Raw genomic sequence first — 144,179 nt, forward strand, 5'->3', positions numbered from 1 at the left:
CTCCCGTCTGCCAGTGACGGAAGGGATGGCGGCAGCGCAGCATCCGCTGTAGCACAGGGAGCTGCTACAGGGACGCACGGGCTGGGAGATGTGGTGGAGGATGAAGTCAATTTCACACTTTATTAGTCAGTTCAGGGCCAATTGAGGCCTTCCTGAAATGGGGCTGAAGCCCCGACTCTCCCTCCCTTCCCCAGCAAGAAAGGCCTCTCTCTTGCGTGAACCTCATCCTGGTGAAGGAAGGGTAGTATTTCTTTCCACTCAGAACCCACCATAGTGAAGCAAGCGGCTGGGATCCTTTTATTCTGCAAGACAACGGGGCAGCTGGGAGAGGCCTGCCAAGAGGTGGGGCTTGAGCCACCTCCATCATTCCTCCTTCAGTAGACATGCTTGGAAGCAAGCATGTGCAGCAATCAGAGTTTGGTGCTAAATAAAATAATTACAATAATAGCAATAATAATGGAACCCTCATCCATGCATTTGTTGCTTTATTCAACAGTTTTTCACTGAGCATCCACCATATATGGGCATGGTGCCAGGCTACGGGATTGCAGGGTGAACAAAACAGACTGCCCCTGTCCTTGCCCCTGCCCTTGCCCCGCCCCCGTGGAGCCGGCTCAGCAATAAAAAGGCAGATTTAACAGGAGGAGAAGGAGCCAGCAGAAGGACACACAGGAAGAACACCTGAACCCAAAGGAAGACTTCCGGGAGGAAATGACAGTCACTGACACTTGGAAGATGCCTTAGCAGGAGTCAGGGGATAGGGGTGAAGGGTGTTCCACCAAGATGAAAAAGCCCAGAGAGGGAATGCAGAATCAGCTGTGCCAGGGTGCAGAGTTCATAGTCAAGAGCCCTGGAAAGCCAGGCTCAGTAGAGGACACCAGTAACCCCAGTGACTTGGGAGGCTGAGGCAGGAGGATTGCAAAGTAAAGACTGGCCTCAGCAATTTAGCCAGCCTTAAGCAATTTAGTGAGATCCTATCTCAAACAAACAAACAAGACAAACAAGGAAATAAAAAACAAAGCCCTGGAAAGAGATACAAAGTCCAGAGTCTGAAGCTGACCCTGGTGATGATGGCTTTTTGAAGAATAGGAGGAAGGCAGAACCAGGGATGTATCATGCATCTGTAATCCCAGCAACTCAGGAGGCTGAGGCAGGAGGATCACAAATTCAAAGCCAGTCTCTGCAACTTAATGAGATTGTGCCTCAAAAGATTTTCTTTCTAAATAGGGGTGGGTGTGGCTTAGTAGCAAAGCACTTACCAAACATGCATGAGTCCCTGGGTTCAACTGTTAGCATTAAATAAAATAAAATAAAGGAAGGCAGGAAGAACTGGAGGGGGAAGGTGCATTCAGAGGCTGTTGGAATCAGACAAGAGTGCTCACTGGCTTTGGGGAGGACTAAAAGGGGGCACTCTTGGGAGATCTGAGGGATGCCATCCTCTGTGGGGGCTCCATAGGGGTCAGAAGAACAGAGACTGAACTGGAGTCAGGTGAAGATGGGTGCAGAACCTGCTCTGTTCTCAATTCCTGTGTGGCCACTGGCAAGTCCCTCAGCCTCTGGGCCTCCTTCACCGAATGGAACTCATTACACCCATCTAGTGAGACAGCAGTGCATGACAAGTATACCTAGCAGGGCATCTGTAAGGGACATGTGGGAGCTTGTGAAGAGAATGGTAAGAAGTCAAAACTCAGGCCACGGGAAAATATCTTGGTGTAATCATTCCCCTTCCTGGCTTTCTTAAAGCAAACACAATCACAGGGCTATGTCCTCTCCTTATAGACCAGCGTTCAGATTCTGGCTCTGATCCTCTCTCTCTGGGACCTCTCTGGTCAGTTTATTGCTTCAAGCATGTTTTATCATCTTTAGAATGGGAATAAAAATACCTACAAGGCAGGACTAATGTAGAGATTGAGATTTGTGGAAGGTGCTCAGTACAATGCCTGGTCCAAAGTAGATGTTGAATAAAAACATCATTAGGCTGGCCCTTCCCTCCCTCCCTCCCTCATGCCTGCCTGCCTGCCTTCCAGCGCAGAGGTAGTTTACCACAGAGCCACATCCCAAGCCCTTTTCCCTTTTTATTTTTTATTTTTAGACTGGGTCTCCCTAAGTTGCTTAGGACCTTACTAAATTGCTGAGGCTGATCTTGAACTTGTGATCCTCCTGTCTCAGCCTCCTAAGCCGCTGGGATTACTGACATGCACCACCTCATCCAGAAGGTCATTAGGGTTCTAATGAATATTCTTCAGTCTTATCATTACCCATCAAGGTACCATGAGCACTTGCTCTGTACAGATCTGTGCTGGGTTCATAGTTGAGTAGAAAAATAATAAAAACATCTGTAAACAACTTTAAGTGCTTACTTGATCTAACTGCTGCATGTGTGGAACATTTATTTCCCATATCAACCCTAGGACAGAGCTACTATTATTATCAGCTCCATTTTACAGAAGAGGAATCAGAAAAGGTAAAGAACTTTCCCAAAGAAAAAGTAAGGAGGACTTGGATTTGATCCTTCAAGGTCTGTCTCCAAAGCCATTCATGCTATCTGCTAAACCTTCTCCACTAATTGCTGCTCAGGACCTCTTTGGTTATAAGGAACAGTGACCTCACGTAGTGGTCAAGCACTCTGGCAACTAATTTCCTGGGTTTGAATTCCAGCCCTGCTACTTAGCATCTCTGAGCTTGGGGAAACTAGATATTGTTCCTCAGTCCTTTCTCTGAAAAGGGAAAGATGGTAACATCCTCAGAATCATCGTGAGGTAAGGGCATAAATAAGATGGTGCATCCAAGGTGCTTGGCCCAGCGCCTGGCTCACACAAATGCTCAAATGTTGGCTAATGCTTGAAAGCAAGAGGGGAATTTATTGGTCCCTATAAACAAACCACAGAAAAGGCAAGCATAGAGCTGACCTTGGGCCACTGAACTACAGGACTCAGATGCTGTCGGGGGTATCTGTGGGTCTAACTGTGACTCTTTGTCTTATTGTCTGTCTCTCACAATCTCTCCCCCCTCCATCGGTTATTTGCTCTCTCCTGTCCTTCCCTTCATATGCCAGCTTCATTTTCTTTGGTCCATGTCCTCAAGATGTGAGATCATGGGCCTCAAGAAGGGCTGCCAGATAAAATGCAGGACACTTAGTTAAATTTGAACTTCAGTTAAACTACCAATGATTTTTTTAGTATAAGTCTGTTCCCTCAATTATTTGAATTTAGCATTGAATAAGATGGAGAAAGTCCCTACTTTCAAGGAAGCTACATTCTAAATGGGTGGATCACACAATGAACAAAGAAATAAATCAACAAGAAAATAAGGAGTGGTCCATGTTGTGGTGAAAATAAGACAGGGTGGCTCATCTGTGAGAGCAGGGCTGGGTGGGGAGGGCTGGGGGCCACCTGGACCCAGTGGTCAGTGAAAGTGTCATGAGGAGCTGACATTCAGCTGAGACCTACACAGGAAAGACACAGCCAGCCAGAGCCGTGTGCCGGAAGGGGACAGTCAAGGCAAAGGTCAGGAATCACATATGGACTTGGATACATGGAGATAGAGAGGGAGCCAATGTGTGGCTCAGTATGGCTGTTGGGGCAGGGTGACAATGGGAGGTGGGACAGAAGGCCAGGCCCGTCATGCAGGGCCTTGCAGGTTAGAGTCAGGAGTGTGGGTCTTGTTCAGTTTTAAGTGAAGGAGAGACATTTCTAACGTACTTGTTGGAAGAATCACTCTGGAGCATGAGTTGTGGGAAGGTCACGATGGGACCAGAGGCCATAGGAGGGGACAGCAGCAGTCCAAGCAGGTGATGAGGGAGGAGGCAGCACAGAGGCTGGAGGAGGGGGAGGGGACCGACTTCAGATAGGTTGTGGAGGTGCAGTTGACAGTCCTGGCTGAAGGACTGATATGGGCAGCTGAGAGCAAGAGGAATCAGAAGTTGTCCGGAGTTTTGGGTGTGACAATTTACAAAGCAAGGACGACCTTAGCAAGAATGGCTTTGGGGTCCTGAATGCGGATGAGTTATTTGTTGGTGTTGCACCTTACAGAGGGCTAAAGAAGTGTGGCTGACTTTCGGGGGGAGGGGGGACGAAGTGAGATCATTCAGATTCAACATTCAGTTTTAGTTTAAAAAAAAAAAAGTATTTCAGGCATATTGTAGTACATTAAGGAAAACAGGGCTGGGGATATGGCTCAGTGGCAGAGCACTTGCCTAGCATGCATCAGGCCCTGGGATCCACCCCCAGCACCTCAAACAAAGCAAAAAAGCAAATTATCCTCACAACACAAACTACGGAAAGTAAATCTGGACTAAAATCTGGTCCTGGCTGTGATTCTCAAGATGGAGGTAGTGGGAGATCCACAGCTCCTTAGGGGAGTAGCACACCTTGGAATCTGTGTGGCCTGAGACCTCAGGGATCTGTGAAGGGGCAAGGGATGGATGTTGAGATTTTTCTCTGTGTGTGTGTGTGTGTTGTGTTCATGTTTTTATCTTATGGTTACTATTCTGACTGATAGTGGTTTAAGGGGAAATGGTAGAAAATTTTTTCAGAATTTTTTTTTCTAAATCAAACACCAAAACCAGGAAGTACACTCACCAATGCCCACCCTATCAGCAAGGTGTCCACAGCTGTGCCCTCAGCAGAGGAGAGGGCCCTAAGAGCTTGGAGTCACTCAAGATGGCTTACTCTAATCACCAGAGAGTATTTGAGGACATGGCCACAGTTATGTTCCCAGGGGGATGATCTTTGACCTCTGAAGACATCCAATTGCTTTCAGTTTTGAAAGAGCTCAGGCAGCCATAGGGGATTTTCAGAGTTGTGAGTTGGGAGGGATCAGCTCCACAGCATGAGGGCAAAGGGTCGAGGCAACGGAGGGTCCGTCCAGACCAGAGAACATGCAGGGGCGGGGGCTGCTGCCTATAAAGCGTGGAAGGAATGCTAGGAAGGGGTGGGAGGGGACAAAGTTGTCTTGTATGACCAAGGGTCCATTATTTATTAAGCCCTTCTGTGTACAAGATACACAGCCCAGTGCTCCCGCGCTCGATTCCTCTCCACATCCCAACAACCCTGTGAGGTAGGACTACTTCCTGGTTTACCCACAAAGAAGAAAGAGAGGTTTTAGAGGTTCATTGACTTGTTTCAAGGACGTCAAGAATGTGAGCGTGGAGTCAGGAGCTGCACTCGGGCATCTTGTGTGGGAAACCTGGGCTCCTGGCTGCCCCCACTTCTTCAGCCCCAGACCCCCTCCCAGTCCAGCACCTGGGGCTCCCCAGGAGCATTCTGCCCTCCAGTGAAGGGGTTCAAACAACTCCAGGCCACTCCAGGGCCCATGCACTGTCCCTTGTCCTGACCCTAACTCCTCATGCTGTTCTCAACTCTGCCTCCTGCCATGATTTCTGTATCTTTAAGGAGCCTGAGACCCTAGAGGCTGGTATTTGAATCCCTCTAAAAAATTGGAACTCTGCTGCCCCCTCTCAGACCTGGTTTTGACTTCTATCCAGCCTGGATGCTAGGAGAGGCTTGTCCTCAATTGTCCCACAGGGGCTCCAACTGCCTGCCGGACACCTGCTGCCTCCTTGGGGAGCATTCCCCACCTCCACCCTCCACCCCGGGCCCGGCCCCGTTGCCCTCCCACCCCTCCACTCCTTCACCTGACTCGACCCTTCTAGCCCTGGCAACTGAATCTGTGTTCCCAGCCCTGGCCCTGCCCCAGGGGAAAGGCCTGGGGCTCAAACCCAACAGCCAGTTGGTTTCCTGAGAGGCCTACAGAACGAGGTCCACAGTGGCTGGCTGCTGTGGAGATTTGTATTTGATTTTTGGTTTGAGCTTGTAGCTCTTGAGTGTCTCCTCTGTGCCAGGCACCGGATTAATCATGTAAAGTGGATTTCTCATGTAACCCTCCAGTAGCACTGTGAGTAGACAAAAAAGCTGCTGTTATTGCTATCAATGGGCTGGTCTAGTCCCACTTCTGAAGCTCTGTTGATGGGTCTGGGAACCCTGAGACCCCAGAATCAAGGCAAGCAGCCCCTCCCTGGCTGAAAGCTCCACCTTAATTCCCATCTCCAAGGCCTGGAGCTCACTGCCCCCCCTGAGTCAGGGCCAGGTACAGATGCTGCTCAGGTGCCATGGCTGGAAGATTGTGTCCCTTTTTCTAGGACTATAAGGCCTGACCCTTGCCCAAAGCTTTGCTCTAACATAGTGCCCTTGGATTTTCTCCAAGTCTGTCTGTTCTGGGCCCTGCAGTAATAGCCTCAGTTGGACAAGACTGGGGCAGCAGATTCCTACAACCACTGGCCCTGGAGTATGAACACCCAGCTGTCTGCAGCTGAGGGTGCTTCCAGAATCCCTGTGTGAGGAGGGCTGATAGATCCCTGATCCAGAGAAGATGCAGACATACCTGTCCTCCCCAGGGCTGCCATCCACAGAGAGGCAGACATACAGGGGAGGCCCATAGTGCCAAGACACAGCCCCTCCCTGCACCCCAGAGACATCAGTCACTGTGCAGTCAGAAAGCAAAAGCCACTCTACACACTTTGAATAAAAAGGATTTAATATAAAGGGTGGGCTAGCTGGGCCTGGTGGCACACGCCTGTAATTCCAGCTACTCAGGAGGCTGAGGTAGGAGGGTCATAAGTTTGAGGCCAATCTAAGCAACTTAGCAAGATCCTGCTCACTGTCCCCCCCTGAGTCAGGGCCAGGTACAGATGCTGCTCAGGTGCATGTCAAAATAACATTTTTAAAAAGGAGGGGGAGCCAGGCCTATGGCACACACCTGTAATCCCAGTGGCTCCGGAGGCTGAGGCAGGCCGATTGAAAGTTCAGAGCCAGTCTCGGCAACTTAGTAAGGCCCTAAGCAACTTAGCAAGACTCTATGCCAAAATTTTAAAAAGAGGGCTAGGGATGTGGTTCAGTGGTTAAGCACCCCTGAAGTCAATCCCTGGTACCAGAAAGAAAGAAATAAGGAAAGAAATAAGGAAGGAAGGAAGGAAGGAAGGAAGGAAGGAAGGAAGGAAGGAAGGGAGGGAGGGAGGGAGGGAGGGAGGAATGCAGGGCTACTGAGGATGTAACTCAGTGGTAGAACACCCCAGGCCTCAATCTCCAGTATTGCCAATAAATAAATAAATAAATAAATAGGATACTCAGGTGAGAGAAGATCTGAATAGCATCCCAGAGATTATCAACAGCAAATAGACATTACAGCTGGATGCAGTGATGCACACCCATAATCCCAATGACTTGGGAGGCTGAGGCAGGAAGACCTAAAATTTGAAGCCAGTCTCAGCAATTTAGTCAGGCCCTAAGCAACTTAGTGAGACCCTGTCTCAAAATAAAAAATAAAAACTGCTGGAGAGGTAGCTCAGTGGTAAAGTGCCCCTGGGTTCAATCCCCAATATTTTCTATATATATATATATATATATATATATATTTTTTTTTTTTAAAAAGACATTACAGCCCCTAGGGCTGGAGGGACATAGGGAAGAGGCGATGTTATTGATGTCCAGGATCTGGGGCCACCAGATAGACACTGGAAGCATAGCCAGGCCTGTCCAATGGGACTGGGGACCATGAGGGAGGACCATCCAGTAGGAGTTAGGACCATAGAGGAGACCAGCCACTGGTAGAGATTCTCCCTAAAGCAAAGATAGGAGGAAATGCCTTGGCTGCTCCCACCAGCCAATGCCTCCCAGGGGCCCAACCTACCAGGTAACCAGAGGGCAAAGAGCCTGGGAAACATGGTACCCTGCAGTATAGAGCCCAGAACCGAACTAATTCTTCAGTGAAGATTCTGACAGTCAAGACTGAATTCCAGAACAGCCACCCACAGTCAGGCAGCCGATGCAAAGAAGGGGCTTGTGCAGATTGCACAACCTCCACACATAAGATTTCATATAAAAACAAACAAACAAACAAAAACTGGTTTCTGGCTTCTTTTGAAAAATCAAAGTATCTGGTCCCACTAGGCTCTCATTTCAATGTTGCAGTTGTTGGTTGGAACCAAGAAGCTGCAGCTCTTTAGACGTAGTGTATCAGCCTCTGGTACAACACAGACCCCACTACTCCCTAACGTCTCTCTCTTGGGCTTCCTCTCTGCTCTCCCTGCAGAGCATCATGGGCATTGCAGTTTGACCCCAGAGGTGCTTCCCAGCCATTGCTCAGAGGATGGGCAGAACCCTGCTGCCCCCTGGTGGTCACAGCTCACACATTCCATGATGCACATCAGTGATTCTCTGCAAGACCATTTTTCACCAATTGTCTCATTTAATTTTTAACAATCCTGTAAGAAAAGGAGTTGTTGCATGCATTTTACAGATGAGAAAACAAAGGGTAAGTTCAAAGCTTGACAGATAAGGAAGGTTAAGTGAACAGATTGGGGGTGGAGACCCCAATCCCTGTGTGTGGGGGAAATGGATCCAGCTTTTTATCTCTAGTTCAGAGCATCTTAGGCTATGTCACGCCTCCTAAAATGACTCTTCCCTGTTAGAAATGAGGTCCTGGTGGGGCGAGCCAGGGGTCACTCACTGGGAGCCCTCTGGGGAAGGACAGGGCAGGCTAGAGGCCTTCATTAAACTTCTTCACATATAGAAGCCATGATAAATGCATTTGCTACTTGCCTAAGGTCAAGTAGACCTCAGACTCAAGTTTTCTTTTCTGTTATTATTATTAGTCGTCATAGTAGTAGTACTGGGGATTGAACCCAGAGGGACTTTACACTGAGCTACATCTCCAGCCAATTTTAAATAAGACAGGGTCTCATTACGTTGCTGAGGTTGGCCTTAAACTTGTGATCCTCCTGCTTCAGCCTCCTGAGTTAACTGGGATCACAGGCCTGCACCACCATCCCCAGCCAGACTCAGGTTTTCTATGGCTGAGTGCTAGGGACTTTTCATCTGCCACCTTGCTTCCCCAAGCCTGAGAAGGACTTTGTCTCTTCTGCTTTCCCAAATTCTATCTATCCCACAAGGCTAGCACCTGCCCCACCTCTTCCAGGAAACCATCCCTGAGCACCTCAGCCCTCTCAGATCTCCCCCTTGCCTGAACACCTACCAGCCTGGCCCACGCACTTCTTCATGAGTGCTGATGGCATTGTGCCTTGGAGGGAGAGAAAGCTGCTTGATGCCGTCCATCTCCAGCCAGTCGGGAGATGGCTTGAAGGCAGGGCTTTGGTGTTCCCATCCCTTCTGTGACATCTAAGCAATATGCATCAACATCTATTACGTAAAGCACATGACAGAGGCTTAGAGAAATTCTGGAAGAAACACTTCCTGTCCTAGTAGGGCAGGCAATCTCCTGTGGGCACATCAGGAACACAGCCAGAGCCTAGTGATCTTCCTAAAATAAAATTCTGAGCCTGTCACTTTTCTGCTTCAAGCCCTTCAGTAGCTTCCCACTGCCCTCAGAATAAAACCTGAAGCTCCTTACCAGGCTGCCCCACACCCTGCAGACACCTGGGTTCCAGCCCTCTGGCACCTGCCATCACCACCATCACCTCTGGCTTTTCCATGAGCCCTTCTGATTACCTTCACCTAACCCAGGTGCCTGCTGGGCCTCCTCTTGGATAGCACTTCTTCCAGGAGGCCTACCTGGACCACCAGGTCTGAGTCAGAGGCCACCCCCTGCCTTGAGTTCCTATTACTGCCCTATCCTGACCCTTATATCTGCATACCTAACTGCTGACTGGTCTGTCTCCCTCCGATTGTGGGCTCTGGAAGGACAGGACCCCAACTGTCTGATTTCTTTCTGTATTCCCAGCATCTCTATCCAACTCTTGGAGGCACCAAGCAGGCATTCAAATAAACACATGGACAAACAAGGTGCCATTTTTATAGATAGCAAGTGTCCAATGAGCAAATGGCCCACCGGGGCAGCTGACTACCCAATGGTTAAAGCCACAAATTCCAGACACACTGTCATCTTTGCAATCTTTTATTTCCAGCATTTCACATCAGTTACTCACGGAGCAAGTGCTCATTACATCAAACAAGAATTCATTCATCTTTCCTTGGATATTGCAATCTTTTTTTTTTTTTTCAGTGCTGGGGATTAAGCCCAGGGCCTCACACATGCTACGCAAGTGCTTCACCACTGAGCTACATCCCAGCCCTTGGCTACTGCAATCTTATTCTCATGTCCAAAACTGAGTTGGAGTCCAAAGGGTTAAAGAGGTCTCCCTCCCCTGCAGGGAGCAAGGGTCACCCTTGTGAATGAGTCTGCAACTCCTGAAAGCCTTGTGCAGTCCTTAAGTAAATATCTTGGCAAGTTAGCACATGATAACCCAACGGTGAAATGAATGAGACACAGTGCAAAGGGTTCTAGGCATTTTGGGGTAAAGAAGGCACATTACACAGAGTCCCCTGGAAAAAATATAGGCCATTCTCTATCTTCTCGATATGCATTTTCTCACTCTTCAGTGACTTTTAATCTCATCCACTGGCCTATGAGAAACCATAACCCACATGCTACTGAACACATTTTTATTTTCCCTTCATGAAATAGCCTTGGTTCCAAGCATATTTCATTTTTCTCCCTTATGCCTACAAGAACATCCAATTTTGTTTCGGTCCCTTTTAATGGCACTTAATAAATATACATTCTGGGACCTGACAGAACAGGCTGTCCTATTTCAAGCTGCCTCTAAAGCTGCCTGTTTAAACAGCTAGTACAAAGCTCAGATGGGGCACTTCCTAGTTCACCCCATCCCACCTCTGACCCCAGGTCTATTTGTCTACCACTGTGTGATCAGGCAGGGGTTCTCAACCTGGCTGCACATTAGCTGTACCTGGGGGAACTTCCTGCAGTTCTGAGGCCTGAGCCACACCCCAGGTCAATCACATGGGCCTCTCTGGGTGGGCTCCTGGCTTGCATCATGATTTAAAGTTGCCCAGGTAGCCGCAGTGAGCAGCCCTGCTGAGAAGCCCTGAGCTAGATTGACAGCACACAGCGGGCTGTCAGTAAGTACCTGAGCAACCCACGAGTGGATTGCCTACTTTATTATCTGTTTCTCTCTGATTCCAATTTTTATCAGAAGTCTGAGCAGGAAAGAGAAAGGAGAATGCTACGAGCACATGTAGTAAAGTGAATTTGGGGCTGGGAAATAGATTGTGGGGACTGAGCTTCTCTTGCATTATGCAGAATCTTCATGCTTTAACAAGCCCAGAGGAGGCACATTACAGCCTGTCTGACACAGACAAGCATGTATTTCTCAAGAGCCTTCTAGAACCAGAGCTAACAGCGTTAGGCACTGAAGGTATAACACTGAGACATTCTTCAAAATAAATCTAAACAGGGATTTTTTTCTTTTTCTTTTCTTTCTTTCTTTTCTTTCTTTCTTTTTTCTTTTTTTTTTTTTTTTGGTACTAGGGATTGAATTCAGGGGTGCTTAACCACTGAGCCACATCCCCAGTCCTTTTTTTGTATTTTATTTAGAGACAGGGTCTCACTGAGTTGCTTAGGGCCTCACTAAATTGCTAAGGCTGGCTTTGAACTCTTGATCCTCCTGCCTCAGCCTCCCAAGCTGCTGGGATTACAGGTGCATACTACCACACCTGGCTTAAACTGTGTTTTATATACACTCTCATAAGGATCCGTTCCAATCTTGCAAGATAGATGAAGATCACAATGCATCAATTTCCCCCTTCCTGTGAATCTTGCAGTGTATCTTAGCCCAAAGCATCAGCCTAGAGGCGGTGACCCTTCAGTGGCTACATTCAGCATTGCCCCAGATCAGGCTTCCTGGGCAGGCATGTTATTGAGGAGATTCAATTCCCAGGTTTGAGAAAGGGGTGACTTATTCACAGTGAATTCAGCTATGGGCCGCATGATGTCAACTATGGACTGTGTGGATGACAGTGGTCCTAAAGATTATATCTCCCAATGCTGGCATAGCCTCTCTATGCCATCTGCACCACAAAATCTCCTAACAATGCATGGCTGTGCAGAAGGACCTCAAGATAGATCCTGGGTTGAGGGAAAGAACACTGTGCCGTGAACCATGTCTGCTGCCATGGGATGGACACAGGGTGCACAGGACTGCCAACCTAGGCCAGCAGTGGCTGGGCCCACCTGACTGACACCACTGATGGAATTTACCCTGGTATCACGCCCTTCAAGGTTGACAAGCCTCAACGTCCTGAGCCTTGGATCACTCTCACAGCCATGTGAGTGAAGTCATTCTAGGTGGAAAAGCTGCAGTGTGTCCTATGTCTAAGGCCCACAGCCAGCCACCTCCCACCCACACCCACTGCTGCCTCCAGGCCCTCGGAGGCAACTGAAAGCAGGGGGTTCCCTCAGCTCTTCTACCCAGAAATGGGAAACCAAGCCATTACCTCACCCCCACCCACCAGGCCTGTAATCACCTACCTCACAGAGTTTCTGCAATGATTTGCATGTCCCTTTGTCCCCTGGTCCAGAGAAAACAAGGTTGTGCACTGCTGCCAACAGCCTCACACACCCCACCTGACATGCTGTCAAAATCCCCACTTCCCTGGAACCTCCTCTGAATTTGCCTACACACATTCCAGAACTGTGACTTGGCCACACCTCCTCCAGGGCCCGGCCAAGAGTCTCCTGGGAACCTCTCCACTGGCCAGACAAACCATGGCTCCCCTCTGGAGAGGGCTCCCAGTGGTTCACTGTCCCAGATAACTCAGCTCACAGTATGGAGAAACAAAAGACAACTGGTCAACCCCTGACACAGGCTGGAACTGTGAGGCCAGGCAGCTCTGGACTTCTCCAGGGGTCCCTCCTTATAACCACCCAACACAGAGGTAACATTCACCTGGTGGCCCACTCCTGTGGGCAGGCCTGGATGGAATCACAGGTAATTACAAGCTGTGGCAAGTCCTGGCCAATCATCCATGACCTGCCATCTAGCAAGTTGTGACTGCAGGTTGGCATGGCTTCTTAAGGTAGACATAGTGAGTGATCCTGGCTGGGGCCTTTGGTAGTCACCCCCACCCAGCATCTGCCAGGCCCAGCTGCTTCTCCCTGCTGCCTTCTGGATGCCCTCCACTCACCCTGGCCTGATCCCTCCACCCCCACATTTTCTTTGCTTCTTTTTCCCACCAGGATCACAGCCTCTAAACCTTTCCCATCCCTTGGCAACATAGAAGAGGGCACCCTAAGAGGGCAGAGTCCAGCCCCATGGAGCTGGACTTGGGGCTCTGGCCAGGAAGCTGGAAGGTACATATCCCCTCTGCCCATTCACTTCCACCAGGCTCCATTCTGGGTTCCCCTTCTTGTCCTGGGCCTCCAAGACGGTCACAGGCTGGCCTGCCTGCAGACTCACTTCATGGCTGCTCCTGGCCACAAAGGGGTACACGGCTACCACCTGAAACACACAAAGGTGATATGGCAATGGTCAAGCCCCAGAGGCTGTTCATCCTACCCGACTCGGGTCCCCACTGCCAGGCATTCCTTGCCTCACCGGGTACATCCTTTGTGCCAAAGACAACGACATCTGCTAGCGATTACTAGGCAGTTGGCGCTGCTCCAGGACTTTTCTGGGTCTTGTTTTTCACAATTCTATCATTCTATTTGCCCCAGTTTTTCAGAGTAGGAAATTGAGACTTAGAGAAGTCAGGAACTTATTCAAAATACACAGCTGTGACCTCAGAGCAGGTGAGCCGGCTTAGCAGCCTCTGCCTCCCCAGACCTAAGGGTTCTATCCATCAGGCCAGTTTCCCAGCCCAGAGGCAGGAGTTTGAGCAACATGGTTACTTGTTAAGGAAAAGCCCTCCTGGGCCTTTATTAAACTATTATTTAACTTTTCTGGGCCTTTGTTTCATCATCTTATGCAATGGGAGTAATGATGTTTTACTTTCTGGGTCATTCTGAGAATTTAATGAATGAATACATACAGAGGGCTTCACACAGGGCCCGGTACACAGTCAAGGCCCAGGCTGCTTGGATTGTGATTACCACTGCTGTTATTACCGTGGCCAAGCCTAAGGAGCCATATGCAGCCTGGGAGGGTCCCAGGGGAGTCCACTGAGCACCCCTGAACAGAGCAGAAGCTTCTAGAGTGTTTGGGTGATGGAGAGCTGAGCCCAGGGTGGGGCTTCCCTGAGATACTGCCAACACTGGCTGGAAGCTGGGTGGCAGTGGCAACCTTTCCCAGAGGCACTGGGCTGGGGCTGATTTGGGTGGTCAGGGCCTCTGGTGCACCCTGTGAGTCCCTTGCAGCCATGGTGCACTATTTCTGGCTAAGGCTGAGGATGTTGGCCCAGAGCCTTCGTGGTGGGTGCAACAGGAGCCATGCAGTTAGGTTGTTTCTCCAGGCATCTCTACAGCAGCTCCAGGCTCCTCAGCACTCCAGCCAAGACATACGCAGACTGTGCTCAGCACCACTGGGTCCCTCCCCTTCAGCTGTATTCTTTCTGTCACTCAAACCTCACCCATGAGTTCCCCTTTGACTGCTGCTGACACCTGGGACAGGCACCCTCCACTCTTGGATGTTCATAATATGACCCTCCAGCTTTGCCAGCTCATCCATTCCTCTCAAGGACCCCACCATACTGCTGACCTAACAAGGACTCTGCCCTGCAAAGCTAAACCCCTCAGTGGCCTCATTTTTTTTTTTTTTTTTTGGAGATGTAATTCATATACCTATAATGTTACTCTTTTAAAGTGTACAATGCAGTGGCTTTTAGTAGGTTCATAGATAAGTACAACTATTACCACCATCTAATTCCGGAACGTTTCACCACCCCAAAAAGAAATCCCACAGCAGGTAGCAGTCACTCCTTGTTCCCTGTCCCTCAGCCCTGCCCATGACTACACTTTCTCCGTCCATGGATTTGACTATTCTGGACACTCATATAAGTATAACCCTACAATAGGTGGCCTGTTGTGTCTGGCTTCTCTCACTCAGCATCATGTGCTCCAGGCTCAACCATGCTATAGCACATGACAGTACTTCATTCCTTTCTATGGTTGAATCCTATTCCACTGCCTGGCTGTATCAAGTTTTGCCTACCTATCATGTTGATGGACATTTGGGTTATTTCTACTTTGGGTTCTTATGAATAATGCTGCCATGAACACGGATGTTCATATTTCCCACTGTCTTTTTCTTTTCTTTTCTTTCTTTCTTTTTTTTTTTTTGGTACTGGGGCTTGAATCCAGGGGTGCTCTACCAGTGAGCTACATCCCCAGCCCTTTTTATTTTTTATTTTGAGACAGGGTTTTTCTAAGTTGCTGAGACTGGCCTCAAACCTGTGGTCCTCCTGCCTCAGCCTCCCTAGTTGTTGGGTTTACAGGCATGGGCCACTGTGCCCAACTTTCCCATTGCTTTTGTGAGAAAGATTGAGGTCCTTGCCAAGATCACAGGCCCCAGTTAGCCTGTCTTCATCCACCTTGCCAGCAGTACCTCACCCCACCCTGCCCCTCTCTCTTTCCCCACCCACTGACTTCATCCAGTCCCTCACATAGCCCTGTCCTCTCCTTTACATAGGTCACACATACTTTCTGGAGAGCTCATGTCACCCACACCCCTTATGCAGTTAATTCACCCTTCCTATCTGAGAAAAAGCTTCCTTCTCAGAAAAATCTCTCCACGCTCAGGGCTCTTGCACTTAAGCCTGCTGACTTTACAGTAATCCATGCACTTATTTTATTAATCATTGTTTTCCCCAGGTTTTAAGTCTGAGGAGGGCAAGGACCATGACTTACTCTTGTTCATCATTATGTCTCATGTGCCACCATAGCTGGCCAATACTGAATGAATGAATGAACCCTGCTTGCCTGGCTGGTGGGGACAAGGATTAGCTCTCCATTGTCAATGTGGCAGGGGTAGGAGGCCCCTTCCTCCAGGTCCCACCCCTGGCCAGGACATTGACATGATCACTGATCAAGGCCTGGCCTCACAGGGTGGTGACTCGTCTAGGTAGCAGGAGCATAGATTTCGACAGAAGAGGAAAATCTAAGGCCCAGTCCAGGTGGTGGAGCAGAGACAAGCCTGCACCCTCTCCCAGACTCACCTGGGTCACAGCCGGGACGGAGCAGACAGGGGCTGGAGTGGGCTCTGGTGTTAGGTGTTGGGAGCCCTCACGTGGCCCCGCCTGTCCTCTGAGCTCCTTCTCACTGGGGACCACCTGGTACAGCTGCAGTTTGCCGGCCGGCACGTATCCCCGATGTCCTGGGGAAACATGCACAAGGTTACCAGCTGCAGGCTGCCTTCCCGTCCAGTTTAGTGGAGGGAAACTCCAACAGCGTCTCAGCACCCGGGGGTCCTGACAGGGTCATGCAGGACCCTCCCAGCCCCCCTTCCCACTGTGCACTATTTCTAGCTTCTGCTTGCTTACCCCCAGTGACAGGGGATTCATTCCCTCCTGGGTCAACCCTCCTGCTATAAACTGCTGACAGAGAGATACAAAGTTCTCCCTTGGACTGAACGAAATCTGCTTTCCTGGTGGCCCGTGTCCCTCTAGTGGATGCCCAGAGCAAAGCTGCTTCCCCTCCCCGGTTGCCTTCCCCAGACGGGGATCGCCTTGCTCCTCTCCAAGTGGCCTGCTCCTTCTCCTGCAGAGGCCACTCCAGTGCTGTTCTGGTTGCTGTCACGATGAATGGCCATTACTTCCCAGGGGCTTGCTAGGTGACAGAACCAGCATGTGATTTAGTCTTCCCACTACTTCCTGAGGTGGGGTCAGGCTGTGATCTCCCTCCTATGTTGAGGTGGCTGAGCTCGGAGAAGCTCCGTGACTTCCCTGGGCTCACAGAGTTAGGAAAGTGGTAGGGCTGGATCCACATCCGGTCCTCAGGGCCCAGGCCTTGCTCCAGCATGCATTCCATCACCTCCCCATCAGTCATCAGAGCACTTTTCTGTGACATCTGCCTGTTTGTACCACTTTCTTAATTTTTAACACTGACCCACTCTTTAAAACTTGGCCTTATACTACATAATGAATTCATAATTCATAATATTATGAATATAATCATGGACTTAGAGATCAGTTATATTTTTTCCAATACACATTAAAATACTTAAACAACAATTATAAGACACTGCCCGACGGGGACAACATGATCTGTGAGTCCCCTCACCACAGTCCTGGGCAACCCTCACCTTGTAGGTCACATGCCTGTCTCTGGAACATGCTGCTAGGCCATTGTTGTCCTGGATTCATGGTGCCTCTTGCACTCAGCCCAGCTACACAGGGGCACCCTGGCCTGAGCAGCACACCCAAGGCCAGGGCCAGCAGAGGGAGGCAGCTTCATCACTGCCCTGGTTCTGGACATCAGGCTCCTGTCCATGTAGCCAGGATCCAAGCACCTCTTCTCTGTGTAGACCGCCAACCTTCACAGTATTGCTGAGGTTCTCGCCATATATCTGTCTACTCTGAGTCTATGAGATCCCCCAAGGTAGGGTCCTTGGTGTTTTTGTTTTTGTTTTGTTTTGTACCAGGGATTGAATGAACCCAGAGGCACTTAACCACCAAGCCACATCCCCAGCCCTTTTAAAATATTATTTAGACATTTGGAGACACGGTCTTGCTGAGTAGCTTAGAGCCTCACTAAGTTGCTGAGGCTGGCTTTGAACTCGTGATCCTCCTGCCTCAGCCTCCTAAGCAGCTAGGATTACAGGCATGCACCACTGTACTCAGCCCTTGTCTTATTTTCAAAGTACCCGGAACACAGGTGCTTAATGAAGGATGTTGCAATGAAAGACTAAATTCCTGTTTTGGACATTCCGTAGCCCACTGACTGCACCCCAGGCCCTATATCAGTCACATGTGCTCATTCCCATCCTGGATTTGCACAGTCAGAATCTGTCCCACTAGAGTGATTGTCTCCCCACCAACTTTGATTGGGTGGCTTTCCCAGAAGGCACACATACCCCCAGTGTCCACCAGCCAGCGACTGCTGTTGCCCTTGGTGTCCTTGTTTTGAAGGAGGGCCACGATTTGGCCCCGTGGCAGGGTCAGGTCCAGAGTCCCAGACCCACTGATGTTGCTTGTGACCTGGTACAGCTTCCCGGGGCCATACCTGCTGAGGAGAGCCTGCACCTGCCGTTCAGAGCCTGGAAGGAGTGGCTGGGGAGAGGAGGGACAGACAGACACAGGGCTTGAGTTAAGTTGTCTAGGTTGGTGTCTACATGTGCTGAAGCCAGGGGTCCTGACCCACCTTACCTCCATCAATGAAGGCCCATCCTGATCAGAGCAACTGTGCTCTCGCTAGTGGGTGGTTGGCTCTTAGCATCCAAAGGCATTTGAGGAGAAGCTTGCAGCTTCTGGGATTCCCTAAAATACTAACTCAAGTTCTGTAATTTCTCAGGTACAGAACTCCTAGGATTGAGGATGCAGAGTCAAGATTAAAAATAAAAATCGGGACACAAGCTGGGCTCAGAGTCATCCTAGTGATTCAGGAGGCTAAGACAGGAGGATCACAAGTTTGAGGCCAGTCTGGACAACTTAGCAAGTCCCTGTTTCAAAATAAAAAATAAAAAGGGCTGATGGATGCAGTGGCACACACCTGTAATCCCAGCAGCTGAGGAGGCTGAGGCAGGATGACCATGAGTTCAAACCCAGCCTCAGCAAAAGTGAGGTGCTAAACAACTCAGTGAGACCCTGTCTCTAAATAAAATACAAAATAGGGCTGGGGATGTGGCTCAGTGGTCGAGTGCCCCTGAGTTCAATCCCCAGTGTCCCCCCCAGAATAAGTAAATAAAATAAAAAGGGCTGAGGATGTAGCTCTGTAGAGCACCTCTGGGTTCAAACCATAGGAATGTTTTAAAAAAAATCAGGACAGGATGCAATTTAGTAGTAGAGCTCCTGTGTAGCAAGTGTAAGGCCCTGGATTCAATCCCCAGCAAGAGAGAGAGAAGAATAAAGAATCAAGACAGCTCAGTGTTCCTAAACAGATCTAAAACAGAAGCATAGAGCTGGGGTAGCTTTTTTTGGAACCGTGGTGCTGGGATAGTACTTCTTGGAATGGTGACGTCGGCATGAGTGTAAAAGCCAGTGGGGAAGCAGACATCTGCCTTTCTCTCAAGGCTGTCCAGCCCCCTGTGCAGAGAAGAGCAGCACCCCAGAAGGTGCCAGGGGGCACGTTAAGACACCAGCTCCCATCTCATGGCCACCTGGTTCTGCAGGGTTCTGCGCTCTTAGCCGAGTCAGCCAGGAGTCAAGAGGGCTCCGTGTGGGTGGCAGGGTGGGAGGCCGACAGGTGTGTCTCTTTCTGCCAACTTACACACTGGAAGTAGATATTTCCATTTGTTTCTTTTTTGTTCTTCTGTGTCTCCTAATTTTTCAACAGTAAGGATGGATTGCTTCTCCAGTAAGAAAATTGTTATTTTAAGTAGAGAGAGGAGGTTGCCAGGATGAGTTTGAAGGGCTACTATTCTCTATTTTCTGTCCCCCTCCTTTTTCCCCAGGTTCAGGGTCCATAGCACACCCCTAAGCGACCTCTGACCTGAAGGCAGTGGGCTGCCCTCACTGCAGGGCGGGAGGCAGGGACAGCTGGGGACAACTGTGGCCAAGGAGTCAGTCTCCCCACTTTTGGCAGAAGTTAGTCCCTGCTGCCCTCTGCCCTCTGGCCAAGTGTGAAGGCCACTTTATCTGCCTGGCTCTGCTGGCCCTTACCCATCTCTGTGTCCCCAGGCCTTTTCTCCCTCATGGGGCATCTTGGTGCCGTCTCATGATCCCTCACTTCACATCTCACTTGTGACTCAACACAGTTTGTGTTCTCAGGTCCAGGCTTTGCCACACTCTGGGAACCCCTTCTCCCGACAGCTGACCTGTAAGTTTGAAAATATGGACCACCTACATGTACTCTGCAAGTGGACTGGAAGATACTCTTTCCTTATATTTTAGAGTAGAATATTTTTTAAAAAAAACAACTGTCTGCCAGTCAACAGCTCTATAAACCATCATGGAGCTAACATAGTGTGCTCTGCACACTGGGGCTGTGGCTCAGTGGTAGAGTACTTGCCTAGCATGCATGAGACACTGGGCTCGATCCTGAGCACCACATAAATAAAGTTGTTTCCATCTACAATTTAAATAAATAAATAAATAAAAATTAAAGTACCATATCAAAAATAAAATTTAAACAACTTTTTATTCAAACTTTTCACTCATTTTTAAATATTGCTTTTGAGCTGGTATCAGAAAGGAGTCAGGGAAAAGAATGTGTTTTGATGAAATTTTTGAGGAAGCTCCAGATTTGGGATGCAATCACCACTTCCCATCCTTTTATCTAATTTCACTCTGTATTAACATGTTGGTTTTCTTATTTTTGATCCATGAGTCCTATGCTGTCCCTATGTTCACTGCCATGAAGAGGAGGTCTGTGGTGGGGGATGTGCCCACCCAACCGCATTTCACAGAGAGGAAGGAGAGAAGCAAAGAGAAAATAGTTCCACGAGTAACAGAAAATACTGGGAGGGGGGAAATATTGAATCCCCCCTAGTGGCAGGGGAAGAACTGGACAGTCTTTGGTGGGGAGGGACACTTACCTGCGCAGTGGGAGGTGGCAGCACTTTCTCAAAGGTTTCTCGAAAGGCACGAAGCTGGCTACCCGTCTGGCCTAGTGTGTCCTCCACCAGCTTCCTGAAGGCCGGCTCAGAGAGGTGGTGGTGGGGCAGCTGAGTGGGACAGACACTGTCAAGAGAGCCTTCTGCAGGACAGAGAGGCAAGAAGCCCCTGGCCACCCACACTGTAGCCCCAGAGGTCATGAGGGGCTTTTTTGTCCTGGTCAGCTGGCTCACTCTCCTTTAAGAAAGTCTCTCTTGGGGCTGGGGATGTGGCTCAAGTGGTAACACGCTCGCCTGGCATGCACAGGGCACCGGGTTCGATCCTCAGCACCACATAAAAATAAAATAAAGATGTTGTATCCACCGAAAATTGAAAAATAAATATTAAAAAATTCTCTCTCTCTCTCTCTCTCTCTCTCTCTCTCTCTCTCTCTCTCTCCCCCCTCTCTCCCCTCTCTCTCTCTTAAAAAAAAAAAAAAAAAGAAAGTCTCTCTCTATAGATCACCTGCCTGTCATGGTGCTCTAGCCACAGGACTGGTGGTCCTGGTATCCCTTCCTCCTAGCCACAGTGACAGATCCAAAGGATGATAAGGACAAGGGAAGGTCAATCGGACCCTCCCATCAGACTCAGTAAGTAAAGGCTGCCCTTGGTCACTCTTCCTTTAGATTTTCTAAGGTAAAGGTACAAGCTTGGATGTCTTCCTAGTCACCTCTCCCACCATGTAGAATTAAAAAAAAAAAAACAAACAAAAAACCACTGCCTGAAAATAAAGCCCATCTGGAGAGGAAAACAGCCCTGACAGCATTATTAGTCCTGCGCGGTACAGGCCTGAGCCTGGCCCCCTCCTGGGCTTTGCTTGTGCAAATCAATACATTCTTCATGCTGGAGCTGGTGTGGTTTGGGTTTATGTTATTTGTCACACAATGAGTCCTGCATAATGCTCTGTCCGGAGACCCTGACCCCATTAGGGACCTCTGCATCCCTATTAGACAAGCTAGGAGTGTGTGAGACCCACGGCCAACAGGGACACGTCTAACTCTCTGAGTGGTGGCTCTTTACTCTGCATTTTGACCTCTGGACTTTCTTCCACAGACTGTGAAGAGGTGGAGGTATGTGCCATGCAGGCATTTCCCAGCTGCACAGGGACAGGTGAAGGGACCACCGGACACAGATAAGGCAGGCTGGCAGCAATCCCCAGCAGGCCCCCGCAGTCTGCAGTTCAGGACCATTCAGGAAAGGCGCTTCCCTTCTGCTTTATTAATTTGGCCTCCTCCTGTTAGCCCCCCAACACCGCCCAGCCCTGCACATCCCAGGCTGCACACCAGTGCAGAGGGTGAGAGAAGCAAGAAAAGATCCCCGAGCCAGGTTTACGCTTCTACTTTGGGGAAGACAAAGGCTTCTTTCTGCAGATGGCTCAGGCCTAACTCAATTCAAAAAGGGAAATTCAGACAGAACTCAGTGCTAAATGCTGAGAGAGGCAAAAAGCAGGAAAGGCCAACGGTGCCAGCCCTCCTGAGGAGGCAGCTTCCAGTGCTGCGCACATCCCAGGGGCTGTGGGGTAGAAAGGATGGGGGGACAGAGTAGCCTGGGGACCACAATTCTGAGAGCTTTGTGGAAAGACTTATTCATCTGCACTGTATGCCAGGCTCTGTGGAAAGCCTGGGGGACGATGGAGGGGACTTCCAGGCTAAGGCAGTGACCAGGCAAAGGGAATGTGGTCATGCTCAGAGATGGTGTGCTAGAGAGAGGGACAGTGGGCCAAAAGTGGGGCTCTGGTCAGAGGTGATGGGAGGAGGAGGTAAATCTCAGAGGAATTTTAATGGAAGGAACTGGATGGGGAAAGCAACATGAAAAACAGGAGACTGAGTGTCACTGAGGACCACTGACATTGTGCCCAATGTCCAACTCAAGAGCCATTCAGCTTGGATTAACACAGAGCAACATGTGGAAGCTTCCTATACCAACTCCAGTCCTCAAACTTTTAAAATGAAAGTTTGCATGTTGAGGTTTTCACAGACCTTTCTGGAATCTATTTTTGTTTTCAGCTGAGAGCTCCTGTACAACCTGAGCACTATGTTCAGAGCCCAGGCTCTGGAATATGAACCAGGGTTTATTATTCATTATCTGTGTGGCCTTGCATGAGCTACTTAACTTCTCTGGGCCTTGGCTTCTTTATTTTTAAAATGAAGTTAATAAAAATAATACCTACTCTGTGAGGTTGTTGTGAGGATTAAATGAGATAACGCATGGAAAGTGCTCCAATCAGGTATATAACAACAGCTCACCAGGAGGTGGTTACTAAAAGTTATAGCAGTAGCACCAGTTTCAGACATTTACTCCTGACTATGTAGAAGGGACCTTCTGTCTCTGCCACCTGAAGATGGGTCCCAAGTCTGCTATTTTCCCAACACAGCTTGGTCTGTTTGGGTCCCAGAAGCTGGGATGCCTGGAGTCCCAGTCCTTCCTTGCTTTCATGGTCTGACTACGCTAAGGTGGAAGAAAAGACATGAGGGAGATCTAGAAGGTCTCCACTGCCCCTCTTAGGTACTCGACAGCCTGTTTAGGGGGCCTATCCTAAAGAGGGGCACCATGGTAGCCCTGCAATCAGCTGGCTGGTGGGGCTGGGCCTTGCATGGCTATGCCCTAGAGGTGCCCGAGTCCAGTGGCTTTACCTGGGCCACACTGCCTTCTGCCCTCTGCAGCACTTGCTCTGAAAGATCCTTCTGGAGAGCCACAAACGTGCGCAGGATCTGGCCCAGCCACTGCATAACCAGTTGGTTAAATTGTGGGAGCTCGGCCACCAGCAGGGAGTTGAGGGCCTGGTAGGTGTGCCGAGCCGCCTCTTCCTCATATGTCACGTTGCCCACCTCCAGCAGCTTCTCTTCCACCCGCTCAAAGTCCAGTAGCTTATCCAGACGTTTCTTGATCAAGTTCTGAGGGCCGACCAGGGCTTTGGCCAAGCTGCACAGTGGCCTCCACACCAGGCCTTCCAGCCGCTGCTTCTGTGGGGAGGGAAGAACTTGGGAGGTGGGTAGGGAGGCAGCTGGGGGCCGGAGCTGGGAGAAGGGGCTTTGGAGGCAGGTAGGCCTGGGTTCCAGTTCCCCCTTCACCAACTGCCTGTGGCCTGCAGCACGTTATCTCATCTCTCCAGGCCTCTGTCTGCAGGTCTGAAACATAGGGATGGCTGACAATGAGCTTGTGAGAGTGCCTGGCACAGAAGAGGCACTCACTTTATGTCCCTTCAGTATCATTACTGTGCAAAGATCTTGAAAAATAGTTTTTCAGAGGGTGACAGTCAAGAGCACAGTCTTTGGGACTCAGATTCCAGCACACTACTGACCATCTGTATAAAAACCCAAGAGGAGCTGGGGTTATGGCTCAGTGGTACAGCGCTTGCCTCACATGTGTGGGGCACTGGGTTTGATCTTCAGCACCACATAAATAAATAAAATAAAGGTATGTGTCCTTCTGCAACTAAAAATTTTAAAAAAATGTTCAAAAAGAATCCAAGAGATCACATCCTCTGAGGCTCAAGCTCTCATCTGCAGAATGGAACTATTAATAGTATCACCCTCAAAAGCATGTGCTGAGGAGTTCATGAGGTAAAGAATGTAAAGGAGCGCCCGGCAGAGAGTGAGGCTCAATAAACATTAGCGGGGGCTATTTTTATCAGCAAATGCACTAATAGTAATCCCTACCCTGCTGACCAGAGCACTTATGGATGTGGCAATTGTGTAAAGTGCCTGACTTCTAAATATTATCCTTGTAGGCTCTGCTACCTGCCTGGCAAAGAAAAGAGAAAAGTTCCACTTACAAACTCCAGGAAGGCCTGGCATTGAAGGTCTCTGGACAGGCTGCTGTACTGCTCCACAGGCCCTCCGGGGATGTCCAGATTGCATTCATGTGGCCGGAAGCGGAGGAAAGCCTGGACTCAGGGTCAACAGGACACATGCAGTCATGGCTCATCATGGTCATCTTCCCCCTGATCCCCTGCAGCCAAGCTCTGGAAGAGCAGCCCAGGCCCTCGGCACCCCGCCACCCCCATCACAGGCAGGCACACAGCCTGTTCTTGGGTGATTATGATTCTTCCTGAGACTGAGTCAACATCTTTCCCCCTCTGCCAGCACTTCTGAACTTCAAGCATTTGCAAACCACCTGTGATTTTTTTGCTATGTCTACATTCTGCATATTTCTATTAATACTTTTCCAACTATTCTTATTTAAATCAATGCATTAAAAAAATACCTTACGATGTTACCACAAAGGGAAAAACAGTAATAACTGCCATAGACACAGGAAAATAATTGCCATAAAAACAAAACAATGTTAATAAATTCTGCCTGGGTACTGATGCCTACTGAAGACCCCTGAACCTGTGACTTCTTGCACACATGTGAAAGATGGAACAGTGCAGTTGGGCACAGTGGTGCATACCTTAATCCGAGCAACTCTAGAGGCTAAGGCACGAGGATTGCAAGTTCAAGGCCAACCTTAGCAATTTAGAAAGGCCCTAAAGCAATTTCGCAAAAATCTCAAAATTTTTAAAAATGAAAAAGGGCTGGGGAATGTAACTCAGTGGTAAAGTGCCCCTAGGTTAAATCCCAAGTAACCCCTCTCGCACTCCCTCCCCCCAAAACAAGATGATCAGCACAGAGGCTTCTCCTTGACTCTGTTGGAGGGTAAAAGACAGAAGCCCTTTCTTACTGTGGGATTCAATGTCAACACTGCATCTGTTGTATAAGCTGTGTAAGTCCTGCATCTAAGCAAACACAGCTTTCAAATGTTCATTCTGCTGCCAAATACCCCTCTGGCTTCTCTCTGTCGAGGCCCAATACCTGCAGGTCCATTCCCCCTCTTTCTTGACCTGCCTCTGAGCACCTATCCCTTCTGCCTCACTGTGCCATAATAGGATCCTGGCTGCTCAGATCCTTGCACTGGGGACTCCAGATGAAGCATGAGCCAGCAGGGCCATCCGACCCCCATAAAGAGGAGTGTGGACCCAAACTTCCAGTAAGGCCACCCCAAAGCCCAAGTGGTCTGTGCCAATGAATGGGACTGAGGTAACACTGCCCAGGGGGCCATGCAGACAGAATGAGTCAGCACCAGTGACGGGGAAAAGAGGAATACTGCCCAAGAGAAGTGACAATCTGGGTGGCATACAAACTGGTGGCCCTGTGGGCTGAATTTGGTTTGAAAAGATGCATTTTCTAGGGCCCACAGAACATTTACAATTTTATTTAATTAGTTCTTACATTGACATGTCAGGATGTCCAGGGTATTCTTTCCTTAAAATCAGAAGATCTAGCCACACGGGGCCCACATTCCTATACATCAATTGTCAACCAGAGTCAGGTAGCAGCTCTTCCTTTAGATCATTCATTCATTCATTCAGCCTCCAAATTTCTTTGATTGAACCCAGGAGCACTTAACCACTGAGCCACATCCCCAGCCCTTTTTATTTTGAGACAGGGCCTCACTAAGTTGCCTAGGGCCTCACTAAGTTGCCTAGGGCCTCACTAAGTTGCTGAGGCTTGCTTTGAATTTGCAATCTTCCGGCCTTAGCCTCCCAAGTTGCTAGGATTAAGGCATGTGCTACCATACCCACCTCAGCCTCAAAATTTCAAACACTATATTTAAGTCTATTGAAAATATCTCATAGGCAGCCTGTTGGATGTCAGGCTCCTGCTGGGTCCTATTGCTTCCCTGCCTCACTGTGCTACAATAGGATCCTAGCTGCTCAGATCCATGCACTGGGGACTCCAGATGAAGCATGAGCCAGAAGGGCCACCTGACACCCACAAAGAGGAGTATGGACCCAGACTTCCAGTACGGCCACCCCAAATCCCATTATCCACTGAGCCCAAGTGGTCTGTGCAAATGGACCGGACAACATCTTTCCCCTTCTGCTAGCACTTCCGAACATCAAGCATTTGCAAACCACCCACCGCCAAAGAGACCTCAATAGTGGTACCTGCCTGTACTCTATCTGCACTGCAGTCTCTCTCCCCTGATCCAGGCGCTGGTCTCTCTGGGGGCCTTGGACCCCATTGAACTCTGACCTGCTTAGCAAGAGATGCGCCAGGGCTAGCTGGTCCTGGGCTGAGGTGTTTGCTTGCGCTGCTGACTTGGATCGGCCCACCCACATCTCCCTGTAGCTGCTGCTAGTCCAGACCCACCTGTTCTTAACCCTGCAGGGTCCTCACCTCCAGATTATCCAGGTAAGCGGCCACATTGCTCTTCAGCTCGGTCACACACAGGGACACCCATTGGAACCTCTCCTCTAGGTCATCAAATTCCTTGTCTTCTGTCTGAAAGTTACGCATGTGAAGGCTGAGAAAAGCCACATGGGGGCAGTGTACAACTGGCTCCCTTGTCCCATGTCCTCACTGGGAGCCATCTTTCCACAGACCCACCTACATATCAGGTTCCTGTAGCTCCAAAGCTGAGTGGGACAGTTAAAAGGCAGTGTAGCATAATAGTTTTGCATCCACATCATGGAATCAGACACAGAAGCATGAATTGGTTCCTAGCTTCCTAACTGTGTGACCATGGACAAGTGTTTTACCCTCTTGGAGCCTGTTTTCTCATTTGCAAAATGGGGACACTAAAAACACTTCACTGTGCAAATCAAATAATGTTCATTCAAATAGTTACTGGGAGCTACTTGTCAAGAACCAAAGCCTAGCTCTCCTATCTCTAACAAGGACCCTGACAACCAGGAGCCCTACGCTGGCTCTTCAGAATTGGGAATTTCATTTTCAGGCTCAACTGGTTCACTTCCGAAAGGAGCTTAAGCCTCCCGCCCACCACTGCACAGGGTCAGGTGCCTTGGTGGCTGTGGGGACTGTCCCTCCCCTGCCCATGCTCACCCTGGGCACCAGCCCTGCTTCTTGCTTCAGCAGCTGGCTCAGCCGGGTAGTCTTCTTGGAGAGGGTGTGCGTGTTGATGCGGGCCAGCCGCTCCCGGAGGCTCAGAGGCTCCACCCTGGTGTACTTGGAGGCTGTACCAACAGAGAAGAAGGTGGGCACCTTGGGTGACCCCGGCAGACCCAGGAGAGCAAGCATCCCTGATGTGCTGGCTGGGGATCACATTCACCAGGCCAGCAAATCATACAGGGAAAGCTGTGCTAGGGTCCTCAGTCCCTGCTGTGAGCTCTGGATGAAGAGCTGGGCTTTGCTGGACTTTGGCAAGTTACCACTCCTTCTGGCCTCGGTTTCCTCATCTGTAAGATGAGGCTGGCTGCCTCTTAGGATTGCTGGGAGGATCACATAAGACAGCAGGTACAGAGATGTCCTAAAGAAGAACCCAGCAAGAGGTGATTTGCCCGGACTCCCCTCTGCTGGTTTTAGGCAGGCCAGGTGGGAGCCACACGCCCACCTCTCCTTCCTGCTCCTTTGTGACCACTGCACCTGGAAGGAGAAGCAGGTGAGGAGGACATGCAAAGCTGTCAAATGCAATGCGGCATGGTGGCGAGGCTCCCAGGCCCAGGACTGAAACTTGACTCTGTGTCTTCTAGCTGTGACCAGAAGCAAAGGAGGTAAGTGCTCATCTTCCCCAACTGTGAAATGGGGCCGGCAGGGCCTACCTCAGTGGGGACCAAAGATGAGGAAGGGAAAATACTGCATGGTTAGCTCTTATGAAACAGCTGCTCACTCCCCTGATTTGATCTCCACACACTGTATATGCATATCGAATTAATGCACTGTACCCCATGCATATTTGTGAAATTAAAATAATAATGATTATAAAAGGAGGCATTAGCTAAATACGCAGTGTGCAGCTGAATTTCTCTATACCTGGGACATTGCTTCTTTTCTAAACCTTTCTATTGCAACAAGCTGAGAGGTAGAAATTCCTCCCACCACTGCCCCCCATTCTATTTAACTCCTTAATTCCTCAGTATTCACTTCTCCCCCACAGTGTAGCAGCCATGTGGTTTGGATGGGTTTGATCTCACTTTGGCTCAAGGAGTGGTTGCTGACGAATATAAACCAATCCATACAAACCCATCCTCCTGATAATAACAATGAGTTCAAAGAAGAGCACACACCCAGGCCTAAACCAATCAGTTCATAGCATTCTCCTAGCCATGGTGATTGGTTCATAGTGAGCCTGTGGCCCAACTGAGTCTTATCAGAATGATGCTCCAATTTAATTTTTAAGGCTAAGGGGAGAAAACCTCTGTTTTATCCCAGAGGGTAAGGTATGCAGATATGAGTCTTGGAACAATAATAGCACTTTCTACTTCCAGGGAAACCAGCCTAAAAATGAAGCTAAAACACAGTAAAGAGCAGAGGCAAGAGCATTAAAGGAAAATGGAGCTACTACCTTGATCAATCCCTACCTAAAGCCCATATTACTTCTGAGTTTATACAAGCTGTTGCATTCTCTTTATTGGTAAAGTCAGTTTGAGGTGAGTTGTTTTTCTTTTTGTTTCTGCAACCAGAAGCCTTCATCACTGATGTATCCCCTAGATGCTCCAAGTCCTTACCCACTTCCTTGCGCATCTTATACTCGTTGATGTTGGCATTCACATCCTGGAGGGCAGAGGCAGCCCTCTGTAGGACCAGGTAGGCACTGGCATCAGGGAGTGTATTCTCCAGGATTTTCTGTAGCAGCAATGGGTACCTGGTAATCCTCTGCAGAGGAATTACCAGTAAGAAACTGAGGCCTGAAGGTCCAGCTTGCGGCCTGAGGGAGAAGACTGGTATTAGGTAGGGAAAGCCCACCCTTTAGGGGGCTGAGGGGCCCAGCTGTAGGCCCAGCTCTGCCATTTAACTTGCTCTGTGATTTTGGGCGAGTTACTCTCCCCCACGGTCTTCAGTGTCCTCATGTGTGATTTGTGAGGTTTACGTGGGCAGTGACAGTCCCTTGCTTGCTCATCTGTACCGAATCCAATTGTCCATCCTCTGCCCTCAGTTTCCTCAGCCTCTCAGCAGCAGACGCGGCTGACATTCCCTTATCCTTGATATACATTCTTCTTTCAGCCTCAAAGACATTCTCAGTCTTGCTTCTCCTCATTCCACAGGCCACTTGGCCCCCTCTGCTGGCCTCTCTCTACTGTTGGAGTGTCCCGGGCCTCCTCACCTCCCACTTACTCTCTTAGTGACCTCCTCTGTTCCTATGGCCTTAAATATACCCCAAACCCATATCTCTGCCCTGTCCATGTGGCCAATTGCCTACTTGCCCTCTCTACTTGCACACGGCCCAAGCACAACTCTTTGTTGGGTACCTACATGATATTTCACTAAACAAAATGGTCTACTGCTTCTAAAAAAATGGTTTTGAAATCACAGGAACTTAATTTTTAATGTGCATTTAAGTATTCAGGAGCAAAAAGTCATAATATCTATAATAGACTTTAAATAATTTAGCATAAAAATAGATGGTAGGGTGGCACACCTGCAATCCCAGCAGCTCGGGAGGCTGACACAGGAGGATCACAAGTACAAAGCCAGCTTCAGAAATGGCGAGTTGCTAAGCAACTCAGTGTGAGACCCTGTCTCTACATAAAATACAAAATAGGGCTGGAAATGGGGCTCAGTGGTTGAGTGCCCCTGAGTTCAATCCCTGGTTACCCCACACACACAAAAAAAAAATGGGCTGGGATTATGGCTCACTGTAGAGCACTTGTCTCATGTGTGTGGGGCACTGGGTTCAATCCTTAGCACCATATAAATAAATAAAATAAAGGTATCATATATATCTACAACTTAAAATTAAGAAAAACAGATGAAGCAAGAAGCACAATGTTAGATTTTGCTCCGTTTAGGTGGTGGGCATGTGAATACCCATTACCTTGTCCTATTTTTCTATAGGTATCAATTTTTTTCTTTTTTAAAAAAATAAAACAAGGGGCTGGGGCTGTAGCTCAGTGGTAGAGTGCTTACCTAGCACGTGTGAGGCACTGGGTTCAATCCTCAGCACCACATAAATATAAAGAAAGAAAGGTATGTCTCTCTCTCTCTCTCTCTCTCTCTCTCTATATATATATATATATATATACACATATATATATTTAGTTGTAGATATATACCTATATATAAAGATTTTATATATATATATATATATATATATATATATATATACACACACACACACACATATGTATTAAAAAAAAAACAAAACGAGGGGCTGAGGTTGTGGCTCAGTGGTAGAATGCCTGTCTAGCATGTTTGAGGCACTGAGTTCGAGTCTCAGCACAAAATGTAAATAAATAAAATAAAGGTCCATCAACAACTTAAAAAATTAGAAAAAAAAACGAACACCTCATGGTGGCAAGGTCCATGCCACATACACTGCTAATGGCTGGATGGCATCTAGAATTTCATCAGGAGTCCAGGGCAGCTGGGGAGGGGCTCCGAAAGGCTTTCCTTGATCACAGCCAGTGGCCCGCTGGCCTGGCTTCCAAGAAACCCCCAGAGATCCAAACCTCAGATGTCCAGTGTGTCTCCTCCAAAAAGACTCACGAGTACTCCTCAGGACCATCCTCTGGCCCCTCTTTATTTTTTTTTTTTTTAAGAGAGAGAGAGAGAGAATTTTTTTTTTTTTTTTGTAGATGGACATAACACAATACCTTTTTTTTTTTTTTTTATGTGGTGTTGAGAATTGAACCCGGGTCCCGCCCGTGCTAGGGGAGTGCTCTACCACTAAGCCACAATCCCAGCCCCTGAACCCTCTTTGACGGAGCCCTCACCTCTTGTTTTTCTTAAGTGAAAGTCTCCAGACCAAATGTCCAGGAAAGAGCATCCATGAGGCTAAGAATCGACAGAGCAGGTGGGAGCCCCTTTGGGGTCTGCGGGGGTGGGGAGGCAGGGTGGGATCACCCATCGGGACATGCCTACACTGTCCATGTGCTCTCGCCAAGGGTGTCCTGGAGCTTGGCTGACTGTGGGCAGTGGAGGTGGAAACAGTTGGCAGATATTTGCAAAGCTCCATCCTCTGGGCTTGCTTTCCACGGGAAAGAGCCGATTGCCTCCTGGGGACAACTGTCACCTGACAAATCAGTGAGGGCTCCTTAAGAGATGATTCCATCCCTTTCCTTCATGATCACCATGGCGTTGCTACAGAATGCTGGCAGCCACTCACATTTACAGGCTCTCTAAGGTAACCTGGAGAGAATTTGTTTTATTATGCTTTGTTTTAATTTGGCTCCATGGGGATTGAAACCAGGGCCTCACATGTGCTAGGTAAGCACTGTACCACTGAACTACACCCCCAGCCCTTTTTAAAATTTTATTTTGAGACGGGTATCTAAGTTGCCTAGGCTGGCCTCAAAGTTGCAATCCTCTTGCCTCAGCCTCCCCCTCATCCCCAATGGCTGGGATTACAAGCATGCATCCCTAAGCCTAGTGAAGAAACTTCTATGTGGCCTTTCAGATAGGGGGGAAAAAAATCCTGAAAACTGATATGCAGAGCTGGGTGAATGTGATGAAAGAGGGCTTTTTATAGTCTCTCGTGGGTCATCCCTTGGGCAATTTGTGAAATGTACAAACCCTTTGCTCCATCAACCCCAGCCTAGAAATCCACCCCACAGAAATACTGGTTCAAGCAAACCAGGATAAAAGTAGAAGTTACCCAGCAACTCTAGGATTGCCAACAACTGGAAACAACACAAAATCCACCAACAGGAGAACGATGGAGTAAACCAGAATCTAGTCACTGTCCTGGGAGGAACTCTATGCAGGGATTAAAAAAAACATGGGAGAACTACCCATACTGTTATAAAAGATATTCATGGCTATGATTAAATGAAAAAGAAAGTTTAGAACAGCCTGTGTCGTAGGGGTACCTTAAAAATTCTGCCTGCCAATCTATCCATCTATTTGCAAATATACAGAAGAAAATTTGAATGGGCAACGTTCACTGCTGAAGGAAGAATGAGAAAATGGGAGACAAGGGAGAAGGGGCTTACAGTTTTTACTTTACATATCTGTGTATGGTCTCGTTTTTTCAATGAGTATTTCTGACCTTTATATTTGAAACAAACACAAGTTAACTGGTAAAGGAAAAAAAAAAAAAAAGCAGGTTTTTGGCTTACTCCAGACTGCTACCTCAGCCGCCATTCTGGAACTTGGGTGCTAGTGCTACACTAACCAATCCATCTCTGCAAGGAGACTCCAGGGTGGTCCTACTTAACAGGGAGCCTCCGCCGGCCACAGGGATGAATCTTTGGTCCCTTTGGTTTCTCAGGGGGAAATGCTGCCTTAAAAGACAGGACAGGGCTGGGGAGTGTAACCCCTGGGTCCCCGTCCCCACCCCCTAGCACCATGGGGTGGGGGGAGGATCAACAGAACACCCTGCTTTCTTACTCACCCAAATAAAGGGTAGAGGACAGCATGCATTTTGGAATCAAAAAGATTCAAAATTAGAAAAGATTCCTAATTAGAGGTACCATTTCTCCTGACAGACTGAGAAAGGACCGTTTTTGGCAGGTGAGGTGATTCTAGTTGGCCAAGCTCAGGGAAATATCCTGTGGTCATAAGCACAAGAAAGCCAAGACCATTGTTGGAAGAGGGAGGAGACCCAGAGCCAGGAAGAACTTCATTACTGACGCAGCCAGACGTTCCTACTGAGGGCAGTTTGTACTCTTACAGGCCGGGGGAGACCACCACTTACTGGGCAGGGTCACGTGCAAGAATATCCCCCTGGCTCATTTTCTCCGCCTCCCCAGGGGGTCCTATTTTCTGTGCTTCCATCATGTTCTTTCTTTCTTTCTCTTATCAAATGCAAGGAAGTCACAGTTGTTTGCCCAGCTAGTTGCTGCCGCTGGGCACGTACCCTCTCTGCTCCTTCATTTTCCTGGGCCCCTTGAACACAACTGCTTCAGACTTCTCTTTCCTTAAATCCAACCTTATTTATTTGAAGCAGACGCAGCATCTGATGGCTTCATTATATCTTTAAGTGTTGCCGTGCCTGAAGATTTACACACTGAAATAGGTATTATTTTATTAGGAATTATTTTCCTTGTATTTCTTCTCTGTATTATAGTTAAGTCATTATATTGTGCTTTTTTTTTTCATTTATGTATATAGGTAGGATTTTTCTTAATAAATGTATTTAATATTTCTTAAGAAAAAGGAGGCACTGGGACTGACAGAGTTAAGAACCACAGGGCAGTCTCAGAGAAAATACAACCCCCGCCTCACTAACATAACCAGAATAGCTAGTACTTATCGAGTGTCACTTGTGCGTCTGCGTCTGTGCTCCAGGAGGTACTGTTATCACTCCCACCTTCCCCATAAGGACACTAGGTTCTGACATATGAAATAGCTCTTCCGTGATAAGGGGGCCACCAGATCCACCACCAGACAGCCTAGTTCCAGGGCCTATGAGAAAAGCTGAGAGGGCAGAGGGTGAGACAAATAGCAGCCTTGGTGCCAACCGAGGTCTCCCCTACACGGCTTCTTGCATGTCTGAACTAGATGCCAACACATAACTCCTGGGAGGTGTTACATCCAAGTTTCTGGATTCCTGTGAAAAATCAGAGGCTCAGGCCCCAGGGGACTCACATTCCCACCTAACTATAGAGGCAGATGATTTAAAAAATTGGCTGCAACAGTTTCCCTCCCTGTTTTCCAAATTCTTTGAACTTGAATTTGAAGCCATTCTCACCAAGAAGGGGAAGGTGTTCCCTATCCTTTGAGTCTGGACTGGCCTTAGGACTTGATCTGAGTGACAAGACTCCACAGGCCTTGCCTGCCCCCCTAATCCGGAGAGCCTTGTAACCATCCCCTGAACAAGGCAGCCTGCAAGAAGAGAGCCCACGGGATGAGGGTAAGTCAGTTCCAATGTCCCAGATACAAGACAGAGCCCATCCAAGATCAGCAAGCTGACCCCAAGTAATTATAGTTTCATGGGGCTGCTCAGCCAGGACCAGAAGAACCATTGGCTCAGCCCAGTTATGTTGCTAATATACCTAATATTTAGTGTGAACTAAATAAACATCTGTTCTCAGCCACTGTGTTTGGGGTGGTTCATTATTCAGCAGAAGCTACCTGACAGCAGCAGTGCCCCAAGGCTGTGTGACAGCCAGCTCACACAAGGTGTGCCGTTCCCCGGCACCAGCCTCCACGGCTTTCCTGTCCCACAGCTGGAGCCTCACCTCCCTGACTTCTGAACCCTGCCTAACTCCTACAGAAATGTATTTAGTGATCCTTGCAAAAGTCTGCATCTATAAGACCCACGAGGGGAAAATGAGTGTGGTTTTTTGGAGGCAGGGAGGAGCTGGGATCTGGGTACTTGAGAAGGAGAATTTGGTGGAAAGAGGGAGACTGAGAAGAGGGAGCAAAGACAGAGGAGGAGAGGAGGTGGCTGGAGGTTCCCCCTGTGATAATCATATCTGGAAAGACCTGAATCTACACTCTCTTTCTCTTGGATGTAAAAGGGATGTATGAGTAAAATGAATTAATAATAATAACTCTATCCTTCCTATAGTACTCTGGTTTTCAGAAAATGACCTTCATCTGCCTCCATCTGGTGAGTTGTCCTGGGTGAGATATTACCTTTTCTGTGTTTTCTTTACTGGTCATTGAACCTAGGGCACTCTACCACTGAGCTAAATCCCAAATCCTTCTTTTTCTTTTTTTTTTAAATTAATTAATTTTTAAATTATTATTGTTTATTTATTTATTATACAAGGAATTAAACCCATCCCTAGGTTCACATTCCCAGTCCTTTTGTATTTTTTATTTTGGGACAGGGTCTCACTAAGTTGCTGAAGCTGACTTTGAACTCATGATCCTCTTGCCTCGGCTTCCCAAGCTGCTAGAATTACAGGTGTGTACCTCTCTCCTTTTTATTTATTTATTTAATTTATTTTCTTTTGAGACAGGGTTTTACTAAGTTGCCAAGGCTGGCGTTGAACTTGGCAATCCTCCTGCCTCAGCCCTCTGCGTAGCTGGGATTATAGGTATGCATGACAGCACCCAGTTATAATTCTTTTTTTATATATTTTTTTTAGTTGTTGATGAATCTTTATTTTATTTATTTATATGTAGAACTGAGAATTGAACCCAATGCCTCACACATGCTAGGCAAGTGCTTGCTATACCACTGAGCCACAACCCAGCCCTCTTTTTTTAATATAGAAAAGAAGCAGAAAATTTTTGCAGGAAAGGACAAATAGACTCTTAAGTAAACAAAAAAGATGACAAACCTATAGATGCAAAATAAAACCACACTGAGACACCACAACAGGCACTCTGACCTGTTGCTAAGGGGTATGTAAATTGACATTGCCTTTACAGAGAGAAATTTAAAGTGTATCAAAATTATCCATACATATTTCCTTTGAACTAGCAGTTACATTTCTGGAAACATACCTTACAAATATACTTACACCAAGTAAAATGACTTAGGTTTGGGGAATAAACACTGTAGCTCTCTCTGCAATATCAAAAGAATGGAAACAAACCAAGTGTCTATCCAGAGACCAGTTAAATACTGTGGCCCAGATACCTCGAGGAAGGGTGTCTGAAGGTCAAAGGGCCATGATGTTAAGGATTGAAATAGAAAGACCTCCAAGGGAGATATATGCATAATCGAGATTTTTTTAAAATGACACAAACTGGGCTGGGGGAGTTGATCAGTGGGCAAATAACCTGCCTAGTGCCTGCCTGGTTCAATCCCCAGTATCCCAAAAAAATTTTTAAAAAGATAAAACTTTCATTTAAAAATCAGGAAAATAAGTGTATATATTTGCAATTGCTTGTATGTACAAAAAGGAACTACACAAAGAGACATGAAATATTTAAAAGTGGTTACCTTAACTTTGGGGACAGGAACCGGGTAGATGAAGGGTCGGGGTTGGGAAGATTCTTTTGCTATATTAATATTTATGTTTTACAGTTTTTGACTCATATAACTAAGTTATTCATTCAAAATTTAAATTAAAAATACTTTCCCTGCATTTCTTTATCTGGAGTGTGTAAATATGGATGCCAGCTCTGGGCCATGAGGCAACTGGGAACAGTTCTGACACATTTTTAAGTGGGCTTCAGCCATCTATAAAAAGGGGGCCCAAAGTGATACACACCTGCTTCCCAACCCCACTGTTGACAACCCTTGGTTCCTGGTTCCCACCATGTCACTGCCCCTCTCTGAAGTAGCATGAGTGTTATTCACTAAGTGTTTCTGCTTTTTTGCCTCTGGATATGTGGCAGGATGGGGCTCCCCACCTCCTAGCAGGTGGATACAGCAGTGATTAGTCCTAGCAAATGAGCTGTGGAAGCAATGGGTGTTATTTCTGTACCAGAGCATTTAATACCAGTGACTGACTTCTAGAGCTCCTTCTTCCCTTGCCATAACTTCTGCCAATACCCCAGAGGGTGGCTGCTATGAGCATGCCTCCTGGAGTGAGGGTGATAAAGGAAAGAGCCCGAGATGGAACATAAAAAAGATATCAACCTTTGCCATTGAATCCACTGCAATTTGGGAGCCATTTATTTCAGCAGCATGGCCTGGCCTGTGCTGACTATAAAGGTACTGATATTAACACACTCCTGAAGCAGCATGAGCAACCCCAAGTAGGACTAAGATGGGAACTGTCCCGCTGAGCTCAAGGTCAGTGGGGCAAGAGCAAGGGTTCAATGCTACTCACACCACTGCCTCAATGGTGCTCTGGATCTTCTGCTGCAGCTCCGGCTCCTTCCGGTACGTCTCCAACAGCAGCAAGGCCTGGTCATAGCTGGCACAATAGACCTTATAGACTCGCTCAAACTCCTCTTGGAATTCCAAAAATAATTTACCTAACAATGAACAAGCAACAAGGGATTATCAAGGGCATGTCCTCTTGTTTAGAGGAAGGAGGCAGAAGGTGAGCTACCCAGTTCTGTGGTGAGACTTCCAGGCTTCACCAACATGTTGCTGTGGGCAAGTGACCTCCTATTTCTGTCTTTTTATCTGTTCCGTAATGTTGCTGAAGGACTGAGTGACACAATGGTGAAGTGCCCAAGCTGTAACCTCCTAGTACAGTTTGAGTATCCTTCATCTAAGATGCTTGGGACCAGAATCATGGGATCATAATGTATTTGCACATACATTATGAGATATCTAAGGGGTGGGACCCAAGACTAAACACAAAATTCATTTATGTATCATATAGACCTTGTATACACAGGCTAAAGGTAGTTTTATGCCATATTTTTAGTGTGCCTGTGTTTTGACCATGACTCATCATAGAAGGTCAGGTGTGGAATTTTCCACTTGTGGCATCATGTCAGCACTCAAAAACTTTTATATTTTGAAGAGTTTCAGGTTTTGGATTTTAAGATTAAGATCATTGTAATGTCATGTGTAGCTAATAAAAAAAAAAGATTAGGTATCATCAACCTATACAGAATAAACAGTAGCTACAATTGCTGCAATAATAGCAAAGATGCCCACATTTAGAACTGCCTTATGGCTTACAAAACACACTAGTGACCATCAGCTCATTTTATCTTTGTGATTAATTCTGTGCACCACATACAGTCAGGAACCCCCAAATGTACCAAGGAACACATGGTACAGTACAGGCAGCATAGAACAGGTAGTTGCAAACAAGTGAAGGCTTTAGCATTAGAAAGAACTAAGGCCACATCATGGGGCAGACTTTCCCCAATCATGTAACCTGGGGAAAGATTTGATTCCTCTGACCCTGCGTTTTCTCATCTATAGTATGGGCATAAAATTAGTACTCACTTCCAATTGTGTGTGTGTGTGTGTGTGTGTGTGTGTGTGTGACAGAAAGAGAAAGAGAGAGAGAAATAATACATGTAAAGCACCTGAAATAAATTTCACTCACCAAATATTGACCAACTGCTTATTTATTGACTATGTGCCAGGCACTCTGCTAAGCTCTGTGAACAAAACAAAGCCCCTGCCTCAGGGGTTTATAGCTTACTGGGGAAGACAGGCAATAAATACGGCGGTCCCTCCATATCCATAGGTTTTGTACGCATGGACTCAAACAACCGAAGATCAAAAATATTCAAAAAGAAAAATGTGTCTGTACTGAACACACCCAGGCTTTTCTTCTTGTCATTCCCCGCAAGCAATGAAGTACAACAGCTATCTATGATTGTGGTACCTGACAGGGTCCTGAAACCTGCCGCCTGTAGATACCAAGGGATGACTGTATACTACACACACCAGGTAGTGATGAGTGTCACAAATTAAAACAAAGTAAAATAAAGAGAGAGTGGTGGGGAATCTATTTGGGGAAAGACTCCATGAAGATACAAGCGAGCATCTATTAGAGACTGGAAGCAACCAGCCCTGGGAACTCAGGGCAAGCGCAGTTCTCTGGTGTAGGACGAACAAAGACAGAGCCCAAAGGCAGGGGAGTCTCTGCATGAGGGGGCTCAGCTGGAGCAGAGCGAACAAGGACATAAGGAGGAAATGAACACGAGACTAAAGCCCCATCATGGAGGGCCCCGATGGAGTGAGGCACAGTAAGTTATGCTAATCTTACTTGCCATCTTAAGGTGTCCAGATTGCATTCTACAAAGGTGGCAGGAAGCAAATGGAGGGTTTTGAGCAGGGGTGATGTGAACTGATTTCGGCTCAATTTCGGGAACATGTACACTAAAGCTGCAAAGCATAGGGAAGATTAGCACAGCCCCTGTAGAAGAGTGAAGTGCAATTCATGAGGTGTTTCATGTTTTAAAATAAAAAAAACTAATGAGATTGGTGGCTTATAGTGGGCGGAAGGAACAAGGCATGAAGAATGAGGGAATGGGGGTGGCCCAGTAGGGAGGAGAGAGGGGGAGCCATGCTTCATTAAAATGACTTTTGTGTATAACTCTGACTCTTGGGACTGTGGTTATTTTTTCTGTAAGCCTAAAAGTGCTCTAAAAGGTCGGGGGGTCTGAAGGTGTAGTTCAGTAGTAGAGCACCCTTGGGTTCAAATTCCAGTACCAAAAACAAAACAAAACAAACCTGAATTGCTTTTGGTGGCCCAGCAGTGAGAAAGTGGTAAGAATGAAGACAAATGTGTTAACCACAACAGGGAGGTGGGAACCAGGGCCACAGGCAGGACAGGTGACCTTTCTGCCTGCCAAAGTCATAGACTGGGTCTCTATCCAAGTCTCCTTTGGGACCATCAGATGGTTCTCAGTAAATTTCCACACATGACATCACCACCCCAGGACCTTCACTAGTGCAATCCAGCAAATCCTCAGGGATAACTCCTGGGAGAAGGCCCAGGGTCAGGAAGAAGATGACCAGGAAAGGAGACCCCCAAAGCTTGTATCTGGGGAGAATCTGTGGGGTAGAAGGAGGTCAGCCAGCTGCAGAGCAACTCCACTGAGAGCCAGTGTGGACCTGGCCACGAAACCTAGAGCAATTTCTCCATTCTCTCAACATAGGGATGTTCTCAGGAATGTGAACATGTTAAAGACACTGTCACACCACTGTGGACAGGGACAGGGGAGTTTCAGTAACTGAAGAGCAAAGGAAGGGAAATTCCCAGAGAGTGGAGAGAAAAGCAGGATGTCCAGGACACCAAAGTAAAGGCTTTTCCCTCCCCTTCTTGTCCTGACTCATTTAGGAGAAAAAGAAGTCTGTTAAAAGACTGTTGTGGGGCTGAAGATGTAGCTTAGTGGTAGAGTTCCTGCCTAGCATGTGTGAGGCCCTGGGTTCCATCCCCATTACCAAAAAAGTCTTGCCTGAGGTCCAAAAATCTTTAAAAATGCTGTTGCTACCCCATAGGAAAAGGGCTTTCCTTGCATAGCACAGCCTGGGAAGAGAAGTTTAGCAAGCAGGAGCCAGAGTAGCCTGATCTGGCACATGGCTGCACCTTTAAGAGGTGATTAGGTCACGGGGACCAGATATGATTTGAGGGCCCTACTGCCTCTGACATGTTGTGTTTCAGGGATCCCCAAACCAGACTCCCAATGAGACACACTTCCATAGAATTCTAAAGCCCGTTCCCCATATTCTGCAATGACCACGTGCTAAGGACAGTTCCACAGGAAGTGAAGGCCAATAACTCCCTAGGTTTTCTACTTACCAATTAGGTACACTTGCTCCTCTTCCTTGGAGGCCGTCTCCTGCAGACCATGAAGAAATCTGCTGCTAACTTGGATGATTTCATCCATGTTTGAGAACAGGACATCCAGATCTCCCTGTGGCAGCTGAAAAAACAAAAACAAAGAAGCCCGAGGAGGTCGCTGGGAGTCTGGTAGAGAGACTACCTGTGACTTTGCAGAGTAGCCCCAACCTCTCACACCATCAGTGTCCCACCACCCTCAGGAAGACTGCCTGACCCAGTGGAATGTTTGCAAGGATTTGAAATTTACAAATTATGTTTTTTCACTACTCTGCAAGGAGAAACGAAGACATGGAGTACTCAGCATGCAAAAGAGGCTGAACGAGGGCTTCATTCCTAGGTCTGCTGCCAACTGTTACTTTTTTTCTCCCTGTTTCTCCATCTGTCATCTGACAATGTGAAGTTAGATTTCTTGCCAGCTCTGACATACTTGGCATCTACTATCATTACCTGGAGATGTACTCCAAACTCCAGTCCCTATTAACCAGACTACACTACTGTTAAAAAGGGTGCAGGACATCTATATGTACACACCAGTCCCTCTACCAGACTTCCAGCACCAAAATGTGAGCTGGATGCACATCAAGAGGGAACTGTGGTACAACGTCTATAATATGCTCTTATTTTTGCTAAAATGAAAAACAACATATATGTTTGTTTTAGTGCCTATTATTCTGAAGGGTAAAATAATAGAGGTCTTTTATCTTCTACATTATCTATTTTGTTATTCATAATCATTCAAGAATCACTAATCAAGCCAAGTGTGGTGGTGCACACCTGTAATCCCTGTGACTTGAGGCTGAGGCAGGAGAACTACAAGTTCGAGGCCAGCCTCAGCAAGTTAGTAAAATAAAATAAAGAAAGAAATTTGTCTCAAAATTAAAAAATTAAAATAAAAAGGGCTAGGGATATAGCTCACTGGTAGAGCACCCCTAGGTTCAATCCCCAGTACTCAAAAAAAAAAAAAAGTCACTAATTGAATGTCCATGATTTATGTACCCAGACTGGGATATACTGAATTAAACAAAGCCTTTGCTGTTCTGGAGCTTGCATACTTGAAATTCTATAGCAAGATCCTATATTGCTTTTAAAATTGGGGGGAAAAAAAGATGCAAAAAGCGAACACTATAATAGAAACCCACGAGAGTGCTGATTTCTCCAAGTCATCACCCTGTGAAATGAGACAATTAGAATGTAGGTCAGTTTAAGCAATTTGTTCTAAATTGAAAAAGGGCTTGTCCATTAGCTCAATTAATTCTGAGGGGCTTATTCCTCTCCCCATTAGCCCGTGAATAAATACACTGCGACTCGAAGCTATCCAAGGCCTTGCTGGAGGTTGGAGAGCCAGTAAATGGTAGTCCTAGGGCTTACAGAACACTCAGACTTAATACTCACATGCTTCCTTTCCATCAGGCCTGCCCCAGGACAGATGTGAGGTCTCAGAAGCAGACTCACAGTTACCCCTATAAGGATGGCCTATGGGTGGCCCCAACCAAGTACCTGCTGGAGGCGGCCCCTGATGTTGGAGGCACAGAGTTGAAGCATGTGCAAATAGGAGACCTCAGTGTCCAGGAGCTCCCTGACAGCCAGTCTCTGATGGAGCAACCGTCTGTCCTCAGAGCTGCGACCTTCCTCGTCTGGACTCCCTGGTCTGGAGGTGGACTCATGATCACTCATGTCCTCAGGTTCTGGGAAAAACAAAACCATCCTGATTTATTTCCAGGGAGCACTACTGGAAAATGTTGTCCCTAATTTGAAGACAACTATTCATCAAGAGATCTAAAAACATCTCGCATAACAGAGTCAAGATGAAGTGTTGATTAGCCTTTAGGGGCAGTATCTGGACTCTATAAAAAGGCAGACAACAGCTCAGATCAACTGCTGACATTTTAAATTCATTTCCCAGGACTCAGACAATGTGCTTTCCTGGCTCTTCTATTTTCACCCCAGCTTTTGACCCAGATTTCTTCATCTGGTTCAGCTCAGTGCCTCTTATCCTCTCTCTCTCCTGATGGTTCCCCCCACCTTGTTATGCCATCAGGACATACAACCTATCACCTGGACTACTTCCCCAGACTCTAGGATCATCCTTCCAAATCCACACCTCTCTCCTGCTGCCAACCATATGCATTCATTCTGAACACGTTTCCAGTTTAAACTCTCTGAAACAAAGCCGTTATCACAACGCTCCCTGTTGTAAGGCTTTTAATAGCTCCCTGCTGCTCAGTGGTCCATTCAGCCTCATTTCCCCTCCAGCAGAAACGAGTGCATTACTTTACTCCATACTTGCCTAGTCCTGCCCTGCTTTTGTGCTTCTATACCCCTGTGTCTCTATTCTCCAACATACATTTTCTCTTGGGCCATTCCTGGTCCTCCCCCTTTTCACTCCACCCTCTGTACTTTTCTGAAACTCCCACTGCCCCTTTATCTCTAAATTTAAAAATATACAGGAAATAATGTGGACAAGATGACCTGGAAAAAAAAAACCTTCCTACTTCCAAACGCTTAGGAATGCCAGATCAGCTATAATAAACTTTAATTTAACTGCATGACAGAGCTTGCAAGAGAGTTAAGGAAATCACAAGGCTCAAAGCCCAGGGAACTGACCTGAGCAGGGAGTAGCTCAGCTGATGCAGCTGTGGTCCTCACAGGGAAGACAGCATGGTCAGTACCAGCAAACTGGGGACTTAACAAGCTCCTTCAACCATCTGGGACCCCCCAGGACTTCAGTAAAATGATAGGTGAGAAAAAAAGAAAGAAAGAAAGTCCACCCACATTTACAGAAAATGTCAAAAATACTTCTCCATCTTGGTTTGGGTCCTAGGTGAACTGGCCTTCTAGATTTCTACAATGACTTGGAGGCAAAATCAAGGAAAATAAAAGGGCTAAGGGGACAGACAACATTTTGGCCCTCTGCCTCCTAGGTCAGCTGGGACACAGGGAATGACACAATCCCTCTAAAGGGCCCTGCAATTCCAGTGAGACACTCAACCTCCTGATCAGAGGGATCAAAAAGACCCAGAAAGTAGGAGTTACCAGTGCATGTTCTACAAGAAGGAGGGTCACTGAGCAGGAGAATGTCCCCCAACACTTCCAACAGAAGCTATGTGGTCCTCAAGACCTGAACCCATCCCCACAGATGGCACAATGGGTAGAGGAAAAACCAAAGAGGATAAAAAGCTCCCCTCAAGTCCCTAAGAGTAACTCATTGACCTTGAAAGGAAAAAAGTTAATTTGGGGCCAACAGGAGGCTGCCTAATTGGGGTCTTAAAATACCCAGGGGGAAGGCATAACCAGAGGCAACTGTGTCATAACAGAGGTAAAGAAAAAACACAATCATGGAGCTATTTAAAAGAAAAAGACCTCCACACGTACATAATTTATGAAATTAGACATCTTCTGACTTTGGCTCCCTCTTGTATTCTGCTTCAAAGTTTACTTTTCAGCTTAAGCATCTGGCCTTTTTCACTTATGAAAGTTGGCCATTGTTTAAAGACCCTTGTTCATTTTCTTATGCACCAGTTTACCACCAGCCAGAAAACTTAGGAAACCCTACGGCTGATGCCCTAATTCCCTCCAGACTGAATGAAAAAAGTTAAGAGGGGAATTTTATGGGCTGGGGATATAGCTCAGTGGTAGAGGGCTTGTCAGGTATGTGTGAAACCCTGGGCTCAATCCCCAATACTGCCAAAAATAAAAAAGAGGTGAATTACAACAGAGACTTTATCAAAAACAGTGACTCTCTTCCTAGGCCAGCAGATGCCCCATAGGTAATATGTAAAAGTCTAGCATCTCTGCCTTCATTCTGTATCTGTTTCCTTTATTACCTTAAACTTTGTGACCTGTCCAGCTCTACAGGGAGACATGTCAACCATTTAAGGATTGTTTATCCAAAACTGCTAACCCAAGGTTTATTAGCCCTAAATTGATCTAACCTGTTTTGTCCCCCTTCAAGACTAGGACAAGATTTGCAGGGACATTCCTTTTTTTAAAATATTTTCTTTAGTTGTTGATAGACTTTTATTTTATTCATTTATTTATATATGGTGCTGAAAATCGAACCCAGTGCCTCACACATGTCAGGGAAGTGCTCTACCACTAATCCACAACCCCAGCCCTTGTAGGGACATTTGACTGTCAGCTTTTACAGATTCCTGGCTCACACCCCTGGAGTTGCACCTAGAAGTCTTCAGTTGTCCTCCACCACCTTCAAGGAACACTGCGAGGTACATCGCCCACAATGAGACTGTCCCCCAAGCAGGGGCCATCATCTCCTGGGAACTGTATTACCCCCCTTTCAGAATCACAGGTCTGAGAGATAAACCTCCTGAGCAGCAAGTGGAAATTGCCCCCTCAAGAGATAAGAACTTCTCCAGAGCCACCTGGCAGAACCAGAACTCAAATAATGATCAACCAGACCAGTTTGAGGAAGATTGCTTAATTAGGCACACTTCTCATCCCTTGCCCCAATTCTTCCTCCAACTAAACCTAAAGCTCATGGTAGAACTGAGCTATTTGATCTCACTTATCCTTCCCAATATGGCCACATTGATTAAATCTATTTTTCGGCTTTTCACCATTACCTTTCTGTTTGGTTTTGGGGGTAAATGGATGGATCTGGTTTGTTGGAACCCATGGAATCAGGTCTCTGACCTAGGACACTGGAAACAGCTATAGGAGAAATAACATATCTCCAGGAGGACACATCTTAACCTAAGCTACAGATAACCATGTCCTTCAGATGAGTTTGGATTCCAAAATTACAAGAAGACCATTTCTTGTAATAAGTGAGCACAAAGCAATGAGGAGCAAGATTAGACCCCAAATTATCAGGTAGAAATGATAATACAAAGGGAAATGAAAGGCATTACAAAAAATGAAAACCTATATGATTTTTTAAAGCAACTTACAGAAATTGAAAATTTAGTCTTTGAAGTTAAAAAAACTGATTAAACAGATTAAGAAGACACTAAGGAAAAACAAAGACTAAAAGGGCAGATAGATCTGGAGAAATTTTCCAGATTGCTAAACAGAGAGAAAAATATGGAAAATACTAGAGAAAAATATAAGGGATATGGATGCTCAAATTAAAAAAAAATCCACATAACAAATGCAAGTCCTGGTAGACAAGAATACTAAAAAAGGTACTAAGAGCCATGGGGCACAACTGTAATTCCAGTGACTAAGGAGGTTGAGACAAGAGGACCACAAGTCCAAGGCTAGCCTCCACTACTTAGTGAGATCATGTCTCAAAAAAAGGGAAGGGGGGTGCTGGGGATATAGCTTAGTGGTAGAGTGCCCCTGGGTTCAATCCCCAGTACATGAGAAAAAAGTAGAGTAAAGAGAGGCAATATTTGAAAAGTTAAGACTGGAAACTATCCAGAATTTATAAAAGATTTGAATACTTAGATCTAGGAAGTACAAGTTCCAAGAAGGATAAGTTTTTTTTTTTTTGTTTTGTTTTGTTTTTGTTTTTTGTTTTTTCCACATCTAAACATGTTGTGGAGAAGTTGCAGGATTCTGAAGGCCTAGAGAATCTGTTCTTGGAAAACTACTTGAGAATTTGTCCCACAAAAACAAAGAAATAAGAAAGAGGAAGATTCAGGATATGGTAACTAAACACTGGAGAGGGAAGGACCAAAGGAATCCTCAGAATAGGTGAGGAAAAATCCTAGGCTTTGGTAGTTGGCTCCAGGCAGAGGGCACAATCTGGATAGAGAACTGCAGAAGGTTCTAGAATGTCTTATAGGCTGGTTTATTGAATTGATACAGAATTTAGTGTTTAATTAGGAATAATTACATAGATAATACATAGAAAACTAAGGAACAAATCAACTAACAAAACAAAACAATTGTTAGAACAACTTTTATGCAGAAAAGAAAGAGTCCTGTCCAGGCTGAGCACAGTGGTGCATCCCTGTAATCCCAGTTGCTCAGGAGGCTGAGGCAGTAGCACTGCAAATTTAAGGCCAGCTGGGGCAATTCTGAGCCTTTCTTAAAATAAAAAGGGTTGGAAATGTGACTCTGTGATAGCATGGCCCTGGGTTTAATCCTCAGTACAGAAAAAAGAAAAAAGAAAAAAAGTCCTGTTCTGTCCCCTTAATGAAGAAATGCTACAACTGAGGGACCAAGAAGAATCTGAACAAACAGGTCTTGCTGGGTTTCTCTACTCAGTCTATTACTATTAGCTCATACCGTTTTTGTACAATTAGTTTTCTACATAGTGTGTGTGCTCCACAAACCTAAGCATAAAGTCAGGTAGCTCCACTGGAGCTCCAGTCTGAAGGCTCCTATGTCAGGTACAACTATGATCATATAAGTTTGCTATGTCTTTCTCCTGTTAATCTACTGCCATTGTATTTCAGAAGACTTAAATATTCAACTTTCTGAGGAAAAGTATAAAACTTCCCTGCCTGTGCTTTTTAAAGATAAGAGGTAAATTCTAAAACAATTAGCCAAAAACAATGGAAGGAGTTGTCTTTTGGTAGCTGGGACAGGAAGGAAATGAAGAAAGACAGGCTGTTTTTCATAACATACACTGCAGAATTGTCTGCTTTTCATAATAAACAGAACTATCCATCTCCTTAAAATACATGCTTCTCGTGTCTGGGGCTGGGGCTAGGGCTCAGTGTTAGAGCACTTGCCTCACCTGTGTGAGGCACTGGGTCCAATCCTCAGCACCACATAAAAATAATAAATGAATAAATAAATATATTTTAAAAACGAGTCTAAAATTATGCTTCTAAGAAAAAGAATTTTCTTAAACTTTTTTTTTTTTTTTTTTTTTTTTTTTTTTAAGAATTGCAAAATTTGGGACGGGGTTGTGGCTCAGTGGTATAGTGCTTGCCTAGCATGCGTGAGGCACTGGGTTCGATCCCCCACACCACAAAAAAATAAACAAACAAAATAAAAGGAATTGTGTCCATCTACAACTAAAAAATAAAAATAAAAAGAATTGCAAAACTTGGGGCTGGGGTTGTAGCTCAGCAGTAGAGCCTAGCACATGTGAGGCCCTGGGTTTGATCCTCAGCACCACATAAAAATAAATAAATAAAATAAAGGTACTGTGTCCACCTACAATTAAAAAATAAATATTGAAAAAAAGAATTACAAAACCTTATTTCTTTCGAATTGTCTTTGTTGCAAATTTTAAAAACTGAGAAGGCCATTTTTCCCACCTAAGGACTTCATAAATAGGGACAGTATGGGAAGGATGTCATTTAAAAGGATCATATTGAAAATGGTAAAAGATGATATCCACAGGCATTTATCCAACTTGTCAGAAGCAGCGAGGTCCTCAGGCAGTCTGAGCACCAGGATCAGGTTACTTTACAGTCCAGGAATTACAGCTGAATTCCCACACTTAACAGGAGGGAATGTGGTTTTTATGATCCAACCAGGGAAAAAAACTGTCCCTGCATAACACTCTTGGAAGGATTTCCAAGTATTCAACCTCACATGACAATGACCATTTCTGTCCCACTGGCCTTCTGGATTCATGACTATTATTACCTCATCTTCTCATCACAAAACTTATTGGAAACTTTCTTTGAATGTGGTTTTGTTTGAACCTGGAATTTAGAACTGAGTGAAGTAGGAAGAAAGATATGCTTCAGGTACCCATTCACCCAGGCAGGTTCGGCATTGTTCTGAAGTCAACAGTTCTGGCAATGCAATACATTAGGGGTAGAGTCATGGAATCCTGAAGCATGATACTGGGATATGGCCAGTGAAATCTAAATGCACCAGATCATATGTGATTGAACTTTCAGTGAGAATTGCTAATGGATGTTCATAAACCATGATGCCATAGAAAGTTAGTAGATAAGGAATCCTGCTCTACTATGGTCCCAAGACAGCCACACCCGGGGGGAGAGCTCATTCAGCTGAGGTCGCAGTCATTCACTGTAGGTGCTTGTCTAACTCTGACCTGGAGCCAGGATGCAGGACAAGTGACAAACAAATCAGCAAGACCACGAATGGATACAAAAAGTATGAGGAGCCTTCCTAGCCCACCTGAGGGCTTCGTCATCACTTCAATCCTCAGCCCCAGGTAGCGCAACAAGCAAGAAACCATTAAAGGGGCAGGGGATGTGGCTCAAGCGGTAGTGTGCTCCCCTGGCATGCATGGGGCCAAGGTTCGAGCCTCAGTACCACATACAAACAAAGATGTTGTGTCCACTGAAAACTAAAGAATAAATTAAAAATTAAAAAAAAAGAAACCATTAAATTTATTTAAAAAATGGGAATTCTACAATTTTGCAGAGATTAATATTCAAAAGTAAAACTATATATAAACACCAACATTAGTAATTCAAAGGAAGATAAAAGCATAATAATAAAAAATCTTTAATAATGTAGTAACAATCAACAATAATTTTTACTCCCTAAACATACTAAACAAAACATGTATTAGATGCTTATGGAGAAAATTATAAAACTTGAGTAAAATACACTTAGGAATCAACTACAAATTGAAATATACCATGATCATAGATAGAAAGATTCTATCATAAAGATGAAAATTCCTTACAGAGTGACTAAATACAATTTAAAAAAAAATTTTTTTGTAGTTGTAGATGAGCAGAATGCCTTAATTTTATTTGTTTATTTTTATGTGGTGCTAAGGATCAAACCCAGTGCCTTACATGTGCTAAGCAAGAGCTCTGCCACTGAGTTACAGCCCCCAGGCCTTCACTTCTCTCTCTCTCTCTCTCTCTCTCTCTCTCTCTCTCTCTCTCTCTCTCTCTCTCTCTCTCTCTCTCTCTCTCTCTCTCTCTCTCTCTCTCTATATATATATATATATATATATATATATATATATAAGTGGTACTGAGGATTGAACTCAGGGGCACTCAACCATTGAGCCACATCCCCAGCCCTATTTTGAATTTTATTTAGAGTCAGGGTCTCACTGAGTTGCTTAGTGCCTTACTTCTGCTGAGGCTGGCTTTGAACTAGTGATCCTCCTGCCTCAGCCTTCCAAGACACTGGGATTACAGGTGTGCCTGGCTCCCTCAATACAATTTTAATAAAACTTCAAACAGGTTTTTTTAAAAATAGAGCATAGTAAAATAATTCTCACATATATATGGAAAAATAAAGGTCTAAGAATAGCCAAGGAAATTCTGAAGAACTACACAAAGAGATTTGTCCTATCATGTATCAAGACTTACTATTTTAAAGCCATAGTAATTCAGCAGTGTGGTATTGAACAGAGGTAGGAAAAAAGATTAGTGGAACAGATTAGAAAGCCCAGAAACAGACCATAGTGAATAGGGAAACTTGATATGACAGAAGTTTCATAAATGATCAGTAAAAGGATGGTCCATGGGATAACTGGCTTCCTATATAGAAAGACAAATAAATAGAATCCTACATGGCACTCAAAATAAATTCTAGATGGCTTTAAAAAATTACATGTGAAATGCTAAAAGTTTTAAAAGAAAATGTTTGTATGCTCTCCAGATTGGGAAGGATTTCTTCAACAAAACATACAATGTACAAACCCCCAACAAAAAGATTAATAAAGGTAGATAAATCTGACTATATTCACTTTGAAATGCTCTGTTTTCCAAGCAATTCCATGATCAAAAAAAAAAGCCTCAGATCAGGAGAAGATACTGCTAATGAAAGTAGCCTGCAAAAATTTAATACCTAAACTATATATAGAACTGCTAAGAATCATTAAAATAAGGCAATCTGGTAGAAAAATAGACAAAAGACACTTTTGAGAATACATTATTTTAGTTCAGTCACCATCAGTTTCAACCTCCTTCTATTGGGTCTTGCTGTTATACTGAAACTGGAGAGCTAAAAACCAATTTCTCAAATTCTCTAACTGCTAAGAGTTTAAGATATATTTTCAGTCCCATCAATCAGATGGTTTTGTTTGAACTTGGAATTTAGAACTGAGTGAAGTAGGAAGAAAGATAATGCTTCAGGTATCCCATTCACCCAGGCAGGTTCTGCATTGTTCTGAAGTCAACAGTTCTGGCAATGCAATACATTAGGGGTAGAGTCGTGGAATCCTGAAGCAGCATCTGGAAGAGCAGCTTCCCTATTCTCCAATTTCCTGATTGGTGCAGAGGGCAGCAGCTCTTTGGAGGGCCATTCTTTTAGCATGGCTCTGGGACTCATCTCTGCAGTGTATTCTGTGGCCCACTTCTCCAGACCCTTCAACAAGTACCTAATAAACCTCTGTTAAATCTCTTTTTCCTTAAAATAGAACAATGTGTGTTACCTGCAACTAAACCTTGGCTAACACAGATTACAACAGGTAATTCATAAAAGAAGAAATGTAAGTGGCTAATAACCAACAAAAAGATGATGAACTCACCAGTGACAAGGCAACTGTGAATTATCAAAACCAAAATGTTCATCAGATTGGCAAAATGTAAAAAAAAAAAGTGTCTATGAACAGGTAGATGAATGTAGACTGCTAAGAAGTCTTACATACTGATATAATCATGTTAATTATTGCATCCACTCTAAAAAGCAATTTGGCAATATCTAGAAAAGTTCAAAACACACACGCGAAGAGGGCAGCTCTACTCCTAGATGCATCCTGCCTTCAAGAAATGTCTCCACATACACATGAGGAATGTGGACAAGACTGTTGACAGCAGCACTTTTGGTAATCACAGAAAATTAGAAAGAGCCTGGATGTCCAACATCAGGAGGGTAGGAAAATAACACAATCATACCACCAGTGAAATTCTGAAGAGTATAAGTTGAATAAACTATATATTCATGTTTCAACATGCATATCTCCACAAACATCATAAAGAAAGAAAGGTGTGGGGGAGAAACCAGGTGTGGTGGTACATGCCTGTAATCCCAGCTACTCAGGAGGCTGAGGCAGAAGGATTGAAAGTTCGAGGCCAGATTCTGCAATTTGGTGAGACCTATCTCAAAAAAAAAAAAAAAAAAACTGAAAAAGGGCTGTGGATGTAGCTCAGTGGTGGAGCAACCCTAGGTTCAATCTCAAGTACCACAAAAAATTAAATTAAAAAATAGAGAAAAAGAGAAGAAGAAAGGAAAAAAATACAGTATGATAGCATATTCTAACTTTTAGAATATGTTTAACGATGCTGTGTATTGCTTAGGCATAGACACACATATGGAACAGATATGGAAATAATAAATTCAGAATAGCAGTAACCTATGGAAAGGGAAGCAAGGGAAAGGAACTGAAGAGTGTATCAAAGGAGCTTAATAGTATTTGAGATTTTTAAAAGTTAAGCCTTTTATTTTAAAATAATTAGAGATTCACATGCAGTAATAAAAGATATCCAGAGAAAATCCATGGACCCTTTCATAGTCCCCCCACCAGATAACAGTTACACTGGCATTGATACATCCAAGGAGTGGAACATTCCACCAGGAATCCTGCAGGTTGCCTCTTCACCCTCTTGGCTCCCTGTCATCTTTACCCTTGGCAACCACAAATCTGCTCTCCATTTATATAACCAAATCATTTCAAGAACATTATGTAGCTGGGCGCTCAGCAGGCTAAGGCAGAGTTCAAAGCCAGCCTCAGCAACTTAGCGAAGCCCTAAGCAACTCACTGAGACCCTGTCTCTAAATAAAATATGAAAAGGGCTGGAGACATAGCTCAGTGGTTAAGCATCCCTGGGTTCATTCCTTAGTAACAAAAAAAAAAAAAAAAGTTATATAAATAGAATCACTCAGTATGTAACCTTTTAGGAATGGCTTTATTCAATCAGCACAGTTCCTTGGAGATTCATGCAATTCTGTGTATCAATAGTTTCTTTCTTTTATTGCTGAGTATCTGAGATGTTCTGTTTGTCTAAAAAAATGTGAAGCAAATATGACAAAAATGTGAAATTAAACAAAGCTAGCAGATAAATACATGGGTATTTGTTCTATTGTTTGTTATTTTCTAGCTAAACTATTTCATAATATTTATAGTGGCGTGCATCCCATTCCACCTTAGACTCAGGATATTTATGACTAGGCTCATCTTCCTGGCTAGACACTAGGCTTCTGGAGGCAAGATAAACACCTATTCATCTTGTTTCCCCTCTGGTACTGGGGATTGAACCATGGGGTGCCATACCACTGAGGTACATATTTGGCCATTTTATTTGATTTTGAGACAGGGTCTTGCTAAGTTGCTGAGGCTGTCCTCAAGCTTTCGATTCTCCTGCTTCAGCCTCCACAGTAGCTGGGATTACAGGTGTGCTGGGTCACTGCTCCTGAATGTACCTACTCATCTTGTATCCTCCTCTGAGCCTCACAATACTGACAAGGAATATATATTTGCTAAATAGATGACTCTTGTAGTTGTGTTAGCAGTTGTTCCAGTTTTTGTGTTTTGCCATAAGCATTAAGCAGGGAATAAATATATAAACTGAGTGTCTGGGAGGGCAAGGTTGTTCCGAGGCTAAGGGCCCACACACATCCTGGAATGGATCTGTTCTGGTGCACCACTGTGTTCCTGTCACTGAACACTGTCATGGCCTGCCTAACTGTCCCTGGCCTGCCGCATATTCACTAGCTTGTGCCTAGCTTCTTTACGAGATCCAAATAAATTTTTAGGAGAGCTATCCAGGTTCCAGGAGTCAGAGCTGTTGCCAAATAATAAATAAACAAAAAAACATAGGTGGCATTTTACAGAAAACTGCTAAAGATTGAAAATAGCACTACTCATTAGGTTAATTGCAATTTAGACCTCCAAGTAGGCCTGGCAAGACCTCTTTGAAGCAGCATTCTACTATCCTTTAGTTTATAGCCTGTGTAATAAAAGTTATAGCACAGGCTATAAACACACTTTTATAGGAAAGAAACACACTTCTATTTCTTTAAAAATATCATTATTTGGCAATAAAAAGGAATGAAGTGCTGATGCATACTACAACATGCATGAATCTTAAAAACATTACCCTAAGTGAAAGAAGGTGTCATGGAGGACCACATATTTCATGATTCCATTTGTTTAGAATGTCTGGAATAGGCAACTCTACAGAGACCGAAAAAAAAAAAAAAAGGATGAATGGTTGCCTAAGGCTGAAGGGGTGGGGACTGGAGTGTGGCTAAAGGGCACAGAGTTTCTTTTAGGGATGATGAAGATGTTCTAAATTGATTGTGGTGATGGGTGCACAGGTCTGTGAATAAATATTAAACAACCACTGACTTGCACACTTTAAATGGGTGAATTATATGATATGAATTATCTCAATAAAACTGTTACCAAAAAAAAAAAATTATGGCTGGGTATAGTGGTGCACATCTGTAATCCCAACTACTCGGAAGGATGAGGCAGATGGATTGCATACTTGAGGCCAGCACAAGCAACTTAGTGAGATTCTGTGTCAAAATAAAATAAGAAGGGTTAGGAGTCTGGGGATATTGTTCAGTGATAGATGCTTGCCTTGCAAGCATGAAGCCCTGGGTTCAATCCCTAGAATGGGGGTGGAGAGGGAAGGTTAGCCAATGGCTCAGTGATAGAGCACTTGCTAGCACTTACGAAGCTCTGGGTCCAATTTCCAGTACCACAAAAAATAAATGTGTGTATATGCATATAATATTATATATATTATACAATACCAAGTGCCGACAGGAATGTGGAAAAACTGAATCATACATTGCTGGTGGGAAAATAAAATGGCACAGCCACTCTGTTTCTTTAAAAACAAAACATATATCTACCATACCCCTAGGCATTTAACCCAGAGAAAGAAAACTTAGGTCCATATAAAAACCCATTTATGCTGGGTGTGGTAGCACACACGCCTATAATCCCAACGGCTCTGGATATCAAAATATCAGGAGGATCATGAGTTCAAAAGCCAGTATCAGCAATTTAGGGAGGCCCTAAGCAATTCAGCAAGACCTTATCTAAAAATATATATATATAAAAGAAAAAAAAGGTTGGGGATGTGGCTCAGTGGTTAAGCACCCCTGGGTTCAACCCCTAGTACCAAAAGAAAAAAAAAAACTTCTATACATTTATTTGCAGTAACTGAAAGTAACCAAAATGTTCTTTTAACAGATGAACGGTTAAACAAACTATACCTCCATTGAATATTTGGAAATAAAAAGGAATGAACTATTGATACACACCAACAACTTAGATGTTTTCAAAGGAATAATGCTAAATGAAAAAGAAATTCAATCTAAAAAATTAACAAAAAATAATAATACAATCTAGGAAGGTTACAAGCCTGGTGATGTGGCACAAGAAACTAGGGAGGCTGAGACAGAAGGATCCCAAGTTTGAGACCAGCCTGGGCACTTTAGAGAGACTCTGTCTCAAAATAAAAAATAAAAAGGCTTGGGATGTCCATAGTAGAACACTCCTGGTTTCAATCCACAAAAACAAATTTTAAAAGGTTACATGCTGTGTGATTTCATCTAATAATAGAAAATTACAGAGACAGAGGACAGATTAGTGGCTGCCTGGTTAGGGGTGGGGAAGGAAGGCATGTAGGTGTGGATTTAAGGAAGAGCATTAGGAAAAACCTCTTGAAGAGGTCTGTATTTTCTGAGGTGGGGGAAGGTTACACAAAATCTTCACATGGGGACAAAATGGCATAGAACTCCATACACATATATTATGCCACTTCCTGGTTTTGATATTGTGCTTTATTTAGATAAGATAGGGCTGGGGCTGGGGCTTATTTATTTTTTAATAAATAAAATGGTAGAGTGCTCACCTAGCATGTGTGAGACACTGGGTTCTATTCTCAGCACCACATATAAATAATTTAATTAAGTAAGATATAACCATTAGAGAAACCAGAGGGAAGGGTACACAGAACTTTTTTGTATTATCCTTGCAACTTTATGTTCATTATAATTATTTCAAAATAATAATTTAAAGACAAACAAAATGTCATTTAGCTTAAGTAATCTATCTTTGCAACACTTTCAGGATAAACACAGCTCACCAGCCTGGAAGGCAGGCGGAGTACCCTCATTCCATTTTCTGGCCTGGCCTGATAAGGAGGCTTATTTCAGAGAACGCACCCATGGAAAGGTGGCTTTCCTTAAGGCCAGTCAGGCGGCTAAGTAACACTGGAAAAATAATCAGCACAGTCAAGTCCTGGGATCTCTTTGATGCCTTCTGGTAAGCAGTTATGAACTAAAATCAGGAGACAGTGGTGTAGGTCAGTGGTAGAGTGAGTGTTTAATATTTCTTAGGCCCTGGGTTCAATTACTAGCACCTACCCCCTCAAAAAACAAACAAACCAAAAAAACAAACCCTACATCAGCCTGGCACATAGTTTGTGCTTAAAAAAATGTATTGAATATGCTATAGTTAATGATTCTGACTTTTGGATCAGATACAATTGAGTTAATTCTCTTCTCTCTTTTTTCTTCTCTCCATGTTAGCAGAGAGAGAGATTTGGGCATTTGTACATTCATTCAACAAATACTTCAAGCAGCTACTATATATCAAGCATTTTTCTGGATTCTGAAAATACGAAGGTCAAGAAAAATTGGCTCTGCAATAAGGAAAGGGTATTTAAAAATATCTGGTGATTTGCTCCTAGTTTCACTCTGCTAAAAGCAAAGAAACTAAGTAAACTAAAACAGGTCAGACATCTTCATTATCTCATCCTCCAAGACAGAAGGAGTAACAATGGAAAGTGATACTTGGTACCTAACTCTGCCCAGTCAGAACTGAATGGAGATAGGGACTAGCAAAAGTGAAAGCATCATCTTAAAGTTCAGGAGGCAAAATTCCCTGGCAGGAAGATAAGCATCCTTTGGCTATTCACCCCCAGGCTATAGAGAAAAGCCAATTTAAAAAAAAAGGAAGAGAGACTATTGGTCAGACTCTAAGGGGAAGGTTCACAGAAGGCTGTCAAAGGTGAAGTTCAAGTACCGTGATAGCAAAAGAACCTGTTGAAAAATAAAGAGAGGGAATGTCTATAGAAAAAGGAGCAGCCACATGGGGATCCTGGCTGATGAGCTTGGTTAGTAAGATACCTACAATAGTCTGCAAGCTCCTATACACAGAGTTTCCAGAAGAACTCTAAAACCCAGAAGGATCTGGGACTGAGATTTTATAAAGATGACCTCCAAAGCCCTGTCCCTACCATTACTACCAAAATTATTTTAAGATTCCTATTCAGAAAAAGTAAAAGCTATGCACACTATTTGATTGCTTTGCTGTCCTCTTCTTGACCCTAGGGAATCACTGTGAGAAGCACTATGAAGTTTTTAGCCCAAGCCCTCAAGTCAGGAAAACCTGATTTCAAATTCTAACTCTGCAATCAATTGGCTGGCTTTCCTGGGATTCTTATATAACCTTTGCCAGGCTGTTACAAGATTTCATAAGATAGTTTATGTAAAATGTTTAACAGAGTGCTCTGGACATGGGAAGCCCTCAATAACAGTACCAGTTTTGGGTTTTTTGGTTTTTTGTTTTTTTTAAGAGAGAGAGAGAGAGACAGACAGAGAGAGAGAGAGAGAGAGAGAGAGAGAGAGAGAGAGAGAATTTTTTTTAATATTTATTTTTTAGTTTTCAGCGGACACAACATCTTTATTTTTGTATGTGGTGCTGAGGATCAAACCCAGCACCGTGCGCATGCCAGGCGAGCGCGCTACCGCTTGAGCCATATCCCCAGCCCCCAGTTTTATTTTATTTTTGTTACTCTTTTTGTTAAACTGGAAAGGGCAGTAACTATTGATCTGGTGGATGAAAAAGTTGTCAAAGGTGAAAAAGTTGTCTATGGACCCTTGGCTAATCTAGAAGCATTTAATCAAGTTCAGCAGATAGCAATTACAGCTGATCAAGATAATAATAATTATCAAGAACTATGTGCCAGAACATGAAAATTTAACTAACACTCTTGAAATAGAACAGAGATTGGGAGAGAAACTGAACCCTGATAACATTAACAATCCAGCCATGACAGAGACTGAGTCCCTTTTGGCTGTTGTTTTGGTTTTGTTTGGTTCTGGTTTTATCTGACTTTTTGTTTTGGGGCTTCTGGGGATCAAACCCAGGTCCTCTTGCATATTAGGCAAGCACTCTGCCTCTGAACTACATCCTTATCCCTGTTTTGTTTTGTTTTTGTGGTATTAGGGATTGAATCCAATAGGTTCTACCTCTGAGGTACATCCCCAGCCCTTTTTAATTTTAAATTTGAGACAGAGGCTCACTAAGCTGCCCATTCAGGCCTTGAATCGAAGATCTTCCAGCTGTAGCCTCTGGAACGGCTGGGATTACAGGCATGCACCATGGCACAGAGGTTGGGTTTAGTTTTTACGTAAGCTAGTACATTTTTATTTCCCACCCCCTTGGGCCTAAGCCACTCTGAGTTGGGTTTCTGCCACCTGATTAAAACAAATGGTTTGTTACTCCTAGGAAAGAGAAAGAGATCACTTGAAGTTAGCACTTAAAAAAAAAGTCATTCCGGAGTAGCCTCATTCCCTTATTGAAAACTGACTACATTAGTAGACCAAAGGAATGCTGTATTCTAGAGTATCTGGCCCAGTAAGGTGTTGTCATTCTCTTGTGACATCCTTAAAAATAAGGAATAAGATGCTGTGATGGAGGCTGGGGGCAAGGGTGGTGATAGGACAGTAATATGCACTAAAAACTGATAAAACTACTAAATGCAAAGGGCGCTGATCAGTGCCAACCTCTAGGCTCTGCCCTGTTTTATTAAGCCCATCCATTCATTCTTAGTGCCTTCCACCCCCAAGACCAGCTGAGTCTATACTCTCGCCACCTTCTTGAGGCCTAGTACAGCTGTGTCCTGACTGAATGCACACTCCAGTTCCTCTGACTCCTGATCAACACTTTGGTGGTCAAGTTTTTAATTTTAGCCACCCTAATAGATAAGAAGCAATCTCTCACTGTGGATTTTATGCACTTTTCCTTAACGTTTAATTATCTTGAGTATCTTTTCAAGTGCTTATTGCCACCCATATATATTCTTTGGACATTTGAAAATTTTTGTTGGAATTAAGAAAGAGGCTCTTGCTTATTATGTAACTAGACAAACCATACAGAAAGGCATAAGAAAGAATTCCCAGTCACCCACTGCTAACCCCCAACCCATAACATAGGTATCCCAAAGTTCAAAAGAATCACCAGGAGCACTAATAAAGCATGCAAATTATTGCCCCCACTCTTGAAGATCCTGATTCAGTGGTTTGGGTGGGGCATTTTTAACAAACCCGTAGGTGATTCTGTATAAAAGGTCTATAAATCATTTCTTGAGAAATTCTGCTCTTAACATTGTTCTACAAGGAATAAAGGGGGCAATTATGGAGAGGAACATCTGCACCACTGCCTTCAAGTAAGGCAGAGGCTTTGCCTGAAATGGGAAGCATATTTGCTCTGTATTGGCCTATGGAATATTTAATGTTTGGAACCTAAAGGTCAAATTAGAAAAAAATGCTAATTTTTTTTGAAACTACTGTAAAACAAAATCAGACCCTAGAGCCAGAAAGTAAGGAATATACCAGATTATGAAGAAAAAGGGCTTGAAGAAAAAGGGCTCCTCTGGGTTGAAAAATGACTGGGAGTGAGGTAGAAAAAGGGTAAGAGATACCCGCCCCCCCACACACATACACACACACATTCTGTCTCTCCTGGAGGAAAAACTTCTTTTTATAAATACATGGAGAGGAATGTAACCCACCAGACAGGTGGTATGTGCCTTAACCCAAATTAAATAGCAGCTATTTACCCATACCCACATTTTTCTGGCTCTATTAGGAAAGCCTAAAAAGGTAGAGAAAGGAGACAACACAATATTTTTAAAGAACAGTTCCTTTTATAGATAAGAAGCCTGCCCAGGCCCTGTCCTCACAATTTTGGATCCACAGATTTAAAGTTCTTAAGAAGGTCAATAAACAAGCATGAGGCTTTGGACAATCAAGCTCAACAAGTGCCACTTTGCTTCTGTGACAGCACCCAAAGATACATCCCCTCCCCATTAGTTAAATAAAAAGCCATTTATCTGATTTAGAGCAGAATGAACCAAGGCACTGTTTGCCACAGTAATCTGCTGATCCAAGCGGGATATGAGCCAGCTGCCAGCAACTCCTGTACTCTGGCAGGAACTCAGTGAGCCTCCATTGCTGGGCAAGACCGGGTGTTGCCAGGTCCCAGCTTAAAAACAAACCATATGGTGTAGTGGAGCAAGTAAACAGTCCTTGTTGGAATATCTGGTAGTTTCTACTTTCAGCATTTGACCTTGGGTCAAATATCAAGTGAAATGCTTCACTGCACTCTTATTTAGGATACTATTACCAGGGTATGTGCTTTTGTTTGCAAATCATAATAGGGTTGACTTTATATTTTCATGCTTACAATTTTATTTTATCTCATATGCAGTCCAATTTCTTCCAGTCCAGTTTCTTTCCTTTCCGACTGGCACAGCTGTGATTGACTGGGCCATGTGCCTCAACTCTTCTGTAAAGTATCAACTACTGTCAGGCATCAGGACTTACTCTCATTCTTAAATTTGATAATAACCTGGAGGGCAATGCAATCTTATTTCCATTATACAAATAAAGCTGAACCTGCAAAGGTTAAACTACTCATCCCAGATCACATTTCTAGCAGAGTCTAGACGCTGTCTGGACTTAAAAGCTGCTTCTCCACCGACTGCCTTTCTATAATAAAGCAAATAAACTGATCTGCGTCGTCAGTAGGCAGTCATTCCTTATAGTAGGCATTCCTGTTAAACCTGAAACTGCGCAAAGTTATATGTGAACTACTCTGTGGTGAGTGGACACCTACTTCTAAGGGGTCAGTGAATTCCAGAAGGATAAGAACCAGTATCTGAGCAGGCTATCTGCTTCTCCATTCCCATCTAATTTACAACAAGCAGACCTTCTGGCTTGTAATACCAGTTTGGACACTAGTTTTGTGAGTGTCCTTGGCCAACTCACCTCACCTTATGGAACACAGATTTGCGTTCTCTTTTTCCTGGCCTCGATTGTCTATTCGTAATCATAGCTTCTTGGCAAAGGTTCTTTACCATTGTTTGTATGTTTCCATTGTTTTAATGCATGGTTTCTTATTAAAATCCACCTCACATTCTACATGGCAGCAGGCAGAGATAAACAAGTAATAATTATTTTGTACCAACCCTGCTTAGCTCTCTGGGCTTCACTTTCCCACGTATAAAACGACTCAATTGGGCCACCATGGATCAGGTGGCTTGTATCCCTGTAAGACTCAAGACACAAAGCTACGGAGCAAGCAAGCTGGAACCTGGAAGTTAACCGCATCCTGCCTTTCTGTCCCTGACTTCCCTTTTTTGATCTACCCAGCAGCTGTTTCCCACACCCCTCCCGGCCCCATCCTGCCCGGGTCGGGCACACTCACCGAGCGCACGCGCAAGGTGCCCGCCTGCGTCCACTCCAACACCAGCTGCGCCTGCCAGGTGACAGCGCAGCGGGGCGCTACCGGCGCGCCCGCAGCTCCCAGCACCCACTCGACTCTGAGCAGCCGGGTACGCGGCGCACCAGTCTAGGGCACGGCGACCGCGGTTCTGCTCACGCTGCTGCGTGCGTGCGTGCGCCGCGCGGGAGAGGCAGGCCCCCAGTCCTTGTTTTTCGGGAGTCAGGTTGTTTGCCCCGCTGCTGCTTGAGTCATCCACTGTCCGAGTGGCCCAGTGGCTGCTGCAACAGCCATGAACTGGCCTGCACCTGGCGCAAAGCGTTGCAGGCAGGGTTTAGAGCCCCACCCGCGGAAGACTCACCCACCTGCGCTTTCATTCAGCTGCCTTCTCCTTGCCGGGCTCTTCACCTCATAAACGGGGCGGGTTGGGGGGGGGGGGACGAGGGGGCAGCACTTAGACCACCCGGTGGGAATGCTGATAGGCGCTGGATTAATGTGCGCTTATCCAGATCACTAAATTCTAGGGCTGGGCCCCGATTGAATTCTCTTGGCTGCGGAGGATCCTTGGGTTCTTGCCCCAGCTTTCCTGGGGACTCCCTACACCACCTCAGGCAAATCAGCCAACTGCCTCTCTGTGACAGGGTGTTAGTCCATTCTCTCACTCCTCTGTCAGAGAGACTGTCAGTGAGACCCCGCAGGGAACAAAACAGACAAGTCCCCACCTTGTTGGGCTCCCAGACATTAAACACACAATTGAAGATGATCATTGATGTGAAGCATATGGAAAGGTTCCTATCAGCCAACCTTATCTTGTTTGTGAGGTCAGGAATGGACTATATTAACCTTTCTAATATTTGCAGCTCTTTTATTCTTATTCTCACCATTAAAGCTTTTTGTTTATTGTCACTAATGATAGTGGTATTAGTATTGCTTACAAAGAGCCATTTTACTTCTATTGTCTGGTTCATAGCTTCTCTAAGAGATGGGTATTACTATTTTCACTTCATTTTTAATTTTTAGTATTGGGGATTGTACTTGGAGATGCTTTGCCATTGAGCTACATCCAAAGCTCTTTTAAACATTTTATTTATTTGTTGGAGGTGGGTACTGGGGATTGAACCTAGAGGCACTCTACCACTAAGCTACACCCCCAGCCATTTTTTTTTTGGGGGGGGGGTGGCGGTACCGGGAATTGAACTCCGGGGCACTCTACCAATATGCCACATCCCAGCCCTGTTTTGTATTTTATTTAGAGACAGGGTCTCACTGAGTTGCTTAGTGCCTCGCTTTTGCTGAGGCTGGCTTTGAACTCACAATCCTCCTGCCTCAGTCTCCCAAGACGCTAGAATTATAGGCATGCCCTTGCTTTATTTTTTTATTTTGAGACAGCATCTCTTTGGCTGGAATTTTTGATCTTCCTGCCTCAGCCTCCCTCCTCGCTGAGATTGCAGATGTGTGCCACACCACCTATTCTCATTTTAGAGAGAGACTCAGGCATAGTGGCCCACCCCTGTAACCCCAGCGACCTGGGGAGACTGAGGCAGGAGAATCACAAGTCCAAAGCCAGCCTCAGCAAATTAGCCAGACCCAAAGCAATTTAGTGAGACCTCGCTTCAAAATAATTTTTTTTTTAAAAGGCTGGGGTTGTGGTCAGTGGTTAAGCATCCCTGGATACAATCCCCAATACCCAAGGGGGGCGGGGGTGGGCCTAAAGAAAACTAACTTGCCCGTTGCCGCACAACTACAAAAGATCAGGACCAGTATTCAAGTTCAGACTAGGGCCTCAGGGTGCTTAACCACTACCCTACATCCATAAAAATATAAAAGACCAGAATAGTGTCCTATCTTGAATATGACAGATGAGAGCAACCGAGGGAGGTGGTTTTGACTATAGAAGAAAAAAGTAAGGGAAGTTGAAAGTCTTTTTAAGGAGTAGTCCTATTGATTAGACTAACTGTGCATGAATTACAGAGGTCACCAGGCTAGGGAAAGCTAGAGTGGGAACATTGCAATTCCGTATAGGGGGAAAATTTTTTCTAAAATGACATCACTTGCCTGGAGAGAGTATGTATTCTACAAAAAGGAAGCACTCAAGCAGAAAGGTTTATTGGTGATGCTTCAGATATGGGTTTAGGTAATGTCTGGGGGTCCTTCCAACTCTGCTATTTTATATAGTGTAAAATGTTACCAGGAAAAATGAGTCCTAGAGTGGTTAAGTGGTTTGTCCAAAGTCACCCATGAAGTAAAGAATTGAGGTAATCTGATTCCTTGATCAGCCTCTCTTGAGTCTTTGGGAGTGAGGGTCTTGGGAATGCTCAACTCTTCCTTCATGCTCCCATAAAGCACGTGTGTGTCCGCCCAGTTTTTCCTGGGTCTGTGGAATCATCTGCTTTACATGCTTTACTTCATCTTATTTGTGTTTTCAAATACAGTGTCAACACTCCCTGGGCAATTGCTGTCCCAAGTGTATATTTGATAATATAAGAAGAATTAAGCTAGATACAATTTCATTTGAAACTAATGTTTCTTTGATTCTATTTTAGGACTCTGAGATATTTTGAGGGAAACTTCTAATGTACTGGCACTAATTCCTCCATCTCTCATCCTAGTCACAAATATTTTGATGAGCAGCAATCTACTTGTCAACTTCAAAAAAGGCATTATTTTCTTAATCCTTGGGAAAGCTACCTTTTTTTATGCATACTTTGTTTTTTGGGGGTTTTTTTAAGTACTTTTAGAAAAGTTCTTCTCTAAAACAGGAATCCAGGTGCCTTTTGGGATTGATTTCTGGAACATTGGAATCACTTTGTCCCTAGTGGCACTAACCCAAAGATAAAAAAAAAAAAAGTGCCCCTCTTCACCACAATGTATTAGAAAAGAAAGAAAGAAAGAAAGAAAGAAAGAAAGAAAGAAAGAAAGAAAGAAAGAAAGAAAGAAAGAAAGAAAATAAATACATTTGTCTGGCTCAAAATTCAGAAGTATAATGTCAAAGCTGAGTGCAGGAGCACATGCCTGTAATCCCAGCAACTCAGAAGGCTGAGGTGGGAGGATTGCAAGTTCAAGGTCAACCTAAGTAACTTAGCAAGACCCTGTCTTGAAATAAAAAATTTAAGAGGACTGGGGATGTAACTCAGTGGTAGAGCAACCCTGGATTCAATTCCTAATACTGAAAATAAATAAACAAATAACAAAAGTATTCTGTCAAGGTTATGGCTTATTGACCTTTTGATTCCTCTCAGTGCTTGGCATAATGCCTCATACATAGTAGGTGCTAAATAAGTGTTTCTATCTCTCGACTTTTGACTGATGGCAGGATGACATCAGACTTTCAAGCCCCCACTACACATGACAAATCTAGGTCACTTTGGCCTATGCTGATGGATTCTCATTGGAACTTGTTCTTACAGAACAAGTAAGGGAAATGATCCTTACCTCCCCGAGTTCTGGGATCTGGTCTTTTCAAGTGTCACAGAAGTCCCCACTGAAGGGTAACTTGTGTTCTTCTTATTGGCATTTTGGACCTGTTTTTCTCCTACAGACAACAAGTTGTTTGCTGAGGAATAGTCAATCATACCTGATTGATTTAAGGCAGGTAGAGCTGCAGATAAATTGCTTTTTAAAAGAAAGCTTGTGGGGGGAAAATTGAGTCCTGGGGTGGTTAAGTAGTTTGTCCAAAGTCATCCATGAAGTAAAGAACTGATGTAATCTGGGGTTGTAGCTCAGTGGCAGAATGTTTGCCTGGCATGTGTGAGGCATTGGGCTTGATTCTCGGCATCACATATGAACAAATAAATAAAATAAAGGTCCATTGACAACCAAAAAAATATAGAAGGAGGAGGAGGAGGAGGAGGAGGAGGAGGAGGAGGAGGAGGAGGAGAAAGCAAGCAAGCACATGGGGATCAGCACAGTGAGCCCACTTTATAGAATTATTCCCTTAACTTTGTGGTCCCACTGCGCACGTGTTACCTATAAACAAGGATGTAGACTCTTCCCTTTTGCTTGCAAATGTTAGATGGGTAGCTAAAAGCAGGATTAAAGACTTGGCATCTCTGCCTCTATTTTGCATTCATTTTCTCTGTCCCAAGTCACCTTGGATTCCAGGAACAAGGTCTGGCCTGATGAACATCATGTGATGAGTTGTAGCTACCCCCAGAAACAGCAACTTTCTTATCCCAGACAAGGTCCAGCCTGACCCCTCCTGGGGTGATGATGAACCAGACCACACCTGATCAAAATCACCTGCTTGGGCAGCCACAAAAATCCTTCAGCTATACAAACCCCCAAAAGCTCCCCTCATTCCCCTTTCTATTAAACCCCAAAGTTTTTATCAGCCCCTCAAAGATAATGTCAAGGATGGGTCCCCTTGTCTTCCTAGTGTAACCACACTGATTAACGTTCCTTTCATGCTTGTCACCATTGCCATTTCAGTTTGGATTTTGGGAAGAGTGGCTGGACCTGATTGGATTCTCAGAGTCAGGCCTCTGGCCTAGCACTCCACCACTGAAATTCATTAAAATTGACTGGATGAATTTTACACATCACCTGCTTCTCTCCAGAATCACAATCCAGAGTGAATTGGCTGATTAACCACACTGGAGTCATAAGCAGTCAGCAGCCAGAGAAAACTGATACCAGAGCCTTTTGGTTTTCATGAAGGAGATCCAGGCTAGCCTGTTCCTCAGGTGCCTCAAACATACAAAGGTAATCTGGAGATTGGGCAACAAGGAAAATGATAATAATTTGTAGGCCAAAATTTGAAAGAATGAAAGGGTATAATCTGCATAAAGTGCATAATATAGCAACTGAGCTGCATTCTCAAAACCTGAGATACATATACTTGTTACTCAACCTTTTCAATTTTTAGCTAATTGTCTGTGGAATGTAGCTCAGTGTCAGGGCACTTGTGCCCTGGGTGCAAGACTTAGCACACTCGTATGCCCTTGTGCATGCACATGCGTGCATGCATACGCGCGCGCGCACACACACACACACACACACACAATTAAACTATCAGAGGACTTCTTTACAACAGTAATACTTTCCTCCCATGATTTTTTTTTCTTTCTCATTGGAGTCATTTGCAATTACAAAACCAAGCAAAGGGAAAATTGAGATAAAATATAAGTTGTGTCAGATGTATACTTAACATCACAGTAGGAGTGAAAGAGTCCCTTTAAAATTAAAAGCAGCTAAAAAAATTAAAAGCAGCTTACTGAAAACTGCTTTTCTACATTTGGAGTTTTCTCATGCTGAGAATGGAAACTGAAAAGCTACCCTGTGACCCAGGGCAATGATCCCAAAAGCTGAAACTGTGACATATTTCTGACTATCACAACCTAGCAAATTATATACATTATCTATATAATTCATTTATATAAATTTTATATATTTATACATAAATATATAACATTTATTTATGGAATATTTATAATATATTTATTTACATAATATTATATCATGTATATCATAATATTTATTTACATTTATATATGTAAGTAAACATATATTCACCTATAAATATTATATTTTATATAACACATAAAGTTATCTATTTTTTTCTGGATTTTACTTCTATGTTGTAACTACTTATATAGGAACAATAGAAGCAAACTAGCTGCTTCTCCCCAGTTTGGATCAAACTGCACTAAATTTATTTTTCCTTTTTACCTTCTTTACTTATTTCTTATGTAGGCAGTCAACCAAATCTAGCCAGCCAGGGTCTAGGCAGTTTCCCTTCACTGCCTTTAACAACCTCTCTGTGCTGCTTTTACAATTTGTGTTGAAATCTCTCCCTCATACCTCTTCTGATTCTTTCTCTTCATTTCTTCCAAAGCTTCCATCGAGGCTCCTTGCTCTTCACATGTGCAAAAACTCCCCTTCACAGGCAAAGCTGTTTTCTCTTCCCAATCAAGTTTTCTTGCTCCCTCCTCCCACAAGCAAGGCCAGGACCTCCCCAGTGGACAAGCCTGAGCTCTGGAACACTCCTTTTCTGAATCTGTAGAAATACATGGGGCTTTAGGTGTATTCTGTTCCATCACTTAGATAAGTGCCTCAGTTCTGGAAATTGGCTTTAAAATATTACCATCATGATCCTTTAGCACAGTTTGGTGGAAGCTCTTTGCTTTTACCGTACTCCTTTTATTAGTCAGTCTTCCTTTGGTAGCAGTGACAGAAATCCAATTCACCCCAAAATTTCAATGACCAGTAGAAGAAAAGACTGTCTCTACATTTGTGTCTTTTCAAAGCTCCTTGAAGAAGTGACTGACAATTCTGAAAGGATTTATTAGGCCAGAGAGAAAGTGTGAAAGAATCAGGGTCATGTGTTAAAAGGATATAGGAGCCAGGCATGGTGGTACACGCCTGTAGTCCCAGTGGCTCAGGAGGCTGAGGCTGGAGGATCACGTGTTCAAAGCCAGCCTCAGCATCTCAGCGAGGCCCTAAGCAACTCAGTGAGACCCGATCACTAAATCAAATATAAAAAGGGCTGGGGATGTGGCTCAGTGATTAAGTGCCCAGGGTTTTAAATCCCAGTACCAAAAAAATAAAAAAAAAATTAAAAAGGGAAATTTGAAAAACCTTAATGGATGCTATTATGAAAGTCTGATGTAGAATAGGATTTTTTTTTAAAGAGAGAGAGAGAGAGAGAGAATTTTTAATATTCATTTTTTAGTTTTCGGCGGACACAACATCTTTGTTTGTATGTGGTGCTGAGGATCGAACCTGGGCCGAACCCATGCCAGGCGAGCGCACTACAGCTTGAGCCACATCCCCAGCCCTAGAATAGGATTTTTAAATAGTCTCAAAATATTAACTTACATATTACTGATTAGGTACAAAGGCAAAATGGCAGCTTTGCAATGGAGTAACTTTATGGACATCACCAGTATTTAAAAGCTAGTATCTCTAAGCACCGAGACACCCTGCATCATGTGAATCCTAATATGATGCAAAGGAGGTGACACAAGGTTACTTCAAAGATATTCCTACCCCAAATATAGAATCTGAATCTAATCACGGGGAAACATAAAATAAACACAAATTGATGATATTTTACAAAATAACTGGACTGTAGTCTTCAAAAATGTCAAGGTGAAGTTACAAAGACAGACTGAAGATTCCAGGTTGAAGAAAACTGAGATAACAGGAAATAATGCTATGCTTGACTTAACTGGGCCCTGGACTTCGAAAAAATGTAAGTCGTTACTGGAACAATTGATGAAATCTGAATATGGACTGTGGATTAGATGGTTGTATTGTATTGTCATTAAATTTCCTAATTTTGATACATTGTTACTGTCATAAAGACAATGCCCTTGTTATTAAAAAATACACTGAATATTTAATAATAAAGGGATATAATATATATTTATAATTAGAAGATTTGTGTGTGTGTGTGTGTATATATATATATATATACACACACACACACACAAACATGCATAAAATTAGTAGTGGAGGGAGATGCAGATCTCAATGAGATGAGAGTTCTGTTGGATTGATAAACCTGCAAGAAACCAAGAGCAAATAAACTGGTCTGTCAGGTAATGGCAGGACAATAAACTTGAAAATTCATGAACTGGCCCATCTACTTATCTTTGTGACTTTGGACAAACAAAGTAGCCTGAGACTTAGCTTATTTTTATTTTTATTTTAGGCACTGAGGATTGAACCCAGGGATGCTTTACCACTGAACTACACCTCTGGTCTTTTGTTTTTCTATGTTGAGACAGTGTTGCTAAGTTGCTGAGGCTGGCCTTGAACTTGTGATCCTCCTTCCTTGGTCTCCCGAGTTGCTTAGTTTCTTTATTCATGTGAAGTGAATATAAAATCTTTACATATTTTCCAGAATCAATTGACAAAAACTGAAATAATCTATGAGGAAAAATATATATAAACTTTAGAATGATACAAGATGGGGTAATAATGAAACCCACCATATAGTTTTTGTGAAGATTCAGTGAGTTTACACTAATTCTGAAACCATAGATATAATAGTTTTTTTTAAAGAAAGAGAGAGAGAATTTTTAATATTTATTTTTCAGTTTTCGGCAGACACAACATCTTTATTTTATTTTATGTGGTGCTGAGAATTGAACCCAGTGCCCCGCACATGCCAGGCAAGCGCGTTACCACTTGAGCCACATCCCCAGCCTGATATAATAGATTTTTATATTGTAATACTAAGACCAGATCTTGGAATAAAATGTCCTGGCCAAGCAATGACCATCACTAGGGCCCTATTCGATCAGTTTGTATGATATAGATCTAGACTGTAAACTTCCTATGGACCAGAGGAGTGACTCATCCAAAATGGAACTTAATAAATAAGCCCAGTGCTCATAGCCTCAGAGACAAGCCTAGCAAGTTAGGTGTATTTCAGTTTTTCTTAGTAGCCAACATACTTTTTCCATTTACAAATATATGTAAGTATAGGGGATAGAATACTGATCTGGATATTCAAAAAAATGGCTCTGCTATGACTTTGAATTTGTCCTCTATTGCCTGTGTCCATCATTCATTAAGTCATAAAGTACGTACTGGATACTTGTCAAATATTGCACTAAGACTAGGAATACAATGCAGACAATACTATAAACAGGACTTGATCATGGTTTATTGGAAGAGAGAAACTACCTCAGTGATTATACACAACATGGTGGAGCCACACTAGAAGGAAGAACAGGGTGCTTTAGGAGTACACAAGAGGGCCCTTCTCATTGTTCTGCATATATTATTTGAGGGTGCCCTGATTTGGTCCTTTCATTTACCTTTCTCTGAAAGACCCACAAGTTTGCTCAATCTCCTGACATGTGCTGGCTCCTCAAGAGTTATTTTAACCTCCTTGGACATTTATCGTTTGACTCTTTAGATAAAACTAGGTAATTCTAGCTGTGCATGATGCCACAGAGGCCTGTCTAGAGTAGTCAAGAATGACAATATCCACCAGATGGCAGCATTGTATAATCATTGAAAACCATGACGCTGCATAGTTTCTGGAAGACACCTTTTTTGGCATATTCTAGAATCTATTAAGTAGATATCCGCTTTTGTATCTTCTCAGAATCATTAAAATAAGTGAGCAGTTTCTTTCCAAGGATGTTTTTTAGTCCTGAGATACACAGATTGAAGAAATGAAAACGCAGAGTCTTTGAAGTAAAAAAATCTTGAGTTTGGCTGGGCCTAGTGGCACACTCCTATAATCCCAGTAATTTGGGTGGCAAAGGCAAAAAATTCGAGGTCATCCTCCGAGACATGGCAATACTCTGTCTCAAAATTTAAATATATATATATTAAAAGGGCTAGGGATGCAGCTCAGGGGTGGAGTGAGTATCCCTGGGTTCATTCCCCAGTACCACAAAATAAAATAAAATCTGAGTTCAAGAATAACAATGCACCCCTGACTCATTTAATATACTTGGACAAATTAAGAAAGAGCTCTGGGCTTCATCTATCCTATCTAAAAATTTAAAACAATTGAAATTTTCCCGTGAAATCTGTGTGTGTGTGTGTCTGTCTGTCTGTCTGTGAGAGAGAGAGAGAGAGAGAGAGAGAGAGGGATTAGATAATATAGGTAAGAACAATATTGTATAAAATGTTATATACAATAAGTATAGAAAATAATTATGCTTTAGCATGAGAAAAATCAATCAAAGTAGATGCCAGTGATAATTTAGTATCCTCATGTTATCAGAAGAAAGGTTCTGAGGCCTTAAAATAGCCCAGAAATGTTGATGGTTCCTGAGATACATTTAAAAAGCCTATGTTGACCTTGTCAAAAGGAATTGTTTACCCAAAAAAAATCCGTTGTGGTAGTGTCATAGTTGTTAAGCTTTTCTTATTTGGGGCTTTGGAAAATAATTATGAAGTTTCTATTTCAGCTGACAGCATGTCTCCTTCCAACAATAAGGTTAAAGAAAGTCACCTTTGGCTTGAATTGCCTAATAATAACATCAGCAAGTTATATTTCTATGAGGTTTATGGCTTAAAGAGCTGTGACATATCCTGTTTCAACTAGAGCAGAAGCAATGGCAATCAAAGATATAGTGTGAGACAGTAAAATATAGGCTAAGAGGATGACAGAACTTGAAATTCCAAACATAAGAAAATATCAAAATCTGAGTTCCATATAGGTTGGAGAGGCTATGAGATAATAGAAAGGGTCTGAAGTCTACCATTTGCCTGTGTAGAGAACCAGTGATAAGAAGTATTTTTAGGAGTTCAGATCAGGTTCAGAGTCTGACAGGAAGTAAAGAGGGTCTGGAAAGTCTGGTAGTAGCTAAGGTTTAAATAGGTCACTGGGCAGGAAGAGAGACAGGAGAAATTAGTACTCCTGAAGCAGAAGTAAGCAGCATTGTCTAGGGAGATTTGCTGGTGGGGAAATAACTAAGACTAGGTATCCAGGATCAGGAGCCAGAGAGACAGAGACTTCTGTGTTCGAACTTTGACATTGAGGAGAATGGACATAGCCCTTAAGAACTGAGACCCTAATTAAGCACTAAGCTGCAGAACACAGACACTGAGCTGCAGATGGGCTGATTAAACAAGTTGGAAAGGGGATGACTTCAGTCAAATGTAAGTCTACTGAGGTAATCACTGATAATTTTTCAGATCTTGATTCAGAACAGGCAGAGAGAACTGGACAGGGCATGCTCCTTGTGAAGGTGAACAGACAGACATCATAGGACAGTGGAGTGGAACACTGGGAATTTTCAAAAGCTGGTGTTCTTGGGGAAGTCACCACACCTCTACAGAATTTCAGCTTCCTCACATAGAACAATAATTGCTTTACCTGGTCCTTAAAACTGGTCAGGAAAAACATGAGTTAATGCACCACAAGAACTTTATGAACTATAAAGGGCTATATCAATACAATTTCATTTTTTCATGCTTTTTGGATTAGGAATCTACAATTCAAGTCTAGTCAAGACCCTGGTTCTTTTCACTGCAGAAAGTCTTTCTGGAGAGATGCTAGGCTAGCTGGGATCAAATGATGCATTTATACCATTTTCTGTGATACATATCGGTGCTTCCTGGTATTAGTATGGGGAGTTGAGAGTTAACAGGATGTGGTCTCAGGATCAGCTCCCCTCAGGAATGGCAACTCAAGCATCTTCCAAATTTAGTTCTCACAAAGGAGAGTAGATTACTACAGTGAGCAATAATGAGTCATAGGGAGCACAGTTTCATGCTCTTGCTAATGAACAATGCAGAGGAAGAGAACAGGGACTGAAGGAAGAAAGGAAAGGGACAGAAAATGCAGCTATCCAAAACATTAATAATAGTCTTCCAAATAAAAATAGCTAACACAAATATTCCAAAATGTCATGCATGTGAGAGCATACTTCCAGGAATTAATGGTTCATATGATTAAGACAAATTTTTAAATATAACTTGATTATCTAAATATTGCCAAGTCAGTCTGACCAGAATAACAGGAGTGGGGTAAAAGATGAAATGCTATTATTCACTTGTGTCCCCATAACAGGACTGGGGTACTGGGCACTTGTGAATGGTAGGATTTTATCTTCTACTGTGCTTTTCAAGTCCTGGCCTCAGTGAATTTTTTCAATGAGTATATGGAACATCAGTGATGTGCACTTCCTTCTTGTCAAGACATATATCCATCATTTTATATATTATCTTACACAATGTTCCTTTCAGACCAATGAGTTAAAGCCTAAGACATTATTTCAGAATAATTCTGACAGGAAGGGGAGAGGCTTGTGGAAATAGTATTCTAAGAGGCTATGAAACACACTGTTGGATTTTCACTTTTGTTTGTTTTGGTATTGGGGATGGAATCCAGGAGTGCTCTACTACTAAGCTATATCCCCAGTCCCTTTTATTTTAAGACAGAGTTTTACTAAATTGCCCAGATTGGCATTGAAGTCCTTGAAGTCCTCCCATTTCAGCCTCTTGAGTAGGTAAGATTATAGGCATGCACCACCGTACCCAACTAATCTTTTCTCTTCATAAGTTAATTATCTCAGGTATTTGCGCATGCTAGGCAATTGCTGAGCTACGTCCCCAGTCCTTTTTATTTTACTCTGAGACAGTATCTCACTGCATTGCCAGGATGGCCTCAAACTTGCAATCCTCATGCCTCAGCCTCCTCAGTTGCTGGGATTAGAGGTGTGTGCCAAGGCTTCTGGCAGTAAATTTTTCACTGTTGAATCTCATTTCTTTACTGTTTAAAGGGTAAATTTACTTCCTGGTTTCCCTCTATGAAAATGGAAGCAAGGCCTGCAGCATTTCTAGAAATATATTTTAGAGCAGGGCATAGTGGTGTACACCTGTAATCCCAGTGCCTCCGAAGGCTGGAGCAGGAGAATTACAAATTTGACCTAGCCTAAGCAATTTAGGGAGACCCTGTGTTATGGTTTGGTTATAAGTTGTGCCCTGAAAACCTTGTGCAACAGGCAATGTTCAAGGGTGAAATGATTAGATGATGAAAGCTATAACCTCATCAGTAGATTAATCCATTTGATGGATTAATAATTTGAATGGACTATTGAGTAGGAGCTTGCTGGAGGAAGTAGGCCCCTGGCTCCTTGTGTGCACACATGTGCTCTCTATATACTGAGGATTGGACCCAGGGTGTTTGACCTCTGAGCTACACTCCCATCCCTTATTATTTTTATTTCAAGATAGGATATATCAGTCAGCTTCCTTTCTGTAACTAATAAACTAAATACCCCTTGAACTGTTCGGTGTGGTGGCACACACCTATAATCCCAGCACCTCAAGAGGCTTGAGCAGGAGGATTACACGTTTGAAACCAACCTCTGCAATTTAACAAGGTCCTAAGCAATTTAGTGAGACCCTGTCTCAAAATAAAACAACGACAACAACAAAAGACTGAGGATGTAGCTCAGTGGTTAAGTGCTTCTGGGTTCAATCCTAATACCAAAAAAAAAAAAAAAGTTAATTAATTAATTAATTTAGAAAAACCCTGGTATCATAAAAACCAACTTCTGATTGTGTTTTGGTACAGTTTATGGTAATTAGATCCATCAGTGAAAAAATAGGTCTCACTTTCTGTTAATTTTAACAAATAAATTTAAATCTATTCATACACACATGAATAGATATAATGATATGTATCACTGTTGGGGCTCAGAGAACAATACCTGATAGTGGAGACCTCATAAATAGCCTCAGAAGCAAAGTTTCTGATCTATCCTTTTGTCTCTTGCCCCTTGTTCTCCTCTAAAGTGAATCATAGAAAGCAGATTCTCTTTCCCCCAAACCAGCCATAAAAACTAGAATTATTCCTCTTTCTGTTTAGGAGCTGGCTATAATGAAATTCTCTGACCTATCTTTTTGATACCAGGTCATAAGACTCCCATTCCAGGAGGAGTCCTACCTTGCTGGAACCAACGGGCCAAAAAAATTCTTGATGGGCCTTATTGTGTTTTCCTACTGTCTTTTCCTATTAGCTCATACTGTTTTTGTCGTCACATTTCTAACATGATCATTCATCCCTATTTCATCAGAAAAAGCATAAAATCTGGAGATATTGTGTCACATACAACTATGATAAAAAAAATTTTTGTTATGGCTTTTCTCCTGTGAATCTATTGCCAGTTTATTTCATAAGACTCAAATATCAAACCTTCAGAGGGAGAATCTGATCTTCCCCAAAATACATACACAAATATGACTGGATGTTTATATAGCAAAATATCAACATTTGGTGATTATCTCTAAGAGATTTTTGTTTTCTTTACCTGATTTATCTAAGTTTTTAAAAAATTTCAAACGAATATCCGTCACTCCTACGAGGAAAAACAACAGTAAACATTTTATATGGATACATGATTTTTAAAAAATATTGTTGGGAAATAAACACATGGAGCTCACCTTTAGAATCTAGAAGCCATATGAGACAAAAGAATACATAAGTTCAAAGAATGAAATAAATGTATGGTTAATGACTCCCTGAAAAGTAAGAAATGTTTGCAGAATATCTCAAATGTGTTTGAAGTTGCTATCATAGATGTAGCAATCTACTTGAAGAAAACTCCATAAACAGTGCAAAGGGGAAGAATGGGGACTATAAGTGCTCTCACTGTCAAAAACTGAAAAACAGAACAAAAATTTTCTTTTTTGATACTGGGGGTTGAACCCAGGGCACTTAACCACTGAGCCAGACCCTCAGCCCTTTGCGCTTTTTATTTTGAGACAGGGTTTCACCAAGTTGATTAGGGCCTAAGTTGCCGAGGCTGGGCAATCCTCCTATCTTAGTCTCTGCAACCACTGAGATTGCAGGCATGGGCCACAGCACCTGGCTTGTCCTCATGCTTTCAGTCACTCCACTAACTTACTTATCTGCTATTTATTATGCACAAGGCTATGAAATAGTTAAGCAACAGGAACAGTGTGCCATATTTTGAGTCACTGCATTTTTGTGCTTATTTGTACCTCAAAACTCTAGAGATGGGCAGGCCACCCTGGTGTTTTTAGCGTATATCTAAAAATTTCTTGTGTTTGTCCTTATTATTTTACTCAAGATAATTTTGGTTACCAGTGACCTTTCCTTGAATAAATATTAGTGGCTTAAATTTTTTTTTTCTAATTATCTAGACCTCCCTATGAACACAGAAATAATCACTAGGATGTGATTGTTCCAGCTTCCCTTTCTAAAAATTTTCTCTTTCTTTTGGTTAGGTAGTTGAGGGGTCTAGTCTTGTCTCTGCCACCAAAATCTGTATGATCTTGGGAAATTCAGCTTGCTTTGGAAGGGCACAGATGGCATGTGTGAAAACACTCTATAAATTGCATTTGAAATGTAATGATTACTGAACTAGATGATCTCTAAATTTCCCTCAAGGCCAAAAATGTTCATTCAATACCTTTATTTTTAGTGAATTCACCTGATTTAGAAGCTAGCAATTGCATTTTGTTACATTTAAAAGAGTACTTCCATTGTGGCAAAGCTGCTCCTGATTCAAGAAATATGGAATGATTTGTGACTTTACATCAGCAGGACTAACAACAGATAATTCTTCAATTATTTAGGATGAAACTTACTGCAAATGACACATGATTTTAAGGTTGAGTCATAGCCAGCACATAAAAACATCATCTTCAGGCTGGGGCTGGGCTCAGTGGCAGAGTGCTCAACTGGCATGTGTGAGGCACTGGGGTTGAGCCTCAGCACCACATAAAAATAAATAAAGTAAATGTACTGTGTCCATCTACAACTAAAGAAAAATAAATTTTTAAAAAGCATCATTTTCTACATAAAAGCACACAGTTTGTCACCCTTGATTTAATAAATTTAAATTTTAAGATGTATCCAACTGCAATCACATTTGAACAGACTGTAGACATTCATACAACATTTTAGAACATTTAGTACATTACCAGTGCTGGAATAGTGACTGTCACAGGCAGGAAATAAATGAAGATACACACCAAATGCATATAAAAAATTATAGAATCTCAGAATTAGAAGCCTAAGTTATTTATACTAGTGGGTCCCAGAAGTGAGATTTCATGGACTAACAATAGTTCCCCCCCTCCAAAAAATGAGGTCATATATATATATAGTGTCAACTTTTTATTTTCAAATAAAGGTATTTTTAAAACAATAAGACAACTATCTACCATCAGTATCATTTTATAAAAAGGGATTTTTATGACATGTAGGAAGACAAAATCTAGACTAAACTACAATGTAAAACTAGATAAATCAAAAATTCATTCTACTGCTCTTATTTCTCCAATATCTTTATGGAAAACGTTGTTAGACGTATACCTGTCCATACTCAGACCTTTGGGGATCACTTAATCCATTCTATGCCCCCCCCCATCCTACCATAACACCTGAACACACATAAATATGTCACAGTAAAACAGGGAGCTGAAACTCCAAACCTCCGTTCTTGTGAAGTCAAGACACCAAAAGTCACACAAAAGAACTGTATTATAGGTGAAAGTAAAAGCAAAGTGCTGCTTAAGCAGAGAGCACTCTCAAGAGAGAGACAGGGCCATCTCCAAGTAGAGAAGGACAAAGCTGACTCCAATTTTATTACTGTTTGATGTTTACCAGGAAGGCAGGGGACCACCTTCTGTACTGTTTGCCAAACAGGTGTTCAACTCCTCCTTCACATGGGGCCACGGAGTTTTTGACTTTAGTTGGTCCTCTCTGGATCTGTCATGGTGGCCGTCCTATTTATGGGGTGGTCATCTACAAGTCAATCCCATGTTAATGTGGGCACTGGTGTCCATTGCTGGTCAGAAGTTACTTTAGTGCAGCTGCACTACTAAAGGAATCTTCCTTCCCAGACAAATGGAAACACTTCTAGCTATAATTTCTAGCTTTACAGCAACATCAATGGACCCTGTCATTGAGTTAGTCCCATTAACTCTTAACCCTGTCAAGAGTTAGTCCCATTAATCTTTTTCTCTTGCTGTGATTTCCAACTAGCTCCCTTGCTTCTGTCTATTTTCTACAAATCAACTACCACCTTTGCTTTCTCATTTTCTTTGGAAATTGTTTAAAGACCCGAAAGTAATTTAAAGAACACTTGTGACCTTGCCTGCATTTCTCTGTTCATTGCTAGCTACTACCTAACAATTACACCAAAAATCCTTTTGAATGTATATACTTTATCCCCTTATTCCTCAAAGTGAGCATTTTATTAAACATATTGTATAACTATGATAGAAAATCAGCAAAACAGTGGTTATCCCTGGAAACCTCAAACCTGGATTTTTTTGAAATTTAGTTATTTTAAAGGTACTGGAGAGTGAACTCAGGGGTGCTTTACCACTGAACTACACCCCCATCCCATTTTATTTTTTATTTCTTTTATCTATTTTTGCACTGGGGATTGAACTCAAGGGCGTTTATTCACCAAGTCACATTCCCCAACCCTTTTTAAAAAAATTTGAGATAGAGTCTCGCTAAATTGCTGAGGCTGGCCTTGAGCCTGCAATCCTCCTGCCTTAGCCTCCCTAGTCTTGCTGGGATCACAGGCATGCGCCACCATGACCGGGTCTCTTTTTATTTTGGGATAAGGTCTCCTTATAGTGCCAAGATTGGCCTGAAACTTGTGATCCTCCTGCCTCAGCCTCCCGAGTGTCTCACAGCACCCGGCAATATTGTCGTTTTCAACACTACCAAGATATGACTCTTCTTTATTGGGGGGGGGGTGTAATAACAACCGTTCCTACGGATAATTTATGCACTGCCTACTTTCTCTGTTGATTCTGTCACTAATGTTCTTTATTAAGTAGCTACTAGGATTTTTCCTCGAAGATCAAATGTATCAGTGGGGCGACAATGCAAGGACACAGGGCGGCAGAGCAATTTCTGCTTCCCCTTTCTTTCCCCATCTGTTAAAAAAGGGGGGGGGGCTCTAATACTCCGTTGAGAGTAGAATTCTAATTACTAGTCGTCAGGTCTCTAGGTCTGCTTTTCTCTTCCTCTCCACCAGAGGCGACAACCTCTTTCCAAAAAGAAGATAAGCTGGAAAAGGCCGGCCCTGAGGAGTGGCCAAAGAAAGATCAAACGCTAAAAACCGCCTAAAACAAAGAGCAAAGGTCTCCCAAGGAGGTCAGAGACTTCCTACGGCCACAAAAAAAAAAAAAAAAAAAAATTGAAGGTGACCTCTCCCTCACTTGCTCACTAGGCCTAGGACCCGGCAGCCTAAGAGAGAGCGGGCGGGTCCGAAGTGACTAACAGGTACCAAGAGAACTGTCGACGACAGGAAGTGGAAGAGAGCCCGGAGCGGGGGTGAGGACAAGCCACGCCACGCTTGCGCAGACAGCAGGCGTTGCAGTGCGCATGCGCAGCAGTGTGGTGACGCGATGACGCTTGGAGCGTGGGCCGCGACTCTCACGGATCCGGTTCCGCCCTCCTCTCACTGCCGACCCTTCGGGGCTAGAGCCCGAGATCCCTTTCCCAGAGTGCTCTGCGCCGTGAAGAAGCGGCTCCCGGGGACTGGGGGCATTTTGTGTTGGCTGGAGCTGGAGTAACAAGATGGCGGCGTCGGCGGAGTGACAGGGGTCCCCCCGGGCCGGAGCCGGCGGCAGTGGTGACAGCGGTATCACCGTCCTAACTCACCGCGCCCCATTTCCAGCCCGCGACGTCGCCGTGAAAACTCGGCAGCGGCGACCTCCCAGAAACAAGTGGCCTAGCCTAAGTAACCGCGAAAACCACTCAAAAATTGCGGCCTTGCTAAAAGAAACCTGACTGATTGGCGGTGATCGGGTTTCCCTTGGCCGATTCTGGGCCCTGTACGCCGGGAAAAACCTCCGATTTTCACTTCCTGCCGCCCTCCGCAGCCTTGCCCGGCGGACGAGCCCCCGAGGCCTCCGTCCTCCCCTCAGAGGTGTCGGGGCTTGGCCCCAGCCTCCATCTTCGTTTCTCAGGATGGCGAGCAGCAGCGGCTCCAAGGCCGAATTCATTGTCGGAGGGAAATATAAACTGGTACGGAAGATCGGGTCTGGCTCCTTCGGGGACATTTATCTGGCGATTAACATCACCAACGGCGAGGTAATCACCCAGAGTGGGGTTCATCCAACGCTGCGCCCCCCCCCCTCCCCGAACCCCAAACTGCTCGGGCCTCTTCCTACCGCACGCACGCACCGGGGAATCCAGAGGGAAACCAGATTTCCTGGTTTAGGAGCCTCCCCCGCTTTCTTCCGTAAAAGGAAAAGAACCCGATAGAGAGGTTGGCTAGACTGGGAAGTTTCTTAGCTTGTTACAATTGTCCTTTGGTCAAACTTTTTTTTTTTTTTTTTTAAATCGTGCTTAAGGTGAGAAGGGCAGAAGTCTGAGGTCCCTGTTTCTCTTTTGTGTTTTCTATATATAATTGTACTGGGGTTCATGTTCCAATGAGTGCAGTTTCCGATCGCCGGGTTCCATCAAAACCTCATTACGTTCAGAGGTTGCCTGTTTTCTGGATGAATCGTTTTCCTGCACTTTAGAGGACGTGCGGATTTCGTCACTACCCCCTGAAGAGGCCTTTGAGGCTGGCTGCCCCGTTTTATAATTACAAAGGGAGCTTTCCCCTCCCAACCTTTCGCTTCGTCCTAGTAATAGCGACTTGGAGCTTTGCTAATTAATGTCTCTTCTCCTTTCCTAAGTGACACTGAATCCATAGGGATGTTGACACCATCATCCCTTTTTTCCCCTGCAGGAAGTGGCAGTGAAGCTAGAGTCTCAGAAGGCCAGGCATCCCCAGTTGCTGTACGAGAGCAAACTCTATAAGATTCTTCAAGGTGGGGTTGGCATCCCGCACATACGGTAAGAACCCGTCAGACAGGCGGTCCGCCCAGCGAGTACGGAAGGGGCCAGCCCAAGTCCCCTGTAGTCGGTGATTTCCTGACAGCCCTAGATCCCCGGTAATCACGAGTAAATTTCAGTTCGCCCACTGAGTTGAAAATATCAGTTGGTTTCACTCATGTCCATTCAGCTCCTGTCGTTTTTCCCTTCCCGAGGCTTTCATCTGCAGTTACGTGTGCAGGTCAGCTTTGATCCCTACAGGGGGAGGTTGACTGCTGCTTTCTTTCCTGCGGCACACCTCTGATGTTCTTAGGTTTGTCCAGTGAAGGGATTTGAAGGTGCCCAAATGACCGGGCTTAGCCAGTTCGGGTTGATACTGGAGCTGGCTTGGGAAATGGCTGCTCTTTTGTTGTGTTTTTGTTCCAACATGTCTTCCTCCTCCGCTTAGAAAATGGCGGAACGACGTGACTCAACCCCATATTACTGCCCTTTTTTCACTTTGAGTTTAGAAGTTATGCTTCTTGAATCCCCCGTTAGCAGCCCTGAATGGATTAATCCATTGTAAAGCCAAGAATAAAGCTTCAGGAGGTGGTGGGGTACAAAGAACGAGATAACAGAATGACAGTATGTTTGTAATCTCTGCGCAGATGCGACATGACATTGTTAAGTTATACTGTGTAGAAATTCTCAGAGATGTTTATTACCCTTTCTTTTGTGAATTGAAATGTTTGGCACATTTCAGTTTGTACTAAATTTTTTATGGGTAATGGCAATGGCAGTCTGAGCAGCACCAACCGTGTTGAAATAAATTGTCAGTTGTGTTAAAAGAAAGCTTCACTTAGCCACAATTTGGTAAGTAATTTTAACCTGTTGAGTTATTTTGTCAATAAAACTTCAAGGACATTGTTGGCCTTTGGAGGATGGGATATTGGTGAAAGCAAATAGAAATAATAATCAAATAAAAGATGACTAGGTTTTTAAAATACATTGTGTTCTTTCAAATACTTAACCTCTAAGGGTTTTAGAGTAATTCTTTTTAGTTTGAGATTAAATAACCCTCTATAGAATAGTAACTAAAATGTGGTTTAAGATGAGCTGTATTCCACTAATGAAAAATAACATTTGCAAAAAGATGCTGAATAGCAGAGAATTAAATGGAAGATTTTCTGTATCCTTTTCCATTCTCGTTTCTATTTTTTAAGTCTTAATTTAAGTACTGGGTTACATACATTAATTCTGATTTGGGAACATCCAAACTAACATTATACTTTAAAAAAAATCCAGTGAAGATATGACATTTTTAATGGAAAATTGATGAAATGAATTCCTTGGAAGAAAATTCCAGGTTTATCTTATGTAGCAAAGGTTGATGTGAAATTTGAGATGATCTGGATTTGAGATTTTTCAATGTGTCTCATCACTTTAAAAACCTGTGTGGAAAAAAATGGCCTCTAACCCCCATTGGTTTGCTTTCCACCACTTGTTTTTTCCTAGAATTTCTTAACAAATGGAATCGTACACTAGGAGGTCATTTGTATCTGGCATCTTTCGCTTAGTATAATGCTTTTGAGATTTGTGGAGTGGGAGATTTTTAAATTTCATAAACCAAGTTAAATTTAATGTATTTGAAATGATTTTCAAAAACCATTAAGCATGTTGACTTTTCTTTCCTAAACCCAAGTTAAGAACATGCTATTTTATATGGTATCTTTTATTTAAGGATAAAGCAGGTACAAGCCAATAAGGGCAATGAGTAACACATTGAATATGTACATTAATAAATGAAATTAACTTGTGAGCAAGCTAATAGGTGCCTGTTGTAAGATGGTGGGTACAGAGAGGGTTATGGTAGTTACAGGCTGCCTGTGGGTGGGGCCAAATAGATGAATCTGGCTTTCAAATTAAGGCTTTTTGGGAGGGGAGATGGGATTTCAGGGTCTGGCTCTAAGGAAAAAAGGTTGGTGAACTGGTTGGGGAAGACAACCAAGACTAATATATGGCTTCTGGGAGTAGTCTCTAAGGTAGAATGTATAATTGGATAGAGGCAGGGAAAGCATACATTTGTTTCAAGAATGCTAGGGATAGGTACATAAAAACAAAGTTGGTTCATTGAATTTGTTTTGTTTATTTATATATAATCTGTCTATGTGGTATTAAGGAACAAACCCAGGAGCATTCTACCTCTGAGCTATATCTTCAGCCTTTTTTTTTTTTTTTTTTTTTTTAACTTTAATACATGGTCTTGCTAAGTGACTGAGGCTGGCCTCAAACTTGGGAACCTCCTGCATCAGCCTCCCATGTCACTGGTATTCCATATGTGTGCCAGAATACTCAGTTCTGGTTCATTGGTGTTAAAAGTCTGAAAGAACATCAGTTTTCACTGATGCATAAAAAATATTTATATTAATTTTCTTTGTTTAGATAGCAGCATCTTCCCATCCTCCTAGTTTAGCTTGTTCCCCACAATTTCTGTGTCTGTATATACTTAATAAATATTTACTTGATAAATATTGAATTAAGTTGGGTTTTAGTTTTATCTAGATTAAATAAGATAATCCGTTATCCATTGTTTTAGACTGGTAAACACTAATTGTAAAAATTTAGATTTACCCTTTATTTGCACACATCTCTCATACCCATTTAGTCTTGCAGTCTCTCATACACAAACTCTCTCACACTCATACACAGCACACGTTATTGGTCTGTGGATTTGCTTTAAGATACTTAGGGATGTCTTAAAACAAATCCTCAAAATTACCTGGTCTACCTAGCAGGTCTGCCTAATCAGAATCTTGCTATGTAATTTGAGGAACCTATGGTTAAGTTGAAGCCTGGCAATCCAGTCTCTTAGTTTTTAAACTAAATCCTTGGCACCTTGTGAATTGACATCAGGAAATGACTTAAATTACTGAGTTTCTGTTACAGTCCTCCTTTTTGCCACACAGAAATGAATTAACATGTTCTTTAAAGAAACAAGATAAGCAGAAAAGAGTGCTTATTTAGGCAATTGGTTTTCAGTGGTATTGACTGGTGATCTAGGATCATTCAGTCCTTTAACCTGTATGAACCTCTCAGTTTCCTCATCTTTATAAAATAAATATTTTTACTAATTTAGTAATTTTCTATTTTTGTTGGGGTGAGAAAACAAAGTGCTGAATAGAAAGGATTTTTGTTCTTTGTAACTTTCTCCTAACACCTATGATCCCCAGGTTGGGGGCTTCTACCCTCCCACTGGGGGGGGGGGGAGATTTCTACTGGCTTTTGCATGCTGAGATTTTGGTTTTATTTTACTGATGTATCCCTACCTAAGTAAATGTTTCCTGCTTAGTTTCTCTTAAACCTTTTAATTCTGGAATTTCTTTTAGACTTGTTTTTAGAAGATAGTAGCTAGAAAGCATTTCTTCAGTTTGATGTTTTATATAGATATCCTAACTGCCTTGCCCTTGGTACTGGGGATTGAACCTGGGAGTGCTCTCCATTCCCAGCCATTTTATTTGGTTCATGGGGATTGAATCCAGAGGTGCTTAACCACCAGCTACATCTTTTACCACTTTTATACATGTTATTTTGAGACAGGGTCTTGCTGCGGCTAGCTTTTGAATTTGGGATACTCCTGCCTCAGCCTCCTGAGCTGGTGAGTTGTGCCTCACCACACCCGGCTCATTTCATTTTCTGTTGACACAGGGTTTCACCAAGTTGCCCAGGTTGGCTTCTAACTTTCAATCCTCTTGCCTCAGCCTTCTGAGTCTCTGGGATTATAGGTTTGTGCCACTACACTTAACTTTAAATTTTAGGAATAAGTACCACAGAAGACTTGAAGATATCATCAGCTTCAAGTAAACCATAGACTAAAAATGAAGTAAAATAGTGAAATATACTTTTATAGGGAAATCATATAAAGAAGATGGGTGGGACATAGGAGACTTGCTCTTGCCTTGTATTTTTCGTTTTGTTTTTAGTACTGGGGATTGAACCCGAGGGTGCTCTATCATTTAGTAACATCCCTAGTCCTTTTTATTTTTTCTTTCAAACTGGGGATCTCACTAAGTTACTGAGGCTGGCCTCATACTTGGGATCCTGCTTCAACCTCCCAAGTAGATGAAATTACAGGTGTGTACTGCCACATTTGAACATTATACTTTAAAAAGTGTGTGTGTGTGTGTGTGGTTGTACATGATATCTTTATTTATGTGTTGCTGAGGATCGAACCCAGGGCCTCCAAGTGCTAGGCAAGCGCTCTGCTGCTGAGCCACAACCCCAGCCCTGACCATTATGCTTTTTATGCACATTTTTTTGCTCTCTCTGTCCAAATGTCTGATATTCTGGAGGATAATTATGAACTAATGATTAATTCTTTCTTTAGTGTTAAAAATCAGCTTAAATTGTAGCCACACGAGGTGTCACACACCTATAAACCTAGTACTGCGAAGGCTGAGGCAGGAGGATCACGTGTTTGATTCAAAATCAACCTTAGCAACTGAGCAAGGCCCTAAGCAACTTAGTAAGACCCCATCTCAAAATTTAAAAAAAAGAACTGGGAGAATGGCCCAGTGGTTAAGCACCCATAGGTTCAATCTCTATTATCAAAAATAAAACGATATCAGCTTAAATTTTAATCTTATCTTTTCGGCATTGAATATATATCCCATGAATAAGATTGCAATGCCGTTAGAGAACAAAAAATGACAACTGCATTGGGTATGTCTTTAGTGATATTTGTTAAAGATCATTAGATGAATGAAAGATGTAATTATTAGCGTAACTGAAATCGTGGAATACTAGAAACGTGTTCTATTGATATTATTAGTCTACGAAATCATGTTATAATGCTAGGTAGTAGCATTTTTGAGTTGAATGAAACCTGAGAGGTGTATGTAGCCCAATTCCTGATCATACAAATTAGACTGTTGAGTCTCAGAGGAGTACTAGAATCTACTAACTTCTAGTTCTTCTGAAAGCCATTACCACCTTTGTCAAGGTAGTACGTATACCTTTTCATTTGATTCAAGGAGCACCACTTAGCTTTATTATGACATTTAGCTTCATTTAGAAAATCTGAAAATCTCTTCTATAAAATAAGTGACCTGGACTGGGGACTGTAGCTTAGTGGTAGAACACATACTTAGCATGTGAGAGGCCCTAGGTTCAATCTCCAGCAACCCCCACCCCACCAAAATTGTTAACAGAGAGGGTTAACAATTTGAAGGTCAGAATTGAGTCTTTAAAGTCCTTGAGTTTAACAGAAGTTTTTTTGAGGTTATGTGAATACCTTGCTAGCTTTTGAGTGAGTGAATACCTAGTTAAAATGATGCCCCCCTTTTTATTTTCTATTTATTTGTGGTACTGGTCATTAAACCAGGGTGCTCTACCACTGAACTACACCCCCAGCCCTTTTTTACTTTTTATTTGAGACAGTCTCACTAAGTTGCTAAAGCTGGTCTTGAACTTGACATCGTCTTCCAAAGTCACTGGGATTACAGGAATGCGCCACTGCCCTGCTGATGTTCGTTTTGGTTAACTATTTTTGTTTTCAATAACAAAATAAAGCTTTTTGTTGGCTATTTGTATAGATAGCTCTTAATATTTTGGATTACCAATATTAACATAACACAAACTGATGCATGTCTTAAACAGTTAAATTTATGTACAGCAAAATGCATACATCTTAATGTGTGTTTGGATCAGTTTTGGCAAATGTATAGTCATGTAACACACACCCCTCTTGAGATAAAGAAAAATTTTTCTTTGCACTCATGCACACACACGCTTGGATTCTTTGTAAGCTATATTCTATAATGACATTATTTTTAAGAAAAGGTGGATTTTTAGATCATAGTTATACATTCTGGATTTATCATTGTGCAGAACACTATTATATTTACCTAACAAAATATTAAAGTGATTTTGGTGGCTGCAGCAGTGAATGTTCATTGGTAATACTAAAGGGAAATGGAAAAAGCTTTATACTGAGATAATTCATGTTAGGGTTCTGTCATATCATATAGATCTCAACCTAGAATGAATTCCATAATTTTTAAAGTTGACTTTAATTTAGAAAAGGGATTTTTTACAATGACCATGGTCCTTAAGAGTTTTTAAATGCATTATGTAGATTGAAAGAATCAGTATGCCTGGAAGATGCCTCTTCTATTCTCTGCAGTAATTTGTTCTTTGAGGTATGATTGCCTGTGATTTACATGTAACATTGGTAAGTACTGTTGAAATAAGGGAGTAATTGTTTGAAACCAATATGGCTAATTTTTTCCCTTCTACACATGAAGAAGGGAAAAAGTTAAACATTTGGGCATTGTACGTGATTATCTTTTAATAATTACAACAATCCTGTAAATTTGGAGTTTTATACACAGTTTGTCAGTAGTTAATTTGTATAAAGTCATACAGATAATACATTATTTGAATATATATTGTTCCTTCTTTGAATAGAACCAGGCTTCCCAAATGTTCTTCCCAAAAGAATATCCCTAAATATGGGGTTGGGGATGTAGGTCATTGGTAGAGCACTTGCCTAGTATGTAGGAGGCTCTGTTCGATCCCTGGTACTACCAAAAAGAAGAGACTCATTGCTAAACCTGATGTTTTTATTTAATTGTCTTGAGGTATGGCCTAGGTATCACGATTTTTTAAAATTCCCCAGTGTTTCTGATATACAGCAAAGTTCAGGAATCAATGTACTATACCATGTTTTGTGCATTAATTGTTGCCTCTGTCCATTGTCATCAATCCTGTCTTTACCAGGAACTACATCTCTCCTCTTTTTGTGGTGGGGTCACCAGGGATTGAACCCAGGGGGGTACTTAACCACTCAGCCACATCCACAGGCCTTTTTATTTTTCGAGACAGGGTCTTACTAAGTTTCTTAGGGTCTGGCTAAGTTGCTGAGGCTGGCTTTGAATTTGCCATCCTCCTGCCTCAGCCTTACAAGCTTCTGGGATTACAGGTGTGTGCCACTATATCCGGCTACATTTATTAAATTTTAGAAGTACCAGATAACATTTAAATTTTGATTCTTCAGTTTCTAATAGGAATATTCTTCAACCCTGATATTTCTGTTTTGGAAGTATTAAGCTGAACCTCATAGGCCAGCCGCCAATTATCAAGTGGAAATGTGGCTGTACTAGTTCATTTAGCTTTGAATTCTGATGTAAAGATGACACTGTATCATTAAAATATAACGTCCTGTAACTTCACAGTGAAGACTTATTATTGAGGATATTCATGCTTACATACCTATTAGCATCTGTTAGTAGTGTTGGCCCTTTGAAATTTCTTTTGATTCTAGGTCAGCAATATTACGAAGTTGCTTCCATTAGCAACTTTTGTATTGAAGGATTTTTCTTAAGGTATGATAACAGTGGCTGAAGCATATATAGTATAAACCATCCTTGTTACAATTGTGTCATTCTTAAATATATTGTGGAGAGATTTGCAAATGAACCTTCTGAAATTAAGTCAGTCTGTTTAGGTTGAGTATTCCTTATCTGAAATGTTTGGGACCAGAAGTGTTTCAGATTTTTGGAATTTATTTTATTTTTTTTCAGATTTTGTAATATTGCATAGACTTTTGTAGTTGAATATCCCTGATTTGGAAATTGTAAATGCTGTGAAATCTGAGACTATGTGCATCAAGTTGGCACTCAGAAGATTTGGGATTTGGGAATTAGGAGTGTGCTTAGTCTGTATTTCAGCAAATCTGGAAGTTACTCTAAGTACTTCATCTTTGTTATATTTCCCTATACTGCCAAACTATTCTATCCCCATGTTGACTTTTATGGAACATCAAGTATGAGATCTAATTTAAAGCTACTTTGGAAAGTAATAGCATGAAACTTTTGTAGGTTTTAAGTTTTCAAATTTTTCAAGTCTCAGTTATATTGTCCTTGGTAACAACTGAAATAATGAAGCGCATCTAATTAAACTGAAGTTCATACTTTACATGAATACCATTTTTTTCCCTTTTATATTTCTTCAGTATGCTTTTCCCCATTGATGGGTTGTTTTATGTTTGGCCATTCACATTTGATAGAAGTTAGTCTTCTACCAAGCTCCACTTATTAAAATCCTAGTGTTCCTATTTCTGAACCTTCTAGTATTAATACTTTGTATCCCTATTGCAGAAATGTTTAATGAAAACTGATGGTTAAGACTGTCTTTGTGGACTTAGCATACTTTATAACATCTTGTACAGTACTATGTAGGGAATAACAAGTACCTTCTTTCATTCAGTTTTTGTGGGTGTGTGCTAGTGCCTGCCTATCTACCCTGTGCTGACAAAATTGAAAATACTAGATACATTTCACTTAATACTGGATACATTTCACTTAGGAGAAAATTTTTGTGAGTCTTGTATTTTGAGCATCTGCCATGGACCTGGTATATTGTAGTGGTCAATTTGACTCCTGCAGAAAATCAGGAAAGATGTTTGGATATCCCCCCCCCCTTTTTTTTTTTTTTTGGTACTGGGTATTGAACCCAGGGGCACTCTAAAATTGAGCTATATTCCCAGTCCTATCATCTTATCCTTAAACTGAACTGCTGTTTTACTGGACCAGTTTTAAGTTTTTTGGTCACTGAAGAATTTACTTTTATGAGTACTGCATAATTCTGTATTATTCAGGTTTTTACAGGATGAATGGGGTTGTTTGTTGTGGTGGGGGGGGGGGCATTCTGGAGATTTAACCCAGAGGCACTTTACCACTGAGCTATATCCCCCACCTTTGCAGTTCTTCTGACTCATCCTCAGCAAGTTACTAGGGTTATAGGCATGCTTCACTATGCCTATCGGATTTATTTATTATTCATATATTCATTGCTTTGTGTGTTATTTTCCAGATTATATTGACTCTTTGTAAATAGGGATTATTGCTTCTTCCATTTTCCCTTTTGCTACATCTTAGGTAATCTTCCCAGCCCAGACCTTGTTTGTTTGTTTATTTATTTTTGGTGCCAGGCATTGAACCCAGGAGTGCTTAACCACTGAGCCATATGCTTTTTTTATATTTTTATTTTTGAACAGGGCCTCACTGAGTTGCTGAGGATGCTCTCAATTTATGATCCTCCTGCCTTAGCCTCCCAAATCGCTGGGATTATATATGTTCACCTTCGAGCCTGGCTCATCTGTACTTTTTAAACAAAAATTATATCAAACTTTAGAATAATTCACCGTTTTCTCTTTGTATTCAGAGGGTTTGAGTTAATTTTGTCCTATATACTTTTCAGATAGTTTTTACCTCAAATACTTAGTCTCTTTTAAAAGGATTTGCCAAACAAGTTTATATAGTGTGGGGGGAAATGTTCAACCATTTTATTTTTATTACTTTGATGCTGGGCATTCAATCCAGGACTTTCCATGCTCAACCATTTTTATGTGCATCATGTTTTCTGTTTTGAGAAGTGGGAGTATAGATAGCATTTAAGCCTTGAGAATTTGTGGTTTAGATTAAGAAGTCAGGAAGGAGGCCCAGTTTTGATATTTTGGAAGTAGAGTAGATCATTTTGAACTTGGACACGTTGAATTTAAGGTGACATGATATCCCAATTTTAACTCTTGTGCAGTTAACAGAAAACTGAAAAGATCTCAGCTCAAGAGATTAGGACTGAGGTTAGATCTGAGCAATTAGCATATAAGTGAAAACCCAGTCCCTTAGTTAATAATTCAAAGTTAATAAAGCAAAAAAATAAATAAATAAAAACAGTTGGGATAATGGGCTATGGAAGACAATAAACCAGGTTTTCAACAAATGAGTTGGTGTAGAAGAAAATAAGGTCATCTTATGCATATTATGTACCTGCCTATTACTGGTTATTTTCAGTATACATTGAAAATAGGTCCAAATTTCAGGCAAACCCCTAAATGCTACCCACCCCTTCATCTTTTCCTCTTCCATCTCTACTTTAAGAAGCAGCCTTACTTCTTCAAAGGAATTGAAGTCTCATAATTTTTGCATCCTTCTGTTATTGTGTGTGCTTTCTTATTTTGGAGGTGCGGGTACAGTCTCTGGCTGGTCTCAAGTCATGGGCTTAATTGATCCTCCTGCCTCAACCTTCCTAGTAGCTGGACAAGAAACATAAGCAAACCTGACCGGTACTTGTTTGCTTCTATACATACACACTGTACTGTATATAAAAGCAGGGAGCTGGGGTTGTGGCTCAGAGGTAGAGTGCTCGCCTAAGTATGTATGAGGCACAGGGTTTGATACTCAGCACCATAAAAAAATAAGATTAAGATATTGTGTCCACCTATAACTAAAAAATAAATATTAAAAAAATAAAAGCAGAGATTATTTGGTTTTGTTAGCTATTATGAATATTGAATGGTTAATGACTAGTGTCTTTGGTGGGTAGTGATATGTATGAAAGGAAATTTTATGTTTTGTATTTTGGGGAGAGTTTTTTGTTGTTATTGTTGTTGTTGTTTTGGCAGTACTGGGCATTGAATCCAGGGCCTCATACTTGCTAGGCAAATGTTCTACCCCTGAACTACATCCCCAGCCCTTGGGAGATTAGACCACACCTAGCTTTAATATTTATTTTCTTTTCCCTTCAATAGACTTATTGGATTTTATATTACTTACATGCTTTTTAATTCTCTCCCCTAGGTGTAAGATTAGTGATATAGGGAAATGAGTCAATTTTAAAAGGTTGAAGCCAGTCTGGCACTTACTTGTAATCCACCTACTTGAGAGTCTGAAGCAGGAAGATTGCAAGTTCAAGGCCAGCCTTGGCAACCTTAGTGAGACAGACCTTGTCTTAAAATGAAAATATAAAAAAAAAATGACTGGTGATATATCTCTTTGTTATAGAACCCCTGGGTTCAGTCCCCAATATGGGGAACTGGGTATGGGGGTTGAAGTTGGGCACATGGTAGGACACCTTGAATACAGCTACTCTTCATTTTTTTTAGTTGTAGATGGCCACAATATCTTTATTTTATCTATTTTTTTAATGTGGTGTTAAGGATCAAACCCTGTGTCTCAGGCATATGAGGAGAGTGCCCTATCACTGAACCTCGACCCCAGCCCTGGCTACTCTTAATATTGAACCACCCTTGAGCCTAGCAGTTGAAGACCAGGCTGAGCAACATAGCAACGTTCTATTGCCAAAAAAAGAAAAAAATGGGGCTGATATGTAGATCAGTTGTAGAGTGCTTGTCTAATGTAACTAAAGCCTAGAGTCAGTCCTCATACTCACACAAAAAATGGCAAAACAGGTTTGATGACATAAAAAAATGAATTAATAGCTAATCTTTCTTGATCATATTATTTTTAATTTGATAGGTACATCTATATCTAAAACTATGGTGATTTTTGTATTTATGTTTCTTTTTTTATTAAATTTGATTCTTCAACCCTGGAGTAGCTAAGTAGCTTTGTGTGTTTTTTTTCCCTAGTGAAAATATTTTGGTTCCTAAACCATCGTAAAGATATTTGTGAAAATTGCAAATTTGAGGTTTTGTTTTGTTTTTACAGAAATTGTGTTAAAATCGAATCCAAGGGATTATGAATAAAGATTGTTACTGATCTTTTAAAATCTGAAGTGTACTTTGAATGTGAAACTGGAAGAGAGAAGGAAATGGCTTAGTGCTCAATTTTCTTTCTTTCTTTTTTTTAGTTGTAGATGGGCACAATAACTTTATTTACTTATGTGGTGCTGAGGATCGAACTTAGTGCCACACATGCTAGACAAGTGCTGTACCATTAAGCCACAACCCCACTCCTAATGCTCAATTTTCTATGGCAGGAGGATTCATATTTAGTATTTAGATAATAAAATTGATACTCAGCATCTCATAAAAACAAAGGTATTGTGTTGTGTCCATCTACACCTAAAAAATAAATATTAAAAAAAAATTTTCAGGTGTCTGTATTCAAAGTGTAATGAATGAAGGCCACAAATTAAAGAAGCAAATAGGGGCAAGGAAGTTTAAGGACAATGAGAGTTATACAGCATCCTTGTTTATGAAGACAATAAAAAGCCAGAAGGAAGTAACCCATATTTAGTCTGGTTCTGGTTCTCCTTTAAAAGGGTTGAAGAGTTACCATGATTCGAAATGTAGTTGAGCCTGAATTGCACTATTGGCCCCTTTCATGATGAATGTCAGTAAGGGGGGCTTCATAAGTATTAATAGTTGTCTAATATTCAAGTTTATCAATGCCTACAGCTTCCAGAAGTAATCAACAAATGAATGCAGTACCAGAAAGATTGGTGACTTTTCAGGCTTTTCATTTGTTGATTATTTAATGGATCTAACCAGGGTCTTATGCATACCTGACAAGCATTCACCACTGAGCCATATCTCCAGCCCTTTTTGTTGTTCTGAGACAAAGTCAAACAGAGTTGCCTGGCTGATATGAGTTGGCCTCTGGAGTAGCTGGAACTGCAGGCATGCACTCCAGGTCCAGCTTAGGCTCAAAGGTTTAAATTGAGAATAGAAGGGGTCCAGAAACCTGGTGATTTAGGGAGATGAGGCCAGCATGTCATTCTTTGTTGCTGAAGAATGAATTGTTAGCACCAAAATAAACACAAAAAATTAGACAGAGATATAATCCCAGGTACAGAATGAGGCAGGAGGACTGCAGGTTCCAGGCCAACCTTTGCAAGACCCTGCCTCAAAATAAAAATAAAAAGGGCTAGGAATGTAGTTCAGTTAGTTGCAGAGTACTTCCTGGTTTCCATCCCCAGTATCTTAAAAAAGGAAAAGAAATCAACATGGCATGATTATAATAAGAAGCCAAAGGTGCCAGGCTCAGTGACCCACACCTATAATCAATCCCAGTGACTCCGGAGGCTGAAAAGGGTTGTGGCTGTGGCTCAATGGTAGAAATGCTCCTGGGTACAATTCTAAGTAGTGGGAGGAAAAAAAATGGAAAGAACGATTATGATTTTTGACACTATATCTCTGTATTATGAATAGTAAAATTATACTAGTAATAATACCATACACAGGGCTGGGGAGGTAGCTAAGTGGTATAACACTTGCCTGTCATGTATTAGGTCATGAATTTGATCCCCAGCACCATAAAAAAATTTTTTAAAAAGCTATACATGAATATTATTGTATAGGAACACTGAAAGGAATTCAGAGAAGAGACCCGTGTAACTGGAACTGTTGCCAGTAGCATAGCATTCTGGGGTGGTTTGTACCTAGGATTGAACTCAAGGGCATTGGACCACTGAGCCATATACCTCCAGCCCTATTTTTATTTATTTATTTATGGGACCAGGGATTAAACTCAGGGCAAGCACTCTACCAACTGAGGTATATCCCCAGCCCCTTGTATTTTGTTTAGAGACAGGGTCTCACTGATTATTTAGCACCTCGCTATTGTTGAGGCTGGCTTTGAACTCATGATCCTCCTGTCTCAGCCTCCCTCAGCCTCCCGAGCTGCTGGGATTACAGGTGTGTGCCACCACACCCAGCACCAGGTAGCATTCTAAAGGAAGAATTTGACCTCCCTATAAAAAGTAATAAAAGTTGGGTGATGGTGAATTGGCCAGAGTCTTAGTTTGAGAGACAGTGTCTTGAGAATACTTTGTAGATGTCATGAAAAATTGAATATATTATAGCACTAATTCAGTGTTTAAACTTTTTATTTGGTTTATAAAGCTTCTGACACTAACAACCTAAAGATAACAAAGATAAATAGCATAGGGAAAGACTTTCTTTTTCTTTCTTTTTTTTTTTTTTTTTTTTTAACTTTGTTAAAACTGTCCTGCCCCGTCCCCCCACCCCACCCCACACAGTAGTACTGGGGATTGGATCCAGGGCCTCCCAAAAGAGCTGATGTGCTGTACTTGGTTAAAACTATCACTCTTAAATTTTATAATTATTTGACCTATTTTAATCACAGATGAGTAGATGCTTCCCAGTGATTTTATATTATACCTTGAGTTCAGGGAGTATTTTTATTTTTCTTGCATTTTCTTCCTCTGACAACTCATGTACTCCCTATTAACAGATGCTACTGACCATTTCATGTATGTAAAACAGTAGATGATGGGAACACAGGGTTGTGAAGTAGACAAAATGGCTGCCCCTGTCAAACTTATATTCTGAAAGGAGGACCTCTATTAAACAGATAATTACTTTTTTGATGTTACTTGTGTCTTAGTTATAGTGATGGAATCAGTACTTATTTGTGTACTTTATTCTGAGGTGTACAAGGATTCTACCAATTTATTTTTCTTGGAATTCCTCAAGTACTTTGATTTCAGTAGTTTGCTATTTCTGTTTTCATAAGGAGATTCCTCAGAGAAACAAAAACCTCTAAGTTGAAATCTTCAGCTATCATACAACTTTTCTTTTGTATGTATATGTGGTGTTGGGGATTGAATTCAGGACCTTGCCACCTAATAGTTAACATCCCCAACCCTTATAGTATTGTATCCCAGCTACAAACTCTCCTAATAGTTCTTTTTTGTGTATTTGTAATTTAGATTGTAGTTTGGATGTAGGGTTAGAGAAAAGGATATGAGAACAGAGAGATGGTCCTTGCTTTTTATTAGCATATTCTTCAGACTTTAATGTACCCATTTTTATGTACTCTAAGCAAATAATGTCGTTGTATAAATTGTGAACTTCAGGTAACACTGAAGTCTAAAGGTGTTGGTTTAAAACAGAAAATGAGAGCCCTGGACATCTTGTTTTATTTTTTTAACTTTAAATTATTAGGAAGAATAAGAAACAAATCCAACAATTTTTTTAATCTTCAAGGATAACCTAAGTATATACAATATGCACATCACTTTACTACAGCATACTTAATAGCAAACTTATCGTGTATGTAACATTTAAAAAAAAAATCTAAATGTAAAGCTGAGTCTATAACTTGTAGGCACCTAGGAAGTGGAGCATAGGAGTGAGGTTTTTGTGGTGATATAGTTCAGATTGTCCACAAATTTAAATGATCTCAGTCAGGTTAGTGTTTATTTATTACTCAGGTTCTATAAAGACAGCTAAAAACCGAAACAGAATAGTAAGCTGTCTGCCAAACACTGAAGTAACAGAAAGAGGATATTTTATTGCCAGAGGGCTAGAATATGGATATAAGCAGTAGGCGGTGAATGAGGGAAGTTCTGTGAAATGGGAGACCAGTGTGAGATAGGCTACATAAGGAGATTTGTTTGGTATCTGGCATTTTAGAAGATTGGGTTAAAACAATGAGAAGCTCTCCAAATAGTGGAAAACATGAGGTGATGATAGAAATGAGTAGGATTTGAATAAGCAGATCATCCCTGGTTCCTAATCTGTGTGCAATAATGTTCTTGATGGGTTAGTCCAGATGGAAAGCACAGATGGAGGGTATGAAGTGTTAGCTTTAGAGAAATAAGCTATATTCCTTGAAATCAAGAGGAAATACAAAAGATAGAAGAAACACCTGCCTCACACTTTTAAGGAGTTTAAAGTACCAGTCTTTGTAGATTGAAAGATCTAGTTATTTTGGAGCTTTTTTGATATTTGCCCTTTTGTTTGTTTGTTTGTTTCTGTTTCTTTTTGAAATAGGATCCCCTAAATTTCCCAGTCTGGCCTCAAATTTAGGATCCTCCTGCCTCATCCTCCAGAGTAGCTGGGATTACAGACACGTGCTACCCCACCCATCGTAGCTTTTTTTTTTAAAGTCCTTACACTTTAGTAAGAAGAAAAGTACCCAAATGAAAAGGGGCTTTATAGAGTTATGTTAATTTGATGAAAATATGAAGTATAAATCTTGTTAAATTTCTGTTCATATTTGGGTTTAGATGAATGGTTATAAAATTGCTTGTTATTTTTATGTCTGGGCCATCAATGGACATTTTCCTGGTATAGATGAGAGAGATGGTTTGTGCTTTTCTTTTGACCTATTAGACTTTTTATGCCTTCCCCTTGCTTCCTTTATTCTTTCTCCCTTTTCTTAAAAACCTAGGTAAAGTCAGTCGGGTGTGGTGGGAAATGCTTGTAATCCTAGCTACTGGAGGCTGAGGCAGGAGGATCACAAGTTCAAGGCCAGCCTGGGCAATTTAGTGAGACCTTGTTTCAAAATAAAATATAAAAAGAAGTGGGAATGTAGCTCAATGGTAGGTTGCTTACGTAACATGTGCACAAGGCCCTTGTTCAGTCCCTAGTGCTGTCCACCTCCCCCCCCCCAAAAAAAAATAGGTAAATTAGATTTATTTTTATTTAAATTCTGTAGTAATTCTCAGTGATGTTAGACATTTAAAATAGCAAGTTCCTGACAACTCTAGCATAGATTTGCTGTTGCCATTAAATAAAAGAAAAAAGAAAAGGGAAGGAAAACACAACATTTTTGTTCATCATTTACCTTTTTAATATTGTCATGTGTTATGTCCCCTGTTTCCCACCCCCAAAAGTCCTGTGACCTTTCTGCAAGTAAATGTTTGAATGAAAATGAAGGGTGTTGGATTTCCGTGTGGAGAATAAGGAGTAGAAAAATGACAGTCCAATGCTGTGCTGTCACATTGGCACAGGTGTTTTTTTTCTTAGGCACGTGGGCAAGACCTCTACAGGTTTAAGCAGACATATTTTCCTTTATCTTTTTCTACAAAAAGGGTGTAAAATGGATTTTTTTGTGTGTTTGGTGGTTATCCATATCTCATGCTTGATATGTATTACACTTGAAGTAAAAGTCATAGAAAGAGCCAGGCATGGTGGCACACATCCCTAATCTCAGTGACAAGGTGGATCAGAAGTGCAAGGCCAGTCTCAGTGAGACCCTTTTCTCAAAAGAAAGGGCTGGGGATGTGGCTCAGAACCCCTGGGTTCAATCCCCAGTACTAGGAAAAAGAAAAAGAAAGAGGAAAATAGAAGCCTATTTCTACCCTTTTGATGGATATTTTTAAATTATAATTTCAACTACGGTAACTCTTGTATCTGTTTTACTGGAGTTAACAAGAAACTAGTCCAGTTTTTAAGCTTTAAGATCTCTTGCTCTTTTTTGCTTATATATCCTAAATATTATCTAATTTTTTTTCCAAGAAGAATTTGTTATCTGATTAAGTTTGAAATAAAGATGGATGTTCAAGCCAGGCTGTGGTGCACACCTGTAATCCCAACGGTTTGGGAGGCTGAAGCAGAGCTCAAAGTTAGCCTCACTAAAAGCGAGGTGTTAAGCAACTCAGTGAGACCCTGTCTCTAAATAAAATACAAAAGAGGGCTGGGGATGTGGCTCAGTGGTCAAGTGCCCCCTGAGTTCAATCCCCGGTGACCAAAAAAAAAAAGGAGGAGGGAGGATACTCATAAGTGTTAAAATTTGAAATCGCTTACTGTGGTGATTCCCAGTCCTTGGGTAAATAAAAGTAGCAGTGGTCATCCTTGAAAGAAAGTACAAGCAATAAGCACAGTTTGGTGGGAAATGATACAGGAGTTTGTTGTTTAAAAAGTGGTTTTTAGGGGCTGGGGTTATGTCTCAGTGGTAGAGCACTTGCCTGGCACGTGGGAGGCACTGGGTTCGATCCTCAGCACCATATAAAAATAAATAAATAAGGTGAAGGTATTGTGTCCATCTATAACCCCCCAAAATTTAAAAAAATAAAATACAATAATAAAAAGTGGTTTTTATTTTCTGGAAAATTTTAGAATGACTGATTTAGTTTTCATTTCTTATTTTGGAAGTAAGTCTAGTAAGATTAAGGAACTTGACCAAGGTCACAGGAATCAGTGACAGCAGATGAGTATAGAATTCAGCTGCCCTAGTAAAAGAATTTGTTAATATCTTCATGCACTTCCTATCTTTAGGACATTGGAGTCACTTGACAAAAAAAAAATCTTATTCTATTTTATGTTAGACAATGTATTTAATCAGTGGGATCGTGTTCCGAATAGAGAGCTTACCTTGAAGAAGAAAAAGAAAAAAAGAAGAAGAAAACTGTCTTAATATTAAAGTTTAGTAATTTTTTAAAGTTTTATGATATTAAGCGGTAATTGGGTTATCATAGTAATCCTCCCTTCTCCTTTTCTTCTTCTGTTAGGTGGTATGGTCAGGAAAAAGACTATAATGTGCTAGTCATGGATCTTCTGGGACCCAGCCTTGAAGACCTCTTCAATTTCTGTTCAAGAAGGTTCACAATGAAAACTGTACTTATGTTAGCTGACCAGGTATGTGAAATTTTGATGAAAAATAGAGAATAAGAAAACTACTATTAACTATAATTTAAACATTTCATAAACTGGGGTATCATGATTCCATGTGTCACTATTTATCTTTAGTAAAAGCAAAAAAAGATTTTATACCAACTAGGCATGGTGGTCCATACCAAGGTTCTGTAATAGAAGTCTGTGTTGAGTATGCTGGCAACATGAGAAAGAATACAATTCCTTGGCGGGGGGGGGGGGGGGGGGGGCATTGCAAGAAAGCTTTTGTTTAAGGAGGTTGATGGTCACAGTTAATGATGGTTATTATCTAAGGCAGGTATACAAATTAAGTGACCTAAATATATTGTTTTTCTTCCTGTAAAGTTGCTGCTGCATTCAAAGGTAGTATTTGTACATTTATACATATGCTTTTTTGAGGGTGTAAGTAGTTTAAGCTGGTTTGGCTTCAAAAGACATTTGTCAAGGTAAAGGAGTATGATTAAAAAATCTGTATATCCAAAGCAATAAAAGCTCTGGGGGAAATGGGGACAATTGAAAAATAGAAACCTGACACATACTAGTGAGAAGAGTAAGAATACATGAGTAGAACGAGAACGTTGGCAAGCTCTGGATAGTGAATACATTTTAAAATGCCACGTCTAATTAAGTATTTTATACAAAAGACCGTGTGTTAATTTGAAAATAAAAAACTTTTGTTTTATTCAAGATACCACAAACAGTCAAAAGACAAATTTTTAAAAGTTGTACCTATTTACATAATAGATGAAAGGTTGTCTGTTTTATACAGGCTCCTAAAAATGAATAAGAAAGAGTAAGCCATCAAGAGTATAGTTTAGCAGTTCATAAAAATGATAAAGTGGTAGGGACCTAACAAGTGAGGTAATACTTTTTATCTGCCAGATCTAGAAAGAATATTCTAATATACTGCTGGTGGAAATATGAATTTTATAGCCTATTGTGAAAGGTGGTTGGATGTTATCTATAAAAATTAAAAGCATATAGATACTCTTCATAATCTCAGCTGCTCTGAAGGTTTTGGCAAAAGGATCACAAGTCTCAGATTAGCTTGGGCAACTGGTGAGACCCTATTTCAAGATAAAAAGGGCTGGAGATATAGCTCAGTTGGTAGAGTGCTTGCCTTATATGCCTAGGCGCTGGGTTCAATCCCCAGTATCACCACCACCACCACCATCCCCCCCCCAAAAAAAAATAAAATAAAATAAAAAGCTAGGGATATAGCTCAGTGGTAGAGCTAGGTTCAGTTCCCAGTACCACCAAAAAGAAAGTGTTATATATATACCCTTGAACCCAGGAATTCCTGGGTTGAGTTATAGCCCATTGGTGGGGGGAGCCCTGCTAGGTAAGGACATATATCTAAGCATATATTAATAGGATTATGACTATGCCACAGGATATTTATAGCCATTAAAAAGAACATTTGTGCTTACTATTAGCATGTGTGAGGCCCTAGGTTCATTCCCCAGCATTACTACTACTACTACTACTACTGCTACTACTACTAATAGAGCTATAATGTTTGATTTAATTTCCAAGAAGAGCTTGTTAGAATGACATGTTTAATACTCAACTTTTGCATAGAAGTATGTAAGCACAGGAAGATGAACAGGGTAAAGACCCAAGGCTTCTAACTCAGTTTGAAACAATAATAATAACTTTTCTATCAGTAGTCAGTACGCCAACTCCTAAGTCTATGTGTGTGTGTCTCTTTGTGTTTGTATTTATAAGAGTAGCATGGAAATGGGTCTTGGTAATACCAGGCTGGTTGTTTTGTGATACTGGGGATCAAGCTCAAGGCCTCATGCGTGTCAAACAGGTGCTGTATCCTCAGCCCTAGTAGGCTGTTTTTAATATGTTTCCTTCGCACAAGATTGAGGGTAGAAAGCCTTTATTTCATTTATTGTGACAACTGAAGTAATTCCACATATTGTATTAGTTTTATAATTTGAACATACTGACCACCAAGTCTATCAGGTTAGACAAGTGTTTTTAAACATTAATACTGAAAGGACAAGCCAAAGGGCATTATAGGTTTATGTTTAGAAATCTGTCAAGCTAGAAATAAATGGAGAATTTTTGTTCATCCCAATTAACTTTTTCTAATGCTCTTGTTGTGAACTTTAAATAATTGAGATACAGAAATACTTGAGAAATAATTTGTTGGTTTCTTTTTATCACTTAATTCAATTAATCTTTCTTTTTTTTTTTTCCAGATGATCAGTAGAATTGAGTATGTGCATACAAAGAATTTTATACACAGAGACATTAAGCCAGATAACTTCCTAATGGGTATTGGGCGGCACTGTAATAAGGTTAGTCAAATGCTCTTTGCATGAAAAACAAAGAGTAGAATATTGACAAGAATTGCTTTCATAAACTTCTTTATCTTTAAGAAGCCATAGTAAAAAATTGCTGTTGATAATTGCTTTAAAAGATTGTGCTAGAAGGATAATCAGCTAACTCTATTAACTTAGTAACTTGAAATATATTCTCTCCAACTTACCCAACTGAGGTTGGTTATCTATGTGGAAATATAAAATTCCAGGGGCTTCATAATGAACTGTAATCGTCTGTTATTTAACTTTTGAACAGTTGTATCTATTTTTCATTCACTTGAATAGTGAAAACCTCTATATACTTTTCCTCCTGAATGCTAAAAATCAGATTTTAACCTTTGGCTCTAAAGTGTGGGTTTTGTAATATATGTGCTTGTGCCAGTATGGGAACCACTGACCCATCTTGTCACCATGGAGTTAACATTTGCTGACTGAGCATGGTTGATATTGAGAATTCTTTGGTCCTTGGATTTGTGTATATAAAAGGATAACTTTTGGGCCTTCTTCAAAAGTAGTTGACAGTTTCTTACTTGGGCGCCAAGTTGGGTGAGTTCCTCCCTGTCCCCTTTTAAAGGAAAAGAATAGACAAGTGAAACATTCATTCATACAACAAAAGTAGTGCTTATTGGGATTGCTGAGAATGGTTCAACTTCGGGGGTGATTGGATTTAGCTAGTGGCGCATGATTATAGTTAGAAACTAATTGTGTTGAAATTTTTTCTACAATGATTAGTTTTGTTGAGTGAACTGCTTTCTTTTATCCATTCACTGTTGAGCTCGGGCAGACAGGCAGCATTGGCAATGAACTAAGCATGTTAATGATCTGATGATCTGATAGAAATTCTCAACTTCAGGACAACTTGGGAACTTTTTTTGTTTTGTTTTATGTATGTTTTTTGTTTTGATTTGTTTTTGGAAGGAAGAGTCCCATTTGTTTTACTAAACTGTTAGGGAAAGTTGTGTTTTTAGGTCCAGCTACAAATGTTTACCTTTGTTTGCCTGTATGAATGCCAACTTGGAGCCATTACCATTAGAATTGGTGTTGATTTATTAATATGTGAGATTGACCAAGTTTTAGGAAAGCAAACTTTTTTCATTGAGCTTTAAATTTTGAAAGGTGTTTCAGCCTATGTATAGTTTAACATTCCCAAATTGCATTTTCAGAGAGTATTATGTTGCTTTTTTTTTTCTTTTTTCTTTTTTTTTCTTTTCTTTTTTTTAAGCATCCAGGTTCTTAATTGTTATTGTAAAACCTGGTGATTTAGCTGAAAAGATATTACTGATCTTACTTTTTTGGGCAGTTTTGTCAGTTTGCCTCTTCTTTTGACCAATTTCCCAGCCCTTTTCTTCCCATTTTCTTAATCCTAAAGATCCTTTATTCCCATATGATCCTTGTCCTGCATGTTGACAGTGCAGTACATGGTTTTTGTCTTAAATTTAAATGATGGCCTAGTTGATAACAATAATACTTAGGTTCAGTTGTTGTTTCCTCCTTAAGAATAGCTTATTAATCACGTAGTTACATTGGGAAGTCCACATTGCCCGGTGGTGAAACATTTTTTTAGGATCTGTGTCCTCCTCACAGTTATTAAAAAGAATTTCATGGAGATGTTTACTGCTACATGGTTTCAGAGAGACCTTAGAAGTGAAGTGTTTTGCTTACCTAAGATTCAAGTAATAAATGTTGAGCATTTTAGATTAGTGTTTTTAAGTAGTTGGGTTTTAGTGTTTTCTGTATTATTGTAGTTTGAAAAATGCCAGTTGTATGAGACTGGATTCTTTGGTCAGCTTGTTCTAGTAGTTTTCATATGGGGGGGGGGAGCGGGGAGTATTTGAGGTCAATTTTTATTAAATTTCTTACTTGGAAAATTGTTCTGAATTTGATATTTAGGAGTGGCTGCTCCAATCTTAGTGAATTTACTCATCTCTTCTAGTAATCAGCCCTGCATGCTTATGAAAATAAATTTTAAGGTGACTAAATGCCTTCTACCTCTTCCTTACTGAAGATTTTTTTCCCCTGTATAATCTTTTTTTGGGGGAAGGGCAGATTGTGGTGCCAAAGATTGCAGATCTAAATTCCCCGTTTTTTATTTAAAAATTGAAGAGCCAAATGTCACCATTGCTATCCCTGATTCAGGCAGTGACACAATATAGTGGCAATAAAAACCTGAGTATTTTCTAGAATTCAAATGTTCTTAAGTATGTGATTCTTATTTGGAAATCTGAGAAGCTACAGTGCTTGGTGGAAGAAGGATGGCATTTGGCTACCCTGTTCTTTCTCTAATGCCTCGGTGTTGCCTGTCTGCGCCGGCCATTGTTGCAATGTAAGCAATACTGTTTGATGCACTGCCACCCTCTATTGTCTGTTTAGTGTTTAGAATCTCCAGTGGGGAAGAGGAAAAGAAGCATGACTGTTAGTACTTCTCAGGACCCATCTTTCTCAGGATTAAACCAGGTCTGAAACTGTCTCCTATTCCAACCTCAATCCCAAATTCATGTGCTTTTCTTTCTTATTGTTTTATTTTGATTATTTTTATTTTGCTTTAATTCTGGATAATGTAGATCTTGCTCAAGCACCCCTTACCGTTGGCATTATTCAGACATACTTGGCAAACATAACATTACTAAGATGTTTCTTTGTGGCTTTTGCTTAAAATTTGTGAAGTTTAGAGAAAACCTAAATGGAAATAGAGTATTATCTTTATATCTCCAGCATCCATATGAGGAAAAGATATGTTGTTCTAGTATTAAAATTCTTTAGTTAATAGTAAACTTCAGATAGACTAGTTTTTAAAAATGTATTTGGAGTTGCAGAATACACAAAAATTCATTTATGAAAAATGAAACTCAGTACTGTAAAATGAATATATTCTGCCTCTCCTCTCTCCTTCCCAAGTGAACTTCAGGTAAGTATAGGTCAGATTTCAGATATAGTGTTTCTAGAATTGAATTATCATAAGCTGTAAATTCTCAGCTTCCATCAAATGGATACTTAAAGAGCAGCATATGCTGTGGAGCTAGAGGACATTATATTTTTAATAGTACAATAATAACATAATTTAAGCACTTCAAAGTAAGTGGTAGATTACCATTAGTAATGTGAAAAATAAGTGAATGTATAGCCTGCTAATTTAGATTTTGACGACTAGATAAACTACAGTAATTTTACAAGCATTTCTTCATATTACTTTTGTGGAAGTTAGATAGTTTTTTTGTTTTCTACATTAAAAACAAAAGAAAGTAAATAAAATTTAGGCACTTAAATTTTGATGCTCCTGTACAGATGAATCTTTTATTTTTCAATTTAGTATGCACCGAAAAGCAGGTATTGGCATGAGGAATCAAAGAAGACTACTATGTAGTGCTTTATTAATCCACACATATCTGAAGAACTATTTAAAAGATTGCAGACAACTGGTTATTTTTATTCAGGCAAAGAAATACAGCTATTGTGATTGCAATCTTGATTGAGAAGTGAGAACAGATAGATAACATGATAGGTAATTTGGTTCATTATAAGATAATATAAATTTTTTTAAGCTTTAGAGCTTATTTTTACTTATTCATATATTTAATATTTGTGAGAATAATCTTAATAATTTACATATAAAGTTGTATTATATTTTTATATTCTGTACATACAGGTTAACTAGGTTATGAGGTTAAGTGATCTTTCAAATTTTTTGGAGTAATGTCACCTTGAATTAGGAGAAAAATTGTTCCAAGTACTAAAAAACTAAAATTAGCAATAGTGTTTCTGAAGAAAATGGTTGCAATTTATCAGATGTTAACTGATTCCTATGTACCTTTGAATAGTTAAGCTGCATTCTTTAAAAAACAGGCAATACAAAGATCTTAGACAACATGTAATTAGTAGAAGTCCGCAGAAAAGCAGCTTGAACCCACCAAAGAATTTTGCTTCCTTTTGTATATGTAAGCCTATATACGTACATTGTCTTTAAGTTTCTTTGATACTGACTTTGCTTATTTGGTTTTGCCTTTACAATATTTACAACTCTTAGTATTCTTGGTACCACTAGTTTTATGTAAACACTTACATTGTATGTTTATGTTAGTTTTTAAGTTGAAAATAGAGCTCCTAAAAGAAGCTTTGATAAGTATCCACAGGTAATAAACTACCAAGATATTTTCATTTTTATTTCAAGCAGCTTTCCTTTCAGTTGTTTGCTGAAAATAGGACGCCTTTCTATTACAGTGACACTTCTTTTCCTGATTTATTTTTGGTATTTGTAAGAGAAAATTTAAAATTGATTTATTTTAAAGATTGAAATGTTTAAGAAGACAGTGTTTATATGTTTTTAGGGGGTTTTTATTGTTGTTTTAAAAATATGGTTTCCTTCTTTAGCTTTGTGGAAGGAAAGAACTGTAGTGAATACTGGGTTTCTATAAAGCAATCATGGGTTGTGAGAAAGTGTCTTGTTATTGAGTTGTAAATGGAGCTATTGACTGTAGTTGCCAGATTTGAATGAAACTAACAGTCTTAATCATGTCAGAGCTGTTCCCTTTTTCTCCTCTGTTTCAAGTACTAAAGGATACAATCCCAGAAAATATCCCCTAGAGGAAATTTCGTGTACTGATTACTCATTTAGCATTCAGGAATCCTCAAATTTACTAGGGGTATTTTTGAAATACCATGAATTTGAATGTCCTTTTGTGTTAATTTTTTCCTGTTTTCTTTTCAATATGAATCTGCAGAACTTAATCATAATTTTTGTTTTGTTTAACAGAAGGGTATTTCACTCACTTTAATATTTGTGTACTGAACTGCTTTCATAATCAAGAGAAATTTACAGTGTGAGCAATTTATTTCTCTTAGTGTTTTATATCACTAACTTGTTCATATTCCTGAAGTAACTTGATTGCTTAGGAAGTTTAATCTTATTACTTAAATAACTTTCATTATCCAATTACATTTTACTAATAATTTTAATATTCATTGTTTTTTTTTAGTATTCTTAAATGAAAATAAGTGTCTCATTGTTGTCATGGTGACAGAAACTCAGATGTTAATGTCTTTACCATGCAAAGTATAACTAAGAATAGTTGGTAGTACCTGGCTGAAAATACTCATTCTCTTAAGAGAGGCACTTGGTCTAAATTAACTTAAAGCAATAATTTGTATTCTTTTTGAAACAAACTCTTAACAATTTAGACAAACAGGTTTTCCAGCACTTCACAGATTACAGACTGTGGCAGAAGGGACCAGTAGTAGCCTTGCAAAAAGAATTATAAAATTTAGGCCTTAACAGCCAGGAGCAGTGGTGTACACCTGTAATCCCAGTGGATCTGGAGGTTGAATCAGGAGGATCATGAGTTTGAGGTCAGCCTCAGAACTTTAATATTTGACCCTTTATTTTGAGACCCTCTCAAAATAAAGTAATAGGTTGTTCCTGGATTCAGTCCCCAGTATGAGGGTGGGAGAGATAAGGGTATAACTAGAAAAAAACAAAAATTCAGGACCATGTAAAATATAAGGGCAAATAGACCTGCCCTTCTTGATAATTATTAGATCTAACTTTATTACAGCATAGTATAATAAGTAATTTTAAGATAAAGGCCAAAATTATAAGTTTATTTCTTTTGTTTAAAATGGTAGGTAAATGTGAATGCATTCTGGATTTCTCTTTCATTAAAAATAGAGATGCTTCCCCCCCCCCCCCCAAAGTTTTCATTTCTGGAGAGTAAACTTATTTAGAAAAATCAGCTGTGTTGTAAATGAGCACCCTATTCCCTGGGTTTAGGGGAATAAGATAAAACTAAAAATTTTTAACTGAAATGTTAATTTTGTTTTGAATAGGCTAATTTAAACTGCTAATTGTAAGCCACCTTGTTTTAATTGCTAAGTACTTTTTTTAGATTGACTTGTTAAATTTTCCAGAAGTTTAACCTGGTCACCTAATATCAGTGCAAACTAGTAGAATATGTATGCTTATTTATGAAAGTCCTTTTTTAATTTAATTAAAAAATCTTGGTTTTTCTGGCAATATTGGATTTTAAAGATGTCTTATTTTAAATGAGTATTTCATTGGCATTTTGAACAGTGGCTTTTGTAGGAGGAAAGAGTTACAGATAGCTTATGTCTAGATTCTGAAACATGTTTGTTTACAAATAGTAACAGGATGTCAGATTTCATTATGGCAAACTGAGTACTTGACAACTCTGCCATCAGGCATGTATTCATTTATCCACTATTTTATAAAGACAGGATCCTGAATTGGACCCTGTGAAGTGCAGATAATTAGATTTAACTCTTTTTGTTTTTGTTTTGTTTTGTTTTTTGTTTGTTTTGTTTTACTTGATTTATTGGTGAGGACTACTAAAAGCTTTTAGGGATGTAAGTCTGTTCAGTATCTGTCCTGCTTATGAAATCTTTATTTTGACATATTTGAATATATAGATACATGCTAGTAAATGGATAAGAAGCAGTTTAAACAAGGTTGAAAACCTAATGTCTCTTTATTTCTCTTTTAAAGTTATTCCTTATTGACTTTGGTTTGGCCAAAAAGTACAGAGACAACAGGACAAGGCAACACATACCATACAGAGAAGATAAAAACCTCACTGGCACTGCCCGATATGCTAGCATCAATGCACATCTTGGTATTGAGCAAAGGTGAGTCTGAAAATAATGGTTTATCATAGCACAAGCTGTTAACAACAGGCTTGTGAAATATTTCAGTTAATTCTTCTAATATGTAAGGATGCCTCTTGGCTGAAGATTTTAAATTAATATGAAATAACATCATAATTCTTTTAAAAAATTTCTTTATGAGTTATTGATGGACCTTATTTATTTATTTGTTTATATGTGGTGCTGAGAATCGAAACCAGTTCCTCATACATGCTAGGCAAGCGCTTTACCACCATGCCACAATCCCAGCCCTTGGCTGAAGATTGAAGAATGCTTTTAATTGTTTTATCTGGTGCTTTTAACCAGTGCAGAGAAGCTGATTATAGGAGGTCTGTTCCTTTTTTCATTTTTGCCTGCCTTTTTGGTACTACAGATTGAACCCAGGGGCACTCAACTAACTATTTTAGAGTCTTTTCTGAGTTGTTTAGGAACTTGCTGAGGCTGGCTTTGAACTCGAGATCCTCCTGGCTCACCAGCCCTTTTTTTTTTTTTTTTTTTTTTCACCAGCCCTTTTTTATTTTTAATCTGAGAGAGTGTCTTACCAAGTTGCTGAGGCTGGGCTCAAATGTTTGATCTTTTTGCCTCAGCCTCCCAAGCTGCTGAAATTACAGATGTGCCCAGTGAGATCGTTTGTTTTCTTTGTTGAAAATTGTTTCTTGGGGAGAAAATATTGCATGATTGCATGATCAAAAGTTAGAAATGCTATTTGGGTTGTTTTTTTTTAATCTATTTTTTTATGCGGTGCTGAGAACAAACCCAATGCCTCATACATGCTAGGCAAGTGCTCTACCACTGAGCTACAGCCCCAGCCCTATTTTGACATTTTTGATTTTGCAGCTGAATATAATTCCTGTTTCTTTTTAATGCTGATTTTGAATACTTTATATTTTAGTTGTGCAAATTGTTTGTTTAGTTGTGCAAATTGCAATTTCTGATCTTTTTGAGTTCTATCATCTTTTATTACAATTGATTTTTCCTCAAAACAAATATAAAAATAACATTTTTAAATATATGTATTTATCTGAGCTTGGAATGTAGTTCAGTGGCAGAACACTTACCTAATGTGCTTGAGGCCCTGAGTTTAATTCTCAGCATTGCAATAAATGAATGAATAAAATATGAATGTATGCATGTGAATAGATTTGTGTGTATATATAGGTAATGTATATATGCATTCATGTAGATATTTAATTTACTTTAAAATGCTAATTTATTTCAGCATCCTAAAAAATTTTTTTTAATTGTTTTTTTGTGGCTGTGTTTTTTTGTTGTTGATTTTTTTTGATACTAGGGATTGAATCCAGGAACACTTTACCACTGAACTACATCCCCAACCCTTTTTAGTTTTTATTTTGAGTTAGGATCTCATTAGGTTGAATAGAGTGGCATTGGTCTTGGAATTCTCCTGCTTTGGCATCCCTAAATTTTATGAACTCCTGCAAAGTTTAGAAGCATTTTGGTAGTTTGTTTGCAGTTTTCATTAACCTGTTTAGAGCATTGTTTAGCAACTTCTTTTGGTTTTCTTTAAAAAAATATATATTTTAAGGTTGTTGGTATTATAATTTTACATTTCATGAGAAAAATAATTAAGAGGTAATCCATCATAAACTATTTATTACCTTAGCTATCTTCTTTATTAATTTTTTCTTTTTTTAGTACTGGGGATTGAACCCTTGGGGGGCTTTACCACTGAGCCACATCCCCTGCTCTTTTTAATTTTTTTTTTTTTTTTTTTTTAAACAGTGTCTTGCTAAGTTGCTGAGGCTGGCTTTGAATTTAAGATCTTCCTACCTCAGCCTCCCAAAACACTGGCACATTACAGGTGTATGTCACCATGTCCAGTCACTAAGTATCTTCTTGCATAAGATACCAAATGGTTCTCTGTTTTCATTTGGGGAAAATGTTTTTGTGATTCTACTTGGCTTTTCTTTCATATGTTTTCCATAATCCTATTCATAAAATTATGTTTCTCTTTTCTAGTCGCCGAGATGACATGGAATCGTTAGGATATGTTTTGATGTATTTTAATAGAACCAGCCTGCCTTGGCAAGGACTGAAGGTAAATTTGAATCAAATTACTCGAGTTTCATTTTATTTTAAGAATGGAAATAAAGGTGGGCAAGGTGGTTTTATCTAAAGTGAATTTGGCCCCACCCATTTTTACTTAATATCACATCTGGGATTCTAGTTTATATTTGTATGCCTAGCAAGCTGAACTATTAAAGGTTCTTCTCCATGTTACTGAGAAGAACATCAAGTATTAATTCTTATTTTCCATAGGCTGCAACAAAGAAACAGAAATATGAAAAGATTAGTGAAAAGAAGATGTCCACTCCTGTTGAAGTTTTGTGTAAGGTAAACTTGCATTATGAGAATTACTTTAAAATATAAATGATACATGAGCACAAACATTTTATTTTCCAGTCCTAGGACTTAAAACTGTTAGCCATCTTTAAGTTAATACAGTTTTACTTTTGGCAATGGCTTAAGCATAAATCATTTTACATGTTTTGTTTTATATCTGGTTTGTTAAAAGTTTCTGATCTGTGTTTTAAAATGGAGGAAAATTAACAGGGCAGGTAGTTTTATTGATCTGTGAGAAAAATTAAGAAATACTGTCCTTATCAACATAAACTGATGTCAGTAAGGTAAGAATATCGGCAATTGGCACATGATAGAATAGAGAAATAGGCAGACAGATCATAGCAATAGAAAGTAGCAATTTTCCAATAATAAAAATATAGGAGATAGCTTGAATCACACTTATTTCTCTGAAATCTCAAATTTCATATAGAATGTGTCATGTGTGCAATATGATAGTGGCTGTTTTTTAAAAAAATCAATATATTACATTAGATAAATGTCACAAATATTCATAGTGGTTGCTATGAATAGAATCTATAAGGTTATAATCTATAATATAATACATAAATAGGTATACACTAACTTTTGTAAAATAGTCAGTTTTACTTGGTGGAACACACCTGTAATCTGAACTATTGAGAGGCTGAGACTGAAGGATTACAAATTTGAGGCTATTCTGAGCAACTTGACAAGATCCTGTCTCAAAATAAAAAGTTTTAAAGAGGGACTATGGAGGTAGATCAGTGGTAGGGTACTCACAAGCAGGGTATGTGAATTGTTTGTGAACATAGTACTGTAACAAAAGGATACATATTTCATCTAATATAAAAAGATGAATATAATGAAGTGGGTAGTATGATGGAATTTTTTTGAAATTTATGAGATGACCGAGTCATAATTACTTTGTCATATCTTCAAAAATAAGATTTTTGTCTTAATTCTTGAACCTATAGGGGTTTCCTGCAGAATTTGCTATGTACTTAAACTATTGTCGTGGGCTGCGCTTTGAGGAAGCCCCGGATTACATGTATCTGAGGCAGCTATTCCGCATCCTTTTCAGGTCAGTTTTTAAGGTATTTTTAAGAGAAATGAGTTAAATCTTTTTAATTTATCTATTTTGATAATTGGATAAAATAAGGGAGGTCTAACCAGTATGAACAAAAAATTTAAGAAACTGAGTTCTATAGGAATTGTTGGCGTTGGTCCATTTGTAGTATAAATGTATTTGAGATGATTTTAGTTTGAGATAGAAGATGGTTGAATCAAAGTAGAATCTAACTTTTCCAGAGTCATTGCAATTTATATTAGATACGTGACTGTCAGTGCCCCCTAAAATTCTCTTTGGTACAAAACACTTATCAGTACCAAATTAAAATATCAGGTAGCAATGGACTGTGATCATGTAGCAGCAGTGCCAAACCAAGGTTCCTTCAAAGTACCTATAACTCAGATTCTTAGTTGGAAGACGATAAGAATTGAAGTAATCCTTTAAACCAAAAAAAAAAAAGTCTTCCCAAGGCTTCCCAGACATCTCCCTCACAGACTTTAGTTCTATACCAATTCTTGCTTCTGGGAAATACCTCCTATTACAAATAGTTGTCCGTAGGAAGAGAAATGTTGTAAAAGTTACCACATATAAGACAAAATAATCATATTTTTTAAAAAGTGCCTCACTTTCTTGAAAAGTCAAGAAATATCAAGGGATATTTAACTGGACGTTTACTAATGAGTTAACAAGTGGTTTTATATTTTTTAGGACCCTGAACCACCAATATGACTACACATTTGATTGGACAATGTTAAAGCAAAAAGCAGCACAGCAGGCAGCCTCTTCCAGTGGGCAGGGTCAACAGGCCCAAACCCCCACAGGCAAGCAAACTGACAAAACCAAGAGTAACATGAAAGGTTAGTAGCCAAGAACCAAGTGACGTTACAGGGAAAAAATTGAATACAAAATTGGGTCATTCATTCATTTTAACAGTGTTAGATCAAGGAGGTGGTTTTAAAATACATAAAAATTTGGCTGTATGTTTTTTAAAAAAAGACGTCCTTGGAAAATTTGACTACTAACTTTAAACCCAAATGTCCTTGTTCATATATATGTATATGTATTTGTATATACATATATGTGTGTATATTATTATATCATTTCTCTTGGGATTTTGGGTCATTTTTAACAACTGCATCTTTTTTACTCATTCATTAACTCTTGTCCAAAATAAACATTTGGTGTTGGGAATATGGTATTATCAATCAATCCAAAATCCTAGACCTAACACTTGTTGATTTTTAATAATGAATCTGGTTATCCATGATATTTTGCTTTCTTTCAGACTAACAGTGTTAAGATTTTTTATTTTTGATTTTTTGCATGTTAATGCTTAAAATGGAAAATTGTGAACATGATCTAATTTCAAGAGGTGAGTCTGGCATTGCCCGCCAAAATATATATATCTTCGCAGGTGCAGAGCATCTCATTTACTCCTAAATGCTCAAGTAACTGCAAAGCTCAACGTATCTTTCCTAATCACAAAAGTAAATCTCTTAGTTGCTGTTTTACTACAGAAGTTCTTAATTTCAAAATGATTCCTTTGGTTTCGGCTTCAGTTTTTTAAATATTGCAAACATCAGGCTCTTGTGATTTAATATGGAATTGAAGCCTACAGTTAGGCCTTGCAAATTGAAGATTACTGGGGCAAATGCCATTGAAATGCCCATCAAATTCCTTTCTTGATCTTAGCGCTTGTAAGGAGTAGAACTGTTAGGGCACAGCTCTGTTTCGAATCACTGTTGCCACACAGTTCAACTCCCACTTTCATGGTTTTTTCTTTTCCCCTTTTTGGGGCTTATCTCCTGTTACCTGCCTACTTTCTGAAAAAGTGGTGGGCAGGTAAGGTTTGTTTTTTCATTTCTAATTATTAAATTTCTGAATGACTGCTCTAGTCTGAATTTACTAGTCTTCATAGATTACTCTTTGGTCTATATTTTCAGTGTTGTATTTAAACAATGTTATAATTTGAAAATAGATTCTAATCTGAGGATACTTTTCAAGAACTATAATTAACTGATGTCATCTTCATCCCAGCGGCTCATCTATTAGAAGGGAAGTTGAAGCTGGGCATGGTGGTGCATACCTATAATCCCAGCTTTTCAGGTGGCTGAGACAGGAGAATACAAGTTCAAGGCCAACCAGAGCTATTTAGCAAGACTCTTAGGTCAAAATATAGTGTTTTAAAAGTGGCTGGGAATGTAGCTCAGTGATAGAGCACTTGCCTAGCATGCGTGAGACTCTGGGTTCAATCCCCAGCCCCCCACCCACACCCCAAAATGAAGTTAAGGTGCTTCCATCCTGTTTTCTGTATTTGAGAAAGATTCAAAGTTGAAGATTTAATGTACTGGGGGGTTTTAGGTGATTAAATTTAAGATCAGGATGGCAAGCGCAAATACTTTCTCATTGCTGTTTGCCTTTGCAACTTAGTTGGGACTTTAGCCTCTTTTGAGTATCTTAATCATTGCATAATAAATCATAGGGCCTTGAGCTTCATAATGAAGTAGGTAGCTAGAATCACTGAGAAATTATTCTGCTATTTAGGTAAGACCAAATAGAGTCTCTAAACCAAGCACTTGTTATATGTGACACCAATAGTGTATTTTTCACTTCATTTCATACAAAATGAAGCCATTTCTGCCAAAAGCTAGCTGGGATAATAGATCATCATGTGAGACAGTTTTGGGACCCAAAATTAGTTGAAATCTCATCTGACCTAGAACATGTTACTTCAGGCATTCAGCAGACTTCAGAAAGAAATTGCTTTATTTGAGCTAGTTTCATTGTTAGTTTATTGTGTCGCTTACTCAATAAATAAGCAGAATTTTTGTCCTGCCTTATCCAGGTCTTAAAGACGAGAAGTTGGATCAACTGAGTTAGTATGTTTCCTTGAAAAAGAAAAATTGTAATTAAACTTAAGTTTAATCCTTATTTTGTATTGTAGCTATTTTTCATAAAAGTAACAAAATCTTAGAAACATTAACAGCATCATTAGGTATAGTGGTCATACAAATTAATACATAAACATGGACTTATCAAATTCTGGAAAATCAAAATTTTCAATAAATAATCACATCATTGATTGCTTTAAAAGATCGATTTCTAAGGCCAGGTACAATGGCATACATGCTTATAGAACCAGCTACTAAGGAAGATGAGGCAGGAGAATCATTTGAACCCAAGGTTCAAGGCAGGCTGAACTGTGCAAAATAGAAAGACCCTCATCTCAAAAAAGAAATTTGGATTACTAGGTAATATATTTTAACATTAAACCAAAGATTGCTACTAAAACATGCCATCTACAAACAGCAGAATTTTTTCCTACACTTTTGACTTGGAAACATCTGTATTCTTTTTGTGTATACAACTTGGTTCCCCAAGCAACTCTTCTACACCTCCCTCCCATGAAAATAGCTGGCCTACAGGTGACATGAGATCATCTATTGTGTTAACCTCTTCCCTATCACATTATCTAGTTTTATCATTTTCTCATGGAATTGTACTTTCATAGATTTGCATTTTAGTGAATTCAGTTTTATAAAGAATCTTCAGCAAGTAATTTTCTATTGTAGGAATATCTGTTCCTAGAAAAATTATGGAAATGGTGGAATGCAGTAATGTATTCTGTGTAGTTATTTTTGGGAAATCTTTATCTCATGTTTCTTCTATGGAAAATTCCAACATTCTAGCAATTCACTAGAATGTTCAAAGATTCTAACTCTGGCATATCTGCCTATTAGAGAGGGTTCACTTGTAACAGCTAAGGTGGACCTATATGAAACAGATAGTTTTGTTAGGTCTTTCAAATACTCCATTCCAAACTTACCAAAAAAATCAAGAAACAAGGCTTTTCTCCTAATGATTATTATGATCTTTACTAGTTTTTAAATGGTATAGTGCCACAAGATTATATTTTCTTCATGTATAAGAGAAAAATACAAATTCATACCTGACTCACTTCAGAATTCATTTTAGTCCCTTTTCTTCAGATGAATGTGATTACCAGAAAAATATTGTTCAAGACATTGAAGAAGTGGTAAAGGAAAGGAAAATATTGTTAGGAAGTTTAAAATCCTGTTAATGCCATTGGTGGGGAGAATTTCAAAGTATAGAAGGCAAATGTGAATCCTCACATAATTCTACTCTCTATCTTAACTCATCTGCACTGTCCCAACCAAACACAGTTTTATCATAGCAATATAAATGGATATCAAAATTGTTGCCACTCAAAGATTAGAAATATTTTCCCGTCACATCAACCTACCATGTCCATGTTCTTCCTTGAATTACCTTCCAGTGTTTACTGGGCTTTACCTGCTGTTTATATCTAGCTTAACTTTTTCTGACTTCACCAATTGCTGCCAGGAACATGGCTGGTCATTCAGCAGTGTAATCCAGATCACAGGGAAAGACCTTGAAATAACCTGGAGAGACTGAATACATTTAATCCAAAGAAGTATACCAGGAAACTGCATCTTCTTGCTGAATTCTTAAATTTTTGTCACCTTTTTTCACTGTGGATAGTAAAGTGGGAGAGAAAATAATAACCCAACAGGAAATGAAGATCAGAGTATTAAGAGCTGGTTTGTGGTGATATGGAACCATGTATCAAGCTTGCTTGCTGGACCTCTCAGACATTAAGTTTGTCAGATTGGATGATACCACAGTTGTCAGAAGACCTAGAACATCAATAGTCCCATGTTATGTCTCAGCAGTATATAATGCAGACAGACCATCTACCATTTGGGGAGGATTCACTTATAACAGGTATTTTAAAGTTCGACAACTTCAGAAATCTGTTGCAAAAATAATTTCTATCATAGGGAAGAATTCAGATCAAAAGCCAGCCTCAGCAAAAGCGAGGCACTATGCAACTCAATGAGACCCTGTCTCTAAATAAAATACAAAATAGGGCTGGGGATGTGGGTCAGTGGTCGAGTGCCCCTGAGTTCAATCCTCAGTACCCGCCCACACACCAAAAAAATTTAAATAAATAAAAGGAAAAATAAACAAATAAATAAATAAACGGGCTGGGGATATAATTAAGTGGTAGAGTTCCATGGGGTTCATCCCCAGTATGGGGGGAAGTTTTGTGCTAAATTTCTAAAGCTAAATTGCTAAATTTCAAAAGCTCCATCACAAATTTATAACCCTTACTCTTAGGAAATTTCTCCTTGAGCTAGTTTCCTGGCTAGCTCAAAAACTGAGACATTTTCAGTGACTTCAACCTGAATTTTAGATTTCAGGTTGAGGGGTAGAATATTCTCATTAGGCAGGCACAATATCAGTCTCTGGTAATTTTAGTGAATTCGAAGGCTAAGGCAGGAGAATCACAATTTCAAGGCTAGTCCCAACAACTTAGCAAGACCCTGTCTCAAAGTAAAAAAAATGAAAGTCTGGGGTTGTGATTCAGTGGTAAAGCACTCTTGGATTCAATGCACATACACACAAAAATATAGTTCTATATAAGCAAAAACTCTTCCATTTGAAGATTTAAATGCAGTTATTAACTCCTGAATGGTCACACTGATCCTCCAATTCTTTGTGAACTTTCCCCACCCCCCTCTTTTTTAGGACAAAGGGACCCATTCCTCATTTTAACTGATATTACAGTGAACATGTGTTCTTGAACTTTTGGAAGCCAAGAGATGCTACCCCATCTGCAAGATAAAAACCAAGGACTAAAACATGCTCAAGAAAAGAATGTTTGTTAGTTTGTGAAGTTTGGATGTTGGATACCTCCTGAATGTTCTATTGAGGTTTTCCTACTTTAGTAACATTTTAGGACAATTCACTGGAGAAACATTACTCTGTGGGTTGTTCCTACCATTGACCCATATGAAGAGTTAAAGCTCGATCTGGCTGTTGCTATATTCTACCAGGAAGATTATTACATCAGCCTTTAACCAAACCCTAAGCGGTTGTAATCATTTGTTGACCTGGCAATTCTGAACAGATAAAATTCTTATCTAGAGTTTTCCTATTAAAGACAGAGTGTTTTCTTATTTTGACAACATTGCAACTTACATTTCCTTTTTAGTTCATTAGTGACTACAGTTTTCCATTTGTAAAACATTTGGGGGAATAGTCAGTGTAACAATGAAATTAGAAAACCCACAAATTTTAGTAGTTATCTAAATGTTTTGGTTTTTGTTTTTGAATCATGTTTAAGAATAACTGCAGGACCTAAAAACAAATCCTGAATGGGATAGAGGTCGTTTCTATTGAGCTAATCCATAGTTTCTTAACTTTTGTAGCTTCTTATCTTCAAAATTAGAATTAAGTCACAGAATATGGTTAGATGTTTAGATCTAATTAAGGTTTGATTCATAGCCTTTTAAGTATGTTTGTTTACCTTGCTAATCCTATTTAATAGCATGCATCAAACATAATATTTCTCAGTTTCATTATCCTTCAGTTTTGGTTGCTTCCTGTGATCTTGGTACTCAAGCAACAACAACTATTAGTAACTACTCTTTGTAGGAACTATGGAGAGACAAAGAAGTAAAAGAAAGACAAGGAAAGCATCTTTTTCCTCTTGGCTTACCAGATATATTTATCAAATGAATGAAGAAGTTTCCGCCCTCAAATAAAAAAAACTCCTTGATAACAAAAGAATGTCTACTAAGAAACAATGTATAAATGTTTAAATGGTAGTTCAAAGAAACAAAGGCATACTTGCCATAAAAAGTAAATGATAGTAATTTTATTTATCTCCTATAACCCATTGGAGGTAGACTTGACAAATATAAGAGAAGATGAGCAGTTTGTGATGGACAGAAACATGGTCACCTGTCAGGTCATTTTAAAGGCTTAGAAGGGGGTAGGCAAAGGACAAAGCGTGGCTATAAGTGAGAGGAGAAAGTGCTTATGTGGGAGTTTCATGTTTAAGACAAAGCATATATCTTCTTTGCCTTAAACCATAGATAAAGCCTATTATGACCTGCTGGCTTCTTGTATTAAAACTTGCTATTATGAAGAAACCCCAAGGGTTGGTATCTCCTTTGAGGGGAAGATGGAAATGGGTTCAGAAGAGAGAAATTGAGAAGTAAATGAAGTGGCCCCTCCCCAAATTGGCTTGTTTACATTTTTCATATCAGTGATGAAATCATCTTTTTTGTTTGTTTTTCTTGTCCTAAGGAATCATATCCAGAATTTCAGGAATGCTAGGCAAATGTTCTACCACAGAGCTGTACGCCCCCGGCCATGAAATCATTTTTTAATACAATGTGAAAATAAAGTTTTAAAGATCTATGTAAGGTTTCTGTATAGAAATCTTAGGTCTGCTCAGTGGAACAACTCAAATAATTACACCTGTATACATATTATTAGAGAAACCCTGTGCCCATCTCAAAAAATATATATGAAAAGGACTGAGAATGTATCTTAGTAGCAGAACCCCACCCCAAAAAATCATTGTTGTACCTGGTTCATTCCTTATTCATATCAGAAATAATGTATACAAAAATTCATGCTCGTAATATGATTAAAACTATTCTGTCTAGTTGTTGAGGCAAAGGAACCTATTTTTTATTCAACAAATTTTTGAAAACAAAAATATGTTGTTAGGTACCAAAGAGTGAACTGAACATGCTTATTTAAATAACAAGTATTTCTCTAATACACCATACCTTCGTAGTTATCCAAATCAGAAAATTGTACTTGTAGAGTCATGGGTTTTTTATTTTAAAAACTGAGCCTAGTGATTTTCAAATAGATAAAAATAGCATGAACCACTATAAAGTGCTTACTGTCCCAGTTCCCTGCAATTCCTCTATTTTCGGTATAGTTTCAAATTTATTATAGCTTGAAATTTTAACATTCTTTTTTCTGTTTTGATTTTTTTAAATAGGTTTCTAAGCATGAATTGAAGAACAGAAGAAGCAGAGCAGATGATTGGAGCAGCATTTGTTTCTCCCCAAATCTAGAAATTTTAGTTCATATGTACACTAGCCAGTGGTTGTGGACAACCATTTACTTGGTGTAAAGAACTTAATTTCAGTATAAACTGGCTCTGGGCAGCATTGTTGATGCTGTATCATGAGTTGTAGCCGCTGTAATTGTGAATATTAACTGAGATAGTGAAACATGGTGTCCGGTTTTCTATTAATTTTTTTCAAGTGGAAAAGTTAAATGGTTGACACTCAAATTGGTGGAGAAATTGTGCATATGCCAATTTTTTGTTAAAACCTTTCATTTTGAACTATACTGCTTTGAGATCTCATTTCAGAAGAACGGCATGAACAGTCTTCAGCCACAGTTGTGATGGTTGTAAATGCTCACAATTGTGCATTCTTAGGGTTTTTCCACCCCTGGGGTTTGCAAGTTGTTCACTTAAAACATTCTTTAAATGGTTGGCTTCTTGTTTGCAAGCCACCTGATATGGTAGCAACCAAAGATTCCAGTGTTTGAGCATATGAAAGACTCTGCCTGCTTACTGTGCTAGAAATAACAGCATCTAAAGTGAAGACTTAAGAAAAACTTAGTGACTACTAGATTATCCTTAGGACTCTGCATTAACTCTATAATGTTCTTGGTATTAAAAAAAAAAGCATATTTGTCACAGAAATTTAGTTAACATCTTACAACTGAACATGTATGTATGTTGCTTAGATAAATGTAATCACTGTAAACATCTATACGATCTGGGATTTTGTTTTTATTTTGAAATGGGAGCTTTTTTGTTTACAAGTTCATTAAAAACTAAAAATTGTTTCTGTAAGGAAATGAGGTTTTTTTTTTAAAAAAACAACAAAATGCCTTGCTGACTCACTATGAAATAAAAGTCTCCCCAATTTTTTGATAGACTACTTTAAGCCATTTGTTACATGATATTCCTTTGCAAGTCTATTAAGATATAGTGTTACAAATTCTCATTTTTTTTCCTTTTTTTTTTTCTTTTGGTCTGAAGGGAAAGGCATTCTTTCACTTTTTCTTTTTTTAATGACTTGCAGGCACAATACCTAGTACTGCAGCTGCCAGAACTTGGCATTGTAACTCCTGCTGCCACTAACTAACAGCTTGACTGATTCTGAGTAAGAATGAAAGCGTTAAAGGGTTTGACTACAAGGTGTTTTTATTTAAAATACTTGTGAAATGATTATAAGCAGTTGATTCTAAACCTTGGAACAGAGTTGGACTATGTGAAGTGCTTGTTGACCCCTCTATCTAGCCACTCCCCTCTGCTTCTATAGGTTACCTGTGTGCGTGCGCTTTCTTTCAGTCTTATTTGCGCGCTTTTCTCTTTTTCTCTGACCCAAGAGAAAGGAAACTTACTGATGATAATTCTTTAGTGTAATTTATTCCTTTATAGCATGTCAGGATAAATTAAAAGTACATTTGTCTGAAAAAAAAAATGCTGCCGGGAGCCTATTGTGTACATGTAGGTGTTTTGTGAAATAACCTTGAAATTGTAAATCGACGTGTGTGGTCAGATTGTGTCAAGTTTAATTTCTTTGGGATTTTTTTTTTTTCCTTTTTTGTTTTTATTTGAAAATACTTTAGCAATAATTAATTCCATGTTTGCCACATTCTGCCATTAAGGGTTATGTTAGTTCCATAGTATTGAAGAAATCTTAGTAAGTCTGAAGTTTTGGGGTAGGTAGCTTCTTTGTTTCTTTTCTAAACACCCTGTCAGTTAAGGTATTTGTTTCTTGACTAATAAACCCTTTGATACTTTTAGCCAGAAATCAGTCTCATAAAGCTATTTTTGAGTATAGTTTGTGTAAAATAAAACTATTTAGCTTTGGTAATAAATTTTCCAAGCTGAACTCCCTCTATCTAGCAAGATATTTTCAGTGCTTTTATTTACTATGCACTTAGACTATGCACTTTTTCTGAAATATTTTTGTAACACTTTTTTGTATTTTTGCCATTTGAAAAGGTTGTGGTGTAGTTGGTCTGTAATTAAGTTGCAGATTTAAAACTGCTGTTAGCTTTGTAAATCAAAATATAGGTGTTTTGTCTAGTATATTTTCATTCCATCTGCAGCTGGAGCTGGAATCCCATTGATCTTCTAGCTACCATTCATTTTCTTCACAGTTCACAAAAGAAGAATGTGAAATTCAGTGAATGCTGTTACTAATCCTGTCGGGAGATGAATCTCATTTCACCAAAATTAAATTATGGTTTTCCACTAAAATGATGATACAAGTTGAAGACACATCACTCTGAAATTGGAAGACCTCACCACTTAAGGCTGCACAGTGGCTTACTCAGCTGAACTCTAGGTTATTCCTCTTTATTTTGTTCACCCATTGGGGGGTGCAGTTTTGTTTGTTTGTTTTTGTTTTTTTGTTTTCTTTTTTTTTAATGTTGGGAGATGGCCATTCTAACCACTGTTGAATGTCTGTTTTGGGAAGGTATAACAAGAAAATAAAAAAGTATATATGAAGGGAGAGACTGGTTATATCCTCCCATATGGTTGTGCTTATGCTCTTATGGCCTATATATTCAGGTTTGCTTTTAGTAAATTTCCCATCAAGAAATTTTTACGAGATTTTCCTATTTCTACTAGTCCTTACAATACTAGTAGAATTAAATGTTAAATGTTTTGAGCAGAGCATACTGTAATAAATTATAACAATTCCATTATAATAAAATTATAAACAGATTTTAGAATCCAAGCCAATGAGCTAGTTTCCCTAGTCTGCTGAGATATCTAGAATATTGATACCTTGACCATCAAGTTTAATTGGCCTTGGTCGTAATGCCTATATTCCCTGCTACTCCTGAGCCTGAGACAGGAAGAACACAAGTTGCAGGCCAACCTGGGAAATTTTAGAAGTCCCCATCTCCAAAAAAGAGGCAGCCTGAGCGTGTAACTCAGTGTTGCAGCACCCCTAGTTTCAATCCACAATACTTCAGGTTTCTTGTAACTCGTAACTGGAGCAAATCATAGGTATTCCTTTAAAAGGGCTGACCTAAACAACATTAGCTCAGCTGAAAATTCAGCACTTAGGTGTAACTCAGTCTGTGACATCACTTATGCTAGTCAGGGACAATTTTGTTTAGTGGCGTATGGATTGTTTGCAGTACTAGGGATTGAACCTGGAGGCGCTCAATCACTTCACTCCCTCCCAGTCCTTTTTATTTTTTTTGAGAGATTCTCCTTAAAGTAGTCCAGGCTGACCAGCCTCCCTAGTCACTGGTATTACAGGGGTGTGCCATTACACCAGGCCAATTCAATTATTTCCAAGCCAAAGTGGTATTTGGCGATTTTTTTTTTTTTTTTTTTTTTTTTTTTTGCCCATTTTCAAACAGTGATAACCCTATGACCATGATGTGAGGCAAAATATGATAAAGAAATACGAACAAACTGGACACCTTGGTTCATGCCTCTAAACCCAGCAACTTCAGAGACTGAGGCAGGAGGATTCCAAGTTTGAGGCCAGCCTCAACAATTCAGTGAAGCACTAAGCAACTTAGTGAAACCTCGCCTCATAAAGGGCTGGGGATGTGCCTCGTGGTAGAGTGCCCCTGGGTTCAATCCCCAGTACCAAAAATACATATTTGAAATATGATTTTACTGAGTTGTCCAACCTTGGACTTGTGTCCTACTTTAGTCATTCCTAATCACTGACATTACAGGTATGCATCACTATTCCTGGCTTCTTCTAAAATAGTTTTAATATACTTTTTACATATCCAAAAATGGTTATAAACCAAATTTGAGTTGATCTAAACAGACTATAAATTCTTTTTCTAATCATGTTGCATTGTTGAAGTATGGTGATTTGTTTTCTGAAATGATTTAGTAGACCAGTTTTCAGGACATTTAAAAATGGAGCGTCAGGCGCAGTGGTGGATACCTGTAATCCCAGCAATTTGGGAGGCTGAGGCAGGAGGATTACAGGTCTGACAACAGCCTCAGCAATTCAGTGATGCCCTGAGCAACTTAGTTAAGACCCTGTCTCAAAAAGGGCTAGGGATGTAGCTCAGTGGTTAAGTGCACTTGGATTAAATCCCCCTTATGGGGAATGAAAATGTCCAGCAATGGCCAAGCTATTAGAGTAACTAGCTGTCCCAGTCTGAAGTATTAAGGAAAAGTATCTGATTTGGGGGCATGGGCAGAGATAAAAAGATGAACCTGGAACTGCCAGAAAAGATATCCCGAAATTTGGTAGATAACGTGTTTTAAGGATACAGGAACCACTTGAAGGGTTCACAGTAGCCAAGTCTAATTTTAACTCATTTTAATCTTTCTGTACCAGTGATTGAACCCAGAGGTGCTTAACCACTGAGCTATGTCCTAGCCCTTTTGTGTGTTTTGAGGCAAGGTCTCACTAAGTTGCCTCAGGCTGGTCTTGAACTTATGATTCTCCTGTCTCAGCCTCCGGAGAGAAAACTTCTTGAACAATAATGTCAGCTAATAAAGTTGCAAAATGCATTAGAAAAATCAATTTGCCAACTGAAGTTTTTAGAGTTCTCATATGCAACATCTCTTAAGCTTCTTATTTCCATGAGCAATGTTTGCAAAAAGTGTGGGATATCCAAGGTGAAGCATCTCTGTAAGCTTTGTAGAACCATGACTTCAACCTGATTCCCTTTAGCTTTCATAGTGTTAAGCCATGCTGTTCTTTGTTGCCCTTTTAAACCAAGATAGGTAATATTAGCAATTATTTCTTGAATACCTTGAGCCAGGCACTGTTATAAGTGCTTCATATATATTGACATGTCTGATTTTCGTTTTTTTATAAAGTAGATCCTCTCCCATATTATATATGAGGATACCAATGTATAAAAGTGAAAGAAGTAATTGCACTCAGATTCCTAAGATCTTAACTTCCCGTTTATGGATGTGTGTGCTGGGGATTGAACCCAGGAACACCTTAATCACTAAGTTATATCTCCATCTCTTCTGATTTTTTTTTTTTTTTTTTTTTTTTTTTGGTCTTGAGACATTTCCTCCTGTACCAGCCTCCCAAATCACTGGGATTACAGGTGTGTGCCACTGCATCTGACTTTAAATAGTTTATATCGTATACCAAATATGTGTCAAATAGAATGGCAGCCCAATTTGAATCAAAATAAATGGAATTGAGTTTTTATTTTTTAAAAGGCTGGAAAACAATATTTCACTCAATGTAGTTATTTTCATCATAGATGTGTTACGTAGTCTTCATTATCTAAAGTGAGAGCCATTAGTAGAGTGTGTGCTTAGCATGTGCAGGGCCCTAGGTTCAATCTCCAACACAGATCACTTAGGTTGTCCATGGGGCCTGCTTAATTCAGGTCTAAAAGTTTGAGGATTAGAAAAATATGACTGACTGTTCATACACATACCACACAGTTAAATTATTGGGGCAGAGCCTATCTGTAATAAGCAAATGGCCAAACTACATAAATAATTAAATATTGAGCATTTTTTAATCTCTATGATCCAGGCATTTGAAATCATCAAGGGTAATCAGTCCCTGCCCTCTACCCACACCCAGAAAATAAAAAGCAGTCTTAAAGGGGTTTAAGTACCAGGTTTGAAGTGACTTAGTTGTTTGTAGCATTTGATGTATGTCTACTTAGAGAATATAAATTTGCTTTATTGTAACTTTACTGTATAATCATTAATTATTCGATATATTCATGAGACAGAAACAGTCTCCTACATGCAAAAAGCTGCTGTGTTTGGGGACTGAGGTAAGTAGAGAGGAATGTGAACAGTTGGAATAATTGGATTCAGAAGGATGTAGGCCACTGAATGAGGGAATGGCTTCAGGAGGAGGTTGTGGAGGTGTGACATTGCCATGTATACTGTGAAAGAATTGTATATATTCTGCAAGGTTATGCTGTTGACTTGGTTCTTTGGCCTTCAGACAGCAAAGGTTGGCTGTTCTAAATCTATCCTTCATCCACCCACTAAACTAAGCACTTGACATCCTCAAAAGACCTAGAATCCATTAAAGGGACAAGTCAGGCTTTCTATTAATTTACTCACTGACCTGTTCAGTCATTTCATGGCTCATTAATAGAATTTAGAATTAAATACAAGTTCACTGAGTCTTGCAGATCTGTTGAAAGTGAAACCCAGAAAGATGTATGCAAGTGCTCAGGTTCCCCAACCAAGACTACAATTAAGGCCAATTGCCTTTAATCCCAGTAACTTGAGGCTGAGACAGGAGGGTCACAAGTTTGATGCCAGCATCAACAATTTGGAGAGATGCTAGCAAAAAAAAAAAACTGGGAGAGTAACTCAGTGGTGACGTGCCTTTAGGTTCAAACCCCAAATATTTTAAGTACCTCCTAGTGACACCATTAAACCAAAACAATTTTTTTATATATATATTTTTTCTAGGATTGAACTCCACCAGTGAGCTGCATCCCAGCCCTTCTTATTTGGAGACAGGGTTTTACTAAGTTGTCCAGCCTGTTCTGGAACTCAAATGTTCCTCAGTCAGAGGAGCAGATATTATAGGCATGCTTCCATGATTGGCAGCCAGAGCAATTTAAATCAGCCCAACCTTTACCTAGTCACTATACCTTATTTATGTGTTGAGTAAATAGAAAAGCTGCCAGCAAGGTCAGATTTTGGTTTTTGTAGTGCTGGGCATTGAACCCAGGGTTTTGCATATGCTAGGCAAATTCTCTATCACTGTGCCACTCCCCAGCCCAAATGTCAGCCTTTTTGCTATTAACAGTCTTTTATAAAAATTAAAATTTATTTCTTTTGGGGGGGATGTACCTGGGATTGAGGCTAGGGGCACTTTACCACTGAGCCACATCCCTAGCCCTTATTTTAAGGAAAGGGTCTTGCTAAGTTAGTTAGGGCCTCAGTAAATTTCTGAGGCTGGTTTTGAACTTACTATCCTCCTGCCTCAGCTTCTCAAGTCTCTAGGATTACTATGCCTGGCAAAATTTGTTTCTTTTAAATCAGATTAAAACTACTGACCAAGTTAGTATTGGACAGATTCAAGGTAATATTATCTGTCTCATGATCAGGAATGAAAACAGGATTTGCATGCCACTACATGAAACCAAATTTTGATGAAGTTATTTTTGTTCAAACAAGTATGTACACAACGAGGATTTTTTTTCCCCTTAGTTTTAAGTTCTAGAGTACAATATCTTTTTTTTCCCTCCTTTCTTTCTTTACTTTTGGTGCTTGGGGATCAAACCCAGGGCTTCATACATGATAGACAAGTGGTGTACCACTGAACTACACCACCATCTCTTAAGAGTCAGATTTTTTTTTATAGTCTGTAACTTCTAAACAGAGTATCTTAGTTGTTTTTTTTTTTTTTAAGTAGCCTTTTTCTCAACATTACCATCTTAAGTCTGCGATATTACTGATTCAAAGAAGGAAAAGAGTTTGAGTAACTGTTGGAAACAATTGCTGTGGGTTTTAGGCAGCCAGCCATTGGTTCTGTATGCCAATGGATGATAAAATGCTGTTAGATATTTAGAATTAAAAGAAAGAAAGGGAGGACATGGGTATTTTTAGAAACTGCTCATTAACAGATGCTAAGTAAATATCAAAAACTTACTTGCACTCTGCTAACATGTGACTCCATTAAAAGTGTAATGTTTGGTCTACATTGAGATAGTAAAACAAATTAGCCTTTTGTGGGTGTGCTACCTGAAAAATTGAAATATTCTAGACAATTTTAGTATCATTGACCAGGGTCTCACTGAGTTGCTTAGCACCTTCTTTTGCTGAGGTGCCTTTGAACTCGCGATTCTCCTTCCTTAGCTTCCTGAGCTGCTGGTATTACAAGCATGCACCACCGTGCCCATTTTTATTTTATTTTGAGACAGGATCTCACTAGTGGCTAAGGCTAGTCTTGAACTTGCTATATTTCCTGCTTTGGACTCTCAAGTCTGGGATTGTAGGCATGCACCACTGTGCCCAGCTCTTTTATTTTTATATATATTTTTTGAAACAGTTGTATTATGTTACTCAAGCTGTCCAATTCCTGGATTCAAGCAATCTTCCTGCCTCACCCTTCTAAGTAACTGGCACTACAGCTATGTACCACCACATCTGGCTAATTTTTTTTTCCCCAGCAAAAATGCAAATTCTACACAAACAGTAATAGAGACTGATTTTACTCATTAATGAGCAATTAATTAAAAATTAAAGAGGAGAACCAATAAAAAAAATTAAAGAGGAGGATTTTTTTAGTCTGAGTTCCAATTCTCCTTCGGAATTAAGAGGTGACATTTCACTCAAAGTGTGTGTACACAGTATGTATACACACATATAGACACATGTATATAGGTATGGTTTTGTTTTGTTTTTTGGTAATGGAATTGAACCCAGGGTGCTTTACCATTGTAGTATATCCCTAGCCCTTTTAAATTTTGAAGCAGTGTCTTGCCCAGTTGCTGGGGTTAGCCTCAAACCCCAATCCTCCTGCCTCGGTCTCCCAAATCACTGGGATTACAAACATATGCTCCCATGCCCAGCTTCAGAGGTGACATTTCATATTGGTTTGTTTGCAATATTGAATGTTACCAAAATTTGTGTAACACTAGTGGAACAGATGGAGACCAGAGAAGTTCTCTGAATTGCATCAGAGAATGAGTAAGATTTCACCAGGCAGTAGAGATTTTTATAATCATCTTAAGGAAACTAATCTTGGAGAAATGGTAGCAAAACACTCCCACAGATAATTTCTGCCAGCAGAGTACGTTCCTTTAAAAAAGAGCCAAGTAAGAGCATGGGAGGTTAAGTACTGGAGGTTCTTTGTTAATTACTCAAGTCATGTATAAATTTTATCAAAAGTTGTTATGTGGAAGTACATAGAATAAGAGGAAAATCACCAACTAGCAGTGTCCCCTATTCAATAAGTTTAACCTATAAATTGTTGCATCACTCTCAAGAACATGGAAAAAAAAAAACAGATCATAAATGACTGTGTTAGGGGCAGAGAAGGATGATACAATGTGGGAAAAAAATACAAACAACAAATATAAGCCCAGCATTAGGAAAATGGGAGTAAAATGGTATGGTTTTCTGAACAGGTAACAGTCTCAAAGTTAGAAAATTGATGGGATGCCTGGCTTGGTGGTGCACACCTGTAATCTTAGTGGCTCAGGAGGCTGAGGCAGGAGGATCACAAGTTTGAGACCAGTCACAACAATTTAGGACTTAAGCAATTTAGTGCGACCCTGTCTCAAAAAATAAAAGGGGCTGGAATGTGGCTCAGTGATTAAGCGCCAGTGGATTCAATCATTGGTACAAAAAACAACAACCAAATAAATAATGGAGTTCTTTCTCATCCTCTCTTAACTCTGACCCTCTAAAATGTCCCATATGTGGTACTAACAACCTCAAAAACTGGTGGTGATGATTCATTGGGTTCCATTACATATTAAAGCTTTGGATTTTAGGGCTGATAATTTGTCCCTGTGGGATTAATATAATTTAAGATCTTTTAAAATGCCACTTGTCTTTTCTATCCTTAGAGGAAAATGTGCTGTATTTATAATGATTTCACAAAGGAAAGTTACATTAATTTTACTCTTGAGTGAAAGCCAGAGCTTTTTATAAAGCAACATTCAAATATGCATTGTCACCATGAGAACATTAAGCCTAATAGGGTGATTCTGCTTGCAAGATCTGGAGATACCCCACTCTGTGCTTGTCTCAGAGTGTACTTATTAAAGGTACTTATGTATGAGTGGGTAAAGACAGTGATACATGAGAAAAAAGTAACAATGTATGGAGAGTAAACAGTAAGACCACTGAATTTTTTTTTTTTTTTTTTTTTTTTTTGAGGGAAGGAGGGAGTACTGAGGATTTAACCCAAAGACACTTAACCACTAAGGTATGTCTTTGTTGAGACAGGGTCTCACTAAGTTGCTGAGGCTGGCCTCAAACTTAGAATCCTCCAGCCTCAGCCTCCTGCGTCTCTGCAATTACAGGAATGCACCACCATGCCCTGTTAAACCATTGAATCTTGAATCTCTGATGCTCTTTTTGACAATATCCTGTTCAGTGACACAGAGCTGATTAGTGGCAGAGCTAGAAAGAAACCCCTGGCACCCTTTTGCCACTAAACTGCTACTCTAGGCACAGAGCAGTGGTTTTTTTGAGTAAGGTTCCAAGACTAGCAGCATCAGCATTAGCTGGGAATTTGTTAGAAAAGCAAATTTTCATGCTCTGCCTCATACCCAGCTGATTTTCACGATAAAGTTTGTAAACCACTGGCAAAAGGGAATAAGGGTAAGTGTGGTGATGTATGCCTTATAATCCGAGCAACAGGGGAGGCTGAGGCAGGAAGATCACAAATTTGAGGCCAGCCTCTGCAATTTAGCGCAAAACTCTGTCTCAAAAATAAAAGGGCTGGGGATTAGCCCACAGGTAGAGTGGTCCTCACGAGGTTCAAACTCCAGTACTCCCAAAAGAAAAAAAGGAGGCCTGCTGAGCCTGTGACACACACACACACACACTAATAATCCCAGCAATTTGGGAGGCCTGAGGCAGGAGGATTCCAAGTTCAAGGCTGGCCAGGACAATTTAGTGGAACTGTCTCAAAAAGATTTTTAAGAGGACTGGGGATGTACTTCAGTGGCAAAATGTCCCTTGGTTCAATCCCCAGTCCTGGAAAGAGAATGAAACCAAATGGGTGGCAGGATGAACTGGGAAGGAGCTGAGACAAAACCTATGCTCTTTCAGTTTCCTCATTTGGGTTTTTTTACTTTCATTTTTTTTTTTAAATACTGGGGTTTGAACATAGGGGCACTTAACCACTGAGCCACATCCCCAGCCCTTTTTTTTTTTTTTTAATTTTGAGATGGGCTCACTAAGTTGCTGAGACTGGCCTTTAATATTTATTTTTTAGTTTTCGGTGGACACAACATCTTTGTATGTGGTGCTGAGGATCGAACCCGGGCCACACGCAAGCCAGGCGAGCACGCTACCACTTGAGCTACATCCCCAGCCCAACTGTTTTTAACAATTTTTTGTTGGTTTATTAATAATTACACTTAATGGATCCATTTTTACTATTCACACATGCACATAATATAGTTTGGCCACTTTCCCCAATACCTCTTCTTTTCCTTCCTCCCTGCCCTTAGTCACCTTCCTGTATGCCACTGGTCTCCTTTCTGTTTTCATGAGATCACCCTCACTTTTACTTTTTTCTTTCTAGCTAGTGCCCTCATTTAAAATATTTTCTTTTTTTTTTTTCTGTACTGGGGATTGAGCTCAGGGCATTTAGCTTTGCCACTAAGCGACATCTCTAGTCCTTCAGTTTTTTATTTTATTATTATTATTTTGGGGGGGGGGGGAGAGGGGCAGGGATTAAACCCTCACTGAGTTGCTTAGGGTTGGCCTGCCCTTTCAAGCCACTGGGATTACAGGCATGTACCACCACTCCTGGCTTTTTTAATTTAAAAAAATATATATTTTTTGGACAGCACATCTTTATATTTTATTTGTTTACTTTTGTATGTGGTGCTAAGGATTGAACCTAGTCCTCACTGTGCTAGGCAAGTACTGTGCTGCTCAGCCCCAGCCCTGTTTTAATTTTTTATTTTGAGGCAGGGTCTCACTAAATTGCCCAGGCTGGCCTCAAATTTGTGATCCTGGGATTACTGGATTTCAGGTGTGTGCCATCATACCTACCATACATGAATCCACGAATCCTGTGAAGCCCCACATTGCAAATAACTTCAAGGCAAAAGACAAGTGTCCCAAGCCAGAGATGTGGGTTTGGAAGTTGTGATAAAAGTGATAGGTGAAGCTCTAGAGTTAAGACATTCTTTCATACTGAATTTTGATCTGCAAATGAAGAGGCTTGAATATAACTAGGGGATACAAGGATAAAGAATGATGAATCAGGAAGGAAGGGAAGTGATCACAAAAGAAATCCAAGAAGTTAGCATTGACACATGGAGAGAGACAAGAGGAAGTTGCATTATTTATTTAATCAAGGTATTTAATGCTAATTATCGTAGGGACAAACTTAGAACATTTGCAAAATATGTTTCTCCTTAATGTCAGCCAAGTAGTGTACCTTCCATTTTATGACTGCATCATTTGGATCTTGACCTACCCAGATCAATGTAAAGGGGAAAAGTGATGGCAGCACACCAGCAACAAATTATGTCGGCTGGGTAGTGACATCAATTCTCCATAGGCCAGTGGTAGTTGACCTCTATTTGCAACAGAAGCTTTAAAATGTAGGAAGAGCTGGGCACAGAGGTGCACACTTGTAATCCTAGCAATTTGGAAGGTGGAGGAGGAGGATTTCAAGTTAGAGGCCAGTGTCAGCAATTTAGTGAGACCCTGTCTCAAAATTAAAAACAGGCTGGGGATGTAGCTCATTGGTAAAATGTACTGGATTAAGTCCCCAGTACCACAGAGAGAAAAGTAGGGAAGAGAATAGGTTTGGGGTGTTTTGTGGTGCTGGGAATTGAACTCCTGGGTGCTCTACCACTGAACTACATCTGCAGCCTTTTTTACTTTTTGAAAGAGGGTCTCACTAAATAGCCCAGACTGGCCTTAAATTTGTGATTCTCCTGCCTCAGCAGGATTATGGGCATGTGCTGCCACACCAGCGTGGATAGGTGTTATTTTTAATGTTCTTTGTTACACATTCTTCACATGTCTAGTTTGGAGGGTTTTAATTGTTGTTTGCTTTTTTGTTTTGTTTTTGTTTTATGCTCATGTAGAGAAAGTTGGGTGTGCCAGAAAAACAGTCTCTGGCTGTTTGTATCCTTAAGATCCAGGCTCAATCCTCAGGAAGGCAGAGCCTGGGGCTCATATAAAGGCTCCGGGTCTTTCTTTCAGGGCTTGTCACAGGAAAACAAGCCAGACAGCCACCATCCTCCCATCCCCCAAGCCGTTGCTAGGAGATATATAAACACAGCAAGAAATAATCCACTGATCTGCTGAGGGTTTAGCATTGCAACTTTCCCATAAATGACCAACAGCTGTTTGACCTTTGGGGGGCTATATCTCTGTGTGGGTGGCATAGAACCAAGGATGAAAGGAGAGTGTATAAATGCTAGGACAGGCGTATTGCAGAGCCAGAAGCTCTATCTCCTTTTCTCCTTGTACTCAGAGTCTAGCACAGGAAGGTGACCGGCAAAGCTGTTGTTGAATATTAATGTAGATCCTATTGGTGCTGTCTTTCTCTCAGCAGTATTATGCTTTTGACTTATTGGGTTTGTATTCAATTGAAACTACATAATTTTACTCAAGATCTGTTGCCAAGGCACACCTATCTTGGACCTATGCAAATAAAAAAATATATGTATATGTATATACATATATATTATTTTGTTTCATCTACATTCTAATTTTAGATTCAAAATGGCCCTACTATGTCACATTATGCCACAGTGAATCAGCAAAAGCCTCCCAGATTCCTCTTCTTGAAAAGAGTACTGCAATCCTTTACCTAAACATAAAAGGAATTTTATCAATACTTGATCCAGGGCTTCAGGGTTTCTTTTTTCCCAGTGCTGGGGATTGAACTCAGTGCTTGGGATGCTAGGTAATTGTGAGGTCAGCCTCAACAACATAGTGAGACCGTGTCTCAAAGAAGGACTGGGGATGTAACTTAGTGGTAAGCCTCTGGGTTCAATCTCCAGTGCAAAAACAAAACAAACAAAAATAATAAATAAAAACTGCAAAACACAAACAATTTAACCATTTCTAGGAAGCTTCCCACACCCACCAGGAAAGCTGATCTCTCCCCCTTCCCTCACTGTGTCTCTCTCCTAACTGTATCTATAATTATGTTTCTGCAATTGCTCAGATACACATTTCTCCGTGACCAGAATAAGAACTCCTAAAGGGCCAGAACCAACCTGCACCTATGCCCCTAATGTTTGAGGGATGGCACACAGGTAGGGAAGAGCTAGGCACAGAGTTGTAATCCTAGCAATTGTAATACTTGGTGAGCATTTCCTCAGTGATGGCCATATGACAGTCTTGAGGGTAGAGATGAAGTGACTTCTAGTCAGAAAGGAACTCCAATCCATTAGACATAAGGTGTCTCCCTCTCTCTTTTTTTTTTCCCCACTGGAACTAGGGATTGAACTGGGGTGCTCCCCCACCACGCTGTATCCCCAGTCCTTTTTATTTTTCATTTTGAGACACAGTCTCACTAACTTGCCCAGACTGGCCTTGAACTTCAGATCCTTCTGCCTCAGTCTGTTGAGTAGCTAGGATGACTGGTAGGAGCCCAGATTCCTTTCTGTCTTAATTTTTTTTTAAAGAGAGAGAGAGGAGAGAGAGAGAGAATTTTAATATTTATTTTTTAGTTATCGGCGGATACAACATCTTTGTTTTGTATGTGGTGCTGAGGATCGAACCCGGGCCGCACGCATGCCAGGCAAGCACGCTACCGCTTGAGCCACAACCCCAGCCCCATAATATCATATTTCTCTAAAGCAAAAGTATGCCTTGATTTCCAAGTGAAACTAGTATCATGACCATTGTTATTGAAGTGTTCCCCACAACCGCCCCAGCACTGGGGATTGAATCTGAGAGTACTTTACCACTGAACTATATCCCCAGCTCTTTTTATTTTATTTTGAGACAGGGTTACACAGTTCCTAACCTGGCCTCACACTTTGTGATCCTCCTACCTCAGCCTACAGGCTTGTGCCACTGCGCCCAGTTTCTTTTCATTTCCATCCACATGTGAATAAGAGGATTGTTCACATAATTATATGGAAATGGAAGTTTTACTATTGCTGTGTCTCTCGGTTCTTTGAATTCTTTCCAAGATATCTGTGATAAAAGAAAAGAATCTGAGATGTCCTAAATATAATAACAAAGGCCAGAGTGTGAAGGGGGAAGATATAAGGAAGTTAAACACAGCAGGTGAAACCAACAAAAAGATTATGTTGAAACCTTGACTTAAATCTCATCACAGCCACCAACCAACAAGATCACTGAGGACCTGTTTAAATCAAAACTTTCAGGACTGTTAGGCTCAATCAATTCAAAAGCAGCAAGTTCCTTCTGATGGGCTGCCCTCCTGTCCAGAGCTTCCTCACTTCACCTTACCCTTTTGGTTTTTAAGTTGCATAGATTCTAGTGCCTTCACTGAATTTGAGAAAAAGTGCTCTTGGTTTGGGTCCAGCTAACATCTTCCAACTTGCCACTTTGTTCTATTGCTGGTAGTCATGGAAACTTGTTCCAGAACCTGGCCCTTTCTTTTTCTGGCTAGCATTGTAATGGCTCAATAAACCTTTATTATTGTACCGAACCCTTGGTTTCTAGTGTTTTGGCTTATTGGCATGTTCCAAAAATCACTGAAAATCAGTGTACAAGCCAAATGTGGTGGTGCAAATCAGGGGGCTGAGCCTCAGCAACTTAGCAAGACTATCTCAAAATGAAAAATTAAAAGGGCCAGGGATGTATCTCAGTTGTAAAGAGCCCAGTGTTCAATCTCCAGTACTACATACACACAAACACACACGCACACACACACAAACAAATCCGTGTACAGTTGTATCAACTCCTCCTTCCTGCTGTGCCATGGCAACCTCTTTTCCTCAAAGACTGTTCCCCTGAAAAGTGTTTTCTGTTTTCTTTTTCTTTCTTTCTTTTTTTTTTTTTTTGGTACTGGGATTGAAGCCAGAGGTGCTTTATCACTGAGCCACATCCCAAGTCCTTTGTATTTTTTTAAATTTTGAGACAGGCTCTCACATAATTTCTAACCTGGCCTTGAACTACCTCTGAGCTATACTCCCAACACTTCATTTTGAGACAAGTTCTCACTAAATTACCTTGGGGACTTCAATTTGTAATCCTCCTGCTTCAGCCTCCCTTATTCCTTGGTTTGCCAGTGTAAGTCATGCACCCAGCCCTGAAGAAGCTTCTAGAACAAGACCATGGATTTGCAGTCTCCCACCTCTGGGGCCTGTGAGAGTATTGCTCTTCAGTGGGGCTGCCCCCAGGCCACAGGTCCCAAGCAAGGCACTACAATAGTTATCCTCCAACTCTGGCCTCTCCTTTCCCTCTCCAGGTTTGAAACTCTGAATCTGGATCCTGAAACTCCTTTGAGCTGAAAGTCAGGATTTTTTCCTGTCTCCTACCCTAACAATCTCTTCTCATAGTTGATTCTCTCTACCAGAAAAAGACTCACACTGTATGACAAATTAATCCAGATATCTCAAATGTTTGTCTTAAAAACACCACCAACAGTGGGGGCCCTGGGGAAACGAGCCTACTACATTCACCTCCCCTCCAAAACGATGTGCTTTTCAAAGACCAGTGTGCTGAAAGCTTTCGGTGTCAGCTGTTTGAGCCATTTACAGTCAGCTCCTGAACAATGCCAGTCCACTGAACCATTGGGAATTATGTGAAGCTGGCTGGCCCCTAACTCGCCGCGTTAGCATGTTCGCTCAGGCCATTAACTTTCCTTTTGTATCTGGATCTACTTGGATTCTTGCCTCTTTTTGACCACATTAATTATCTCAGGTTTCATCAGGACTCTCTGCTTGGCTTGTTCCCATTTCTAATAAAAGGTGAAACCACAGCATCAAAGCTGCACACATTTGGTAACTTTCTCTTGATTAACCTTTGCTGTGAAACAGAAGCAGTGTCCTTAGCTCCTAGGAGGCAGCTCCATCCCTTGGAAGCAGCATTGAAGCTGATGAGGACAGAAGACCTGCTCTTGTTTTACCAGACTACACTCTTTTTGCAGGATGGTCAATGTGGGGCCTAAGCAGATACTTTAACCACCAAGCCATATCCCCAGACTGACAATGACCCATGTTAACTCCCTTCTCTGCCCTGAGACTCAGTTTTTGTTTTATTTTGTTTTGCGTTGTTGTTTGGTACTGGGGATTGAACCCAGGCATGTTCTACCGCTGAGCTATATCCCTAGCCCTTTTTATTATTTTATTTTGAGACAGAACCTTGCTAAATTGCGGAGGTTGGCATTGACCTTGTGATTCTTTTGCCTCAACTGCCGAGTCACTGGGATCACAGGCGTTCACCAAAACACAGGGCTCCTAAGACCCAGTTCCTATGTCTTAACAATTGAAAACAAATTTTCACACTGAGCGAAGGACATAACTCAACTGTGGAGCCCTTACCCAACAGCACAAGGCCTTGGGTTCGATTCCCAGCACAAACAAAAACAAAACAAAAAAACAGCATTTGAGCTTCCTCAAGGATCAAGGCAAATGGTTTATTAGGTTTAGAATTGTCAAGCACACAGCTATTGGTGAGAGTGAGGGGCTATTATGGTTATTCTTCTTCTTATTTTGGCATAGGAGATTGAACCCAGGAGTACTTTTACTACTGAGCTCACTTCTCAGCCCTTTTATTTTGAGACAAGGGTCTCACTAAGTTGTTTAGGGTCTTGCTAAGTTTCTGAGACCTCAAACTTGCGATTCTCCTGCCTCAGCCTAGGATTACAGCATGTTTCACTATGCCCAACATGAGGGGCCATGATTAACACCCAAGTGGAAGGTATTCTCCAGAATTTGAAGCCTGGTTCACAAGGAACTCAAAGGAACACTCAAAGTCTCAGGGAACAGGGTGTAATAGGTGGGTTTTGATGAAGGAATACAGCTCTTACTAGTGTGAGACCCACAGGGTTACAGCATTATCTCCTTTATCCAAGTAGGGAAAGCAAGGGCCACATTGCTGAGGCCTGTCAGGCAGGGAAAGTGGGTGGAACTGGACCAGCTGCTTTGCCAGCATGGAGCCACCTGCCAGTTTACACAGCTCTTCTCAGAGGGGCAGGTGTGCAGTGCCCGAGTTGTGTGAGTCATTTCAGCTGCATGTCCCCACACGCAGTCCTATTTGCCAAGCACAGGAAATGCAGGGCCACCTGGGAGAGCCAGGCCTGTGCCAGGGTGGCTGCTGAGAAGAGCCTCTCCCCATCCCTGAGGTGGATGATGGGCCAAAGTCCAGCGAAGCAGGAAAAGAGTAGGTCCTGGATAATGGTGGCCCACGCTGGGGGCGGGGGAGGCCCAGTCCACCCTCAGACAATTGTGGTCCATCCAGGCAGACACCCCACATCTGATCAGAGCCAGGAGAGTCCACGGGTGTAGGAGAGATCAGCACTAAAGTCTAAAAGAGGGCATTTTTTTAAATGGGCGAGGCTAGCATTTTTTTTTTAAAGAGAGAGTGAGAGAGAATTTTTTAATATTTATTTTTTAGTTTTCGGCGGACACAACATCTTTGTTTGTATGTGGTGCTGAGGATAGAACCCGGGCCGCATGCATGCCAGGCGAGCGCACTACCTCTTGAGCCACATCCCCAGCCCCTAAAAGAGGGCATTTTTTATTTTGAGACAGGCTCTTACTAAGTTGCTCAGGCTGGCCTCATACTTGGGATTCTCCTGCATCAACCTCCTGACTAGGGGGCATTCCAGGCGTGTGTGACCCTAAAACTTCAAAGTTATATAGAATCCAGGTAATATAAAGGACTATGCAAATGTCCGTCTGGTGGAATGGAAGCTTGAAAAGGCTGTCCCTAAGAGTGTTGCAAAACCACACAAAGTTGTCCACAGGGCTGGGCAAGCAGGAGGAAGGACCTAGACTGTGGGAGCAGTGGATGCCAGACATAGAGACAGGGACCTGTGAAGCTGCCCACAGCAGGTAGAGAGTGACTCCCGGGCTCTGTCTTTTCAAAGGTAAGGCTTGGCAGTTTTTCTTGAAAAGGTGACATAGACAATGAGGACAAAGCAGAACGTTACCTAACCTGGGATGTAACAGCCTCACATGTCACCCCTGGGGGAGATCAGAAGCTCACAGGTAACCCACAGACTTGACTCTAGGAGACCCCTGGTAGAACTGAGTTTTGTTTTTTTTTTTTTTTTTTTTTTTGTACCAGGAATTGAAACCAGGAGTGCTTAACCACTGAGCCTCATCCCTGGTCCTTTTATTTTGAGCAGGGTCTCGATAAGTTCTTAGGGCTTCGATAAGTGGCTGAGGCTGGCCTTGAACTCTTAATCCTCCTGCCTCAGCCTCCCGAATCACTGGAATTCAGGTGTGTGCCATTGCACCTGACTGGATTGACTCCTTGACACCAAGGCCCCAGAGCAGAGAACAGGCAGGCAGTGGACTTTCTGGATACAGCTGTAGAATGGAAGGAAAGGTGGATGCCTGTGGCCCAGTCCTAGGTTTCAGAGGAGGGAGAGTCCAGAGCTGAGCTTGCTGTACACAAACCACATAGCAGGTGGTGGGAAAGCCAGGCCTGAAAGGATGGCGGCCCCCTGCCCTCCAGCCTGCCCCTCCAAACACACATTCCCCGCCACCTAGCCCCTGAGAAAAGACCTTGCTGCAGCTGGGAACAGCCTTTCCTGCCACAACAGGGCTCTCTGGACCCATCCCAGGTCTGAGAGCCCTTCCCTGGAGCCTTGCCCCTCTGGGGTAGGTGCGGGTCCACAGCTGCAGAAGCCTGGGGAGGAGGTTCTGCCCTACCCTGGCTGCTGTCAGGAGCGAGTCTGGAGCGAGTCTTTTACCGGACCACTTTTGCCTCCCGGGAAAGCCTCCAGAAGAAACCCAAAGAAGCAGAGTGCATCACCCAAGCCACACTCCACACAGGCTTTCTTCCTCCATGTCCAGACAGGCTGCTCCTCAGCCCCTTCCTGCCTCTCCTGGCAGTCTCCATAAGGCCACCTCTTTTCTCCCTTGCCCTGGTGGGCCAAGGTCCAGACCACTCACAGGATCAGAAGTAAGGCTTGAGAAGGAGGAATGGGAGAGTAGGGCTTGGGGCAGTGAGTCAGCCCGGGAGCCCCCCTTTCCCTTCTGCTCTCTTGCCCTCTCTTCCAGAGCTGCAGCAGCCCATTGATTCAGGTCATGTTAGTCCTCTGTCAAGACAAGGCCCCCCTAGCTGGGGATATAGCTCAGTTGGTAAAGTGCTTGCCTCTTGTGCACAAAGCCCTGGGTTCAATCCCCAGCACAAAAAAAAAAAAAAAAAAAAAGACAAGGCCCCCTACTCTCCAGCTCTGTCACTCCCAGAGCTCACCCCTGACCCTCCCACTGTCTCCAGTCACCTCCCCTTACCCTACCCTGCCTCCCTCCCAGATACTCTGTAGGCAAGTTCAAGGCCAGCCTCAGAAACTTAGTGAGACTTTATCTTCAAATTAAATAAAAAAACAGGTCTGAGGTTGTAGCTCAGAGGTAGAGTGCCCCTGGGTTAAAACCCTAGTAACACACACACACACACACACACACAAAGACTTGATGGGATTATCACCACCTTCACTGCACATTCCCAAACAGACTCTTTTTTTTTCAATTTTTATTTATTTATTTTTAGTCATACATGACAGCAGAATGCATTTTGGTATATAATACATACATGGAATGTACATACATCAATCATATTGTCTATTCTATTCTGCTGCCCTTCCTATCCTCCCTACTCCTCCCCTCCTCTCCCATCCTTTCTCTCTATCCAATCTAATGTGACACACTTTTTTTTTCCTCATTACAACACACACACACACACACACACAAAAAGAAAAACAACTTGATGGGATTATCACCACCTCCACTGCACATTCCCAAACAGACTTTCTTCTTGAAACAGATCTCAATCTAGCTTGTCTATCCTAAGATTCACTCTTTACTGAATCTTCTCCAGTTTCTTCCCTTTTTTTTTTTTTTTTTTTTTTTTGGTACTGGGGATTGAACTCAGGGGCACTCAACCACTGAGCCACATCCCCAGCCTATTTTGCATTTTTTATTTAGATACAGGGTCTCTGTTGAATTGCTTAGGGCCTCCCTAAGTTGCTGAAGTGGGCTTTGAACTCTCGATCCTCCTGTCTCAGCCTCCCGAGTGGCTGGGATTACAGACATGCACCGCCGTGCCTGGTTCTTCACATCTTTTTAATGTAACTGAGATAGAAATAAGATATGACAAAGGACACATAACTGAAGCACAGGGCATGATGAATGTTTTTGTATCAGTCCCTGGGTAACTCACCACTCAGTTCAAGATGCTGGCCTGTTCTGTCACCCTGAGAGGTTCCCCAGAGGAGCCTCCTGCCTTGGTCGCCATGCTCTGTGTGGTCTGCTATGCCTGGCTCTCTTGTCCAGCACTGTGCCTGTGACATGTAGCTCATTGTCCTGTGTCTTCCTGTTTATTGCTGAATAATATTCCTCTGCCTATCGTCTAGAGTTTGGAGTCACAGGATCTGGACCAGATCTTTCATCAGGCCTTATAGACGACACTGTAGGCCCACACTTACCCAGCACATGCATCTCTCAGGTCTCTGGACGGGAGATACAGAGAGATACCTGTTTGCTCTGCTCCAGCCTTGGGGACCCACAACAGTCTACACAAGGCAGACCAGTATCATGGGCAAGGGTTCAGGGCCTGGAGTCAGGAGGCCTGTGTTGAAATTGCTCATCTGCTATTTCCTTTCAAGTTGACCTGGGAAAATCACTAAGCCTTCATTTCTTTCCTTTATCAATAAAATGTGGATGTAATCATACCACTGACCTTGTGGCATTGTTGTGAAGAGTCCATAAAATAATCTGTGAGCTAGGCATGGTGGCCCACACCTGTAATTCCAGCTACTTGAAAGGCTGAGGCAGGAGGATCACAGTTTCAAGGCCAACCCGGGTGACTTAGTGAGAACCTGTCTCAAAATAAAAAGATAGAAAGGGCTGAGGATGTAGCTCAGTGGGAGAGTGATACCCCAGTGTGTGAGGCCCTGAGTTCAAATTAAAAGGATCTATGAGCCTGGTGGTCAGGGCCTGGACATGATGGACAAGGGCTAGTTATTTTTGTTATGACTTAGGCCACCAGACATTCTGCTCTAACCAGAGTCATGGGTTCTTTGCTCAACAGCCTGATCCATAGGCATCCTCTCCTTCCCTCTGCCAGGCTGCCCACTCAGGCCTCCTTTCTGCAACTTTCAAAGCACTTTTATAAATGGCACAAGAAAGCAACTGGAACCCGGAAAAAAAAATACAACAAAGCACACATCTATCAGGATCATTTTACAAGCACCGTAATTAAAGCTTTGTATCCTCCTTGGGTCAGAATCATTATCAGTTCTTTAATTCAGGACTTTGAACTTGAGCTTCACAAAGTGCTGAGTGAGGAAGTCACTTAAGTGCCGAAGACAGGAAGCAATTTGAGATTCAATCTGGTCTCCCAGATGAGACATCTGAGTCACCTTACACCCACTCATAATGGTCTGTCCCCTCCCTGCTAAGAAGCTGCTGTTCCACTGACAGGAACATGAACTCTGGCTGCACATGAGACACAGACCCATTGAGGTGCACAGTGCAGATCCCCCTGCCTTGGGATCCCAATGTCACCCTGTGACCCAGCCTCACCAGGGGGCACATGCAGGGTCTAGACAGGGGGTGCCTGGGGAGCACTTTGGTCACCCTACCCACTACCAGTAATGACCATCACATCCTATGGCCATCAGTAAAGAGTAATAGCAACAACGTTTGATAGGCAACTGACAGTGTCTCTATCACACATTGAGTGGGATCCAGGGCATCTTCCAGAATGCTTGCTGTCTCTGTTGGTATATGACATGAGACCTCAGAGTTATCAATGAGCCCCTCTAATTGCATCTGCCCCCCAACCCCACCTCTGCTTGTTCCTTCTCACTGTGAAATGTGGAAGCCAGCACAGTGGTATGGCCACATACCATAGATACACTTGCACTTCCCTGGGGCAGCCACCACAGGATGTGCCACAGGGCCTGGCAGCCACCATGCAGCACTGTGGCACAAAATAACAATGAGAAGAGGAATATTCAAAACAGCATGGTATTGTCACCAAAATAGACATGTAGAGCAGTGGTACAGAATAGAAGACACAGAGACAAACCCACATAAATACAGTTATCTCATACTAGACAAAGACGCCAAGAACATGCATTGGAGAAAAGGTAGACTCTTCAACAAATAGTGCTGGGAAAACTGGAAATCCATATGCAGCAAAATGAAACTAAACCCCTATCTGTCACCATGCACAAAGCTCAACTCAAAGTGGATCAAGGACCTAGGAATTAGACCAGAGACCCTGCACCTGATAGAAGAAAAAGTAGGCCCAAATCTCCATCACGTCTTCAGATTAGGCCCTGACTTCCTTAACAAAACTCCTAAAGCACAAGAATTAAAATCAAGAATTAATAAATGGGATGGGTTCAAACTAAAAAGGCTGCTTCTCAGCAAAAGAAACAATCAATGAGGTGAAGAGAGACTTTCATTTGGGAGCAAATTTTTGCCACACACACATCAGATAGAGCACTAATCTCCAGGATATATAAAGAACTCAAAAAATTTAACACCAAAAAAACCAATCAATAAATGGACTAAGGAGCTGAAAAGACACTTCTCAGAAGAAGATATACAATCAATCAACAAATATATGAAAAAATGTTCAACATCTTCAGTAATTAGAGAAATGCAAATCAAAACTACTCTAAGATTTCATCTCACGCCAGTCAGAATGGCAGCTATCAAGATTACAGATAACAGGGGCTGGGGATGTGGCTCAAGCGGTAGCGCGCTCGCCCGGCATGCGTGCGGCCCGGGTTCGATCCTCAGCACCACATACCAACAAAGATGTTGTGTCCGCCGAGAATTGAAAAATAAATATTAAAAAAAAAATTCTTAAAAAAAAAAAAAAAAAAAAAAGATTACAGATAACAAAAAGCGTTGGCGAGGATGCGGTGAGGGGGAGGGGCACACTCATACATTGCTGATGGGACTGCAACCACTCTGGAAAGCAGTATGGAGATTCCTTAGAAAACTTGGAATGGAGCCACCATTTGACCCAGCTATCCCACTCTTTGGTCTAAACTCAAAGGACTTAAAATCAGTAAATTATAGTAATGTTGCCACATCTACATTTATAGCAGCTCAATTCTCAAAAGCTAAACTATGGAAGCAACCTAGATGCCCTTCAATAGATGAAAGGATAAAGAAACTTGGTATATATACACAATGGAATACTACTCAGCATTAAAAGAGAATAGAACTATGGCATTTGCAGGTCAATGGATGGAGTTGGAGAATATCATGCGAAGCGAAGTGAGCCAATCCCCAAAAATGAAAGGCCAAATATTTTCTCTGATAAGTGGATGCTGATCTATAATGGGGCAGGGCATGGGAAAAATGAAGGAACTTTGATTGGGCAAAGGGGAGGGAGGGAAGGAGAGGGGGTATGGGGGCAGGAAAGATGATGGAATGAGATGGACATCATTACACTAAGTACATGTTTGACTGCACATGTGGTGAGACTCTACATCATGTACAACCAGAGAAATGTAAAGTTGTGCTGCAATTGTGTACAATGAATCAAAATGCATTCTGCTGTCAGATATACCTAACTAAAGTAAATAAAAATTTTTTTAAAGAAGCAGAATATTTGTGGAGTGATCTTGCTGTCATTTAACCCATTCAAGCATTCTGTGAGATGTTCTGGGTTGAACTGTAGCCATCGGTTCAAACCCTCCCCCAAAAGATGCCAACGTTCTAACCCTCAGTGCTTGTGAGTGTGACTTTATTTGGGAACAGGGTATGTGCAGATGGTCAAGTTAGGTCGAAGTCATTAGGGTGGATCTTATCCAATACAACTGTTGTCTTCATAAAAAAGGGAATCTGGACACAGTGGCACACAGAGAGACCACCATGTGAACACAAAACCAGGGGTGCTGATGCCTGCAAGCCAGGGAACACCAACGCCTGCCTACAAACCCCCAGCAACTAGTGGAGAACCTGGTCCACTATTCCCTCACGGCCCTTAGAAAGAGCCAACCCTGCTGATATCTTCATCTCAGACTTCATCTTCAGAAATGGGGGGTGGGGCAATGCATTTTTGTTATTTAAGCCCCTCAGTCAGTTGGTGACACTTGGCTTCAATAGTTAGAGCAGACATAAATATACACTATTTTTATCCACACTCTACAGATAAGGAAATGGAAGCTTAACTCTGCCCTGGCTTTTGAGAGGAGGATGATGACTAGGTACAATGGCACTTGCCCATAATCCCAGAAATTTAGGAGCCTAAGGCAGGAGAATTCAAGTTGCAGGCCAGCCTTGGAAACTTTGAGGCCAGTGTGGGCAACTTAGTAAGACCCTGTCTCAAAATAAAAATTTAAAATCGGGTGTGGTGGCACAAACCTAATTCCAGCAACTTGGGACTCTGAGGCAGGAGGATTTCAAATTTGAGGCTGTTGCCGAAAGCTCGATCCTTGTCCCTGAAGCCAATCCAATAACAAGGACATGGTTTTGAGAAAAGGGAAAAAGAAGATTTATTGTTTTGCTAGCAAAGGAGAAACACAGGGGACTCCTGCCCCAGAGGCTGTGATTCTGCCCATCAGCAGGAACAAGGGACTTTTAAAGAGGTGATTCAAAGGCTATATTCCACGCGTTCTCTTTTGGAGTTGGAATCCACTTGTTAATTGGGAGATGGTCATTTCTGAGATCTTCTGGTGCCATCCCCAAAGTCTGGACTACTTCCTTGCTATGGTGTGTGTGTGCTCAAGTAAGACCAATCTGCCTAGGATGGGGAAGAAAGGAAATTCTGTTTCCCCTGAGATTAGGGAGGAGGAGAGAGAGAGGAGGAGAAAGAAACGTGTGCATTTTGAAAATCAGTTGCAATGGCAGAGCAGCAAAGACTACGTTTAAAGCATGAGGTGCACCACTGTGCAAGGCCGGCCTCAGAGACTCAGCGAGGC

The 144,179-nt window shown here is 41.4% G+C and overlaps 2 protein-coding genes across 6 annotated transcripts; one reads left to right on the plus strand and one right to left on the minus strand.

Moving 5' to 3' along the window:
- Positions 1–9,893: 9,893 nt before the first annotated feature.
- Arhgef37 (Rho guanine nucleotide exchange factor 37) lies at positions 9,894–61,211 on the minus strand. 2 transcript variants are annotated; one of them, XM_046460326.2, is made up of 13 exons: positions 61,195–61,211; positions 41,989–42,176; positions 40,450–40,573; positions 37,057–37,204; positions 28,948–29,147; positions 27,326–27,456; positions 26,660–26,764; positions 24,271–24,381; positions 23,129–23,458; positions 20,438–20,566; positions 17,819–18,014; positions 15,963–16,120; positions 9,894–13,312 (listed from the first exon to the last, which is right to left on the minus strand). In XM_046460326.2, exons 2-13 carry the CDS (start codon positions 42,163–42,165, stop codon positions 13,103–13,105), a joined length of 2,019 nt encoding a protein of 672 aa, XP_046316282.1. In that variant the 5' UTR covers positions 42,166–42,176; positions 61,195–61,211; the 3' UTR covers positions 9,894–13,102. The 2 variants fall into 2 exon arrangements, with proteins under 2 accessions (XP_046316282.1, XP_046316281.1); XM_046460325.2 differs by lacking the exon at positions 61,195–61,211 and adding an exon at positions 60,815–61,116.
- Positions 61,212–78,698: 17,487 nt separating this feature from the next.
- Positions 78,699–120,985, plus strand: Csnk1a1 (casein kinase 1 alpha 1). 4 transcript variants are annotated; one of them, XM_046459996.2, is made up of 11 exons: positions 78,700–79,337; positions 79,984–80,090; positions 98,052–98,178; positions 100,407–100,505; positions 102,900–102,983; positions 107,023–107,162; positions 109,161–109,239; positions 109,461–109,535; positions 110,498–110,604; positions 111,301–111,449; positions 118,445–120,985. In XM_046459996.2, exons 1-11 carry the CDS (start codon positions 79,215–79,217, stop codon positions 118,450–118,452), a joined length of 1,098 nt encoding a protein of 365 aa, XP_046315952.1. In that variant the 5' UTR covers positions 78,700–79,214; the 3' UTR covers positions 118,453–120,985. The 4 variants fall into 4 exon arrangements, with proteins under 4 accessions (XP_046315953.1, XP_046315952.1, XP_046315954.1 ...); XM_046459998.2 differs by having other exon boundaries at positions 111,301–111,413; XM_046459997.2 differs by lacking the exon at positions 118,445–120,985 and having other exon boundaries at positions 78,699–79,337; positions 111,301–111,454.
- The last annotated feature ends 23,194 nt before the right edge of the window (positions 120,986–144,179 follow it).

This window comes from Marmota monax, unplaced genomic scaffold, assembly GCF_021218885.2.
Source record: "Marmota monax isolate L192 unplaced genomic scaffold, Marmota_monax_Labrador192_F-V1.1 WCK01_AAM20220418_F8-fsc00006, whole genome shotgun sequence".
In the NCBI taxonomy this organism is placed as follows: domain Eukaryota; kingdom Metazoa; phylum Chordata; class Mammalia; order Rodentia; family Sciuridae; genus Marmota; species Marmota monax.

Excerpts from the sequence above, each read along its gene's own strand:
- Arhgef37 (XM_046460326.2), bottom strand. The coding sequence starts at position 42,165 with ATGAGTGATCATGAGTCCACCTCCAGACCAGGGAGTCCAGACGAGGAA. Across the intron at positions 27,457-28,947 it reads TAAGATGCGCAAGGAAGTGG|CCTCCAAGTACACCAGGGTG; the intron begins GTAAGGACTTGG and ends CTGTTGGTACAG. Across the intron at positions 16,121-17,818 it reads CTGGCTGGTGGACACTGGGG|GACATCGGGGATACGTGCCG; the intron begins GTATGTGTGCCT and ends ATGTTTCCCCAG.
- Csnk1a1 (XM_046459996.2), top strand. The coding sequence starts at position 79,215 with ATGGCGAGCAGCAGCGGCTCCAAGGCCGAATTCATTGTCGGAGGGAAA. Across the intron at positions 79,338-79,983 it reads TTAACATCACCAACGGCGAG|GAAGTGGCAGTGAAGCTAGA; the intron begins GTAATCACCCAG and ends TTTCCCCTGCAG. Across the intron at positions 98,179-100,406 it reads TACTTATGTTAGCTGACCAG|ATGATCAGTAGAATTGAGTA; the intron begins GTATGTGAAATT and ends TTTTTTTTCCAG.